Below are 144179 nucleotides of genomic sequence, written 5' to 3' on the forward strand. Positions count from 1 at the left end.
AATATACAATTGGGCTTCTTCAAAACCCATTTTATAGTAATAAATGAATTTTTAAATTGTAACATAGATGTTCAATTTTAACTAAATAATAACTTAATTTACTGTGCCTAAGATTGAATTTTATATTTTATTGTTACTATTATAATAATTTTTTTTTTCTTTTTTTTCTCTCTTTTTATATACAGGGTGATTCATGAAGTTCTCCCCCACTTCTTCCTACAGCACATTTTACTAGTAAAAATAATGAAAAAATGTTATATAAACATAGCTCCGAAAAACGCTTCGTTAGCGAGTTACAGCTAGCGAAAGATTTCGCCTGAATTCCTGGGTAAAGAGTAAAAATAAAGCCATACTGAACTTTTGGAAAAGGTTAATTAAGTAAGAAATATCGTGGATTCTTATGTATTTTTACCTGATAAAGCTAATAAAATAGGTTTTCAGAACTGTACCTGTAGTAGTTTTGAGGGATTCAGGGTTTAAATGCAAAAAAAAAATGGGGCACGAAACAATGTTTTTTTAAGTTTGATGTACAATAACTTTGCTAAATTGGTAATAAATACATAAAATCAACAAACATTAATTGTAGAGAATTTTAATTCTGAGAAAATTGATATAATCAAAGTCTAAAATAAAACAGAAAATAAGTACCAAAAAATCGATTTTATTCCAGTATAATACATTACTAGCTGTAAAGAAATACCGTTACGGTATTTAGTTGAAATAAAACAAAAACAAAATGTTTGTTCCTTAATGATGAAATAAATTGTGAAAACAAGATTAACTGTTAATTAAATTTGTTTGTAAATAAAAATATCATGTTTTATTACGTTGTATCTTTTTTTAATAAAAAATTTACATCAAATGTTCGAAAAATAAATGAAGCAAACATTTTCCCATTATTGTTTACTAATCATCGAAATGCAGTTTTTTGTTTTATTAATTTCTAAGTTGGTAACGCACGAATAACAGCTGATCAACAATGGTAATTCTGTACTGTTACGTTAGAACTGTGTATTAGTGGTGTTTTGCAAGCTTACAGCAGGAGATCGGGTTCTGTGAATCGTGTTATTAAATGCAATTTTTCTGTGAGTTATAATTCGATTGTTTATTCAGCGAAAAAATGCCTCACTTATTTACATCAGAGGAATACGCTGATATGGTTTTTATTTTGGGTTACTGTAATGGTAATGCTAGAGCTGCTGTAGAAGAATATGAACTACGTTACCCTAATAGGAGGATTCCAGATACCAAAACAATTTCAGGAACTTTTCGTACTCTTCGGGAAACAGGATCACTACCAAGTACTAGAACCAATTATGAACGAGCTGTCCAACTTGATGATGATATTGTTATTAATGCTGTTCATCGCAGTCCCAGGTGTAAGTACACGACGTATTTCTAGGCGGATAGGAGTTTCGCAGTCAACGGTGTGGAGGTCACTTAATCGAAAACAAATTTTATCCGTTTCATAACAAACAAAGGTTCAACATTTACAGCTAGGGGATGGTCCGCTTCGCTTGGAGTTTTGCAACTTTTTGAATATTAATAATCAACTCTACAAGCGTATTTTGTTTACGGATGAGGCACAATTCACTCGGGATGGTGTCAATAACTTGCACAATGAACACTCATGGGCAGAAGAAAATCCACATGAGGTAGTGGAACAGAACTTTCAACACCGATTTAGCGTCAATGTCTGGTGTGGCCTTTTGCACAATCGGCTGATTGGACCTTTCATATTACCTGGACGCCTAAATGCTGAGTTCTATTTTGCATTTCCTTCAAGAAGAGTTGCCGCAGCTGTTAGAGAATGTTCCTTTACATCTCAGACAAAATTTGTACTTCCAGCATTACGGAGCACCTCCCCACTTTTTCACGTGCCGTTTCTGCTTACTTAAATCATCAATTTCCTGGACACTGGATTGGTCGTGGAGGACCTCACCCTTGGCCACCAAGATCACCAGATCTATCTCCATTGGATTATTGCATCTGGGGATGGATGAAAGACATTGTATACAAGACAAAAGTGAATTCTCGTGATGAATTAATTGCCCGTATTATGGATTCGGCTGTGCAGATACAGAAGTCCTGAAAATTAAGAAGGAAACGCAACAAAAGCAATACACAAACGTGCTGCAAAATGTATTGATAAATGATGGCCTCATTTTCGAAACATCTATTACAAAAAGGTGCGTACGGTTGGCCCAACCTGATTAATTTTGCTTAAAACTAGTAATGTATTATACTGAATAATAATCGATTTTTTGGTACTTATTTCTGTTTTATTTTAGACTTTGATTATATCAATTTTCTCAGAATTAAATTTCTTACAATTAATGTTTGTTGGATTTTATGTATTTATTACCAATTTAACAAAGTTATTGTACACTTCAAAAAAAAAAACATTGTTTCATGCCCCAATTTTTTGCATTTAACCCTGAATCCCTCAAAACTACTACAGGTACAGTTCTGAAACCTATTTTATTAGCTTTATCAGGTAAAAAATACATAAGAATCCACGATATTTTTACTTAATTAACCTTTCCAAAAGTTCAGTATGGCTTTATTTTACTCTTTTACCCAGGAATTCAGGCGAAATCTTTCGCTAGCTGTAACTCGCTAACGAAGCGTTTTCGGACCTACGTTTATATAACATTTTTTCATTATTTTTTCTAGTACAATGTGCTGTAGAAGTGGGGGGGAGAACTTCATGAATCACCCTGTATATCTATAAACTATCAAAGGGATGTCTAGGTTAACTGTTTCGTAATAGTTATATTTATAATGATTCTCATTCTGTACTTTCTCGTTATTATTCTTGCAATATTTATTTATATAACTACAAACTAGGTTGACTTGGCCTATTCAATGTAAAATTGTCAATGGCAATAAAAATTCTTGATTCTTGATTCTTGATTATGTATGTTTATTGTATTCAATTTTGTCATGAAAGTCATCAACATACTTGAGTCCATTTGAATGTACTGACTGTTGTTGGTCAGTAGGGCAATCTGGGCATGCCTCTTGAACAACAATACTCTCTTGTCAACTTAGGAGAGGTCTCAGCTGTAAATCTCTCCCAACCACTACTCAGTTTGTGGTTCAAAACTGAATAGGCTCACTGCAGAATTACTTACTCTTTACTCCCAGGGCCATTTATATCGGAGGTGATGTTTAGCCGCACCAACAAAGCTCCTCCATCTTGAACGGTCCTCAGCATCTTCCTCTGAAGCGCCCATCTTCTCCATATCAGCCTTCACCTGGTTCCACCATCTCACTTTTGGTCTCCCACGGGGCCGTCTTCCTTCTGGGTTACCATACATTACCCTCTTCAGTTTGCATTCCTCTTCCCTTCTCAAAACATGGCCTGCCCAACGGAGTCTTCTGCACTTTATTTCTCCTATTACATCCGTACCATTGTAGAGCTCCCTGATTTCTCTGTTATGTTTTCTTCTCCATACCCCTTGTTCAGTTTGTGGTTCATAAATTCACTGCAGAATAAGCTCAGAAAATATCAGCAAGTAAACCCCAGAATCAACACTGTTTGTTCGGGAACTGTAAGAGATGTGATATCACACTCCTACCATAGAAATGTGATAATTCAACTATATCAGTCACATGTCTGTAATTGTACATTCCAGAGGATTCAGATAATAAAACTTATCCTGGCATCTATTAGCCACCCTCACTCTAATATTGAAAGAGACATTGTAGACTTTCACAGATTTTGGGGTTGATCCCATTACACCAGGTATCAAAAAAGGTCGGCACCTGATATAATGGTGCTAATATGGCACAGGGCAATGTTGGTATAGATTCACCTGTGAATTTTTGTTTTTTGCCAACACTCTGCATAAAGACTGGAAATTCAAAATCTTTTGTTATAGAAGGACTGATTGTTTTGGTGGACATTTGTTTCAAATCGCCAGCTTTAAAGACATCTGCCAGAGCGTTTTTATACATCTCCTTACGCTCTAAAGCCACTGCTTCTACTTTTGATTTTAATCTGTTTTCATAGTAATAACACAGATCACTCTTGTTGAGTTTGGAAGTGTCATTTTTAGTGAAAAACTCAATTTCATATTTTATAGTATTTTTATACGATTCAATGTCTATGTCTATTATTTTTCCAGACCAATAAGGCTAGCCTTTGAGCTTGCCAAAAACCAAGTCTTTCAGTACATGAAAATCAGCTTTGCCAATGGATTTATTTTGTAGGAAATCCTTTTTTCTAAATTATTATTGCCTTCTATGTCAAACATTTTATTTATTTATTATAAGCTTCACATAGGTTTATAATTTTCAGCATGGCTAAAGATAAACATATGAATTGTCAATGTTTAAAAATAAACTAATAAACTAAACTAAAACTAATCAAGAAATAGTTACATATTTGCAAAGCTTAGTAAGCTTAGTCTAAAAATTCAATAATAAGAACTAGTAAACAACTGTTATTCATTTAAGTATTCAACTGAATAGTATGCCCAGTTAATGAGGTAGCATTTTAGGGAAGTTTTAAATGCATTTATGGAATTCTCCCTCTTTAGATTTGGATGTAATTTATTATAGATTTTGAGAGCAGAATAATAAGGACCCTGCTCGAATAGTTTTTAATCAATGTATGGGGTTGATTTCTGATGTTATAATGGTACAATACTTGATTTTTGGTGAAAAGAGTTGTTATTAGTTTTAAATAACAAAGGGAGAGCCGATGGTCGAGCGGTTCTGTCGTTGGACTTTGGGTCTGAGTTAGAGATAGCGCAGGTTCAAATCCTGTCTGTGACCGTTGCACTTTTTATCAGTACCATCAACCTCGTACTGTATCGACTCTCCCCCTTATTCTGTTTGATAAGATCCTCGCACAGGCCAGTGGCCCATGAGGACGGACAGAATAAGGCTTAAAAGGGGGTCGGTCTCTCCTTAAAAAAAAAAAAATTGTAATAGTGTTTCTAGAATATATAGAGACTTTAAAGTGAGAATGTTATGGTTTTTAAAAAGTGGTTTGAAGGATTGTCTCTTTTTAAGTTCGAACATGATTCTAATGATAGGCCTACCTATATTTGAGTTTTGAACATTTATTTTGATAACACCAATTTTCCACAAAATACCACCTCATACCTCAGATGCGAGTAAACATAACCATAGTAAACTGCTTTCACAGTATCTAAACTAGCCACATGAGAGATAGTTCTCAATGTGAAACAGGCTGAATGTAACTTCTTTTCTATAAAGACTGTATGTTCTTTCCATGATATTGAATTATCCACAACTAAACCCAGAAATTTACATGACGATGTTACTTTAATATTAGTTAGGTTAAAGTTAATATACATGCTTTCCGATTGGAGTGTTAAGAATATTAATATAATAATTGGCTTTTATTTTCATTGAGCAGTAGCCCATTTGCTGAGAACCACTGTCCTGCTTCGTCAGTTGCTTGATTAATTTTATTCTCTAAATCATCAAGAGATTTTGTTTTTATAGTAAGAGTGGTGATGTCAGCAAACAGAACTACAGATGATGTAGTTAGGTTATGTGGAATATCGTTCACGTAAATGAGAAATAGTAGTGGACCCAGCACTGAGCCCTGGGGAATACAACGGTCATTGAGTTGCCAGTGGGAAGAAAACTGGACAGAAGAGCTATTTTTAATTGTAATCTTTTGTTTCCTATTTAATAAATATGAAAATAATAAACTGTGAGCTGAGCCTCTTAAGCCATAAAATTCTAATTCCTTCAACAATATACTGTGTTCAACACAGTCAAAAGCCTTTAAAAGGTCGCAGAAAAGAGATGCAGTATGATGTTTTTTTGTCAATTGAACATAAAATTGTGTCAATTAGTTCAAAAATGCCGAGGTTGTTGATGAGTTTGGTTTAAAAACCAAATTGATTTTTACACAAAATGTTATATTTAGTAAAATGTTTAGGAAGCTCTGACTGCGATTACTTTTTCAAAAATTTTGGAAATTACTGGAAGAAGGGCTATAGGACGGTAGTTTGACATGTCAGTTTTGTCATTTTTCTTATGGATAGGTTTAATTAGTGAGTATTTTAGTTTTTCAGGAAAAATACCATTTGAAAAACAATTATTAATGAAAAGAGCTAAAGGCTTTGATATAAGTGAGGCTGAACTTTTAATATGTAAGTTAGAACTTCAGCCCATCTACATGATTTGGAATTTTTCAAATTTTGAATGATGTGAAACACTTCTTCAGGGTTAATAGGGTACAAAAACAAAGTTGGATAAATTCTGTTATCTTTCTTCAGAAAATTAATCGATAATTTTTTGTTTTTTATAATTAATTTACTTATGTTAATAAAAAAGTCATTAAATGAATTGGCTATTTATTAACTATTAGTTCAAGATCCTCGTGTGCTTTAAATTTTAACTTGCCAGTTTTCTCTATTAACCACCTCCCCACATCGCTTGTGGCCTGTTCCTCACATCCAATATGAATCTGTCATTTGTCATTTTTTTTACATTGGTGGTCAGACAAAGAAGGCTTCATCAATTTGCATACATCGGGGCTAAAACTTTGTGAGAATATTATCCTATACATTTTGATGACACCTTTGTTATTCTCGTTGCAGGTACGAAATTTATTTTCAGACCAAAAAGAGGTGATAACGTTTTTAGAGATTTCACATTGTTTTTGATTGTAACAAAATGTCTATATTAAAATCTGCAGCTATAACTATGTGTTTATGTTTTTTTAGAGATTAGAGTGAGCGCTTCCTTGAGACTAGATAAGGAATCTAGAGCTTTGCTCTCAGGATTTCTGTACAATGACAATTACTAGAAACGAATTACAACTTTTAAGAACTTCAGCAACGCTGTACTCAAATGTGCCTTCGATACATTTAATTCGATTCATATTCTTCACCAAGTTAGTTTTTAGATTTGATTTGGCTAGTATCACGGTCCCCTCCTGCCTTTTGTTCTGAGCGTGGAATAGCAAGAGACAAGTCTGTAGCCAGGCACGGTATGCAGCAGAGCCTCCGTGTCAGCATCAGTCCAAGTCTCCTGTAGACACAGCACATCTGGAGATCGAGGAAGAGAATTGAGATATATGACAAGTTCAGGAATTTTATTTTTAACACTTCTAATGTTTTAGCTAACTATGATTAGTTTCTTTCTCAATATGTTGCTCAGATCGTCGCCATCCAGAGCTACACAAACTTCCATCTCCTCCATTAGTGACAGGTTGTTTCTGGTCTGTCCTAAAAAAGTGTTGTCAGTGTAATGTGTTGCGTTTATGAAGTGTTTTTGTCATTAATTGAAGTGGTCGTGGGTGAAAGAGGTGTAGATGATGATGTTAAATGTGCGTGAATTGTATGTCTAAGGGTGGTTGTCTGAATATCATTTTAGAGACTGGTGTAAAAGTGGTTCTGCAAACAACTTGTCTGACACTGCATTCGGAGAACATGGATTAGTAACATTAGCTACACTACCATAACACTGCTCAATACATTTGGCAACAATTCTTGACATAACTTTCTTCCCAGTCTTATTCATATGTAAACCATACCGGGTGTAATGTTTTTTTAACGAGACCACTGTTAATATTATGAATAACAAGATTTGGTATATCTAAATTGTTTTTAAATTCTTGGTTTGTATCTGGTATCTGAGTATTGAGTTTTGCTTTATCGTACCGGTAGGGTATAGTACATTAGTATAACAGTTGTTTTGACAGCACTAGAGACAGCTCAACGCACTGTATCACAAAGGGAAAGGTCAGACTCTTTTCATAAGACCTACACTAATTATAATTCTTATGATTTATTATTTATACTGCATAGACTTATTAATTCAATGTTATTATATGACAGTGTACAATAAAAGTCAAGTATAAACAAGGTTGCCAGCTCTATTCATAACAGAGGAAAATGCCAGCAATTGTTACTTTTTTGTCCTCTACTAGCTATGCATCAATAATTGACAGGTGGCAGATAAGGCAACAGTTGTAGGTTCAAGGCCAAGCAGCAGCTGCAGGTCTCTTCAACTGGTGGACAAGGGGGAGGAGTGTGAGGAGAGACTCCAACAAGAAACTACTTTTCTCAGTCAAGGTAATGCATATGCTGTTACAGATTTTATCTATATATCAACTATATATTTACTCATGGGAAAGAGATTGATGTTTCCTTTTTGAATTGAAATAGTTGTTATATCCCACCATTTTGTTATCCATACACGTGACAGAAGATGTCAAAAAAAGAGACTAAACGTTATTTATATAAGAAGAGCCAGTACTTATCCAGAATCACTGACAGTAGTATAATTTAAGATTTTCTATTATTTCCTATTAATTTTACACTTAAACTGGGGACTACTCATATCACACTCCACATAACATACACAAAACTTCCCACAGGATAGTTTCCTGTGAAACACCATTCAGCAAAGTCTGTATCCGAGAACTACAATCTTTCAATCGATCTACTGGACATAGGAAATTGTTATGTTCTACGATATTTAGTTACTTGAATAAAATCTACTCGCCCTCAACAATTTTTGAAAAGTAGTAGGTACTAGTGACTCTGGTCTATAGCTTGTAAGGTTTTGCAATACCACACCCTTTTTAAAAAGAGGAATTACTTTTGCTACCTTTAACTTATCTGGGAAATTACTGGAAATTAAAGATGAAGTTATCAGACAATAGACAAGTTCTTTATTTACAAATTCTTTCGGTATTGTAACTCCGTCAATTGAAAAGAACTACAAGAATTACAATACATTTTCAGAAGAAACAACAGCGTTATAATTGTAATTCACAAAAGGTCAGAGTCCAGTTAATTTTGTAAGTTTCACCTCTTCCAAAGTACTCTGTCAATAGTAATAAAAAGCGTTCTGCAGCAGCCAGAGCTTCACTTTAGACTTGAATGTCCTCACATTGAGTTCTTCAAAGTCTTCAGGCAGGTAGTTCCACAGTTTCAAGTTCATGTATGAGGGCTTCTTCTTAAACAGAGAAAGGCGAAGTGCAAGAAGATGGAAATCTGTTGCTTATTTTAGTGTTGCATTGGTGTGTGTTATAACCTCTGGGAAAGTCACTCTCAAGAGTAAAGACTACTGCTTCCAGCACGTACTGGAATACGTAAGGGCAAGTGTTCTTACTGCTTTTTTCCGGACCACCAATATGCACTGAAGATTTCTTGTGGTAGAACCACCCCAGACAAGAAGACTAGAAACGGAGGTTAGATTCAAATAAAGCATAGTAAGCTGTTTTTGACTGATGCTATGTCACTGAACTACTTTTTTTCTTTTAATCGTATACAAACTAGTACTTAATTTCCTACACAAGATGTCTATGTGAGATGTCCATTTCAGGTCTTCATCTATTGTCAGTTCGAAGTACTTTACCTCTGCTGCTGTTTGGACATTAGGCAAGTGCACAGAATTTTCCTTCCTTGTCCTGAATACAAGTTGAGTTGTAGCTTCATTAACCACCAGGTAGTTTGAGTGGCAATATTGTACTGTTATATTTCATTACTGTAAATGAAACCTATCTCCAGGTTTTCGGAGGTTTTATCAGAAAGGAGCAAGACCGTGTCATCAGCTTACATCAGAGTTGTGGCAAATTCGTTCAGGTACTTGAGTAGATTGTTAGTAAATAACGTAAAGCGAAAACAGACCGGGACTGATCCTTGTGGTACACCCCTCAGAACAGGGAATGGATTATATGTAACATGTACAATCTTGTTATTTTTGGGTTTGCCAGATTTTCAACTACCTGTTCTCTGTTGGTCAGGTAATTTCTGAACCATTCAGCCTCTGTGCCATGTACTCCCATGGCATTAAATTTTGTTAACAGTTAGTTCACGGTCAAGGGTGTCTAACGCTTTAATAAAATCCCAAAATATGGCTGAAGTCTTATTCTACTTGATCGGTGATGTGTTCAATAAAAAATAATGAGGGTTGTAACATGTTGATTCCGATTTTTTGTGAAACCGCACTGTTGTTCAGTGAGCAGGTTATGATCTGTCAATAATCAGATAAATTAGAGTACTTTTATATTGTAAGGTAAAGAATGCTAATTAATTGAAATTAAAAAAAACCTGACAATTATTTGTATTCAAATTGTGTAACATTATATTTAGATTCTTTTGAGTTGTCATATCACGACTAGACTATTCTAAAATCTAAATTTAAAACAACAAAGAGGAGAGTAAGTTACAATGGTGGGGGAATATTAGGAAGTTCAAGCTTATTTGCAGCTACTAATATGATCAGGGTTAGTAATACCCTAAATGAGGTGACCTTTTTTTTTTGTAACAGATGTAAAACAATTTACTCTAATTTGATTCCTTGTTAATTTCTGATTTAATTATATTCCAAGTTGTTGTTCTAAGTTTTTATTAGATGTATAGAAGCTACACTTTGCTATAAACAGTACTTTATTTAACTCTAATTTCTTGTATTTAAGCCTCTCTTTTACATTAATATTTTTTGTTTTGTAATATAATTTTGTTTTGTTTGTACTATTTTTGTTTTTTTGTAATATAATTGTCTACTTCTTTTTCCACTTTGTAAACAGTTTATAACTTATTCTACTTTTCATCTATAAACCAACAATCAATATTACAAATTTTTTGAACAACTAATTTTTTAGAAGATTAGTTTTGAATATGTGGTAAAAGTAGAAAAGAGTACCTCATATTTCACATCAACTGGTGCTAAAAAATATCTATCACATTTCCTTTACGTAAATAATTAGAAAGGAAAATGTTAGGATAATGCTATCTGTAAACTTTCTTGATAATTTCTTTGTAACATATTCTTTTTTTTATGTTCATGAAGTTGTCCATGATGATCAGAAATATCGGTCACTAACCTCAGTACATTATTTTGTATATTTGTAACAAAACTATTTATTGTTGAACTTGAATAAAAAGTTGTTCTAGTACGGGACATTTATCTTATAAGCACGTTATATATTTTTAAAATACTGACAAATCCATAGCACATTGCACCTTGTTTCAAAACAATTAAAATCATCTGCTAAAATATGTTCTTATATAATTTTTTTACACTAAGCAAAGCTTCAAGTTTAGAGGAAATGGGTTTACAAATTGTTATTGGGGAGTTCTGTATGAACAATCTAATACAAATGAATAACACATTGTCCATGATCAATCTTTTTTGAAATTTTGCAGGTGTATTCTTCTGCCCATAGTAAATATATAATGTACATTTTACCCCCAACTACCCTACCCTAGGGGGTTACAATGAACAATGTTGTTCTAAAACATGTGATTCAGTGTTTATTTTTTGGAAAATCTATCGAAAATCTTTTAATTCCCCAACATACTTACCATGCTTATTTGTTTGTACATTTTGATTTAAATGGAACTAGTACAAGACATGTACTTCACTCGTCTTGTCACTTTGTTTAATGGAATTTTCTAATCCCCCAATGTAAATGTTTTTAACAAAAAATTTGTTGTGGGTTTTTTAGAAACTAAACATTGAAATACATGTTTAAGCATGATGTAAGGAGACAAGGGTGTGCTCATACGGTGAACGAAAACTGTGTCGGAGGCGCGCATGACGTCACTCAGTCCGCAACGACGCGCTGGCTTCCTGCTCTATACCGTGCTCCGCAGTGTTTCTCACAGCTGTCAGTTAATACAAGATTGTATTCTTTTGTTATAATATTGAAATTTGTTTTTAATATTAAAGTTTTGTTGAAGTTAGTCTTACATAGAAAAGTTAAGACATTTATTAATTCAACATTAATGCTACAATATAATGTTTAAACAATCCGATTCATTAAAGGCCCCAAATAGTTTTTTATTTTGAATGTTTTGGTACTGTTCACTTAATTATATAATAATTATATTCTCAAATTATCGTTTATTTTTATTATTTCATAGTACAAATATTCGTATTATTACTAAAAACAGTTTGCTACGCAAGTGAAACGTTAAGATACAGCTATGACAAAAAATTTGTAAATAATTTGTGTATAAAATTATTTAACATACTTAAGATTCTTAACATGTTAAGCTTTATTTTCATTATTCCTAATAAAATGTTCACAATATCCGTGGTCAAAAGCTGTTACACTTACGCCTATTTTCTATGAACTCAGATATCAAATCTTAGTTTCAAATCAATGATGATAATTTCGCTTTATATTGTTCTGATAGCTGACAGGTCTTTGGATGAACAATCCTTTTTAAGATATATAAATGTAATTCTTTTTTTTTATTTTTATAAATTACATACTGCATATCAAAATACTTATGAAAAATAAGTGTTTATTGCAATTGAAAAACATATGATACAATACAGAAATATAACTGTAAATAGTAAATAACCTTCATGTCAATAAGGGATAAGAACACTATGATAACACAAATGAAACATAAATTAGTCACACATAGTAAAAAATTAAGTTTTTAAACTTTTTTTGAAAATTTCTTCTCGACCTCTTCTAGGTGACTTTTTACCGTTTTCGCATGGAGACTGAGCATTTACATTAGAAACATTTTCCAAAACTTCTTTGAATATTTGTTTTTCTCTCTTTAACCTTGTATCGCTGCTGCCGAGCGAAGGTATCCTGGATTGTGTCAGTACTCGGCAGATGTAGTGTTGGTATTGCATCATTTCTCAAATTTCTAAAGTTTTTTGAAGAATATTGCAACAACTTGTGTTGCAATGGTTGAAAAAACAGTCACCTTTAATATGAACTGAAAAAATTCTGGCTCTTTCTATATTTACCTTGTCTTTCCTCCGACAAGCCTGGATCCACTGCCTTGCCAAATCTTAATCTTTGGGGAACGTGTAATACTTGAAATCAGTTTCTTTTGTAGAGCGGTAGTAGTTATTGCAACCAAACACTGCACACCCAGGCATTAAAAAGTTAATGTTTTAAATTTAAAGTAACATAAACATAGAAGAACGAACCACTAAAACAACAAAGACCGTACAAACAGCAGTAAACAACAACCACGTGGAACGGAGTAGGCCGGCGCGTGGCGGCTAGTGAGATCTGCGGACTGGCTGACGTCACCACGCCGCCCGTGACTCCGCCCACATGCGCATGAGCACACCCTTGTCTCTTTACACCATGATGTTTAAGAAAAATATTGATCAAAACAGACAACTTCCAAAAAAGGGGTCATGGTAGCCCCTACTTGGAGATAGTGGGGGGGAGGTGAAATTTACATCATATGCAAAATAAAAAAAGAAAGTGTAATGGACTAACCCCCAGAGCCTGGGGGTCACCAAACTTTCTTATCAATTTTAATTACTCTTAAGGTATCAGCACAGTTAACTGTTGATATAATCTGAGGAGCATTACGAGTTGACAAACATTATCTGTACATCGCCGGTATCACTTGGTAGGAGATACTCAATGATACTCATTTATTACTGGTAAAGATTACATACATTGTCACATTGAAAAACACAATATTGTACATTTCAATTTTAAAAGCAATGCAATCCTCCAGTTCGTCCAGATCATTAAAAGAAGTGATATATTAAATAAATAAATCAATTAAAACAAATCAATTAATTAATTAAACACTAATTACAACACAGATAAAAGAATTTCCCAAGATCAACAATAATATTATTTAATTTATGACTAATCCCAAAAAACTCATCCACTTCATAAAATGGGTGTTTCCAAAGGAAAAATCCAATTTGTCTTTTGAAAATACCAAATGGCAGTGATCTTAATCCATTTGGCAGTGTGTTCCATAATTTTGGTCCAAGAGATAATGTTGCTAATGAATATTGTTTGGAAATCAGTTTTTTTGGTTACAATATTGTTTGCGCCCCTTGTGTTATATTGGTGGATGTTTTTATATGTTAGGTTGTTTGACGTAGCCATATAAAGCAACAGTTTATAAAGAAGGCACTGTCATAATATGAAGTTCTTGAAATTTTTGTTTACATGAATCCTTATAGCCAATACCAGAAATATAACGTACTGCTTTTTTTTTGTATTAATAAAATTTTATTAATGTTCTTCTTAAATGTATTTCCCCATATTTCAATACCATAAACCAACTGAGAATAAAAAAAATGCACATTATACCATTTTAAGAGCTTTTTCGTTGCAAAATTCAGACAGTTTTCTCATCATAAATATTGCTTTAGATAACTTTAAACAGAGAGTAGTTATATGGTCATTCCAATTTATTAAATTACTAAACTTATAAAAATAAGAAATAAACTGTAATCTGCCATAACATTGAATTGTATTTTCAGAACCACATTTTTAAAACATAAACAAAAAAAACATCTGATGGATTAATTATAAAAGGCAAAATTAAATTAATCATATGTATTAATTCTCCCCCCCTAAACTTCACATTTCAATAGCTGGTCAACATGCCTCCTCCAAACACTTCCATCGTCCATTTTAACTTTGTACAGTAGCGAACTTTCTTTTTCCATAATTGTTCCAAAACTCCACTTGTATCTTGAGTTGGTGTAATCTCGAGCCTGTACTCTGTCTCCCACCTGAAATTGTCTGCGTACGATTCGTGTAACTTCTTGTGCATTTTTGCTATCTGGTAGTAATAGTGGTAGTAATAGGCTCAAGTGAGTTCGAACACTTCTTCCAAACATTAAGTTGTATGAGTTTGAGCCAGTTGTGTTTGGAGATTGTCGAAGTTGCATCAAAAGCCTATATAATTTTAGCTCAATCTTTCCCCCCTCATCTTCCATTGCCCTCAGTGATTTTTTTACTGTTTGGACATAACGCTCAGCTTGTCCATTAGACGAAGGATGGTAGGGAGCTGTAGTTTTGTGTACAACACCATTAGCAGATAAGAACTGGCGAAATATTGTAGATGTAAATTGGCTTCCATTGTCTGAAACTAAGACCAAAGGAAGGCCGAATGTAGAAAACATTTTTCTTAGCTCCTTCATACACCATTCTGCTGACGTGTTTTTAGTAGGGATTACTTCAACCCACTTGGTAAAGGCGTCCACAACAATGAAATACCACTGACCTTGTATCGGGCCAGCAAAATCTATGTGTAATCTCTCCCATGGTCCTTGAGGGGTCAGCCATGGATGATTCGGTCCTTTTGCAGGTTGATTTTGTTTTTAGTCGACATTGTTTACATGTACGTACCATTTGCTCAATATCTCTGTCAATACTTTTCCACTTGCAAAAACTTCTAGCAAGGATTTTCATCTTCTCCATGCCTAGATGTCCAACATGTAGTTCATTTAACACTGAGTGTTGTAAAGCTTCTGGAATCATTATCCTGTAGCCCTTGAATATGCAACCATTTTGTAGTGTTAGTTCGTTGTCGTGGAAACCAAAAGGTTCGACCGTCTCTCCTGTTTCAAGGGCATGTAGTACTGGTTGTAAATATTTATCTTGAGCAGTTGTTCTGGATATAAGCATACTGTCAATCTGCAATGAATCAAGTTGATTATGTTGAAAAAGGCTGCAATCGTCCACAAAGTTTGTAGTGCTATGTTCAGTAGGAAAACGAGACAAAAAGTCAACGTTGGCATGGTCAGAGGTTCTTCTATATTCAATTGAGTAGTCAAAACCTGATAAAAAGTGTGCATAATTGAACAGTCTTGTAGCAGATATTGTTGGAAGGGTTTTGGTGGGACTGAATATTGACACTAACGGTTTATGGTCAGTCACTAAAATGAACTTTCGCCCGTAGCAGTAAGGGAAAAATTTCTTGAGTCCCCAGTAAATACCTGTTGCTTCCTTATCAATTTGACTGTATTTTTGTTCACATTTGGTCAAAGTGCGTGAGGCAAAACTAATTGGCCTCTCACTTCCATCGCTGTATCGATGTGAAAGACAGGCTCCAAGGCCCACTGGAGACGCATCGGTTGCAAGCACTAATGGGAGTTCTGGATTGTAGTGGACAAGTACATTGTTACTGGTTATTTCCGACTTAACCTTCTGAAAGCCTTCTTCACATTTTGAAGTCCACATATAACGGTTGCCTTTCTTCAGTAAATTATTGAGTGGGTGGAGGATTGTTGCTAAATCTTTGATGAACTTGTTGTAATAGTTTGCCAGACCGAGAAATGTTCTAAGTTCACTTATGTTTTCCGATCTTTTGCTGTTCATGATAGACAAGACTTTGTCTTTGGTTTTGTGAAGTCCTTGAGCATCAATGACATACCCAAGATATTGGATACTCGTTTGAAAAAACTTGCATTTATCTCGGTTCATCTTTAAGTTATTGTTTCTTAATCGTTCTAGAACTTTACGTAATCTAGCCAATAATTCTTCAGCTGTTTTAACCCTGAACGATAATATCGTCAAAGAAACATTGTACACCAGAAAGTCCCTGCAAGGTTTTGTCCATGAATTGTTGCCAGAGAGATGGTGCTACCTTCACCCCAAACATCAAACGATTTACTTTGTACATACCTTTATGGGTGCTGAGTGTCTGCATGTGTGCACTTTCTTCGTCCATTTTCATGTGGAGGTAAGCATTAGAAATATCCAAGGTACAAAATAATTTTCCTCCGTTCATTTGAGAGAAGATTTCTTCAATCCTGGGTAATGGATGGTTTTCGTCTTTGATCACTTTGTTTAAAGTCACTTTATAGTCAGCACAAATCCGTGTTTGACCGTTCGGCTTGACAACAGGTACGATGGGTGTTCCCCAGTCTGAATGATCTACTTTTGTTATGATTCCACATTCTTCTAGTCTCGTAAGTTCATTTTCTACTTTACTTCTTAGGGAAAACGGTACTTGTCTTGGTTTTACAAATATTGGCGTCGCGCCATCAGTAAGTCTAAAATGTCCCAGATATTCAGGTATAACACCAATTTTTCCATCAAATAAGTCACTAAATTCACTTAACAAGCTTCCTAGATTTGAAGTCTGACTCGTTGTAAGACTTTTAATCTCACCCCAATCTAATTTAACTTCTCTCAACCAGTCCCTTCCGAATATGGCGTCAACGTTTTGATCAATTAGGTAAAGTTTTCCAACAAACTTCTGAGTCTTGTACGTGCATTTAACAAATGTTACTCCTTTCGGTTTTATGGTTTCTCCTGTATAAGTTCGAAGTTCAATGTTAGTAGAAAATATTTTCTGTGGGATGGCAAGCTTTTTTAAACTCGTAAGACATTGTACTAAGAGCTGCACCAGTGTCTAATTCCATGGGTAATGTCCTGCCTTCGATGTTGATGTTAACCATAAATTTGTCATTATTTCTGTCACTAATTACATTAATCTCATATTCATTCTCACTATTCAAGTCACTTTTGTTTTCAGTTTGATGTTGTCCAGGTTTCATTTGTAATTGAGATTTACTTTGCAAACAAACACTAGCTATGTGTCCAACTTTTCAAACATTTTCGACAAGTTGCATCTATGAATCTGCAGCTATTAGCATGATGGGAGGGTGAACCACAACGATAGCATTTTCCTTTGAGCTTTTTCAATGGCTGAATTTGTTGAACGTGGACTAAGTAGAGGTTTTGGCCGAGGTGAGACTCTCTTAGATGTGTTTTCTTCATTTGAATGTCTTTGCTGAACCTGATTTAATTCAATGTGTTCAGTACGTGTTCGGCTAACAGTCATACTTTCTGCTTTGGCAAGCTCTATAGCCGAAGCTATGTTCACAATGTCCTGATAGGTGTGTTTCTCGCGGTCTTGGAGTATTTTAGTCCGAATATCTATGTCTTTCAATCCACGAATAAACTGTAACTTGAGAAATAAGTCTGCAACTGATTTACCGCAACCACAATTGAAGTTACAGTTAATTGTCATCTTCTTGAGAGCCACCGAGAACTCACTAACTGATTCATGTTCTTGTTGAGTCCGTGAAATAAATTTATGCTGCAAGGCCCACTGGCTTGGTTGCGGGTCGATAAAATCCTTGAGAAGCTGTACTAACTCGTCGTAATCTTTATCTAACGGGTCGTTGGGAGCACAAATATCGTACAGTTGTTGGTGCAGTTGGGGAGTGAGAGCATGTAGCAATGTGTAAACTTTAGTTTTATCATCAGCTCTTTGATTCTTTAGTTGTAAAAACACTTCTAATCTTCTCACAAAATTTGAAATGGTTTCATCAGGGTGGTAGGGATTGAAATTTATATTCCCTGAAGTGTAGTTTGAAACCGTACAAACAGCTTCACTTGGAGATGAAGTAGATGTAATGTTTGTGTCTTTGAGATTGTGTACCATTTCTTGTAATTTTGTTGTAAGGTTTAAATACTCATCCTCCACATTACATCTGTATTCTATTTCATGTTCTAAATAGTTTTCATCTGTCAAACAATCAATGCCATTCTGAACCTGCTTGTAACGTTCCCAGTATTCAGTCACAGCCTTGATTTTTATATTTAGTTCGGTTAATGTAGGGTTACCTTCAGCAAGTCTTTTGCCCTTTGAAAATTGACCCTTAATAATAGATCGAGCTTTTTTTAGTTTTTGTAACTCTTCTTCTTCTTTAGTCATTTCTCCTTCTTTTTACCTCGTCGCCACTGTTAAATTACTAAACTTATAAAAATAAGAAATAAACTGTAATCTGCCATAACATTGAATTGTATTTTCAGAACCACATTTTTAAAACATAAACGAAAAAAACATCTGATGGATTAATTATAAAAGGCAAAATTAAATCAATCATATGTATCACAATTCAAATTTTTGTCGATAATCAATCCGAGAAATTTTGTAGAATCATACATTGGTATTACTAAATTGTCAACTGCTATTTGAATTTCAAAGGAAGATTTTTTATTTGAAGTAAAATTGACAGCTATTGATTTATTTGCATTTACTATTAAAAAGTTTTCATTAAAGTATTGCACTATATAATTAATTTGTATATTTGCTATGATTTCTAAATCCTCCAAATGTTTGTGTTTATATAGTATAGATGTGTCATCTGCATATAAAATTGTCTGGTTAGGATATCTTACATTTCCAATGTTATTAATATATATTGAAAATAGCAATGGACCAAGAGCGGAACCCTGAGGCACACCCCACTTAATGTCTGATCTTTTAGATGTGACTTCAGCCTGATCATTTTTTATGGTGACAAACTGTTTCCGACAGACCAAGTAAGATTTCAGTAAATCATGAGGTGTTCCTCTTATTCCATAGTTTTCTAATTTATCAAGCAAAATATTTATATTTACACAGTCAAAAGCTTTTTGCAAATCCAGAAAACACCACAAATAAAATCACCATTTATCATTCCTGTCATTAAGAAATTTGATTATGGCTGACAAAGTGGATTTTCCCCTAATGAATCCATGCTGATTTACAAAAAGAATGCTCTTAGCTTCTAAAAAATCAATTAACCTATTACAAATAACTTTCTCAACAACTTTAGAAATAACAGGCAGAAGTGCAACTGGTCTATAGTTAATAATTTCTGAGCAGTTTCCCTTGTTTTAAAAAATAGGCACAATTTTAGAAATTTTTAGACTCTGGGAAAATTCCTGATTCAAAACTTGTATTAATTATAGATGATAAAGGTCCTGCTATAGCATCTTAAATATTCTTTCATAAATTAATAGATTATTGAAGACTGTAAGGATTTGTCCGCAAATATGACGACATGAATGGTTACAGTTGACTTATTTCATGAGAAAACTTATCTAAACGTTCCTACTTCAAGGGAATTAAATTATTGTTAAGTAAAGTACATTAAGTTAAAGGGTTTTTTTATTGAAGCACTTACTATAAAGTTCGTAGGCTGCCCGAAGAAAGTACATTTTCACTTTTGTGACAAGGAACACAAACTTGAATAAAACATTTATAATATACACATATACCTTTAACATTAGACAAAAATACTGTTAGAGTTAACAGTGGCGTAACTAGAACTTTGTAGGCTTTGGGATGGGAAATGAGTGTATTTAAAGAGCACAAAACTCCAGGGAGGATTGAATAAATCTAAATTTGAAAACATTTGATAGGCTTGATTTGAAATTGGGGTGTACTTACCCTTCTCATCCCCTCTTAGTTATGCCACTGTGATGTGAAATAGTTTCATTTCTAAATAAATAATACAATGTGTGAGAAATACTAATGGGTTTTAATAATGGAATTACAATTTATCTACTAACTGCATTTGAAATTTGCTTACTTTGAATTCAATTAAGAACTTAAGTACCACCATCACTAACACGGTTACCAATCTCTCTAACATCTCAGTCTCTACTCACCAAAATGCGAAAAGCATTCCTTAGTAGTAAAACAGACACAAACTCAACGTCTGAAAATTTTAAATATAGTAAAAATCTCCACGAGTACTGAAGCTTTTTGGATAGTTTCAACTATCCGGACATTGTTTGTCCAACTCATTTTGTCCATTTATACAAATGAAATCAATACAGAATTATAATGAAAATAACATGAAAAAGAAACATGTAAAAGCTTTTAACCCTAGAAGTGTGGAACCAGCATATTTTATGTCGGTTGTAATTTATGTGTGTTGTGCGGAACCTCATATTGTATGTCGGTTCAGTTTTTTCATTAAAAATAATTATTTATCTTCAAACAATCACCATGTTTTTGGTATCATTGAAATTTTGAGATTCCACTCTACAATTTTCATATAAACTTTTATTTTCTAACTTCAATATTACGGCCGTGGTGAAATGTTGTCTGAAGAAGTCATCATTTGAGTTGAATTTCGCGGGTGGCCGGGTCTAGGAAATACGTCATTTTAAACCAATCACAGCAAGTTACGTATTGCCTGTAAACAGTGCTGCCATATGTCAATAGACGCGGAATGAAATATTCTTTCTTCCAGTGCAAACAGAAAGTCATTAGAACGAATAGTTGATTTACTATGAATATTCTAAAAAGGGACAATTCTAAAGTTGTAAACCAGCATATTAGTATAATTTATGCTGATTAGTATAATAACATTCACACAGTTATTTATTGTCAATAAAGAAAATAAAAAAAAAACAGTGTAAAGTGAAAGAAACGATCTACCGGTACAATCTTTCAACGGTAAATTTAGTTCAGTAGGTTACCAGCGAAACGAAAGAGATGAATCACGGCGTCGCATCAAGACCAACCCAACCCATCCCTGTCGGCCATTGTTGACCATTTTATTTCACCACGAGCTTATTTTTTTTAACCGATTTTCATAATTTAGGTCTCTATTTTTTTCAGGTTGAAATACTCAACTGCATAAATGCATATGAAATGACAAAAATATTATAAAACAATGTTATTTTGAACTATAATATCTATTGTTTATATATTGTCAAAAATTTTACAATGCAAGGTTTTTACAATATTTGACGCACAACAATTATTTTTTACTCAATTTCAAAAATTATTGAGTGTATTTCTTTCAAACATTATGTGCTAACATAATATAACAAGTAAAAAAATTAAAAAATGTTTTCATAATTGTTTTACATTGCAAACCAGATTATTTTTTATGAGTAAATTCTTCAACGTGGGACTGTTAACAAAAAATGTCATAACTCAGTTCCTTCTCAAAGTATTTGAACATATCTTATATTTTATTTTAGCTAAACAAACATACATACTAAGGGTATATTCAAAAATTACATAAACATAAAGTATAAGTGAACATTTTTAGCTTGTTTCTGAATTTTGTTACAAAATATTTTCATTTTTCAAAAGATATTTTTTTGTAAGCTTATAATAAAATAATAGTTTATTTTGTTGTTGTTTACTTTTAGTGTTTTCAAATAGCATGTATAATTTACAATAGAAAACTGTTTTTCATATAAATATATAGTCACATTTGGAGGTAAAAAAATGAAAAGCCCAAACCCTTGTACATTTTTGTAAATTTTCGCTTTTGTAAAAAAACAAATGGCATAATTACAACTTTTGTTTAATAGAAATTTTTAATATAATTATTTTCTAATTTTGCATAGAATTCTCTACATTTTATACATTTAACATTTTGACCTTACTGTAATATTTCAATACCTTACAGAGGTCCAAACTTGAAATTTTCATATAAAACTTTTTGCAATTTCTCATTATTTTCATGAAAATATATACTAAACCAAAGAATATCAAAAGATTTATTCCTATTTCAAATAGTACAACTTCTGAGAAGAAAAACGATATATAACAATATATGTTTTCTTGATATTAAGTATCTTTTACGAATTTAAAAAAAAAACCCTTGCAACACATCAAAAATGGACTGACGTTTTATCTTTGGTAACATGGACACACTTCTAGGGTTAATTATCTTGACAAATTACACCAATTATTCCATCTTAAACAGTTTCCAGACTCATCCTTTGAGTCTATTTCCGGCTAGGCAGATATATTATATGTTTCCGGTAGAGTCGAAGATTTCTGGTTAAATGGAGGAATTGGCTACAGAATCCAATAGAGCATATTGTATTTCCGATTATTATATTTCACTGATACAATTTGTAATTACAACACCTATTTGTCGACAGTTCAGAGATAGTTGTGAAACGAAGGGTATAAAAACAAATGCTGTAGGGTTTGTTCTTATTTTTTTAGCACAGTCATGGCGTGGATAGTGATCAAGAAATCTAAACCTATAAAAAACAAACCTCTGTACAAATCACCTAGGCCGAATCTAAACTATGCCATCGATTAGCCACCATGTGGGGGTGGAGAGAGAAGAAAAATTAGGTCAAGCTCGATGAGGGTTGATCTAAGGCAAACATGTAGGTCAAAATTAATCTTCTATCAGACAACGTAGTTATTAAATTGTATATAGCAATACTACCATCAAAATTACCTAGTTGCCATTATATAAAAAAACAAACCTACTGGGTTTTGTAAGAAGGAAAAAATAAAGTTCCTGGTCTGTCTGATGTGGAAATGACACATAAGCGAAATTTCTAGGAATATTAGTTTATGATGACTTATCGTGGTCTGGACATATGGACTTGCTATGGAAAAAAGACTAAACAAATTTTTATACTAAAATGCATAATGCATATTTCTCACATTACTACAAAAATACTGACGTATAACTCACGCTTTGAGTCCCATTTGAGGTGCGGATTGCTATGTGGGAAAGAACCTCAGCATGTCACCTTCAAAGAATCTTGTTTATACAAAAAACTCACAAAAACGCTTAGAAACTTTTTCTCTAGAGAGAGCTGTAGGGAACCCTTCAAATAATTGGGATTACTGACAGTGACAACATTATCACTATACTCGTACATCCGAGAAGCGGTACTGTATGCTGACAGTAAAGAATTGCCCCGCCACTATGATCTGAACCTTTCAAATAATTGGGATTACTGACAGTGACAACATTATCACTATAATACTCATACATCCGAGAAGCGGTACTGTATGCTGACAGTAAAGAATTGCCCCGCCACTATGATCTGAACCCTTCAAATAATTGGGATTACTGACAGTGACAACATTATCACTATAATACTCGTACATCCGAGAAGCGGTACTGTATGCTGACAGTAAAGAATTGCCCCGCCACTATGATCTGAACCCTTCAAATAATTGGGATTACTGACAGTGACAACATTATCACTATAATACTCGTACATCCGAGAAGCGGTACTGTATGCTGACAGTAAAGAATTGCCCCGCCACTATGATCTGAACCCTTCAAATAATTGGGATTACTGACAGTGACAACATTATCACTATAATACTCGTACATCCGAGAAGCGGTACTGTATGCTGACAGTAAAGAATTGCCCCGCCACTATGATCTGAACCCTTCAAATAATTGGGATTACTGACAGTGACAACATTATCACTATAATACTCGTACATCCGAGAAGCGGTACTGTATGCTGACAGTAAAGAATTGCCCCGCCACTATGATCTGAACCCTTCAAATAATTGGGATTACTGACAGTGACAACATTATCACTATAATACTCGTACATCCGAGAAGCGGTACTGTATGCTGACAGTAAAGAATTGCCCCGCCACTATGATCTGAACCCTTCAAATAATTGGGATTACTGACAGTGACAACATTATCACTATACTCGTACATCCTCCGAGAAGCGGTACTGTATGCTGACAGTAAAGAATTGCCCCGCCACTATGATCTGCACAGCTATGTCACCAAAGATAGATCCCGGCACAGCATTCCTGCTCACCACCTATCGTTATACGAAAAGAAACCATCCTATGTCGGCCCAAATTTGTCAAACCATTTACCAGGTAAAATAAGAAACCTCACAGAGAAGATGCTCAAGAGAAAGCTCGACTACTCACTGCAAGAATATCTACATCATGAATACAATTAAAACGATTATATATCTAACTAGCTGTTACCCGCGGCTTCGCACGCAATCTTTAGAACCGAAGTCCTTATATTACTTAGTAAAAGCACTATGTTAAGAGTTCTATGACAATTTTAAAACGTAAGTATCAGAGTTTAATTTAATTAATATATCATGTTTTGCACGTGGAAGAGCATTTCTGGTTAAAATTAATTATATTTCCAACGTCGCATTGTTAGCCTGATCAAGAAAATACAATACACAGGTCTCGAAAACTTACTTCGGTCAAAAAGCGTCTATTTCTAGCCTTGTATCACATATTTCAGGTCTAAGATATTTCCAGTACCATATTAGAGTTTGCCTTGTCCTGTCGAAGGAAAAAGTATACTTACGTATAGGGCCAAGAACCCTTCTTCGATTAAAAAGTACCTACTGCAGACTGTTTAAATTCACTTACTATGTCACAATTTAGCTTGCCGTATTGCCTCTATCAAAATACTATATAGTTCGATTATGCAGTTCCTGGAAATCTACTTTGGTCAAAATCGTCTACTATGGGCTTCTGTAATATACTTTCCGTCTCAAATATTCCCAGGGACATAGTTGGCTTTTTGTCCTGTTGAAGAAAATATACGCATAAGTAGGACTGAGAAGCCTATTACGTCCTAGGGAGAAGTCATACCCATTCCCTATGTACTTTCGGTATAAGGGAGAAATCAATATTAAGGTTATGCAACATTCCAAAATAAAAGTTTTTTGTTACGTTGAGGCATGTGAGTATTAATTTCTCTGTTTTCCCGTAAGCCACTGTTAAAATGCCCACAATGTCAAGGAAGCCCACCAGTTTAAAGTAACTTATGTGAAAACATTCATAACTTTGTTCATTAAGGTTGGTTACATACCAGTGTTTAAATAATATTTAAAATGCATTAGATTATTTAAATTCGTCACTGACGCGAACTGGAGTAAAATTTTGATACTAACATTTTATGGTACTTTGGGATTATACCGACCACACTAGTATGAAGAACACAAAAATAGAAATTTATAGAAACAAACATGATAGAACGAAAACACAACTCTTCAATTACAAAATTACAAACTTACAAGCATTTCCAGGTATTGTGATCGGTATTGTTGTCGTTGTTATCTTATCTTTCTCGAGAATCCTGATTACGGCAGGCCGCGCGGCATCACGTGATTTGCACGGTACATAATTGCCTTTCCATTACAATTCAATTTATATTTCTGATTAGCCCCTCTAGAATTTGATATTTTACTGATAGGTACTATCTCGAGGGATGTTTTTCTTTCGTCGACATCAGCGCGGGGCAGCACCGAAGGTGCTGCCAAAGCCCGCGCTGATGGCCGGAGGCACTCGCATTTTGGGTGGCGGAATGTGATCAAGAATAAAAACAAGTTTTTAGTGTTTTTTTAATAAAGAGTTTAGTTTGGTAAATGTTTGTTTTTGTTGAATTTTTGTGTTTGGAGAAATGTAGAGGTAAAACACGGAAGTACAACAAAGCGATGCACCAGCTGAACGGGCGGCGAAACTCTGCAATCACGTTATCTACTAGACGCTCGACTTTGACCTCTGTCTGAGGATGGGGAGGGGTTTGCGATAAGACAATTCCTGTTTTATATTGACGAAATATTGTTCTACGCTAATCTAGTAATCAGTAGAAACGAAATGTGAAATAACGATTCATGTCTGGGTGTGGTCGGTATAATCCCAAAGTACCCATTTTATTTACTATCTGCATTGCACTACTGATCAAGCACTATTTACTTAATATTTGATCAAATTTAAATTTAAACAGATGTTTTAGCCAATTTCTCGACATAAAACTGAAGCTGTGAACAGCTGTTTAGTGCCAGTTTAATTTGGATTATTGGTTTAACTACATTTTTTCTGAATTTCAAAATATTCCAGGTAACTTTTCTTATAGTTTGCTTCATAAAAACCTTCCTTGGATTTCAATGGACGTTTTACAAAAAGAATTAACCGAATAGGTCCAGCCGTTCTTGAGTTTAGCGCTTACCAACACATTTAACGATTCATTTTTATTTATAAGATATAAATATTTTTATGTGTTATGTTCCATCAAAACTCTTGATGTTCTGTGAATAAAGAATAAAGAAAGAACATTTTTTTAGAAAACCTTCGAATTTTGGACTTTGTCAGTTAATTTACCGTGATTACTACGGGTAATTGAGTTGCGGTGTCGAATTTTGTAGGACTACGTACGGATGTGTACATTGTGTTATATTGATACTAGCTTTGATTATGTGTTAGTCTATGAGCAGATTTTGCATCAAATGCTAAAATCTGTTCTAACTGAAACGTTATGGTTTTGCGATTTCTAGCGGAAAACGAAGAAAAAAAGCGGTTATAAATATATTACAGAAAACTATTAAATACTTATGTTATACTGAGTAAACTCTAACACAAGATGTGAACATACTCAACATATTAAATTTAATTTGTAAAAAGTGCCTAATTACTATAAGATTAAAATGGATTAAAACTCAAGAACAAAAGGTTTAGTATAGTAGCGCTATCTAAGCTTTCAAGTACAAAACTAGTTTTGTCCAAAAAATTTTCTGCCACACAGTTTTTGGATGCTATATGGATGCAAGGTTTATTTTCTAGAAATTCAAAGACGTTATCTTCTAAAAAAAGGAAAACAGGAGTTTTATTATATGATAGTCTACTTCACATAACGTAGCCATGATAGGAAGGGATGATTCAATTGAATAGGCAGTTCACATTCCTTTTATTGCAGCGTTTGGTATCTGACACTGTCTCAGACTTGACTCCTGGAATCATTTTCGTCTGAAGAGATCCAAAGAGAGTCGACGATGAAGAAGCTCAAAACTGAACATTTACATCGTTTCGACATCAGAGACAACTAGAAATAAGTGAAGTGGTAGTCTCATCGTCTCATCAGGTACACAATTGAGTGCACTACGATGGTAGTAGACGTCCAATGGGGAATGGTCTACAAGGAGTTTTTACCGTAAGCTTAGCTCAAGATGTACATATTTATAAAGGGTTCTTTAACAGTGATGAATGCTAAAGGGAAAAACCTGTATCAGTTATTATAATAGAAAATTCTTATTTGTAAGTTGGACTTTGGACATCACTTGATGTACATCTTACATTACACTTTAAAGAAATGTGCATCTTGAGCTATGATTACGTTAAATCTTTTTGACGAACTCCTTGTAGAACATCTTCCATATTCTATTATAATCTGAGAAATAATTAACGTTGCATAATTTTAACACCATCTACTTTTGACCTCCGCCAAAATAAGCGTGGTTGACGATCGATTACTTTTGTCAAATTCCTCTGTCGATATCAAGAAAAATCAGGTCTCTCGACTTCTCATGCGCCTGCAGATCATCACCCTTAACCTTGCTTTCGTCCTCCTCCGTAGACTAATGGTATTCTCTCTAACTGAGAGATCACGGGTTCAAATCCCGGGGAGACCCAATCTGGCATAGACACGAAAAATAGAGTACTTCGCGATTAAATAGGCTACCTGTGTAATAAAAACTAATATATCAGTGTACATCGAAGCCCCAGCACAGCTTAAGGTGAGGCTTAAAAGAGAAGAAAAACCTTGCTTACGTTATTGAAACAACCCTGAGTATAAAATGATTCATGTCAACATTAAATACTCGCACAAAGCGTATTGGACGTGTATCAAACAGACGGTCACTGTTTTGTCTATTGGTACACACAGGAACTAGCCGCGTCATGACATATAAACCAATTAAGACCGAGATAAGAGATTTTATCAATTTTTATTCCTCAGTATTGAGAAGATGAACCAGCATCCAACATGCGATCTACAATCTGCAGGTTTGCCACTAGGTTTTGGTTGGTCAACATTAAAAAATGTTAATTAACTCTTTTTTATTTTCGAACGCAGTGTAATTGCTTCATAATTGACCCACTGATAACCCTGCTTGAAAAATCAATAATACTCGAGCTTGGCTATTTAAAACTATAAGTTACACAAGCAAACGTAGCTATCGTGTTTTGGCATGGAAATTAATTTAATTACAGTAATACAGTATTGAAATTATATTTTAATGTTTTAAGCTGAGAGCTTCGGTTGACTGAGAGATTACAGTACTTAGTCAAGAAAATCTAGTTAACAAAGTACTTCATTTAAAAACAAACACTCAATTAATGATTGAATTTTATTTCGGTAAGGCCTTTCCTTTTTTTGAGAAAAAGCCGTCAGACCTACAATTTTTCAGTTATGTAGGTCTGATTATGTTTTCTTTGAAAACAAAAGGCCTCACAGAGATACGATTAAATTATTAATGAAGTGTTTGTTTTGAAATTAAGTAATCTATTCCAATAAAGCTGGTACAATGTATGATATTATGTTTGCGTAATTTAAAAATAACTGTAATATAAATTATTTGAAGATAGATTTATAATTTTCATAACGTAATTCATAATTAACAAATAACCTTAAATAAAAAAAAACTAATCAAGTCATTCAAAAATGGAAATATTGCAAATTAAAACAGTTCTATTTATAAGGTAGCGATGTTAACGTAACGTTTACTTCCAATGTCCGATATATTTGACATCAACATTCTTCTCAGAATAGCCTACCAACGTGCGATATAGGCTATCTGACGGCTAATTTTACCATATACGGCTAATTTTTACGGCTATAGTTACCGTCTATTGGTACCATTTCACGTAATTGTTAATTATATTTTGGTAGTTTTAAATTACTCTAGTTTATAATGCTATCTTTATAATTTTAATATAAGATATTTTTATTATCATTGTGATTTTTATGCACGTTATTTTTAAGATTAAAATAATGAATAATTTATTTGTTACAAAGAGTTATATAATATAACAGGTATATTACGTATAAATAATATTCTTATATCTCTAGTCTTATAAATAAAAATTAATCGCTAAATGTGTTGGTAATCGCTAATCTCGAGAACGGCTGAATGGATTTGGCTAATTCTTTTTTTTTTCATGTTCATTGAAATCCATGGAAGGTTTTTATGAAGCAAAACATAAGAAAAGTTACCTTAAATATTTTTAAATTCAGAAAAAAATGTAGTTTTTAAGTTTCATAATCCAAATTAAACTGGCACTAAACAGCTGTTCAAACCTTCAGTTTTATGTCGACAAATTGGCTGAAAAATCTGTTTACATTTAAATTTGATGAAATATTAAGTAAGCAGTGATTGATCAGTAGTGTAATGCAGATATTAAGATGGACTTTAAACTGGTGGGCTTCCTTGACATTGTGATATTGCATTTTAACAGTGGTTTATGGAAAACAGAGAAATAAACACTAACATGCCTCAACGATTTATTGTTTCCCTGGCTGCAATCCAAAGCGCAAGACTGTTATAACGCAAAACTTTAATAACGATTATTTTGGAATGTTGCCCTTAATAAGGATTTTCCTCTTTATACCGAAAGTACATAAGAAGTAGGTAGGACTTCCCCCTAGGTCGTAATAGGCTTTTCAGTCCTACTTGTGTGTATTTTCTTCATCAGGACAAGGCAAACTCAAGTATGTCAACACGATTTTGACAAAAATAGATTTCCGAGAACTAGATAATTGAACGTATATAGTATTTTGATCGAGGCAAAATGGCAAGCTAAACTGTGACATAGTAGGTAAGTGAATTTAAAGGGTCTTAAGTAGGCACTTTTTAACCGAAGTAGGCATTTCGGTCCTACGTAAGTATATATATATTATATATATATATATATATATATATATATATATATATATATATATAAGTAGATATGAATGTAAGGGTTCTAGCTCACTTTTGGGACAGACAGAAAATCAACGTAAAATACTGTTTAAAAGGACAATAAACTAATCTGTAACTCACGAATGAAAAATTAACCGAATCTTTAGCTGTTTTACTGTTCATTGTAGGCTTCTAATTTCTAAGCTGTTTTAATGAAAAAATCCAGAAATCTTAATAAAAAATCTATAAACGGAAATAATGAAATTTGCTAACAATCACTCGAGAAGTCGGGGAGAATGTGAGTAAAACCGCATTCTTTTCACGAGGTTCTTCATTTACTTTCTCCAAATGTACTATAAAATCATCAAAGATTTCAGGTTTAAAATCGTAGTCAAATTCAATGTCCAAATAGTGAAAGATTATAGGTAAAATCTTCTCATAATAAACGTGTGTATTTAAACCTACAAACCTAATGTATTCTTTGAAAAGGAAAATAATTTTGTCAACGGTTCCAAGAGATAAGTAAAAATTTTTATTCTGTTTTCTAAATTCTGTAACAAAATGTGTTTGCTTCTTGTCTCCATATTGTAATTTCATAAGCAGGTTATTCAAATATGTTAATTTATTTCGAAATTTCCTAGGCTTAGGTCTTTCGTACAAAATTAAATTACAATCTCTACAAACTAATCTTTTATCAATAATTTCTCCTCTATTATAACACTTGTAACAGTTGGCATTATACTCTTCCATTTACAAAAAGAATAAATGGAAGCTATGGAACTAAGTCTGCCGAGATATAAATTTTTTCAGCGCAAATGTTTATGTTTATATTTCAACTACCGAGATAAAAAGAAATAATTTCATTCTATTGTACAACTATTTAGGATATTTTGTTTATGATTACAAAGATTATTCCGGAAGAAATCGAGATTTTTCATCAGCGAAAGAGTATATTTTTGAAGTTTTAGAAGGAATGAAAGAGAACAATATGAACATCATTAACTACTGAATTTCTCTAATATCGTTCTTAATCACGTCATAGGCTAAAAATTTCTCAGAAACCACAACCACATAACAAATCGCGTTTGTAACAGCATTTTGAAAATCCATATTGATAATTATATCGTTCTTTGAACTAGAAATATTTGTCAAACTCTTTGTTGTATCAATGACATAAATAGGTCTATTTGCTATAAATTCTTTGGGGTTGTAATACATTTCCATATTTTTGTAGTAAACTTTCTTAAAATCTTGATACATCTGATACATGATTCTGAAAAGACCACCGGAAATGTTTAAATTTTGTAATTCATCTGGATAATAAGAACCATTCAATTTTACTCTGATATTTTTTACATCCAAACTATCGAACTTTGAAGGATTTTTTTCTTGATTATTCTGTCTATCTGTTTGAAAACCGATGATAACGAACTTGGGATTGAAGATATTTCTATAAATATTTGTGATATCGAACGAATAAGTTGTTCCGGAAATACCTTTTTGTTCAATACATTGCCAATCTAGAAAATTAAACGTGATGTTTTGAGATTTTATAATTTCATCAATCAACCTAATTTTACTCGTGGTTTTGTAATCAATCATCGGAACTCTAATGAAAAACTCGTTAATTGTAATTTTGCCATCAACAGGCATAACATTTCCAGTTGCAGTCTTCAGAATCACATCATCGTCTTCTGCTCTTATAAAACTTAGATAAAATCCTCCTTTATAGATCGGAATAGTAACATTTTCAAAAAAATCCTAAGCCGAAATGTGCTAAATCACCGACCGCTTCAAATTGTCCAAATTTAAAAGTTGATTCAAAACTGTTTGAAAATACATCACTTTTGGAATAACAAAATGGTTCCTTTAATAGTGCTTAATTGACCACAGTTTTCGACTTCTTCTATCAATTTATTGTGTTTTCTTACTTCAATCTTAGAAAATAAAAACGATATAAAATTATCGATTAATCTAACATTATCAGTTCCAAGATATGCTTGACCATCTTGTTTTGTTAAAGTTCCAGAAATATAAAACTGGAAGTTAGACGAGCAAAAGTTATCTCCAAAATCAATATTAAACTCAGTTCTTTTATTCGGTTCATTCAAATGTTGTTTACTAATTGGATAGAAAATTTTTAAACTCCGCCCTTTCAATATCACTAGCATACTTTCTGTAGTCCACCATTTAATAAGAGAAAATTTAAACATCATGTATAAGAAAGATATCATTTTTTCATCGATCTAATGTACGTTTTTTTATAAGAAAAGATATAAAATTAGAGTCATTTTTTAATGATCTACTTCGTCATATTCAGGATTCTCTTCCTTAAATTTTGCAATTTCGGCCACATATTTCAATAAAATCTGCACAGGATAGTAACCGCTATCTATAATATTGTTCCAATCAACTGTATCTTTATTTTCATCCAAAAACTTTAGACTCAAGTGTTGATAGAGACAAAGAACAGACATATGATCTTTTAATTGATAATGTATATTTTCTTGAATGAACTCTGGGGACAGAGTTTTGATATTTAGCAATGTTATACCAATTCAATTTGTTTACGTATAATCTCATCATATCTTCGGATAATTCATATTTTTGAGAAATGTCATCCCAATGTTCTTTTTTCAAATCTCTTTCGTGTTGCATGATAAAAAGATCGAAAGCACTGTAATGTCCCGCCATCTCTATTTATTAAGAAAAAATTTCAAGTTTTTATAAATTGACTCTTTTTTGAGTTACATTCAGCACATTTTCCCGAAATTCTTTTAACTCCATTGATGTTTGCATAGTATTTTTATATCATTTGTTGCAGTTTTTTTCTTTACATCTCACACAATATATGAGCGCCATTTATATAAGGAAATTTTATCATGCATAAAACCCTACGCGAATACCTATTTCAGTAAGATCTTCCTCCATATTATTAAGTTTTTTTTTCTAATTTTTGAAATTTGACAGCATAAGAATCATTGTATTCAACAAATTTATGACCAATATTCTCAAAAGTTTTCGTAGCATCTAAACTAAACTTATCAAAAGACTCTTTAAATTTAGTAAGTTTTTCATTTAATTTCACCAACATCGTCTACTGATCTTCTATTTCTGGCTTCTAACTTATCATAGACTTCTGTCGTAAAATCTTTAACATGCTGTTTATGATTCTCATAATTTTGTTTTAGTTCATTAAACATTTTAATAGGATCTTCTAATTGAATCATTACAACAACATCAAATGGATTAATTCCTTTACTAACACCGCTAATTCTTTTTCCTTTAAAATCTAAGGCATTTTTAACATTCGGATCATGTTAAATCAACAATATCGATGTTTTTCTGATAATTTTAGAGGTTTTAAAATTTGTTCTTTAACAACAACATCATGTTTGTCAATACCAGGTCGAACACCGACAATTCTTTTTTTTATTAGCCAAACTAACATAATTCTTTTCAACTTTGATCGCTTCAGTAATTTTATCAGCTTTTTCGATATGAGACATTAAATTGGTAAATAATTTTTTACACCATCATCAACTTCTTTTTCCAATGTTTTTATTTTATCAGCAACTTCATTTGAACTCATGAAATTTGCAAGTTTGTTATCATATTCTGCTTTAAAATCTTCAATCTCGACAGCAAACATATCTGAATCTGGAAGGTTTTGTAATAAATTTTCTAACTTGTTATCAAACTCATTTCTCAAACTATCAAAATTCAAACTATTATCTACATTTTGAATAATTTGTGTACCAAATACGTCAAAAATATTTTGTGAATCCATATTTATTAAGCAATAATTTGTTAACAACTTCTTTAAAATCTTTACCATTACTCAGTTCATTCAAAACAAAAACACACAAATGTCCACAAATTGGGGGATCTTTATAGTCTTGAATCTGAGAGTCATTGTAGTAGACGCTTGATTTTTTCAAATATTTGATCAATTCTATAGGTGGTTTGTCCTCAATTCTTCCATACGAATCAAAATAACATGCATTCTTATCATTTTTATAATAACAAACCCAATGCGTTCCACTTCCAAATTTTTTTTTTTCAATGTTTGATTTCACGTAATTCAAAGTTTTTTCATCTAATCCAGATCCTGTAACATCTTCCAACTCTTTATCTAACCAATTTAAAATGTTTCGAACAATAGGAATCACATCTTTTTTAACGATTGGAGCAGCTTTACGAACATAAGGAACAACATTTTTAACAACTGGAATATTTTCTCCAAAATCTAATAAATCTTTCAAAAGTCCACCATTTTTGAGTTCTTTCAACTGATTATAAGAAAATTCTATTCTGGTTCCTTTATTGTTTTTCTTATGTTTTTCGAGTTTATTGTATTGTCTATTTGTTAAAAATATCTTATCTTCGCCATTTTTTAGTTGATCTATTTTAAATTGAATACTAACGGGTATTTTCTTCTTTAAAAGCGGATTTTATTTTTTCTTTCTGATTTTTGCTGAAGTTTACGTTCACCTCCATTTATATAGTTAAAATTTCAAGTTCTCTTCGATTCCCATTCCTAGTTTTCTCTTCAAAAACATTGCTCCAGCTGTTGGAAGCGCAACAAATCTTTCACCTAAACTAGCATCTTTTGATAAAAAATCTATCCATTGCTTTATCTTGCAAAACTTTATCTGCTATATGTCTGGAATTTGTGTCTCTATGTTTTGCATAAAAAATATCGTGTTCCATAGCAGCTTGATCTAATTTATTTATAACAGGATCTCCTCTTTTTAGTCTTTTTTTCGAGTTTTGTGCCAGGCCCCAGATACTGATAAGTTGGTACGTGTAATTCAAAAGGTAAATTGTTGATAAAATCATTCAAAAGTCCGCTACCTTCAATCATAGATGAACTTATTGCTGGCAAAAACTCGCTTTAAATATTTAATTCCATCAGGTTTTTCAATCAATTCATCAAGTTTGTTCGAAATAAAATCTTTAATCGCTTTCTTTTCGTTCAAAAAATTGTTGTTTCCAGCCTTCTCTTGAGCATAAATATAATTTATAATTCCATCGAGTTTTGTCAAATCGTCGATATATCTGTACTCCAATCTTATTATCATTGTATTTTCTTACACCTGATCCTTCGATTCGTTTTTCCCAAATTGGTTTAATCAAATTGATATATTTTTTACCTCTACTTGACTTAGGCTTCTTAGTAGATGGATCATTATTTTTGTAAATTGAGTCAGATTCCCATAAAATTTCTGTATACTTTTTCAAATCTTCTTCAGAATATAAATTATCTTTTGGAACGTCATTGTCTGTTAATAATCTCCATAAACCTTGAGTACCTTCGTACATTTTTTCATTAATAATTATATCATTTTGTTCAAAATTAACGGGTAAATTTCCAATCATAAAACTTTTCTTTTTTCTATCCCAATACAAACCAAATTTATCATCCTTCGCTCTAGGAAGAAATTTTTTACCAATTTCACCAATTATTATATCCGTTGTTCCAGGACTTATTGGTTCAACTATGGTAGAGTCTTCAATGATTCGAGGTCTAAATGGTGTTGAAGATGGTAATTTTGGCAATTCAAACTCAGATTCTGGAATCGAAATATCGGCAAATTGTCGTACAACTGGAAACCAAATTCATTAAATTTTGATTATCGCTTAAAACATTTTCAATTTTGCCCTCAACATTTTTTATTGCAGAAGTTACAGGTTGATTAATTTTTTGAATAAGTTCTTGTTCTTCTTCATCAATTCGAATCTGTTCTTTAAATTCTTTGATTAATTTCTTTTCGATTTGATCAAGTTTTTTCGCTTCTTCAGAAGTTACGTTCACCATTTATTTAGGAAAATTTTGAAACGTGGAACACGAAACGTGGAACGTAAAACGTGAACGTGGAACGTAAAAACGTGAACGTGGAACGTAAAAACGTGAACGTGGAACGTAAAAACGTGAACAGATTTACCGTTTTTCAGTTGTTTTCATAATGTAAATAAAAAGTAAAGATAATGTAAAAATAATTGTAACAAATATTTTATCAAGTAGATTTGCCAGACCACTGAGCAGCATTTATATTAGAAAATTTATTCAAATATTTACCATTTTTAGGCTTCAAAGTTAGATTAATAGTTAAAAATCCGTAGTCTTCCTTCCAAATTTTATCACACAGCTCATTAAATTGGTTAAAACTCATATCAGATCCCACATAATTGTTATAAATCTTTCTCGAATAGTGATCATCTTGCTTAAAAATACACAACATATTCAGATTATTTCTTATAACTTGTTTATCAACCTTTGAAAAGCATTGGGAAAGATAGATACAAGATATGTTTTTGTGACGAGACATTACGAAATATTCCTTAATAACGTCCTGATTTTCCAAAATACAATCATCAAAAACGATTAACGAATTGGGTTTACACTCGCTTAATGGAACTATGTCCTCAGAGGCATTATAAAAATGTGATACCTTTTTGCTTAAGTTTTTCTCAATATTTTCAAATCTCTCTTGCAATTTTTTATAAGCGTCTTGTTCTAAAGATTTACTAAAAACATACAAATTGGAATAAGGAATCAACCTATTGTAGATAAAATTCAATAATAAAGTTGTTTTTCCACATCCACTTGAACCAACAATTAACAATCTGATTGGTTGATCTTTCTTATTTTTCTTCAAACGTTTGAAGTTTTATCTGATCTTTTTGCTTTAAAAATTTCTCCATTTAAATAGCTAAAATGAAGCTGTTCAAGTTGACTTCAGAAAGCTCTAAATTAGTTTTAAAACTTGGAACATCCTATACACTTAGAGGAAGAATCAAATTATTTTATCGGTTTAAGCGGTTTTTATTCTGACAATTTTGTAATAAATATTAGTGAAAGTTCTCCTTATTGTATAGGATTTAGTGAGAAGAACATAACAAAATATTATGGTTTAAACAAAGGATATTATACTTTCGATCAAATAAAAAATTCCCTTAAAAATTATCTGAAAACATTCAAACAATCAGATAAATCTTTAAACTTTGACGAAAACAAGTTTGAAATGCAAAAAAATTATCTCTCTAATAAAATTCAAATAAAATCACCAGTAAGAATAATGTTTTCAGCAATTATTGTAGATTTGTTAGGGTTTGTTCAAGAAACTATTGAGCCAAATCAGGTATATTTAGGAAATAAAACGCCAAAATTTAGACCTTTCGATGTAATTGAAGTGCACTGCAATCTCGTTGAACCTAGTTTTGAAAATCATACCGAACATTTACACAAAGAATCTGAAATTTTGTACACTTTTTTCCCAAATGTTGCTTATGGATCAAAAATCAGTGAAAAACCGATTGAAATCGATTATATTCCAATTAGAAAAAATATTAAAAGAATTCAAAAAATCGTTCTAACTATACAAGACTCTGAGGGAAATTTAATAAATAATGAGAGTAAAACAACAATATATTTAAGATTGTCGAAAGAATGATGAATCAAGGGGGGAACGAATCGTTCTTACCTTCAAACTTTCAAAACGAGTTGATAATGATGATAAATACCAATACTTTTATCTAAAAGATAAGGTAGCCCTCGAGGGCCACCTCACAAATATTCACAAAAATACGAATAAAGACAATGTTAAAGAAAAATACAAAAAGCTTTGAAAACATAGATTCTGACAAGGGCGTCGATTCGACGCTCTTACAAAAATTTTAGAATATGAAAACACGAGACAAGCAATAATATTAAACGTTGATGATGATAAATCAATGTTTAAAGACATAAATCAAGGGGGTCTATTGAATAGACTACCTTTAAACTCAAAATAAAAAATTGCTTGTTAAATTTTTTCTATCTAAATGGAGTCAGTTGTAGACCTACTCAATAATCAACTTATATTCAATAACAAACATATCTTTACGATTGTTGACGAAAACAATGTGATCTGGTTTAAGACTAAAGACGTAGCAAAAATTCTAGAATATGAAAATACTATGCAAACGATCAGAATAAACGTTGACGAAGATGATAAAAACTTCTATTTTAATCTAAATATAAGGGGGGCTATAAATAGCTTACCTTCAAACTTCCAAAATAACACTGTTTTCGTTAATGAATCTGGACTTTATTCTTTAATTTTGAGATCGCATAAACCAGAAGCGAAATTGTTTAAAAATTGGGTTACGAAAGAAGTATTACCTTCCATTAGAAAATATGGTGAGTACAAACTCAAAAACGAAAATAAGCAGTTAAAAGATGAAATAAAAACAGTTACAAATTAAAGATGAAATGAAATCATTGAAAATAGAGAATCAAGAATTGCGAATGGAGTTAATGAAACCAGATCTTGTTTGTAAAGATTTTGATAAGAAAAAACACCATGTTTTTTGTGTTAATTAAGAAGAATCACATGTGGGAATGGCCTTATTACGTTATCAGAGCTCAGAAACGAGAAATACCAAACCGATTAAAACATCTAAAAATAAATTATCCTGAATTAGAGATTTTGTTCATTGATGACGAACCAAATTCTATCAATCTGTATAACCAAATGAAAGAATCTTTGAATATTTTATACAACGGAAATCATTTACTACAAATATGGCAGAATCTCGACTGATTTATAGAATATCTAAATTACACGATGAAAATGTTAAACTCTCGAATTATGATATTTTGTTTGTAAATGTCTTTTAAGACTATAGAATTGTTGAATTTCCCTTCCGCATACGCAATGAACTGGTCCAGCAAAGATTTCTCTAATACATTCTTTACAATATGCTTGTTTTTTATCTTTACTATAATGCCAATTGTTAAATTCAGAAATATTCTTAACTATTTTACAGCGTGTGCATTCTTTCTCTTCTAAAGTTAATTTTTCCATTTTATCATATAATTCTTTTCTATATATTTTTTCACAAGCCTTACAATAAGCTTTCTTTCTATCTTTACTATAATGTCGATTGTAAAATTCAGAAATATTCTTAATTTCTTTACAAATGTGACACTCTTTCTCTTCCAAAGTTAATTTTTCCATTTTATCGTATAATTCTCTTGCATATTTTTTACGACAATCCTTACAATAATAGTATAATCCATCTTTTCTAAGCTTATCTTTATGAAATTCTTCAAAATCTTTAAATTCCTGACACTTTATACATTTCTTTTGAGACTCCATTTATATAGAAAAAATCTTTGACTTTCTCAATTCATATTCATAAAACTGTCCGGTTATTTCTTCATTATTTAAATCTTTTATACTATAAGTTACAGGATCTGTGTTATTAATTTGATAAATCACAAAGATTTCTCTTGACCAATTGTTCTTATATTTGTTCGAAAATGTTTGTTTTTTACTAACAATTCTTACATGATCATTGACTTTAAATTTAGTTTTCGTGTGAATTTCTGGTGGAACATACTTGAAAACGGTCTCTAATAACTCCTTTTCTGCATCCTTATCTACGTCTTTGGGCTTCATTTTGATTGTGCTGTGAACTGTATCGTTATAATTGTTTACGATTTTTTGAAGAATATCGATCCATTTAAAGTTTTTATTAATCTCAAAAATTACTTTCATTCTCTCATTTTGAGTTCTGTTATATCTCTCTACAATACTTGATTTCTCTTCGTTTTCAGTATGATAAATCTTAATGTTGTATTTTCTCAAAACTTCGTTAAATTCTTTATTTTTAAACTCTAAACCCTTATCTGTATGAAGTAGGTTTGGAGGTTTGTGATTGATCCTTATGGCATCTTTTACTATATCTTCGAAAGCTTTTGAAATATCCTTGCCGTTTTTTCTTTTGATAGCTCTTGACCAAGCATATTTTGAGAAAGTATCAATAACATTTAACATATACTTAAATCCATCATTTTGATCTGAATAGTTAGACATTATAACTAAATCTGCTGCCCATAAATCGTCAATTCCTAATGTTATAATTTTTCTCTTTTTAAACTTCTTTCGTACTGGTGCATGAATTTCTCTAGCTTCAATCTCGATTTCTTCCTTATTCTTAGATTCTTTCTTTACTTGTTTTTCATTTGGATTCTTTATAAATTTACTCTTATTTGTCTTACATTTTGAACATTTTGCTGCAATTCTATACAACCCGTTTTGAGTTTGAACGATTTTAGAATCTATATTTTTCGTTTTTTTCTTGCATTTGTGGCAGTGAATCAAATCATCTTCCATTTACATGTCAAAGTTTCCAAGTTTATTTAACTCATCTAATATATCAGATTTTGCTTCATTTTTATAGCCATAAGGTACTGTATCGATCTTATTTTCTAGAACGATTCTCTTATCATCTTTAGCGTTCAGTGCCAGCTTGTTTATGGTAACTGTGTACAATTCATGTTTATAGCTTTTTATTACAGTCATCTCCCTAAATTCTTCTTTATCTTCGAACAAACATCTCTTCAAGTTTTCGATATTTATTGTTTTATTTACAACGCTTCTCTTAATTCCTTTACACCTAACTGGATTTTTGTCTAGATATTTGTACGAGTACATCTTTGATCTTAAACCACAAAATTCTTCTAATATCTCGCTATTTAGTTCGTCTTTGAATTTCCCTATTACCTTCTTATTTTTAGTAGTGAAACATTCATGATCTTTTGGATAATCGCTCGTATCAAAGTCCTCTATATTTTCTTTAATAATTTTAAAAGGATCTCGTTTCAATTCTAGGAAATAACTGTCTGTATCCATGTAACACAGATTCAAATCTGGATCAAACTTCTTTAATTTGTTGTAATAAAACTCGTACATTAGCAATTTTGAGAGGTCGAGAACTGAAAATCCTATGTAGATTGGCTTGTTAAATTTAACTTTCTGCTTGTACATGTGACTCGCTATACAGTTGTCGTCAAAGATGTTAAAGCATTTGAAATTTGTTTTCTTAGCTTGTTTCATTGAAAATTCTTCATTTCCTAGTCTAATATCACATCTGTTTCTCACATTTTCCATAGATTTTCCAAAAACAGAGTTGTTCATCAGCTTGTAAAAATCTTTCTCAAAGTCGCTTGTAGCTTTGGTTCTCATACTAGTATTAAAATCAATGTAATCTTTCATAAAAGGCTTCTGATCGAATGCAATAACTCTATTCACATGTTTTTAACACCATTCCTTGTTCCAGATAGAATTTCAAATTTCTCGAATGAACAACATATTCAGTTTTATCCAGTAGAGTTGTGCAAAGTTTGTTGTTATAATGTTCTGGAGCAAGAGGCAAATCTTTATGATTTTCATGTAAATTCTTCGGATATTCTAGATCGACTTCGAGAATATAGCCATAATCTTCGTCGCCAGTGAGTTCCAAAATTGTTTCTTTCCATTCTGCAGTTGTGTAAGTTTTTGGATCCATCCACTTGATTTCGTTATATGGTAAATTTTGCATTAGGCCATACCCATAAAGGTTATTAGCATCAACGTATAACAAATAGTTTTCGGGCTTTGTCTTATCAAAATCTTTTAAATATTTGTTATTTGCTTTCACATATCGTTTAATACACTGAGAAATGCCTCCACGAATACCTTTTTCAATCATTAAATACATATCGTAATCGTGTATCAGTTGAAGCTCAATTTTCGTTAATTTTAACATAGCATCCCATGCAAGACTGGGAGCTGTTAGATAGTGTGCTGGATCAAGTTTATAGCAATTCAAACAAATATTCCTAAAATTTTCAAAGATATCAGCGAGCAATAGAACATCTTGAATGTTATAGAGATCGGAGTAATTTCCTAGATTTTTTACTTTTAATTTGTTCCATACATTTAAGTAGTGTTGAAAATCTTTCTCAGATATGCTCTCATCTGTCAAAAGTGAATAGAAATCTTGAATTCTCAATTCTTCTGTGTAATCAAGTTTTTCAATACTGTCGATAAATTCATAGGGAAATATTCCTTTTCCAGATAGAATTTTAAAGATTTCTTCTTCGTCATTTGGTTGTCTATCTAGAATTGCGTTCAGACCATCTTGTATAAAATGATTTGTATGTTTGAAATCATCTTTTTTGAGGTTTTTAGCTAACTTTTCTATAGACGATGCCATAAATCTGAACGTATCTACGAAAGAAAACTTGATGAACTTTCTTGGTTTATCATCTTCAAACTCATATCCATATCCAGAATTTACAGAATAATTTATATATTTCTCATCTGTGTTTGCGATCAAATCAACATTACCATACTGTTTTGCCAACTCTTTTATGTACAAATGAGTATCGTAACATGACATATTGTGGCAGAAAACGGGAATATTTTGAGGAAATTTGAGATTCAAGTTACAAGATAAATGAGCTGAACCTCTAAATTTACCTGTTAAATGACAATGATCTCGTACTTTTTTTCTTGTTTGATTATCAAAACCCTCAAATTCACAAATATGACAAAGACTGGAATTTTGATACGAAATTTCTTCTTCTTCGGTCAATTTCATAGGTATTTTATTCTTAGAATTATACTTTTTAGCTATGTATTTCGATAATTTATTAAGTTCTTCAAACAATTTTGCAGGAACATTTGGCAAATCTTCTTCATTTTTTGCTCGATAACATATCGGCTTGTACATACGATTGGTCACATTAGACACTAAGTATAGAGTAAAACCATATGGAATGTGCTTCTGAATCTTGGTTGTGATCGATTTTTGCGGATTGTTTTTGCATGTGGGAATCTTCTCTAATATGCTTTCAAAATCCATATAAATAACGTACGGATGGCTAAACTTCTTTTGATAATTAGTAAATGTTGTTGTTTGACCTGGAAACGGCATAATTGGCTTACAAACTTCGTGATTTTTACAAATTTCTAAATGGTCTGTTAAATCTCCAGATTTGTAGAAATGGCTTAAACATCTTCTGCATAGAAATTTTTTATTTTTACACTTAGATAACTGAGAAAATACAAGTTTGTTTAAATCTGTTATCAAAACATAATGAGATTTTTCATCTTGTTTTACATACAATAAATTGATTTCTAATTTGGCGTCATAAACTTCTGAAATTTGCAACGGAACAATATTGAGTTTTTCATCAAAACTATAGACATTTACAGACATTTTCGGATAATTATACTTTGCTTTACTGCTTCGTTTTTCAAATAATTGTATATCTTTTAAAGACATTGGATACTCGAAACCTGAAAATATCTCGTCATTTACAAATTGTTCGTATTGTTTTGCTCTATCAGCATTCTTTTCAGGTTTTTCAATAGCACATCGGATAGAATGAATAAAGCAATAATCATCTTTATTTTTGATATTTATACAAGCTTTCTTATCTTTGATTTTCTTTGGTAAATCGATATATGATCCTGCGTTCATAAATTCGTGTTTATTAAGGCTCAAAATCAGTTGTTTACAGCGTTTTAATGTCCATCCAGAACCTCGATTTGGATGATTTGTCTGTTCTCGATGTGTTAATTTATTAAATTGCTTAGTAATAAAGTCGTTTATGTCAAAGATTTCGTCTGCTTTTATAGTAAAGTACATTGGACAAGTTTGTGTTTCACCGTTCACTAAAGTACGTTCGTATTCGCATTCTAAAGAGAGATAGCCCTTCATATTTTTAACGGTTTCTTGAAATTTTTCGATTAAACTTTTAATTTCTGGACGCAAAATAGAAAGATATTTGTAAATTGACATGAAATTTTCATTTAAATTCGTTAAAATGTATTGCTTGAAAAGACCATGGATAGAGGATAAAACTTCTACATCAATGATATTTTCGGGTTTCTCATTAAGAGTTTTGTCAATTTCTTCGATCATTTCAGACTTAGTTTTATCGTTTGTTTCAATGGACAATTTCTCAGCGATTGATTGAATTTTTTTCATCTTTAAATAGATTGAGATCTTTTTTAATTTCCTTAAAATTTTTCTTTAGTTCACGCAATTTTTCTATATTGTACATCTTTTCATGATCGACAATTTGATTTTCTTTAGCCCAATTCCTCAAATAATTTAGTTCTTTCTCATAAAGTTCTTTGTTTTTTAGATGATTTTTCGAATTGTAATGTCGAGTAAAGTGATGTTCGAAAATGTCTTTTTTGCAGTATGGGCACTCTATCTTTTTCCGCTCCATATTTAAAGAGCAAAAATTTTAACTAGCGATTTTTACTATATTGGTTTGCAGGAGGTAATTTAAATTCTATAATACTATTTTTTCAATATTTTTAGAATTTGAAAAAGTAATGATTTTTACTTGAATTTGACAGAAATCAGCACAATTTCTGGTGAAACAGTGATAGATTCTTCTATTTATTATAGAAAAATCTGTAAACTAAGACTTAAAATTATTGAAAAAATAGTATAGTTATAGTAATAAAAGTACTTTTATTACTATATTGGTTTGTAGGGGGTAATTTAAATTCTATAATACTATTTTTTCAATATTTTTTTCTTTAACTTTTCCAAGATTTTTCATTAAGATTTTAATATATTTACAACAGAATTTTCGAGAAATATCGTTCACATTATCAACTTTAAAGCTAAAAATTCGCAATAATTAGAGAAATTCAGTAGATTTTCAGGATTTTTCAAAAAAAACTCTAGTATATATGCACCTTAAGAGCTGTGGTTTTGACCCTAAAAACACGTTTTTAGGGTCAAAACCCCGGTTTTTTGTGTATTTTGGAAGTATAGTTTTGATTTTTCACCTTAAAAGTGTAGAAGTATTAATTTTTTTCTATGTAAATGGCGCTGTTACAAGAGTTGAATAAGGTTGGTGATTTAAAGTTCAAAGAATACAAGAGATTAATAGAATTAGAAGAAAATAAGAAATACAAAATTGTGAATCTGGAGAAAATAAAAGATAAATTCGGGTTTACAATAATTGCCGAGTTGGAAGATTGTAAAGTACACTTGCCAAACAGATTTTTGACTGTTTTGGATGAAAAAAAGATTAAAGAATTGAACAAAAATGAAAAATTACACTTGGTTGTTACTGGAAAGAAGACTATTAAAGATAAAGACTGTGTTACAATTAACTTCGTGGAATAAAGATTTCGAAGATTTCTGGATTTTTTCATTAAAACAGCTTAGAAATTAGAAGCCTACAATGAACAGTAAAACAGCTAAAGATTCGGTTAATTTTTCATTCGTGAGTTACAGATTAGTTTATTGTCCTTTAAACAGTATTTTACGTTGATTTTCTGTCTGTCCCAAAAGTGAGCTAGAACCCTTACATTCATATCTACTTATATATATATATATATATATATATTCTTCGTCAGAAGAACAAGGCAAACTCTACTATGGTACTGGAAATATCTTAGACCCGAAATATATGACAAGGACTGGAAATATACGCTTTTTGACCAAAGTAAGTTTCCGAGACCTGTGTGATCCGAGATTTGTGTTTTCTTAATCGGGATGACAAGGCAGATTCAGCTGTGACGTTATGTATATAATTAATTAGAGCCAGAAATGCTCCTACACATGCCAAACATGATATAATAATTAAGTTAAACTCTGATACTATTTACCACGAACTTAAATAATATCTACTGATGTATGCCTACGTACGTTTTAAAATTTTTATAGGACTCCTATCATATTACATCATAATTGCTTTTACTAAGTAATATAAGGATTTCGGCTCTAAAGATTGAGTGCAAGCCGCGGGTAACAGCTAGTAAAATATAAAACATAAACCAAATGTAGTATTTTTTGTAAATGTATTCACAACAATCACATTAATTATATTTTGCTGTTCTCCATAACTAAGACTGCCTTTGGTAATGTTAACTAGTACAATAAAAGAGTGGCAGTAAAAGGGCTAAGAAATTAACAAATTTATTTTGCAAACTGTACTGAAATTAAATAACACTTTTGTAAAAAGTTATTAATGAATTCATAGTTTATAGGATACCTATATAGTTTTGTGTCTTATATTTTAACTTAGAATATTAAAGACTTAAATTACACTGGCTCCTTGATAAATAATTTGAACAATGAGAAGTCTACAGTCTACAAACAAGGAGGAGAAATTATTAAGTGGAACATTACACAAATTGAAAGGAATATAATGTGTTTAATTTTATCATTAGATAAGAGATAAACATTTTAAAATTGGTCAACAATACTAAAACGTTTTGTAGGGATTAAAGTTCTTGTAGACAATTAAAACTGTTTGAAATTGATGGAGTTTATCAAAACTAGCAATACTTCTTTACGATTTAAATTTCAAAATGATATTGGCAAATGCAAAGTGTGTATCACCACCGGTGTATTCTGTACCGTAGGGGAGGCTTGAAATGATGACTGTGTGGTAGTGTAGATTAGGCTGAGGAAAGGTTTAAATATAGTTTTGTGCTTATAGAATAATTTACTGTGAATGGTACTAGAAATTAGTTAACACTGTCTGTCCATGCCCCATGGTGGTAGCTAGAAGGGGAGAGATGATTTAGGAAATGGTAACGCAATGAAGTACTATTTCAACAATGAGGACAGGAAATTGTACTGGTCAATCGCATTATTTTCTTATTTCTTGCTGATCACGTCACTGAACTATACTCGTTGAAGAAGGTAAATAAGTTTAGAATTCGTCAATACTGATTAAATTAAAATTTTACTTTATAATAGTGCATAAATAGTTTCCAGAATGGTGAAATGATATGTGGGGATTGACCTATGAAAAGAAGTTAGAAATTACAATAATTTGACAACTTTAACCGAGTTATTGATAAAATACTTTTTAAACAGTACACATAACATACAGAACATTGGAGGACTTGAATTGTTATGATAAAATTAATGAAACTTTCCAGTACCTAATACTAAATTAAACATGATCAAAGTCATAAATTGTAATGTTATTAGTTTCTAACAAAAGACGTACGTGGGCAGTGGTTGCTAAAATTCCAATAATATATGGAAACCAAAAGTAGTTTAGTGTTTTACATTTCGGATGAACCACATAATTATTTCAGTGTTGGCTCTACCGATAGGCTGTTGAAATGAAGTTTTCATTTTCGAATTTCATGCTTCGCCACTGCTTTGGTGATTTGGACATATTTACTGAATATAAATTCTATCTTGAAGAATGACATATTTTATAAAATAATTAAAAATAAGTACTTAAGTATTATTTTTATGATGTGGAGGAAAACATTAAACATATTTGTAATGCACCTCATTATTTTGCATTCCCTATAATTCCCAACTTATAGCATTTAAAACTGTAGCAGAAACTGGCTTACTCGTTTAATCGATTGAAACACTTTTTTGCTAATCAAAGTGAAATTAGGTTTTTTTTATTTCTTCACTATGTCATTTTCCATGAAGTCTCGTTTTGAAGTTATTCGCAATGAAGTATGTTAATTACTATATTTTATTAAAATGTTCATATTTAATAGATATTAGGGAAGAAAATCCCTGTGTCCCTTTCTCTGTTCCATTTTTTTTTAAACTTCAATTCACTGCACTCGTTTATTTAAACACCGTTGCGTCGCATCGGAATTTTGACATATTTTCTATAAAAAGACTCCTCCAATATTTGTTACGAAAATCAGAGGCAAGGAAATAACAGATTAATCTCTGATTCTACTAAAAATCCGGTAGTAGTTTGGCAGTGTCCTGTTTTGGAACAACTATCCTCCAGGAATTTCCGACATGTAATCTGAAGTCGGTGTTCTATTTCAGGCTTCTCCGTAACATATTGTCTATGCCCCCCTCCCACCATTAGAAGGTGAAAGTTATCAATCTGTGCCAGCATTGTTTTGAATATAGCTCAGCTGACAACGCATTGTCGGAAGTATAGTTGCACCAGCTTCACTTTGCAACTGATGTTACAAAACTTCTACTACATTCGAAGACTTAAACTCTATTTGAAGTATCAACTGAGCAAATTTTCGCTTTTTCAAACTTTTCGGTGGGGTTATTAGTTGGGTTTAGGAGGACTGCCGCAGCCATGATGATCATTCTAGACCGGGTGTTTATACTTCATAGAAACGGGCGAGATGTTGCTGGGTTGTCTAGTGGGCTGAGACGGAAAGAAGAGTGATAATTAATCATTGAATTTGCTTTTTTTAACTGCGGATATTATTTTGAGGGTCTGTTGATTGGTATTGAGAGCTAGCTGTTGTAAAATGACCTTGAATTTACATCATAGGAACTTGGTCAAAAACATATTTAAGTCATGGAATGTCTTGTTTTAAAGGTATTAACAATATTCATCTAAACGAAAACAATTATGATATTTTCTTGTTAAATGTGAACATTTAAATATACAAATGAAGGGAGCCTTAAAGTTTTATATTTTCCTGAAAAACAATCAACAGTATTTTAAAACTAAAAAGCTCTTGTACAAATCATATATTTAAAAAGAGGTATCTAACATAATTCTACGATTACAGTTACAGGCAATAGGTGGTAAGTAGAGTTCTTCTGTTTACTCAGTCCAGGCCAGTAAGCCTTAGACATTGAGAGCTTCTAGAGATGAGGAATCGGTATCTGTAAGAGGCTTTGAACTTACAAAGAATAGGTGCTGCTAGAAATCGGGTATCATAATAGGCCGCGATCTGCCGAAAAGAGGAGCCGCCAGGCCCCGGGGCATGCTAAATGCTGAAATCTGCTAGGGGATCCTGGACGTTAAGAATTACAGAGCCTGGAAGCTAACTACATGGTACTTGTAAGAGGCTGGGTTCTATCAGATCCTGGCAGGCTTGAACCAGCTAGAAGCTAGATTCTGAAGGAGACAAGGAGCTGTTAGATGCTGAGGCCTTCTGAAGGTTGATAGCTTTCCAAGAACTGCTAATTACTGTGGCTGCCGAAAGTCGGAATCTGCCATTGACTGGTAGTTACTAGAAACTGAGACCTTCCAGAGGCCTGGAGTTGTCAGAATCTGGAAGTTAGCAGAAGCTGGTATCTGCTAGAAGCTAGAAGCTGGGATCTTCTACGGCCAGAAGCAACCAGAGGCCTGCAGCTGTCAGAATCCAGGTACAAGTTTACAGCTATAAGGGACACGAAGTTTTCAAATCCTGAGAACTACCAAAGACCATAGTTTTAGTGCTCCTATGGTTAGAAAGCTTCCATAGTTCGATTATTCCCATAGCTTAATGAGTTGAAATGCTCTTAGAGGCCAATAGCTGACAGAGATCAGGAGTTAGAGTATCTGTAGACTAAAAGCTCCCTGAGTCTGGAATCTACTAAAGACGGAACTGACAGAAGCCGGGATCTAATACAGAAGCTGGTAGCTTAGAGTGTTTCAGAATTAGTTTAATTAAAATTCTCGTGGCTTTAAGGGACTAGGTGATTCAGTGCCATGAGTTTCAATATGCTAGTCTTGTGAACTGAAACGTGAATCTATATGAATCTTGTGGTCAGTGGGCTAAAAGGTCTCGTTTTTTATTACTTTAAATAAATCATATTGCAATGACAACTTTATCGGTCGGTTGTTCAATGAGGATTCTAAATCGTCTACGATAAAGGAAATCTATGCAGAGATATGAAACAATTAGTTTTCGCCGCAAAAACATCCAGTATGAATTTGAGAATTAGATTTATGGGTAAAATACAATTGTAATTAAAGACCTTCAAACAATAGTTTTAAACACAGACATAATGCCCAAGCACTGTCTCAGTAAACAATGATGTAGAAGGACTAGAAATATGATATTCTCTGTCAGTTAAGTTATTTGAATCATTGGAAAGAAATGATTCTGTCTGTAGTTTCAGGGTTAGTAGTGATATTTCTCTCTGTGGTGCTGTCCTACTGTGGTGGGTCAGCCTGTCTGTAGGGATCATAGCCATGACTGATACTAAGGGATCTGATCCAGACATCATGGTAAATGATTTTGTCTTTAGTTTCAGGGTTAGGAGTACGACACTACCAAGCAGTGATGACATTTCTCTCTATGGTGCTGTCCTACTCCATGCGGGTCAGCCTGTCTGTAGGGATTGTAGCCATGACCGATACTAAGGGATCTGATCCAGACATCATGGTAAATGATTGAGGTACCGTACTTTATGAAAAATTAACATGAAAATTATCGGTTGGAATCCAGGAAATGATTGAAAGACTATTTTGATTCTCGTGAATTGTACAGGTGTTGGATTGGGATTTCGCCCAAAAAGGTATCATTTTGAGCTCTTTCTACTGGGGGTACATGGTCACCCAGATTCCCGCTGGTCATCTGTCTCGCAAGTTCGGCCCTAAATATCTTCTCCTTAGCGCAATGCTGGTCTGCTCAGCTACCACTCTGCTGAGTCCTTCCATCGCCGTGAACTGCCATTGGGTCATCTTCTGTCTCAGCCGAGCCATTCAAGGCCTTTCACAGGTGATACTTGTTGATAATCACTTGCTGTGAGTATTATAAGAAGACAACTTTGTACCCTATTTCTAATTCTAACAATAACACTATTCTTTGTTTGAGGCTGGTTTTTGAAGAAGGAAGGATTGTAAAAGAAATAGGATATTTCCGGACATTTGCCATCGTTCAGTGATACAAAAATCAGTAACGCTGCGTTTCGAGATCTGAAATTTGATCTCTTCTTCAGGTAATAACTAACCTAACCTAACAAACTACGTTAAAAATAAACAAATCATACGAGAGTGTTGTGACACGCGTAAGTCATGAATCACAACCACCATGTGACAAACACAACACCATACTCAGTCGTAGGTGGTTGGTCGGCGAATGCAGACCTATTCTGTAGTTCAGATTTAATAAGTAGTGTTGTGTTTAGTTTTTTAATAAGTGCATGTTTTAGAGTTAATAAAGTTGACACACAACAAGGTGGTTGTGATTCCTGACACGCGTGGCGTGTCACAACGCTCTCGTTTGATTTGTTTATTTTTAACCTAGTTTGTAATTATATCTTAGGTTAGTTATTACACGAAGAAGAAATCAGATTTCAGCTCTCGAAACGCAGTGTTACTGATTCTTTGTATCACTGAACGATGGAAAATGGCCGGAAAAATCCTGTTTCCTTCACAATACCTAACACTATTTTATGTTTACTGCACAACGTAACAAATTATCCTCTAGATATTGTCGATTACGACCTAAAATAGATTTAACATATATTGATAAGAGTCTTTCGCTTATTATCTTTGATTTAAAAAGTAAATATTTTTACCGACGTACAAGTGTATTGTTTGTATTCTTACAAATTCAGACGAAAGAGTAACGTATTTTATACAGTATAGAGAGGACTCGAGGTAATGCTCTAATATATTTACAGCTTTTTCGCTAGTATACGGCCAACTATGAGTATTTGCATCAGCTCTTTCGCACACTGTAGTAAAACACGGCAACATTGCATCGCCTTGGCTAGTTTTGAGCTGTTACAAATCTCCCTATAGCGCCACTGTACCTCAAACCGTGCAGGTATAATAGTAGTTACTGTATGCTCAGACAGACCAATGACAAAAAAAACAATTCTACCACAGATCACTAAATGTTACTAAAAAAGTGTCTCAACAAACTGATACTGGGACTTCACCAACCTTTTGTAAATTTGTTTTTGAGGTATGAGTGACAATTTCAGTTTTGTGCATAAATGTCAGGATTTTAAAGGACTTTAAGACCTCTATACAGGACGATTTGTGGTTGGAGACCTGCCTTGACCCATACAGCTCGCTTTAACAGTACCAGGTCCCGTTGTAAATTTCCAGCGGATTTGTCTCCCCATACAAATGGTTTATATCCAACATGTGCCTTCAGTAATCCTGTTACGACGTATTCATCATTATTCAGAATTCAACAAAGTATTAAAATTAATTATGGAATAAATTTAATCCGGTTATTTATTTTCATACTCGTATTTGGTTCGCTTTACTTCTTCTTTTGTCTTTTAGATTATATCTCATACCTAGCTTGACGATGCTTACTTTAGTAAGATAATACGTTTTCATCTGTATTTAAATTTAATGAGTTTGTATTACAGCTTTAGTCTTTATTCCTGCTCATACCAAATTACGTTTTATATCCTCTAGTTTAAACTGACTCTTTAAAAAATTAAAGATTTTTTAAATCAACTCAAGATTTTACAGATCGTCTTCTAGCAGCGGTTAGTAGGCCTAGAGCTTTCAGTAACCGTCCGCAGTAGAAACAATGAGCTTAGGATGATTTTCTTTTACAGAGCTCAGTTTATGTGTTGAATCTCTACTTCTCCAAAATTCTTGATTTTGACATTGTTTTAGGGGTTCTTTTTCCCTTCTGTCAACACACACATAGCCAAGTGGGCTCCGCCTGGTGAGAAGACCAGGATATTCTCATTTGTGTTTGGAGGTAAGTAAAAAAATTAGTTACCATATACGTAGAAGTTATACTGGTAGTATTCTCATTTTTAAAATTTCTTGTTGATTAATATTGGAAAATTCTGTAAGTTAAAAACATCACTCTAACATTCCGGGACTCGAACCACGGTCTCTCACTCGCCGGGCGAGTATGCTACCATCACACGCTCTGTGGTGTGATGTAATGTAACATGTAATTTTTGTTCAATGTTCATATTAAATCAAACTATTGTATTTAATACACATTTAATATATCTAAAATAAAAGTTATAATTCATCACTCAGTATGGTCCGGGAAGAAATACGTTAGACTGGACACAATGTTATATATAACACTTTCTTTGCCGTTATATATTGAGTGATAAAGGATAACTATTCTCAAAAGATAGTAAGCGTGCAAAAGATATGTGGAGTAGCAAAATATGTATTTTTATAAATCTCGTATTGAGCACTATTTTTATTTTGATGTACTTACTAGTTGTTTCAGTAACGTAGATTGAATTTTATTGTTCGACAAAACAAACGTTAATGTCTCCTATTGAACCTACAATGCATGGCGAACGTAGAAAATTTCCTTATTAGTACACGTTATTGACTTTATAACAACTTAGCTGATATTTATTTGGGTTAGCAACTGCCTAAGCAATACGTGTGTTTTAGTAATCAGCTGTTTTAAACTAAACAATAGTTCTGTCATGAGATTAACATTGGAATTTTGGGAGCCCATAGAACAAAGCCCTATGATCTTTTCAAATCCACCAAAAATATATATAGAGAGTAAGACCTTTCGATTGATAGCAAATATGTGTATAAAATAAAATACACAAATTATTATCGTCTTTTGCCGTTGCTGAAGTGATAACCGACATCATTTTGTCGGTCAAACATTCCCTCACATAATCACTTCTTATGAAAAACTGCGGTAAAGTATCGATTTGATTCATGCAATATTATATCCGGGAAGAAAAAACGATAACGAAAACTAGAGTTTTATTACTCTTCGTTTTGTGGTTGTTTGATTCTAAACGTAAATTAAAACGTTAGCTGTTTGTTGTGAACGCCGTCTTGCCGGCGTTGCTTACTTTTATGTTAGTAGTTTTGTTCGTGTTTTAGTGTTAAATATGAAATGTGTTGGATGTTGTAATAGTTCAAATAAATATTTTTTAGAATAAAGAAATATATTTTTAATTAAATCTGATAAATTATCGGCCTTGAGTAGGGTATTGGAGTTCGTTTGGCTAAAATTCATTTCACGTAGCTTTTTTACTGTTTTTCACTTTTATATTATCCACGATTATATTATTCTATATGTTCATTATAATTCATCAATGTTCAGGCTGATGTAAATAAAGAATAGCTAATTTAATAACACAGTGTATGTCGTGAATTTGAGTTTTTTCTTAATGGTTCACATTATTGCATTTTTATTTTGTAAACTTGAAATGAAATGAAATGAAAATGAAATGAATTGAAAAATTCTTTATTTTTACAGGCAAAGTTAGGGCCGCATGGCCCTTTCTTACACTTAACCTGTTGCAATGTAAAATTTAAAACATTAAATAAGTATTATCTAAGAATAAAACAAAACATAATAAAGATAATAAAATAAAGAAATAATTATATTTACACAAAGTGGAGAAATTAATGTAATATTTTAACGTGTTATAATTAAAATTTAACACATTAATAAATTAACCATCTCTACTATTATTAAAACATATAATATAAATTTATATTTTTAATATACAAATAAATTAAAGTATTTATTGCTAAATGAACTTTTATCACACACAATCTCACATTCATCCCTCTGCCAGTGTCACGCCCACAGCATCTCAGACCGGAACTGCCCCGGCTAACCGCTCAAGATACATATCTTTCAGTTTCGCCACAAACCGGGAACTGCTATCGATGGAAGTAATTGTTTGGGGAAGGGCATTCCACAACCTACAAGCCATTACATGGAATGACTTATCAAACACTGCAGTCCTGTGCTGAGGCATTCTCAAAATGTATGAGCCAGAGCGAGTGCTTCTTACACCTACATGAGACAGATTTAAAATATTCAGAAAAATATCTTGCAAAACCAAATTTCAGTATTGAATGAACTAGTTTTAAAATTGTTATGGATCTTTGATCTTTTAATTTTAGAATATTTGACTGAATATAGTACGGCGTGATGTGCTGCTCCCGTCTCACATCGTAAAGGTAACGTATACAGTAGTTTTGAGTTCTTTGCAGCTTCTCACTAAGTACTATGGTCACATAATTGATCACGGAGTTACAGTAATTGAAATGTGGAAGTACGAGTGATTTAGTCAAGAGCAGCTTGATATGTTCTGGTAAAAATCGTTGTAAACGTTTGAGTGAATGAATAGATGCGAAACCCCGTTTACAAATCTCCGCAACAGCGTCAGTTCAAGTCAAAGTCGAGTTTATAGTCAAACCAAGATCCTTCACCTTGTCGTAGTATGGCAGGTTGTTACCATTTACAGTTAACGTTTCAATATTATTGAAGTTTATTGAGTTTTGTAAACGAGAGTGACAAATAATTATTGCTTTCGTTTTTGCGTGGTTTAGTCTCAGGCCACTAAGTATGTGGCCATTTTTGGACCACATAACGATATTTGTAATGTCACTATTGATTTTGGTGATACATTCATTAATGGAGTCAATTTTAAAGTGTGAATAGATTTGCAGGTCATCAGCATACATGTGATATGAGCTATGTTTAAGTACAGAATGAATGTCGTTCACGTACAGTACAAATAATAAAGGACCAAGAATCGATCCCTGTGGCACCCCACAAGTAACAATTTCCCAGTCCGAAGTCATGTCATCCACTTTTACACTCTGCCGTCTCCCTGACAGATTCATTTCACGTAGCTAAAACTTGGTATTATTTCATATATTTAGATATAGTTTATGGTTTTCTAAAACTAAAAAACATTAGTTATAAACCGTACATTTTGATATAGTTCAAACTCTTAAAAATATCTTATACTTTGCCGTATGAACATTTTTTGTACAATTTTATGAATACTGAAAACATGAGTTATGGTACTTATTTCATTGTTGATGTATAGGTAGTTCATTTTATGTTGAAGAATAAAATATGAATATAACACATATTCATGTAGAATGATACCTGTATTATATACTTGTATTAACAAAACAAGTGTATATATATATACTTGTATTAACAAACTTGTATAAACCAATTTTCATAATTTATGTGCTTAACCGCTTTTTGTTTTATAGCCTTATAATGGTTTCATATTTGTGTATAAAGTTTATGTTTTCTGAAACTAGATGAAATTTATATCACATTTAAATTTTTCTCACAAAACAGTAACTTGATTTGATAGCTATGTTATACCCCAAATTTGAGAAATCCTTTTTGAAAAATGTGCATTTAATTAAAAAATGTTCAAATAAAATATTTTTATTGCCTAATTTGAATGCAAATACTATTCTTTGTTTAACTTTGAACAAAGAACAGAGTTTGTATATATATATATATATATATTTCACACACACACACACACACACACACACACACACACACACACACACACACACACACACACACACACACACACACACACACACACACACACACACACACACACACACACACACACACACACACACACACACACACACACACACACACACGCACGCACGCGCGCGCGCGCGCACGCACGCACGCACGCACGCACGCACGCACGCACACACACACACACACACACACACACACACACACACACATATATATATATATATATATACTTTTTGTGTGTATGTGTGTATATATATGCTCCTAATTTATATTTTTCATAAATAAAAAAAACCCTTGCATGAAGCTCTAAAATAGCCCCACACTACAGGATGAAGTGACCGCCAGTTACATGGTTAATAACATAGAAGATGCACGAGCCATTAAGGTTTGAAATCGTCACTGGCGACATCTGTTGTGTAAGTTACACAGTATTTCTGCCATTACTGTTTGAATTTAAATGCAGTTTCGGATTCTCATGTAAACAAGCTCAGCGCACGACAGTAATTTTATGGTTTGAGTTGAAATGTTATTACTGTTGTTATTTAAAGACCTCTAGTGCCATTTTCATCATCTCCATGCATTTAAATGGAACATTTTAAACTCTGCAATAATTTTGAAACGTAAATAGTCCTATGTGTTATTACAGTTTTTAAACTAAGTTAATTAAGGTATGTATACATTCAAATCTTTACATTTACAGGAATAGGAATGCGCTAATTTTCTCCGTGGCAAGCTTCAAACACTTAAGCATCTGTAATTTTGTATGTCAGTAAAGTACACTAAACCCGCTTGGTCGCAAGAACATTATCGTTTCCTGTTTTCTGCCGTGGCTGCAATAACTGCCGACTGCTGCTAGCCCATTCCCCTCCAGCTACGAGTACACCCTACAAGGGGAATGGCTATAATTAGTCTTTACCTGGCGCATATTTGTGATTATGTACGTATACGAGGACCTTTGTGTGTGTGTGTGTGTGTGTGTCCGAGAAGCCTACTTCGGTCAAAAAGTGTCTACATCCGGCGCTTTGATCTTCCCAGAAATAGATTCAAGAGACAAACTTCGATGCTAAATCTCTTTACTGTACGCCAAACTGTTCTTGAGATTACACGCGGAGAAACATACGCGGACATACAGACAGAGAAGAGATTTCCGGAACGATCCGATGTTCTAAGTAGTACCCTTTACAATATTAGTAGGATATGTTATGAGTGTTCACCAATATACTTTACACATAACGCGGCTATGGTGGGAAGGACCGATTCAAAGCGAATGTTGAGCATCTGAAATATAATACTGTTGCAATCTTGACTCCTGAAATCTGGAGAAATCCTGCACTTAAGAGGAAGGTGAAGTGGATCTGTATTCAACATTTTTATTATACTTTGCTGATAGTTTTTCACAATAGTTCAAAGGCAACTACTAACAGAAGGTGACGGAAATGGTTTTTTCTGTGTATTTCGTATTTTTTAAACCGTCACCAAAATCTCCACCATGAAACCCTCCTATAAATAAGTTGGTACCCTAAACACTTTTTAATAGACATGTCAACAACAAGAACTTTATGTATGTGTTATAGTATAATTTACTCCATGTAAACATGACTAGATCATCTGTTATTTTTAAAGAAGATATTAAGTAATTGTTTATACATTCTGATTGAATTTTTAAGGTTATCTAGTTGAATTTTGTTGATTAAAACCTTAGTTTGTAAAAAGGTTTTCTTAGTTTCATTACAATTTAATCAACATTTTGCTATACTAACTTCAATACTCTGTAATGGAAAAACTACTGAAACCTGAGAAATTTGCATGCAGCCCTGAAACAACAAAATGCTTCTAAACAATGGAAACATTGGTTTCAAACGTTCAATACATTCATAGAAAATGCTGAAGTTAAAGAAGATAAGAAACTTGGAGTACTAGTGAACTTTCTAACCTATGAAAACTATGAATTTATCAGTGAGTGTAAAGATTACAACAATGCTATACAAACTTTAGAAACATTATTCATACCTAAGAAAAATGTACTTTTTGCTAGACACTTGCTTGCTAATCATAAACAACAAGAAGGAGAATCAATAAATCACTATTTGCAAACGCTTAAATCTCTTAGTAAGGAGTGTGATTTCGTAAATGTCGATGCTAAAACCTATAGTGATGAGTCTATCAGAGATGCCTTTATTAGTGGTTTAAATTCTTCTCGAATCAGACAACGTATTCTGGAACATAACGTTTTAACCTTGGAAAAAGTTGAAGAAATAGCTCGTTCCTTAGAGTCAGCTCAGAAAAATGCGGACCGCTTATTCCATGACTTCAGGTGTACCTCAATCATATTGTCACTACGTTGATACGAGTAGTAATTTAAAGATTCCTTCAGACAAACTAAAAACTCAGGAAGACAATTCTACTGCTGCTGCTGTATCAGCACACAGACTCCGACAGAAATGTTATTTTTGTGGAAGAGCAAGACATATTTCAAGAGATGACTGCCCTGCAAAAGATGCTATTTGTAAAGGTTGCTCGAAAACTGGTCATTTTCTCAGAGTTTGTTTATCTAAGAATCTTAAAAATGGTAAGATAAATTCAGCCTCTTTAACAACATGTCCCATAATAACTTCAGCAGTAACACCCAAAGTATTATCTAAAGCAATTGTATCCGGAAATGTAAACGGAATTTCTGCTAAGTTTTTAGTTGATACTGGAAGTTCTGATAGTTTTATTGATAGTAGTTTTGTAAAGGCTAACAACCTTAAAACATTTCCAGAAGTCAAACAGGTGTCGATGGCATCTACGTCACTCGTTTCACCAATTAAAGGGTATGTTAGGGTAGATCTGTATGTACAAGACAATGCTTACAAACAAATCAAAATGCTTGTAATTGAAAGGTTATGTACTGATGTACTGATAGGACATGATATCATGAAACTACATACAAATGTTACTGTAGACTTTGGGGGACCAAGATCATCTTTCTCTGTTTGTAACGTTGCCTGTGCTAATGTGGAACCACCATCATTATTTCAGCACATGACTAAAGATTGTCGACCTGTTGTGACTAAGACAAGGCTGTTTTTGGGGGAAGATGAAAAATTGATACAATGTGAAATACAGTCTCTTCTGAAAGATGGTGTTATCGGGGAAAGTGTTTCTCCATGGCGAGCTCAAGTGCTCATTACCAAAAATGAAAACCACAAGAAACAACTTGTAATAGACTATTCTCAGACAGTAAATAAATTTACATTATTGGATGCTTATCCTTTACCAGATATCGAATCACTTGTGTTAAAAATTGCTAAATTTGATACTTTCAGTTCATTAGATTTGTCTAGTGCTTATCATCAGATACCAATTCCAGAGCATGAAAAACAACTTACCGCTTTTGAAGCTAATGGGCAGTTGTATCAGTTCAAACGCATTCCAATCAGAGATTGGCAGACCTGGTCTGCGGAGGATTGACGGTCGTAATGTGGGTCTAATGTTTTTTTTATTCAAATTACCTTTTGTTCGATTGTGATATTACGGTTGTTATGTTAAAACGCTTATTTGTGATTCGGTGGGGCGTTTGCATGCGGTGCATACTGGACAATACTGTAAGTAGCTAAATGTGCACCGTCGTACCTAACCTAACCGGTACAGTGGCAATATCAGCCGACACAAGTACGAGCAGTTCCAGCCTGAGCGCAGCCACTGTGCGCAACTACCAACCGAGCAGCCGCTGCCTGCCGCCGCCGCCTAAATATCCCTGCTGCCACACGCTGCCTGTCTGTGTCACTAACCGCTGTCAAGAGTGTGCCGAGGCTTACCTGCCCGCTGCGAGTGTCGCCCGTTGCGCCTTCAATTTTCCGCTGCTACACTGCTGCTCGCCTGCCTTGCAGTTTGCCCTTTTACTAATGCAGGCTGCATATTGCTGTTCCTGCCTGAGTTCACTCTGTTATTAAATATTCACGGGAAATTTCACACCATTTGCAAATATACTACTGACTGATTTTATTTACTTCAAGAAATTGATTTTATTACCTAATTATATCATCTCAATAAATAAAATGACTCTTACAATTGAACAAACTAATAAAGGGAAACCCTGTGTGGTTATCGGCAAATATAAATACCGAGAAGCATATACAACAAAAAATGGTGATGTGACGTGGCGATGCCTTGCCCGTACTTGTAATGCTGCTGTGAAGACCAACGCCGGACGAGACGAAGTTCTGCACCACGACGACCGTCACAGTGGCCCGCACCCGGCCACCATCCGCACAGTCACTCTTACACCGTCTCCTTGTCGGACTTCGGTGAGAGATTCTGATTTGCCCCTCTCGCCTCTAATCTCCCAGCTGATCATTAAGAAAGACACCAGAAATGCGTTCACGGAGACAGATTCTTTGTTTTTGGAATCTAAGGACGACCTGGTACATAAACTGCAGGTCTTGAGGTCTGCACAGTCTTCCCTTGTAGACGAGATTCAGCGTCTGACTCTTGAGTTGGAGAGGGCTCAGGAGATGATCGCTGGTCTTACGGCATCACAATCCAGTGTGGGTCATGACGATGGTTGCCTGCATCCCCTGCCAGTAACTCTGAATTCTATTGCGACGCAGACCGAGTTACCTTTCCATCCGCAATCCAGCGTGGTTCATGATGATGGTTGCCAGCATCAGCATCCCCTGCCAGTGACTCTGAATTCTACTGCGACGCAGACTGAGTTACCTTTCCATCCGCAGTCCAGCGTGGTTCATGATGATGGTTGCCAGCATCAGCATCCCCTGCCAGTGACTCTGAGTTCTACAGCGACGCAGACTGATTTACCTTTCCACCCACCGTCTGTGGCGCCTGTTGGGCTGCGGTGTCCTGTCCCGCCGCCTTCCTCCGGCTCAACCTTGAACGGTGCCCAAAGCATGAGTTCGAGGAATAAAAACTTGCCAAAGACTGGGAACTCTAGAGTTAAACGAACCACTTGGCTGAGTGATGAGGAGGTTTGGGATGGTATCAGGGACCTGAATTCTGACGAGGTACTAGTGTTGTCACCGGCTGAGTGCCTTGATATTAGGTTTCTTTACTCTCAGTCTCAGCCCTCCTTTATTACAGGTTCTAATTTTAAACTCTTGCTAGCCCCCATAAGTAACTCTACTTTGCCTCCTAAGCATGGTTCCACGCAAAATTTACAATCACACTGTAACAGTGAGGGCACTCACTGGAGCCTGATTATTTTGAACAGGGTTGAGAGCAAGTATGTTCACTTAGATTCCCTGCGAGGAGTCAACAGTACTTGTGCTCTTGATTTTTGTAACAGCCTTGACAAAGTCCTCAGTAACCAAAACATTTCGTTTGAAGAAAAAAATTGTAAGCAACAAAAAGACAGTTTTAGTTGTGGTTTTGAGTTGATAAAAAATGCCAAATCATATGTCTCTAAATACAATAAAACAATAGCTCTTAATGGAAACTCTAGTAAAGTAATACTAAACAAAGCATCACCAACCAGTAATACCCCATGGGACAAAGCTGTTTTGTCTAATGAGCCCGGACTGACACCAAAGTGTAAAATTCATATTTATGGCGATAGTCACTCCAGGGATCTTAAGGAAACATTACAGCCCCTTTTAAAAAATGCAGAGGTTTTCGAACATTGCTACCCAGGCGCCCCTATGGCATTTGTTCTTTCGAAGCTAAGCAGTTGTAGGAAAGCTTTTAATGAAAATGACATTGTTATAATTGTTGGAGGCACTAACAATACAAGCCTTGGTCACTGTTTAAAGGTTAAGGGAATGTTGTTACATATAATTAATACTTTTTCATGTAAAATAGTTCTTACCGAAGTACCTCAACTGCTGAAACAGCATCCTGCAAAAGCCTTTGAGATAGAGTGTGTCAACAATATGTACATTTCTCTATCAGTAACAACTAAAACCCCTCTGGTTCTTTTAAATCACTTCCTGGCCAAGAGGCTCTTTGCAAAGAGTGGCAAGCATCTAAGTAAAGCAGGCAAGAGTCTTTTTGGTGTTAAACTATCTAAGTGGCTGAATGCATTGTTTCCTGAGCAGCAGTTGAGGGGCCACCCCGGATCAAATTTTATACCATACCAAAACAATTGTCAAACTGCCTCCAGTCCCAGTACCTTTACCAGCTCTTCACCTGACACATCATATCCTCTGTCTGACCTGTCTTCTTCTGCATCAACTCCCTATAATACCACAATCACAACCATCTCTTGTTCTGACAAGGAGCAAATTGACCCCATGGCTCTTCCGTCGGCCTCGCCAATGTTCTCGGATACTAGCAACTCTTTTTTATAGAGTCAGTCCAACAGACTCCGCCTATCAAGATTCTGCACCAAAACATTCAATCAATTTCCAACAAAACTGGTCCTTTAGAAGCTCTGCTACACAGTAGGAATGTCGACATTGCTTGTGTAACCGAGCACTGGCTATCTAAAAACAACTTTGCTGCGCTGATTGTTCAGGGCTATTGGGTGGCAGGTGGCTTCTGCAGGTCTGATAGGATCAGGGGCGGAGTATGTGCTCTGGTCAGTGATTCTTTTTCGTATACCGTTGTGGAAAAGCAGGTTACCTCTCACCTGAACTCAGAACTTAATTTTGAATCCATCACCATTCACATAGTTGAATTAAACACCACTATCATCACTATTTACAGATCCCCCCAGGGCGATTTTTCATTGTTTTTGAAATGTTTTGAGGAATCGCTTAGAATCCTACATAAACCTGATCTGAGGATATTTGTCTGTGGGGATTTCAATGTTCATTTTGATAGGCAATATGACAGGCAGTTTTTACTATTTTCCGACATTTTTCAAAGTTTTTCAATTAGAGCTCATATTTCATCAGTGACCCGCCCATCACCAACAGGAGGTTCATGCATCGATAATATTTTAACTAATATCGAGCCTGACCATGTGACAGCTGAGGTGGTCCCTTCCTGTTTGTCCGATCATGAAGCACAGCTTGTTACAGCCGTAATTCAGTCAATTACATCTAAGGGGTGTAACTCTGCCCCTTACCGAGTTTTCTCAGACAGAAATATTAATGTTCTTTATGAACTTTTAGATTCAGTTGATTGGGATAATATTTTCTTATACGAGGACATAAATGACCAATACTCGTTATTCCTCAGTCAACTATCATCCTGCTTTAACCAGGCCTTTCCTTTAGTCACATCGAAGCGTAAAAAACGTCAAAGGCCTGGTTGGTTGACAGGAGAAGTTCTCTTGGCCAGAGAACATCTCAAGGACCTGTATATTTTGCAGCGTGACTATCCTTCTGAACAGCATAGGATATTGTATAAGGTCAATAAGAGAAACTACAAGTTACTAATTTCATCTCTGAAAACATCTCAGATCGAAAGCCGTCTGAATAAGAGTAAGAATGTTGCCAAAACTGTATGGAACATAGTGTCTGAAAACTCTGGAAAGCAAACAGATAGGAAAAGACATATTCAGGAGCTACAAGATAATGGAGCTGCAGTCTCTGACCCACGTCATATCGCTGAAATGTTTAACAATTTTTTTATGAGTGCCCCACTGGCTAGAACCATAAACGGAACAAATAGTTGCACTAACAGCTCTTCTAAAATACACCACTGTCCATCAAGTTTCTTCATAGCCCCAACAACGCTCCATGAAATGTTCAATACTATTTCATCTTTGAAAACCAGTTCAACACCTGACGTTTTTGGAATGAGTCCTTCAGTAATTAGACGGGTTGCTTCACCCTTGAGCCCTCCTTTAACTCAATTGTTCAACAACTCAGTTCTTCAGGGGAAGTTTCCATCGGATATGAAGCTCTCTAAGGTCATTCCGGTTTTCAAGAAAGGCAGTAGGTCTTCGCCTCAACAGTATCGTCCCATATCAATTTTACCAACCATCAGCAAAGTCTTCGAACGTCTCATTCATGTTAGACTAACAGACTTTCTAATCAGAAATTCCATTCTGAGTGACACCCAATTTGGATTTGTTCCTTCTAAATCCACCACCGATGCTATTGCCCAATTTTCCAAATATGTATTTACTCATCTTAACAATCAGAATCACGTAGCTGGTGTTTTTTGCGACCTCACGAGAGCGTTTGATACAGTTAACCACCTGAAACTCCTTAATAAGCTTGAACTCTACGGCATCAGAGGTTGTCCCCTGCTGTGGTTCAGGTCCTACCTTTCAAATCGTTACCAGAGTGTCCAGGTTACCAACTCCTTTGGTACGGCACAGTCAGATTTCGTTGAGGTCTCCATGGGTGTTCCTCAAGGTTCTATCTTGGGACCTCTTCTCTTTGCCTTATATGTAAACGACTTAAGCTCTTGTGTCCCTGAGGCTCGCGTCACTCAATATGCTGATGACACCACGGTCATTGTTCGGGCAGACTCTTCAATAGCGTTAAATCTTCAATTAAACACTACAATCGAAAAAATGAACTCTTGGTTCATTCGCAACAATTTATTCCTCAATGTTGACAAAACATCCATTCTTCACTTTCGATCTCAGACAGTTTCTAAGGGTTTTATTGCTTTAGACGAGGTTGACATCATTGAGGTTGATTCAGTATGTTTCTTGGGCGTTCATCTGGATGCTGGTTTTTCTTGGCGTCAGCATGTGGAGGCCCTTTGCTCTAAGCTCAACTCGATATTGTTTTCCTTAAGATGTCTTTCAAATTTTCTGAAAAGTAGTGCACTGAAAATGGTATATGATGGTTACTTTTCCTCTGTGATGTCATATGGCATAATGTCATGGGGAACTGCTTCATCTTCTCTGTTACAAAGAGTATTCAAATTGCAAAAGAGGGCTATTCGTTTAGTGTTTGGGTTGAGGGGCCTGGAGAGCTGTAGGCAAGTGTTTCACCAAGAACGTATACTAACCCTCCCCTCCATTTTTATCTATTCCGTATCAATTTACACTTTTAAAAACATTACCGATTTTCCTACCCACAATCATATATATCCCACCAGAAATAAAAATAGTTTAACAGTACCCCACCATAGTAACAATATGTTCCGCAAATCAATAGAATATTTAGGACCTACAATTTATAACAGATTGCCAGATTATTTAAAAGCCAGCACTTCACTTGCATCTTTTAAAAACAAACTAAAAGACTTTCTTGTGAAAAACTGTTTTTACTCACTCTCTGAATTTTTGTGCCCCACCCAACCTTACAAGTAAAACTATCATTAGTACTGTTTTTCAATATATTTTTAATTTGTAGTTTTACCAGATATAGCAATATTTTTAGTATTTAGTTATTTTATACATATTGACAATTCTCGATACATGTTAATGTTAATGAGAAATAAATGATTTTGATTTGATTTGATTTGATTTGATTCCTTTTGGAGTAACCAACGGCGTGTCCGCTTTCCAAAGGGCTATAAATAAGATTATTTCAGAAGAAGGACTCGAAGGTACTTTCGCATATATTGGTGATGTTACAATAGGAGGAATGGGTAAACAAGATCATGATAAAAATTTAGAAAAGTTTATGGCTGTGGCTAAGAAATACAATCTAACATTGAACCTGAAGAAATGTAAATTTGCTCAAGATACTATATCTAACCTTGGTTATCAAATCAGAAATAGAACTATACGTCCCGACCCAGAGAGGTTACAGCCACTTTTGGACATGCCTCTGCCTCATGATGCCGCTTCTCTTAAACGAACACTTGGATTGTTATCATACTACTCCAAATGGATACCAAGGTTTTCTGACAAGATTAGAAGTTTAATAAGCTGTAAGAATTTTCCTATTGAACCAACCTCCATTGCCGCTAGTGATTTTCAAAACATTAAGAAGGATATAGAAAGATCATTTCTTGTGACTGTTGAACCGGAAAATCAATTAATAGTCGAAACTGATGCTTCAGGAGTTGCAATAGCTGCTACACTGAGCCAAAATGGACGTCCTGTTGCCTTCTTTTCTAGGACTTTGTCTGGAAGTGAAAAACAACACTCAACAGTAGAAAGAGAAGCACAGGCCATCGTAGAATCTATTAAGAAATGGAGACATTTTTTTGTTAGGGAGACAATTTATTCTCTTAACTGATCAAAAAGCTTTGTCATTTATTTTTGACCAAAAACATTCTAGCAGAATTAAAAACGACAAAATCATGCGCTGGCGACTAGAGCTTTCTCCTTTTTCGTACGACATTCAATATCGACCTGGTAAAGAAAACGTTTCTGCAGACGCACTCTCTCGGATCTGTAATGCCTCTACGACTGACAACAAACTTTTTGAAATGCACCAGGCTCTTTGTCATCCAGGAATAACGCGTTTCTATCACTGGGTACGCAGCAAGAATTTGCCATATTCTTTGAATGAGATCAAATCAATGACTTTATCTTGTCCTATTTGTTCAGAGGTCAAACCTAGATTCCACAAACAAACCAACACATTGATAAAGGCCACTTCACCTTTTGAAAGACTCAATATTGATTTTAAAGGACCACTACCATCGTCAAGTAGAAATCGTTATATGTTAAAAATTGTTGACGAGTACTCTCGCTTCCCATTCTCTTACCCCTGCAAAGAGATGACTTCGAGTACTGTGATAGAATGTTTGGAAAAACTTGTTCTATGTTTATGGGATACCAAATTACATCCATTCTGATAGAGGCAAATCATTTTTGTCTGATGAAATAAGGACATATCTTCATAAAAAGGGGATTGCTACAAGTTTAACCAGTCCATACAATCCTGCAGGAAATGGACAAATTGAGAGGTATAATGGAATTATATGGAAGACCGTTACACTGTCACTAAAATCCAAAGGACTGGACCAACGATACTGGGAGTCTGTACTTCCAGAGTCTCTACATTCGATACGCTCTTTACTACGCACAGCAACAAACTGTACTCCACACGAGAGAATGTTCATACATCCACGCCGATCAAAGGTACTTCACTACCAGCATGGTTACTGCAAACCTGGTCCAGTACTAACTAGGCGAAATGTAAGAAGCAGCAAATACGAACCACTAGTTGATGAAGTTGAATTAGTAGAAGCAAATCCACAATACGCACTAATCCGTTACCCCAATGGAAGAGAATCTACTGTTTCACTAAAACACTTAGCTCCCCGAGGTGATAAAAGTCTAATGGTGACAGACTTATCCAATTGGTCAGAAGAACAGGAGGTGGAGGATGAACATGAAGATGCATCACAAGGAAATAAGGAAGATTCTTCAAAAGACACTGAAGTTGAATCTGTACAGTTCAATCAAGGAAATAAAATAGTTTCTCCTCGAAGAGGATCAAGAATAAGAAGGATCCCTGAACGTTTCAATGACTGTTATACATTGTAATGAATTGTAATTAAACTAAGAAAACCTTTTTACAAACTAAGGCTTTAATCAACAAAATTCAAGTAGATAACCTTAAATATTCAATGTATAAATTCAATCAGAATGTATAACAATTACTTAATATCTTCTTTAAATTAACATATGATCTAGTTATGTTTACATGGAGTAAATTATATAACATTCTCCCCCACTGAATTTAAGAGGTAGTCATTGAAACGTTCAGGGATCCTTCTTATTCTTGATCCTCTTCGAGGAGAAACTATTTTATTTTCTTGATTGAACTGTTCAGATTCAACTTCAGTGTCTTTTGAAAAATCTTCCTTATTTCCTTGTGATGCATCTTCATGTTCATCCTCCACCTCCTGTACTTCCGACCAATTGGATAAGTCTGTCACCATTAGACTTTTATCACCTCGGGGAGCTAAGTGTTTTAGTGAAACAGTAGATTCTCTTCCATTGGGGTAACGGATTAGTGCGTATTGTGGATTTGCTTCTACTAATTCAACTTCATCAACTAGTGGTTCGTATTTGCTGCTTCTTACATTTCGCCTAGTTAGTACTGGACCAGGTTGCAGTAACCATGCTGGTAGTGAAGTACCTTTAGTTGATCGGCGTGGATGTATGAACATTCTCTCGTGTGGAGTGCAGTTTGTTGCTGTGCATAGTAAAGAGCGTATCGAATGTAGAGACTCTGGAAGTACAGACTCCCAGTATCGTTGGTCCAGTCCTTTGGATTTTAGTGACAGTGTAACGGTCTTCCATATAATTCCATTATACCTCTCAATTTGTCCATTTCCTGCAGGATTGTATGGACTGGTTAAACTTGTAGCAATCCCCTTTTGATGAAGATATGCCCTTATTTCATCAGACAAAAATGATTTGCCTCTATCAGAATGGATGTAATTTGGTATCCCATAAACAGAGAACAAGTTTTCCAAACATTCTATCACAGTACTCGAAGTCATCTCTTTGCAGGGGTAAGAGAAGGGGAAGCGAGAGTACTCGTCAATAATATTTAACATATATCGATTTCTACTTGACGATGGTAGTGGTCCTTTAAAATCAATATTGAGTCTTTCAAAAGGTGAAGTGGCCTTTATCAATGTGTTGGTTTGTTTGTGGAATCTAGGTTTGACCTCTGAACAAATAGGACAAGATAAAGTCATTGATTTGATCTCATTCAAAGAATATGGCAAATTCTTGCTGCGTACCCAGTGATAGAAACGCGTTATTCCTGGATGACAAAGAGCCTGGTGCATTTCAAAAAGTTTGTTATCAGTCGTAGATGCAATTACAGATCCGAGAGAGTGCGTCTGCAGAAACGTTTTCTTTACCAGGTCGATATTGAATGTCGTACGAGAAAGGAGAAAGCTCTAGTCGCCAGCGCATGATTTTGTCGTTTTTAATTCTGCTAGAATGTTTTTGGTCAAAAATAAATGACAAAGCTTTTTGATCAGTTAAGAGAATAAATTGTCTCCCTAACAAAAAATGTCTCCATTTCTTAATAGATTCTACGATGGCCTGTGCTTCTCTTTCTACTGTTGAGTGTTGTTTTTTCACTTCCAGACAAAGTCCTAGAAAAGAAGGCAACAGGACGTCCATTTTGGCTTAGTGTAGCAGCTATTGCAACTCCTGAAAGCATCAGTTTCGACTATCAATTGATTTTCCGGTTCAACAGTCACAAGAAATGATCTTTCTATAACCTTCTTAATGTTTTGAAAATCACTAGCGGCAATGGAGGTTGGTTCAATAGGAAAATTCTTACAGCTTACCAAACTTCTAATTTTGTCAGAAAACCTTGGTATCCATTTTGGAGTAGTATGATAACAATCCAAGTGTTCGTTTAAGAGAAGCAGCATGCATCATGAGGCAGAGGCATGTCCAAAAGTGGTTGTAATCTCTCTGGGTCGGGACGTATAGTTCTATTTTTGATTTGATAACCAAGGATAATATAGTATCTTGAACAAATTTACATTTCTTCAGGTTCAATGTTAGATTGTATTTCTTAGCCACAGCCATAAACTTTTCTAAATTTTTTATCATGATCTTGTCTTACCCATTCCTCCTATTGTAACATCATCAATATATGCGAAAGTACCTTCGAGTCCTTCTTCTGAAATAATCTTATTTATAGTCCTTTGGAAAGCGGACACGCCGTTGGTTACTCCAAAAGGAATGCGTTTGAACTGATACAATTACCCATTAGCTTCAAAAAGCGGTAAGTTGTTTTTCATGCTCTGGAATTGGTATCTGATGATAAGCACTAGACAAATCCAATGAACTGAAAGTATCAAAATTTAGCAATTTTTTAACACAAGTGATTCGATATCGGGCAAAGGATAAGCATCCAATAATGTAAATTTATTTACTGTCTGAGAATAATCTATTACAAGTCGTTTCTTGTGGTTTTTCATTTTTGGTAATGAGCACTTGAGCTCGCCATAGAGAAACACTTTCCTCGATAACACCATCTTTCAGAAGAGACTGTATTTCACATATAAATTTTTCATCTTCCCCAAAAAAACCGCCTTGTCTTAGTCACAACAGGTCGACAATCTTTAGTCATGTGCTGAAATAATGATGGTGGTTCCACATTAGCACAGGCAAACGTTACAAACAGAGAAAGATGATCTTGGTCCCCCAAAGTCTACAGTAACATTTGTATGTAGTTTCATGATATCATGTCCTATCAGTACATCATACATAACCTTTCAATTACAAGCATTTTGATTTGTTTTGTAAGCATTGTCTTGTACATACAGATCTACCCTAACATACCCTTTAATTGGTGAAACGAGTGACGTAGATGCCATCGACACCTGTTTGACTTCTGGAAATGTTTTTAAGGTTGTTAGCCTTTACAAAACTACTATCAATAAAACTATCAGAACTTCCAGTATCAACTAAAAACTTAGCAGAAATTCCGTTTACATTTCCGGATACAATTGCTTTAGATAATACTTTGGGTGTTACTGCTGAAGTTATTATGGGACATGTTGTTAAAGAGGCTGAATTTATCTTACCATTTTTAAGATTCTTAGATAAAACAAACTCTGAGAAAATGACCAGTTTTTCGAGCAAACCTTTACAAATAGCATCTTTTGCAGGGCAGTCATCTCTTGAAAATATGTCTTGCTCTTCCACAAAAATAACATTTCTGTCGGAGTCTGTGTGCTGATACAGCAGCAGCAGTAGAATTGTCTTCCTGAGTTTTTAGTTTGTCTGAAGGAATCTTTAAATTACTACTCGTATCAACGTAGTGACAATATGATTGAGGTACACCTTGAAGTCATGGAATAAGCGGTCCGCATTTTTCTGAGCTGACTCTAAGGAACGAGCTTATTTCTTTTCAACTTTTTCCAAGGTTAAAACGTTATGTTTCCATAATACGTTGTCTGATTCGAGAAGAATTTAAACCACTAATAAAGGCATCTCTGATAGACTCATCACTATAGGTTTTAGCATCGACATTTACGAAATCACAACTCCTTACTAAGAGATTTAAGCGTTTGCAAATAGTGATTTATTGATTCTCCTTCTTGTTGTTTATGATTAGCAAAGCAAGTGTCTAGCAAAAAGTACATTTTTCTTAGGTATGAATAATGTTTCTAAAGTTTTGTATAGCATTGTTGTAATCTTTACACTCACTGATAAATTCATAGTTTTCATAGGTTAGAAAGTTCACTAGTACTCCAAGTTTCTTATCTTCTTTAACTTCAGCATTTTCTATGAATGTATTGAACGTTTGAAACCAATGTTTCCATTGTTTAGAAGCATTTGTTGTTTCAGGGCTGCATGCAAATTTCTCAGGTTTCAGTAGTTTTTCCATTACAGAGTATTGAAGTTAGTATAGCAAAAATTTTGATTAAATTGTAATGAAACTAAGAAAACCTTTTTACAAACTAAGGCTTTAATCAACAAAATTCAACTAGATAACCTTAAATATTCAATGTATAAATTCAATCAGAATGTATAACAATTACTTAATATCTTCTTTAAATTAACATATGATCTAGTTATGTTTATATGGAGTAAATTATATAACAACCTAGTAAATTCAGTGGGGGAGAATGTTATATAATTTACTCCATGTAAACATGACTAGATCATCTGTTATTTTTAAAGAAGATATTAAGTAATTGTTTATACATTCTGATTGAATTTTTAAGGTTATCTAGTTGAATTTCGTTGATTAAAGCCTTAGTTTGTAAAAAGGTTTTCTTAGTTTCATTACAGTATGTATTACGCTGCCAAATACGAACAGCCAAATTTAACACATCAGTCATTTTACCCAGGGCAGTAGCCATAAAACATTTGTTGGAGGGGGGGGTAGGTTTGTTAGCACTGATACCTTTGCATTATAAAACCCCATTTTAACATCAAAATTATTATCCGTGGTTGTTTTGAACATCTAAACCCCACTCCACCCCGCTGTCTACGGCCTTGCGTTTTACCCTGACTAAAGTAATCCAAAAAGGGTTTTAAAGAAAAATGAGCAAAGAAGTAAACATTTTGGTAACGGCTATGTTTATGTAATGTTTTAAACTGAAAATGGACAATACAGCGTTTAAGAGTTTTTATAAATGGTAAACTATGTGAAATGACGATTTAAAAATTCGTGACAAACTAATTGTAGATAAAAACAATTGGAGACTTGGGTTAAATACTGACTTAAATGTAACAATGCCAAACAATACTTATGCATATATTGCAATACACTTTAAACTCGAATTGCAATAATTTTTCAATGGCGTTAATTTTATTTAGGTAAAAACAAATCGAGACTATATGGCCAATGTCAGATAACCATTATGCTATTCGTACAAGAGATTTTTATAGATGTCGTTAAAATACTATTAAACGAACGTTCGTTGCAACAGTTTTTAATTCTTAAGAAGGGGACTCCTTATCATTATCCACTAACATTTAATCGTTTAACATAGTCTATTACTTCATTTAATTAGGTAATTATTTGGAAAGATTATTTTTCAGCAAATTAAAACTGGTGTAGTGGCTTTATTTCGTGACATGAGAACCAGAGGGTTCTATCTGGGTTTTTTTGAATTTTTTATTTTATCAGCACATTGCATGTTATTGCACATTATCTAACAGTTAGCAGTGCATTTTATTACAAATCATGTATATCTTGGAAATTATCAGTAGGGCAATTTAGTTCTATGTGGAAAAAAAGCTGGCAGCACTGAGAACCATATGGTTCTATCTGATGCTTACTTAGTTGGACAGCAGCTGGATAGCAACAAACTTTAGCAACATAGCAACAAATATAGCAACAAAACATAGCAACAAACATAGCAACATAGCAACTAAATATAGCAACAAACATGTTGTGGTTACTGTTGCTATATTCACACAGCAAGGTATTTTGAGGTTGTTTCATATTATTTGACTCATAAGTGATCTATTACAGTTATTTAGTGCACTATAAAGTGAAATGGAGTATTCAGAAACTGAATATGATTCAGAAGACAGTAGTGGGTCTGAATATTTGCTTGGGTCATAATCAGAAAATGAGTTCCGAAGAGCTAACCCCCATGAAAAGAAGAAAGTTGACCAGAAAAAGGAAGAGGAATCCTGAAAATTGGAAGAAGAATATTCGTAAAATCAAACGCCAACGTGGAGAGGAATACATAAGCACTACGGATAAAACAATTCCAAGTAAAAACAATTGAGCATAAGGACTGCAGATGCAAATACAAATGTTTTTCTAAAATATCAAAGGATGATAGGGATTTTATAATGATAAGTTACTACACCCTTGATGAGAATGAGAGAAAAAACACTTTCTTAACACAAAACTCCCAATGTAGTTCCACTCAAAACATAGCTACAAATTCAACAAGGAAAAAGAATGCATTTAGTTTTTTTTTGTAAATAATGAAAAGACAAGAGTGTGCAAAAGTTTTTTTTTTACTTTGGGTATAAGCCAAAAGACAGTCTGCAATGTGTATTTCAAGAAAGACAAAATGTTAAACACACCATAACATGATGAAAGAGGTAAAAAAAACTAAGGACAGAATCAAAACAGTCTGACAAAGATGTGATTAGAAAACATATTTAGAATCTTTTCCCCTCGTGTTGAGTCACACTACTGCAGGGCATCAACTAAAAAGGAATATTTATGTGGTTACTCTTAATTTATCTAAATTGTTCCAACTCTATGTGCAAAATTGCGAAGAGAACAGCTTGGTGTTAAAGGAATCTATGTATAGAATGAATTTTAATTACGAGTACAAAAATAGACTTTCTCGCTCCAAAATCTGACAGGTGTGATCTGTGCAAAGAATTTTCAATGGCGAAAAAAGAAAAACAGATTGACGACAGAGCTTAACAAAATGTATGAAACGCACATTGTTGAAAAAAAGACATCATGGGAAAAGTTAGACAAAGAGAGAAAAACCTTAGCAATTTGATTTGACCTTCAAAACGTCATCTCTTTGCCTCGAGCCAATGATAGCTGTTTTTTCTATAAACGTAAGCTTAATACTTACAATCTAACAGGCCACCATGCGTCAGATGGTACTAATAAGCATGGGTTTTGTGCAATATGGCATGAGGGTTTGTGTGGTCGTGTGGGAAATGATATCGCTAGCGCAGTGGTTAAACTTTTGCAGAAAATAAGTCCTCTTTATCCAGGAGCAAAAGACATTATCTGTTGGAGTGATAGTTGTGTGCCACAAAACCGAAAACTCATTAATTCCTTCTGCTGTAGCATTTTTCCTTCAAGATAACAACAGAATTCAGTCCATAATTTTGAAATATTCTACACCTGGCTACTGCATTCAGGAGGTAGACAATATACACTCAAATATAGAAAAGGTTTTGGCTTTATCCGAGGTTTGGTCACCCCTATCTCTACTGAGAGTTTTTCTGTCAGCAAACAAAAGAAATCCATATCATGTCGTACAGACGATGAAAAACGACTTATTTTCAAACAGTGGCCAAAAGCATGGATTACAAAAACTGTTTCCATACACTAAAGTAACTCAGCTAAAATTTTATAAAAATAACTTATTTCATGTCTTTTCTAAGTTGAGGCCATGGTGAAAATGAATGGAATCACGCCGCAATCCTCAAAAAGAAACCAACAGGAAAATGTGTCATCCCACGGGTTTCCGCACCCAATGGTAACAAAACCCAGGCCTTCTGTGTCAACTGATAAGGTTATTGACTTAAAAAGCATGTACAAGTGGATGCCTTCTGTCGATGTTGAAATACTACAATGCGTTTTTTAAATAGAACTATAGAGAACTCAAAAGAAAAATATTATACAAAGCCATAAGGTTCTATCTAAGTGTAAACATTTTTAAGAACACAAATATATACAAACTGTTTTGTAATTTTTGTATAAATAAATTATATTTGTGCTAAGTATGAGTTCATATTCCTATTCCATCCAGTTATATAACTAGATATATTTTAATTTGTATGGGGGTAGAAAGAGGATGCAACATTAAAAATAGTCTCCTGAACATTTTTCAAATACTCAGATAGAACCCTCTGGTTCTCTACGTCACGATTTTGTTTTTGAAACTTGAATTACGTCTGTGTCAGCACAACAAAGTCACACTGCCTCAGGGAAAGAAAAAACACGTCAGGTTTATAGAAGGAACCTTTTTTTGTTCTTCTTAGGACAAGAAGCTTATAAATTGCACTTAGTCCTGTAAGAACCTTTGCGCTGCTTCCGGAGAGTGACAGGATATTCAGGATGGGGTAAGGTTAGGGAGTAGGGGCCACCTCCTATCGAGATCCAAGAGGAAGACTTAGGGCACTACATCTCAGTCATGTCTCCCCGGAAGAATTGGAGGCCAGCTCTGAACCAGCCTCTCCAGTCAAAGCAGGCAGGGGGTGTGACATACCTTGTTGAGGCTAGCAAGAACCTCTGAGGTTAAGGAACAAACACCACCAACTCCAACAGTCATCTCTCACAGTAGACTAGACCTATCGAATTGCCCATGAACCCCAGAATCTGGACATTTGCGGTTAGTGATGTGCCGCTCCTGCACATCCATAAGGTTGCCCAGATTTAAGTGACACATCGGTGTTTGCTGTGCCCAGTGGTGGGTTTAACGGAAAGGTATAAACCAGCCAGAAGTGATCCCTGCTGGGTTAGAAGGACCCTCGATAAACATATCATTTTAGATTAACATTTAAATATTTGTCATTAAGCTGTTATAAATTATTATTCAGTACATATTAGTAACCAGTTGGGTAAAATAACAGGAAATACCTGGAACACATGTTATAAAATGTTATATTACAGTTAAACGATTAATCGGTTGAGCGCTAGTGAAGTTATCACTCGAAAGACTAGTCAAAATTTGTCTGTCTGTCTAATCCCACGATATCTCGAAAACGAAATTATCTATAGACTGTGAAATGTTGTATGAAGCTTCATTTCTATACACGCAACACTGAGTTTAGTACTGATAAGTAACAGTTCATGGGATCTGGCTAAGCGTTAACTAATATTTTTACATAGTCTCATGAGTAACCATGGTGGCAACGAGAAAATAGCTGAATAAATAAATTTGTAAACAAGTTGAGTTCAATCACATGGGATTTTAGCATGTAATATGTTAACACATGCAACTTATGTATACAGTAAAAATATAATGCATTGGAAAGTTAATTTCAAAATTTGGTAACAATATTGTATTTCAGCGCACTCTTGCATTGTAGTACCCCCCCCTTGTCCCCCCCCTACGTCCCTGGAACTTTTATTATAAAACTGCTATAAACTGCTTTGGAACTGCTATAAAACCTAACCCAGTGAACAAAAATGAATATATCATGTGTGATGATATCGAGGAAGATCATATATGTAGACTTTAAATTTTGCATGAAACTTCATTTCTACATAGACAAGGAGATCTATGGTGGTGCATATCCAACAATGGAACACGGCTGAGCAACATTAAAGTCTATCAGTTGGCTGTCTTTTTGACCGAAGTATGTTGTTTTTCGATCGGGGCAATAAGGCAAACTCAACTGTGCCACCGTAAGTGATATTATACGGTTGGAAGTAGTTACCTTTTAACCGACGTAAGGCTTTTCAGAGCTACGTATATTTTTTTTTCGTCGGGACAAAAGGGTAAACTTTACTATGGCACTGGAAATACCCTAGACCGGTATTTGACGTGGATATAAGTAAACGCTTTTTGACCGAAGTAGGTTTCCGAGACCTATGTATTTGTGATTTTTTTTGGGGAAACAAAGCAGAATCAGCTGTGGCGTTGGAAATACTCGTGTAATTAAATTGGACGTGCAAAAAATGATATGAGAGTCGGGTTAAACTCTGTACTTTTAAGTATGTACCTGATGTATGTGTAGGCTACTCACGTTTGAAAATTTTCATATGGCTCCATCATATTACATCATAGTGCATTTGCTAAGTGGTGTAGGGATTTCGATTTTGAAAATTGCGTGTGAAGCCGTGGATGACAGCTAGTAGAAACATATGAGATACTTAATTAAGTACACAGTACAGTACAATGTTGAATTAAAATTATGATTGTCTATTTACTTTAGTATGTTTTTCAAGGTACCCAGTTCGGGACAGTACTCATCCTTCCCATAGCCGGGTATCTAGCCGCCAGTCCGTGGGGCTGGCCCAGTATCTTCTACTGTACCGGACTGTGCGGTGTATTGTGGTCTGTGGTCTGGCTGTTTGTAGGCGCCGACTCTCCGGACTCCCACCCTTCCATCAGCGACAGAGAGCGGGAGTATATCAACTCTTCCCTGGTAGAAACCTCTTCGGAGAGCAATGTATGTATATGAGTATCTACGGGGTGAGGTTCAGTGTTCCTTGTGAGGGTTTAACGCAAACATTTGTGGGATTGATAGTGAATGTATTGTTTAATGAAAGAAGCAAAACAACAAAAACATCACTCTCGTACAAAAAACCTTTGGATGTGGATTGTTCTCCCAATCACCGTTATTTCAAAGTGTGTGTGTGTGTGTGTGTGTGTGTGTGTGTGTGTGTGTGTGTGTGTGTGTGTGTGTGTGTGTGTGTGTGTGTGTGTGTGTGTGTGTGTGTGTGTGTGTGTGTGTGTGTGTGTGTGTGTGTGTGTGTGATTTTTCAATAAACATTGAATCACTAAAAGTAATTGCTCCGCCGGTACTCGAACCCGGATCTCTCACTTCCCGGCGGAGCAATTACTTTCTGTGATTCAATGTTTATGGAAAAATTAAATTAAGCTATTAATTGCCATTTATACAAATCAGATTAACGTAAATACAAGTCGTTTGACAGGTATTTGGATTTCGATCATATATTAAGTTCAAGTTCTGGTTCAAAAACTCTTTATTCAGAAAACACAATACAATCATTTTACAGGTATAATCCTCCCAATGCACCTAACAAAGCGTGCGGGAGGGCAGTTGGTAATGTACACAATTGATGTTAATTATACTTTTCTTTACAGACTGCTCACTTTAAAAAAATGTAAAATTCAGGTCCACAACAAATGTTGTTATACGGATAATCGATTGCTAACTACAAAATATATTAAAACTAAATAATCTATAACAGGGTATCAGGCAGTTATATAACGAATTCAATCCTAGCAGTCGTTTTTATAGGATTTCTAAGTTATCTACATTTAAAGAGTACAAAATGATTTAACAAAATTCAACAAAAATATATAAAAATTATGCAGTCAGTAAACTTTCTAAATAAGACAACAGATAATTCAACACAACTATATAACACAATTTTTAACACACAAAACTAAAGTTTAAGTAACAACAGTTATTATATGGTACGACGTTTATGTAGCAGGCAATGAACTTTTTTAACTTAACTTTTTATGTTAGTTTGGTTATTTAAACGCATATGTAACAGGTACGGCCAAATACAAAATAATTGAATCGTAAAAAGTAAGGGCTCTGTGGTGTAATGGTAGCACATTCACCCGGCAAGTGAGAGATCCGGGTTCGAGTCCCGGCGGTGATTCAATGTTTATTGAAAAATTAAATTAGGCTATTGGTATTTATACAAATTTGATTAATGTAAATATATATATCCAAAGTCCAGTACCATGGTCACCCGGTTTTCTCAGATACTTTTGCCGGGGCCCGGCACTATGGGGGGCCCATACAGGGCCCTATCCCACCACCAACGCTGTAACCCAATTCGAAGACACCACTTCCACGTTAAATTTTAAGAATTATCGGGATCATTCAATACAGCAACGCTACATTTGTAACATATAAAATTTATGAGAACTTTTGATTATTTTATTGTAACATTTATTTACTTGAAATGGTACTTCGGTATTATACGGACGTCTATCTGTCCCTATGTATACTACTTGTTATTACACGATATAAGAAGGTTTAGATTAGGTTATCATTAATATGTCTCTAGTAGTACCAAGGTTAAATATATCCATTACGAACGCTCACGTGATCTGCACTTGAATTTGGGCACTATTTTGAGAGATGATTTTCTTTTTTCACCAGAAGTTTTGGGTGGAGGTCACCCTCGAAGTCTGCACTTATGGCCAGGGGCATTTCCGATCGGAACTTTGCGGATCTCAGATCACGTGCCAGATCGTCTAATGTGATCTGACATCAGAAAAGTATATAGTAAGCAAGATTGCATATATAGTAAGCAAGAACAATATGGACTGCTGCAAGCTACATTTAACAGTTTAATAAATCTAAGCCTGGGTATATTAGAGTTTTGTTTTTTTGAGGTAACGTAGTGTAAATGTAAGTACATTTTATAAGCTCAATTTATATCTCTCTAATTAGGATTACGTTACACAATAAGTTTGAGTGGTGATTTTTGTGGTTTTACACAATAAATAAGTATGCAGTATGAATATTTTAAAATTCATGTCAGTTTTTCAGTATTCTCATTTTAATAAGTTACAACTGTCTACATAAACATGATGCCCATAAATGTGAAAAAGATTAACTGTCTGTGTATACAAATTTGGGAATTTCCCTAATAGATTACAAATCATAATTGGGGTTATTTTTAATTAGATTATTTTAATTTTGTTGTTATTATGTTATCAAATTTATTTTTTAGAATACCGGTGTGATTTTTTTCATTCATTAACTACACGATACTTTTTCAGATCTGTTTAGTTTTGGCTTTAATGTGTTTTATCTTCTGATTATTTACATTACAGTGTGTTATATAGGGGGTTCCTGAACGAACAACAAAAACTTTTTCAGATGATTTAGTAGGCTAGTACAATACTTTTAATAACGCCACGACGCGACAGTTTACAGGAGCAAGTTGAAATCGTGAAAACCCCTTACATTTACACACTATTATACTCGTATTAACAAAGAAACCTTTTGAAATACAGCAGTTCCGAAGGTAATGTAGTTATAATAAGTAAATAAAGCTCACAAGAACATTTATGGGGTCATTAATTGTATTATAAAAAAAATAATAATAAAACAGCCAGCTGTGACTATAACATACAGTAAATGAGGTGTATCCAAAATATGAAGATTTGTTTGTTTATATTGATCTGAAAAAATAATGTTATAATTAGTTATGGAAGCCCGTGCGAACATTTTGTCCGAGGGCCCAGCCACAGCTGTGTACGTCTCTGCTCCAATCATCTGGAATGTACATAATTTGCGTTGTGTAGTAGGCTACGTAAGGATATTACGAGGTAAGAAAAACGTATGCTTGCATCAGAATATAAGTATACGAAGATTTCCTAGAATGATATTACCTGGACGAGTTCTGACTATCAACTAAGTTTTTGGTTCCGAGCGTGTCGAGACGCTACTTTGTTTTTGAAGGAGAGAACTATCTGTTAAACTAAAACTATCAATAAAACTCCTGCGTACAGGATGTGTGCATGAGACATTGCAGAAGGATGGTTAAACTGAAATGACAATTTGGTTACAGACAATGCCAACTCCTTGGAGGCAGATCTTGACTTCCGGTCCTATGTGGGCCTTGCTCATAGCGTCCTTGTGTCATGAATGGGGATATTCAATGCTGCTCATAGAGGTGCCGAGCTATCTCAGCCATGTTTTCGGATTTGACATCAAACAAGTTAGTTCCAAGCTCACGATGCAATTGTAATTCCTTCGGCAAAGTTTAAATGGTACTTTGGCATTATGCGGAGGCCACTCTGTTCCTATCTACTATTTTTTATTAGGCTATATGAGTAGGTTTAGATTAGATTCTTTGTTTAAAGTTTGTTATTGGCGATGGAAGGTTTGAAAGGATAACAGGATTTAGGAAATTTGCCATCGTCATAGGTTATAAAAGGATAACACAACGTTTCGAGGATTGGAATCTATCCTCTTCGTCAGGTGAGGGAGGTTTTAATACATACAAAAATAACGAAAAGAAAGAAGTAAAGGAGCTGCTTGGAGTCTAGTCCAGGCGTTGTCACTACACAGGATGCTAGTCCCGTGCACAAATCACAAGTACGATGATGACAATCGCACATCACATTACCACCGGCTACAGGGATATTAACCTGACGAAGATGATAGATTCCAATCCTCGAAACGTTGTGTTCTATCTTTTACAATCCATAACGATGGCAGATGTCTGAAATCCTGTTAGATTAGGTTATCGTAAATATGTTAATAGTAGTACCAAAGTTAACGTAAACCTTTACGAGCGGTCACGTGACCTCAGCTTGAATTTATGTAGTATTAAGAGGGCTGTTTTTTTTTCTTTTTATCCAGCAGAAGTTGCCGAAGGTGCCATCGAAGCTCGCACTCGCACTGATGGCCTGGGACGTTTCCGATCGGCGTTTTCCCGTTCTCATATCACGTGCCAGATCGTTCAACTTCCGACTTCAAATTACGTTCGACGATCTGGCACGTGATCTGAGGTCGTCAAAGTACCGCTCGGAAATGTCCCTGGCCATCAGTGCGAGCTTCGGTGCCGCCTCATGATGAAAAAAGAAAAACTTCCCTCAAAATAATAAGTAACTAAATTCAAGCTCAGATCACGTGAGTGCCTGTAAATGTTAACTTTACTATTTATAATCCGTACGTATGTGTTTATCTACTTATATATCCTAATAAAAATAGTAGATAGTGACGTATTTGACTGCGTTTGATACCAAATTACCGTTTTAAATTAATTAATTTCGGTAACCGAAATGTAATTTGTTACCATCGCCAATTGACAACACCGATTTTTGTTTTGTTTTCAAGTGAACATACTGATTTGATACTCAATAAAGGCTTTGCACTCTTGTCTATAATTTAGTTAAATCTGTTGCAGTTACTTTAAAAATATTGTTTTCCTACTGTAACACCATGTACGCTGTTAAAGATAAAACGTCTTTTTGGTTATTAACATTATTACAAACCCCATTGGTGTTAGTTTTATGAGCGCTAGATGTCTATGTGTAGCCTATGTAGACAAATTATGTTTTTAATATATCCTCATTTTACGCTCACATAGGGTAACTCAAAGAGCTGCTGCACTGGCTATACGTTTTTAGATTTCAGATCAAATTTGGAGATGAGAAGTGCCTGTAAATAGTAGTTTAAACTTTCTTGGTTAACACCTGTATTTTGTTAATAAAACGCGAAAGGCATGCGTGCTAATACATTTACAGGACTAAAATGTTGCATTTTTATACATAAATTAGAATATAAGGTTAACATGACACGTATTGTACTCTGGTTTTCTAATGGAGATCATTTTAAAACTTTTACACAATAACTGACCTGAGAATCTAATAATGTGTATATTGCATCTTGTAAATAAAATTGATTGTAAGTATTCAATAAAAATATTTTGAGCTGACACATTTTACCGACTTTTACATGTCATTGAATTTAATCAAGCATTTAACTGAATATTGTTGTATTGTATTTCTGGGACATAGTTTTATATAATATATTCTTTATTGAACAAATTACTAAATATGCTTCCGAAAATGTTGGTTTTAAAAATTGTTACCCTACTATATTAAAATATGGATTATTTTAATAAATTTTTATCCCAGAAAGAAGTTGTAATAATTGCATCACTAGAAATACGAAGTTTTGCAGTCAGGGCTTCTAAAAACAGGGATTTTTCTCTATATTATATTACACTGACATTGCCTATGGTAAAATTACAATTAAAAAAGCTTAACTGTTATATCTTTCACACTTTGATATTCTTATTCGGTGTAGGCTTTTCTACTAAAGCATGCCATGTACTTTGATGCCTCTAATATTTACTATGTATTTAGAATCCCAATTATATTCTTCTTCGACTTCTCATTTTAAGTGTTTGATCATAGCTAATTTTTCAGAATGGACTAATATCGTCTCTTCCCTACATAATGAAGTTCTTATTAATGATCGTGTTCTCTTGGATCGCAGACTACGTCATCAAGAGACGGCTTCTTTCTCTCAGTGTCTCCAGGAAGATGTGGAGCGTTATCGGTACGTTGGTTTTAATACTTAAACAGTTAGTTTAATAATTGTAATCTAAAAATTAATGGCATTAATAAAGCAATAGAGAGATATTTTAAGCATGATCCTTTGAAATTTGATTGTGATCCCACAGTAAATTTGTTTGTTCTTTTAAGAAAAGAACCTTAAATTGTATATAGTCCTTTGCGCTGCTTTCGGAGTGATAGGATATTCTAGATGGTTAAGGTTGGGGTAGAGGCCATATCTTGTCAAAATCCATGAGGAAAGATTTTGGATATTAATCTCAGTCATGTTCTTCTTGAAAAAAAAAATAGGAAGCCAGCTCTGAACCAGCATCTCAAGTCAAAGCATGTTGGGAGTGGCACGCCCTTATATCTAGGCTAGCAGCAGCCCTTAACACTTAGGGACCCCCAACAATCATCTCTCGCAATTGGCTAGGCCTATCGATCTACCCTTGCACCCCAATATCTTGACATTTACGGTTAGTACTATGCCGTTTCTGGTCATCCACTTGGTTGCCCAGATTTGAATGACTCGTCTTTGCTGTACCCAGTGTAGGTGTAGTTCAGGTAGTGTAACCAGCCAGAGGACCTCCCTGGGGATAAGTAAAATGGTTCATCCCTACCGGTAGTTTCACGTTAAAATCATCCCTCCTAACATAAAATCATACATAGTTTTAACCTTAGTTCGTAGACTTTTGTGGACGAGTCATCAAGGTTTAGAAATAGTTGGACAGTGAAATTCTTGAAATATCTCTGCCCCATTGTTAAAATTAAGTTTTTATTAAAAACAGATGTTAAACCGAAACTGACAGTAAAACACATATGCTTATACATATGACTGAAAGGGCGAGCTGTGACGTGCTTGGTTATATAAACAACATAAAAAACAGTGATCAATATGGCTTCTTTATTACGGACTACCAACTTTTTGAAAATTCAAAACGGTCCAATAGCGATCCAGACATACTTTCAGTTATCTGTGAAATATTTGAGTAAATGCTCAACAAATGGTGAATAAATATTTGTTGGCTTTCCGTAGCAATGTCAAAACATTTTTGGTTTGAATTGTGTTAACATTTCGACGTAGTGTGAACGTGCCGTGTGAACTATCTTTCCTCACAATGTTACGATTTATTTAAGTCCTGACGCAAATGTACTTTTTAATAACCGATATAACGAAGTTTCGAAGGACTGGACAAAACGTATGGATAGAACAACTTACGCATAGGCAGACAAATGGATTTCTAGTTGACTTCTTGATCATTAAATCAAGAGAGGTCCTTGAACCAAGAGGAAACTATATACCCATTTTAAAAGCTCTAACACTTAATCACAAAGCCGTACAGACAGACGTGCGGACTATATTTTGACCTTTTGAATTTAAAATCAGTATGGTTATTCCTTGGATTAGTAGGAAGATATGCCAAGATTTAAATCTCTATCGAGTGTTATTGCACAAACGAGACGAGCAGAAAGAAGGCTGCTTTGACCTATTGACCTAAAAATTAATAAAGATCTTCCTTGAATCAAGAGGAATGCATGTTAAAAGTTTCTGACCTTTAAGACCTTTGCATCAAGAGTCATCGCACATACAAGAGTACGGATAGACAGACAGAACAAAGATCTCCGTTGGACCCTTTGGCTCTACAATCAATAGGGTTTTCCTTGAGCTGAGAGATGTATACTAAGTGTTAAGTCTCTAGGATCTTTTATCGCGATATCGAACAGCCAGATGGACGAATAGAGGACACGATTTCGAGAAGGTCCTGTTAGGGCTAACTCTTCCCGCCATTGGATTTTTCCTTCACAATCCTTCCATCGCCAACCAAACATTTCAAACAAAGAACTAATGATATAACTTCCAGGTGACTGGGGAGAGGCGGCTGCTCTGTGGGGACTCGCTTGCGTTTCCACCAATGTGCTCGCAGCTGTGATATTGATCACGATCACCGGAGCGCTCAACGCTGGTGTGTATCCTGGGTTCTTCGCCAACTCACTGGACCTGGCTCCCAACTTTGCAGGGTTGCTGATGGGGATCGTCAATGGCCTGTCCACTCTGTCTCCCATCCTTGCTCCCATTGTAACCGGGTACATCGTGACGGACGAGGTCAGAATATTGATATAATAACTGTCTCAGTGTTGTGCATAGTCAGTTAAGGACGTATACGTCTGTTCTGTCGGTGACTATCAGATCGATAAATTGCAATGTGGGTGGAGCCAATCTCTTCATTTATTAGTTTACTGCTAAAATAAGAGATTTTATCGATCCGGTACCATTGCAACCAGTTGTATCAAACTGCAAATGTATTGATCAACTGGGTGAGGGTTTCAATCACCCAACCTAGGGCCTGCAATCTAGGGCTGCATTGCTAACCAACTGTATTACAGTCCATACGCAGACCACCCGTACGCGATGTATAGCAGCTGAAACGAGAAAGCTATATTCTTGATTTTAACAAAAACCCCCATATTTTAACCCCAAAGAATTCGGAAAAATAACGAAAATTTAACGTTGAAGCTAAAACTAGCGTGAAATTAGTATTTTTGGCGTTATTACTCAATCATCCGAGAGAAAGACCTTTAAATTAAAAAGAAAAAAAACAATAACTTCTAAGAGAGCTGTACCTAACGAAAGTCATACCTTACTATTTGAATCTTTTAGGTTTTACGAGTTTGAAATATCCTAAATTTGAACGATTAAAAACTGGAAATGTGCTAAAAAGTGACAACTGTAACATATTTTTAGAAAGAGCATTTCTTTGGCAACTTTGGATAAAAATTTGGATTTTTACCGAGGTAACAGTAAAACAACTGTGAAACCATATAACTTAGACATTTCAGACCAGCCTGTATACAACAAGCGCAATTAATTTAAAGCTTTTTTCTAAAATAATCAGTGAAAAATAATAATCAGTTTTAAAATGAAGTTCGACTCTTGAACGGGTGGTCTGCCTCAACCTGTATAAATATTTTTGCAGATCCTCAATTGTTCTTTTTCTATTTAATTGCTTTGACCGTGCTCAATTTGCATACCAGTTACAATCAGTATTCAAGGTTCTAGTATTAGAATTAATATTCTAACAAGGAACGAGTATTTGAACGTGCCATGCTATTTCATATTAGATCGGATATTGAAATGTATGTTTTGCTTCAATAACGTGATTTTCGTTAAAATTACGTAGTAGTACATCAGTTTATTATTTTAATCAAGATTCATGTTTTAGCCCCTGGGTTACAATAATTAGTATAATTAGTATTTAAATAGGTTTTACACACATTTAGTCAAGAACCCAAAAATATTGTGCTTAGTATTTTGAGGTTAAAACGCCATTGTCAAAGCCGTACAAAATTGTTTTAAATATATCAGCACTAGGCGTCTTGTATGACACTCTCCAGGTATGAATCGTACCTAACCATAGCCGAGATATACCGGTAATCCTGCCAAACGAGTTTGAGATGTTTTTAAAAATATTGTAATTCTGTGTTCGTGTTTGTGGTTTTAACTTTTGACGACGCCCAGTGCTGAAACATTTAAAACATTTTGTACGGTTTTAACAACGATTTAACACTGAAACACGTAAGCGCAATATTGTTTTTGAGTTTATTTATTATTATACAATTACTTTTATCATACTTTTCCTGATGTAAGTCTTTTATATTTATCGCTATTTTTCAAGTTTACTGCAGATACCTATGCTGTTAAAATAAAATATAAACTATTTTTAATTGTATCCACAGACTGATAGAGAGCAATGGATTATTGTTTTCCACATATCTGCGGCGTTATTTTTCACCGGAAGTTTGATCTTCGTGGTGTTCGGCTCCACAGACACACAACCTTGGAACAATCCAACAACAGATGTAGTAGAAATTAAGAACCTAAGTATTACTGACACGAATGTCAAAGACGCCAAAGTTAACGTTATCCGGTCGTAATCGTTGCATTTAATGTAATAAACGCATTTTTACTTTGAAAAAGTGTTACTTATTTCAATTATCCCCGCTTTATAAACATATCAGAAATAGGGCTAGTTAGGCAAATCATTACTCATTCATCAAATGAAAATTATTTAATAATTAATATTTAATTTAATTTTTTTTTATTAATTTACTGTTGTTTATCTATTCAATGTTGTTCATTGTCAGCAATATAAACGGAAAAAGTTGAAATATAATAGAAATACAATAGAAATATTGAAAAACGACAAAAAAAAGAAAAATAGTACCTATAAAGGGAAAATAATTATAGGGCGCTGCCCTGAAGACTACAATGCTGACATACCTAGGTTCAGCCAACTCCTCACTTCGGGATGTGCTCCTAAAGACCCACAAATCTGGTGATCATCTTTTTCCAACAAGAAAAATCCGAAAATCTCTCGGATCCTTTTTGTGATAGCCGAGGCGTGACATAACTTAGTGCCTTATCGCTCTGAGATGACCAAGTAAAAGATGATAGAACGTTGTGGAACTCCTCAAAATGATCAATCTCATAACTGAAATTCAGCACGACTTTGGAGAAGAGAAGTCTACTCCTACACCTTTCACCAATCTCATTAAATTCCAAAAGAACAATCAGTTCTGTCTTCTATAAATATCCAGTGTTTTTCATTATGAAATGTTAGATAGATAATAAGAACAATCATAATGTGAGTAGTTTTAAAACTATTAAAGGTTTATAAAAAAAATTATTTCATTCATGTCAAGTAATTAATAATATAAATAATATAAAATACATTCATATTTTTTATTTTGTGATTGAACTTTAATTATTTGTAAATAAAATAAATAAAAGAGAGTCCATATGTAACCTTAAGAGTTTCAAGCAGTTTTCTTTTGGGTCAAATTAATTTACTTTACCATTTTTATTTTTAGTAATGTATTGTTTTATTATTTCTTATGCTTTGCTGAGCATTGATTTTGTAATATTGTTTGTTGCACTGTCTCTTTTTATTAGTTAAATACACATACTTTTAATAATGTTAAGATTTAATACTCGAAAGACGTGAAATAATTTCTGCATGCACGGGTTTTATATTATTAATGAATTAATCAGTTCTTTATTTTATTATATACAATTCTTAAAATTAACTGTGTTAGTTTAAATACACAACTATTTGTAATTATCAAACCAATTCCTCCCAAAAAGCATATACGTAAATAAAGGTTTACGTAAGAAAATTAAAAATAATGAAAAAAATTGAATTGTTGTATAAAATGTATCTGATGCATGAATATTTAGAAATAATACAAAACTGATTACCAAAACTAAAACTAAGAATCATAAATATAAATTATAATATAATACTATACTTAATTACTTGATTAAAATACCAATAACTATAGTTGAATTAAAGACAGAAGGGTATTGGGACCCGGCAGCGATGGCCGAGGTTCGGGGCTCTTCGGGACCGGTCGGCTACAGTGTTGCCAAGTTGTTCTATCTGACTCGATCATCCACAGCGTTCACATCAACCGCTTCTAGGTAGGGGTGGTTCGCAGCGGAAACATGTGGACACATTTATCGAAGCGATAAATTAATAGCGTTCGTTGTTTTGAGAATTGTTATTTTATAAGTAATTGAATCAGAATCAAAACCTTGTAAAGGATTTTTACTGAAACCACGAGTGTATTATTGAAAATATATACATAGGCCTAATAATAATAATTTGAATGTGGTACATTTAACTGTTATTAATAGTTACCTTCAAAACACAAAGGAGTATATTGAAAAGAACTAAAATTATATACGTTAAGTAAATGCAAGTCTGCTAAGTTATAATTATATACTCAGTCTTAGCAAATCCATTGAAATGACCACTGTGCCGCGGTCAAAAATCAACTTAAAACAAATAAAGATACTGTAGTTTGAACCTGATAAAGCTCGTTTAGGATAGTATTTTTAACCAATAAAAGGTATCCTGTTAAAACCGTTATAGTATAATAATTGTTAATTGTTGAGTCTAAACTTAAATTGCTAGAGTGACCAAAATGCAAAATTTGCGACTAGGGCGTCAATCCGACTATGATATGAAATTTCCTTCAGTGTGACTTTTATCGATCAACTTAATGTAATCTAATTACTTGACAAAAAATCTGTGAAGATATTTAGAAACTTGTTATATTTTTAATTTATTACTAAATGTTACTAACTTTAACCACAGATTTGTGATGAAGGATGTTTTTTTAATTTTCTTATCATTCAATTTAGGAAATCAATTTGATATATAGAAAACGTGGATTTATTTACAAAAGGTAAGATTTAGTGAGTCGATTATTTTTATTTGTCTTATAATTTTTTCATTTATTTTTCAATAGCGCCCATTTTATAATCGGCTAAAACCTCTTTGGAAATTACTTTTATTTCTGAGTAAATTAAATACTAAACAGTACATATACAAAAAGCCAACTGACTTTGCTGCACAGTTTAACCGGGAAATAAGTAGTGCCATTAAAATGCATTTAACAAATTTTATTAGTAACATGTAAGGTGTAATATTTACCAATCATTACAAACTATCAATCAATACGGCTTTTTACAGTTCATCGAAGTCCAACACTCTTTCTGCCACCGGAGAGAGAGGGAAAATACCACTCACGTTACTACCGCGTTCTTCCTCTTCATTGTCGCTGCTGTCACTGTCCGAATCCTCTTCACTGGAGCTGTCATTGCCGATGTTTATTACCACCTGCTCAACGGAGTCTTCCATCAACCCTTCATTTTTCCAAGCATCTAGGATTATATTCTTCGTGTGGTCTACTACCTTCTTCCAATCAGACTCTGTTACACGTTCCAACCCCTCTTTCGTCAACTGTAATATTTCAGATATATTAAATTTCCTTTTGCTTCTTGCAACATATTCCTTTACTTGAGCCCAGATTAATTCTATAGGATTGAAGTGACAGTGGTATGGTGGCAGACGAAGTACTCGGTGACCATGTTTCTTCGCAATTTCGTCGACTTCATATTTTGTCTGAGGTTTGTTTCTTTGAATAAGTTCTAACAATTCAGCTTTTAACATCGCCTTTTCATACTGTATGTCATGATTATTTAACCACTCTATTATTTCATCCTTTCTCGAACTGCTGTTAGGTGGTTTGTCAACTACTTTTGAGTGGTACTTTGCATTGTCCATTACAATGAGCGAGGGCCTCGTTAGGTTTGGAAGTAAAGCATCTTGAAACCATTTTGAAAATACTTTGTGGTTCATCTCTTCATGATACTCGTTGGTTTTCTTTGATGTAAAAAGTAATGCACAGTTAGGAATAAATCCAGCAGAGCTGCCAGCATGCAACACAATTATCCTCCCCCCTTTTCCAACGGGAACAGGAAACGTACCTTCAACAGAATCATCAGTCCATCCAATTTTTTTACAGTGCCCAGAATTTACCCAAGTTTCATCAAGCCAAACTATTTCCTCAAAATTTAAATCTTTTATTTCTCTAAGAAATCTGCACCTCCAAGCAATGATGTCTCCTCTTTCCATTAATATTTTACGGCTACCAAATTTCTTGTGTTTGAAACCCAATCTCTTCAATATAATGGCAACAGATGATTTGCTTCCACGAAAAAGATCTGCTTCTGCAAGACTTACTTGTAGCTTCCTTACTGTAGGATACTCTCTTCTTACGAAGAATCCGTAGACATGGCGGCGGATGGCATCTTTTTGAAAGGCGTCCAGCTCCGTAACAGGCTTAAACCTCGAATATTTCTTATCGGGAGTGTTCAGTTTCAAGCCACTCTGTTCACTTTGTATTTTCTCCTTTCCAATTCTCACATCTGTATTTTTTCCTATCTCCAAAGCCGCAGCAGTTCTTTCGATAACTTTTTCTACTGGAAGTATCGGTCCTTTGTTAATTTTCTCTCGCTGGAAGTAGTCTCTCACTCGACAAACCAACTCACGGGATTGGCTTCGCAATGGAACGCCTTTTTCTCCAACCTTGGTGTAAGGCACACTTATCACGCGAGTACGGGGCCTACCGCGTTTTTTTATCACTGTTTCAGTGCACTGAGACATGGTACGGAATTGACAGTAATTAAATAATGTCTGTCACAAAAGTGTAAAACTAGAAAGTACGTGCGTACACTTGTCTTTCAAATAAGGTTTAGTCTTGAAAAAGACTGTTTAAACACTTGGCCACGAACAAACAGAAGCGCAATAACACCACACGAAACAACATACATAACCAACAACCAATAATGTAATGAAGCACGGTTTGCTACTGCGCATCACCCAGCTGATACCTACCGGATGACAGCTACAACAGAGGAGACGTGACAACGCTGCCTCCGTCGAAAAGGAAAGTGCTCGGCTGTGATTGGTGGAGCGGTAGGGCGAGCCTTCGTGAGGCAGTTCGGCTGTCTTCAGTCGAGCTCGTCCCAATACCCTTCTGTCTTTAATTCAACTATAGGTACTTCAAATGCTCATAAAAAATAACATAATGTAAATCCTAATCCTAATAATATTATAAATGTGAGAGTGCAATTTTACATGGACATTCATGCGGTTCCTGGGATGAATAAAGGCCTATTCTTTTTCGAAAATTTTTCTGGGCTGCGCCCCACTGGTCTTTACAGTAGCGAAAAATCTCATCTTGGTCTATAAAGTTGTGAAATATTAATTAAATGAGCATGTCTAATACAATCAACTGTTCTGTGTAAACATTGTTTATTTTAAAATTTATTTACATATTTTATAGCGAGTGCAAATGACCGTAAATGTTTCCGCTATTGTAGATTTCAGCGAGTAGGTAAGTACTCATCTAACTTACAAAATGTTCTAAAATATAAGACGGTTAGAATTTGATTCCGAAGACTCCCTCTGAAGCAGTCAGAAAGAATTATGGTAGATGAAAGTTGGCTGGACTGTGCTTTTAAAACTAATGTACCAATTCCAGCTCTAAATGTTCTAAAATATTAACAATATTTTTCAGTTTATTAAGAAACAAAAACGTACTGTCGTTGTTAATGTACTTTTAACTGTACACTTTTATTGAATATTAAGTATTAGGTCTATGTAAAAACCGATCCAATTTTTTAATATGAATTAAATTTAGTTAGCCCATTTAATTAACTTTTGACAAAAGTAGGCTTCACTGATCTGTGATATGTATTTTCGTGATCGGGGAACAAGGCAAAATCATGTATGGAACAAAACATACTAAGAACAAAGTAAATTATAATGGCTACTTTTTGACGTATTTTCATGATCATGGCCACAAGGCAAACTCAACACAGGAAATATAATTTACTCAAACCAAAATTACTCATACAGGTGCAAAACGTACGAAATTGCGTGCGAAGCCCCGGGTAACTGCTAGTAAGAGTTATATAAACAAAGGTGAAAAAATAATAAAAGAAACAGAGAAGAAGAGAAGAATAGCCATATTCATAATAGACTCACGCATTCATACTGTATACCTGTCACTAACCAAGGCTACTTATTTATTTATTTAACTTCCAACGGTCAAAAGACCAATTTACAACGTGTTACAGTTTTACATAGTTTCTCAAGATGACTAATACTTATAAACACAAAGGGCCAAACCAAACATGCAACGGAATTTAAAACTTAAAAAAAAAAAAACTTAAGGTATGAGAAGGGACAAGCCAAACATGCAATTGGACTTTAAACTAATTGGTGCTTAAGCCCTAGCTCAAGCACCAAGCCAAACATGCAGGGAACAATACAGCCAACACTATGCAACAATAACAATAAATAAAGCTATATGATTTACAATAAATATAACTATACTAGTAAAGGTAAATAAAATCTACATAATTGTAATAAATATTAACAGTATTAGAGTAACAAAATAGAATCTATAGAATTCGTAACAAATTTTAACAACGATAACAAATAAATAACAATAATTTATAATAAATATTGAGGATCATGATAAGTAAATAGAATTAGGAAAAAGACCTGGAGAAAGATATCATAGAGCATTTGGAAATATTTAATGACATGTCATTATCATAACACCACTTCATCAACAGATCAATACTGTTCTGTAAAGCCTGGCAATCGTTGAGGGTTTTTATTGTTCTGAAGAATTTAGCATCATCGGCGAAGAGTAAAACTTTTGATCCTTGGGTGTACTGGACTAAGTCATTGATAAATATTGAGAAGAGAACAGGGCCCAACAGCGATCCCTGAGGCACACCTGATATAGCAGAGAAAGGCTTCGACAAACAGCCAGCAACCCGAACCCGAAGATAACAATCCCGAAGATAGCTCTTCAACCACATCAAGAGGCTTCCACTGAGTCCAATAGCTTCAAGCTTGGCCACCAGGTGTTCATGGCTTACACGATCGAAAGCTTTAGAGAAGTCTGTGTATATGGAGTCCACCTGATGAGATTCTGAGAAGTAGTAGTAGTCGAGCGTCCTTTCATAAAGCCATGTTGTTCAGCACAGATAACACCCTTCAGATGGAATGACAACCTCTTCAGAACCAGGGATTCAAAGATCTTGGCAATTGATGACTGAACAACTACCGGGCGATAATTCTTGACGTCAGCGGGAGAACCAGACTTGAAGATAGGTGCTATATAACCCAATTTGAGATTAGAGGGAAAGATTCCGGCAGCCATGAGCATGTTGAAGTATATGGTAAGGTGAGGAGATAAGACGCTACTGCAGAATTTCATAATCAATGGAGAGATGTCGTCAGGGCCAGCTCCCTTGTTCACATCAAGCGAATTCAGTACACCCTCCACCTCAGCACAGGTTACACAGCAGGAAGAGAGAGTGGTACATGCCTTGAGGTCATATATAGGTGGAGATGAAGATGGAGCCTTGTACACAGAGGAAAAAAACTTGGCGAACATGTTAGAGATGTCTTGAGGATTTTCAGCAAATTCATGATCGAGCTGCAATCGAGAAGGAAGTGATGGAGTCCTCTTGGAAGAATTGACAAAACTCCAGAAGACTCGAACGTTACTTTTCAGAGATGAGTCAATGGACTGAATATATGTTGAGTAGAATTCCCTCGTTAGTCTACTACATGTTGCACGAACACCACAAAATTGATAATAAAGACGGTTATCAAGAGTTTGTTTGTAGCGCCTATGAAGTATCTTCTTCCTGATGATCACAGCTTTTAGTTCAGGGGAGAACCAAACAAGAAAGGCTCGTTTACCAACGTATTTAGATGGACATGCGCTCCTAATATTGCAGCTAAGTTGGAAACAAAATTCTGAAAATAAGTCTTCGACAGGAACACTGTTATCGAACACAGGATAGTTCAGACGCTGAACCCAGTCAAACACATGGGCTAGATCACATTTCCTTAGATTGGGAACAAATGCACTATAGTAGAGGTTTTCTGAAGTATTAATATCCAGGTCCATTTCCAGCGCAGGATGGTGACATTCCACAGGAAGAAGAGGGTCTGAGGCATTCAGGACTTGCAAGTTCACAGAAGAAAAGACCAAATCCAGAAGGACACCTCGATCATTGTAGATATTATTGTACTGCTTAAGATCAAGGAAATTTATAACATCATAAATATGTTGGGCTGATGTGTTGAGGTGGGTAAAGAGACTGGACCAGTCCACGTTCGGCAAGTTAAAATCTCCAATAATCAATAATGGGTGTATGTCTTGAACGGTAATTGACAGTTCCTCCAGAATAGATGCAAATTCCATGTATTGGGTAGAGTTCTGATTAGGAGGCAGATATACACCACCAAGGACAAGAATAGAATTCTTTAGCTTCATGGCTGCAAAGACACATTCAATGTAAAGAGAAGACTGAGAGAGTTCCCAGGAATCAAACCGGTCCCGTATTGCCACAATCACCCCACCACCACTGGTTTTCTGGCTCGATAGAGAGGTCCTATGACATCTATACACCCTGTAATTGAAGAAACCAAGTTCAACATTACTTATATCCCCTGTAAGGTTGGTCTCCACCAATACAATCACATCATATACGGAATGGCTAAGAGATTGGCGCAGGGTTACAAGTTTAGATCTCAGTCCATTGACGTTTTGAAAAAACACACTGATTTTCTTTTGACCGTTGGAGTCTAAGCGTTTTTTTGATTTCAACTTGGAAATAGAGGGAACTCCATTAACCCTGGATCTGGCAGTTCAAATTCCTATAATGGCAGGCACTATTTTGCTAGTTGTGCACACCTTCATTCAAACCTATGTAGAATGTTTATTTTTGAAGTAAAGTATACACTATTATATATTTTCTTTTTCAGTATGAAACCAGAAACATGTATATGCAGTTGGAGTAATTTTTTAATTTCTATTTAGTACTTTTTTTTTCATTATAAGTAAAAAAAAAAAAAAATAAAAAAAAAATCCAAAAGTAAAGCCTCATAAAAAATATTAATAATTTTTTATCACTTTTCAAGATATACAAAATCTTCTAAGAAAGGTTCTTTATGCAAAACATTAAAAAAATTACACTTTCCCAAAAGTGTTTACATTATTTTTGGTAAATTGTGAATCGTTGTATTTTTACAAAAAATTACATAATCACATTCCAACATTTTTAGATATTTTCTGTATGCTTACTATATTTTTAGACATTCTCTATGTTGTAGAGCATAAAATTTTAGAACAGAAAAATATATTATTTAGCTTATTTTCTATGTTTATTATGTAAAAAATTTTGTTGTAAATTCTGAGAATTGTTTTTTTCCAGGAAATAAAAGTTGATAAAAACACACAATATACTGACAGAAAATGCTTCAAATGAAGTAAAATTTATTGTAATAATAAAAAATATATACTATATACTATATAATACTAGGTCACTCATATTGTTCGATAAATAAAAATAAATAAATAAAAATAAATAAAATAAACACTATATGTAAACTAGGCCTAGTCCTGTGTATAAAAGTTTATAATTAAAAATTTAGCCTACAGGCTCACCTGTGTATGTCAATAAATTATTATGCAATATATAAAACAAAAACAAAAACCATTCTTCACCTTACTGTGTATAAATAAAATCCTAGAACGTAAAACACAAGTTCAAATGCACAGTCAGTGATGCCGGTGAATCAATATGGCGGTCACAGTCCCCTCGAAATTTATAAAGTTTGTTCATCAAATACACGCACACACTTGATTAATTCCATGAAGATGTTCATATCACTAGGTGGCAAATTTCACAACGAAAAATTTGATGTACTTTGATATAAACACATCACTAATAATAGTATTATATACACCAAAATACTAGCGACTAGTCAAACTAGTCGTCTAACATTACAGAAATGTCACAAACAATGGTCGCTTCGAAGGTCTTTCTTCACAATGTGGAGCTAAAAATAGATGTTTGAAGCAGATGTTCTTGTAAAGAAAGGAATTCCGAACGCAGTGATGTAGCCAAGCTCATTCCCACACAACATTTCCCTCGTCAAGAGTATAGGGAAAAATCCCGTTTTTTTCCGTTCTCTCGATGGGCGCGAGCAGACACGGCAAACGAACATTTGGTATTGCAACTTTATAATTTCAGTGCACACACTTATTAGGCATTATTATTCAATAAACTATACATCAAATTATTCTGTGAAACCTCCCAATTAATGTGATATAATATTTGTCTTACGAAAATCTTATTTTCGAAAGGAAAAGTTTGATTAAAAAGATGACTGCATGAACGACTAGTGACTAGTCGTTCAACATTGGAGAAACATTTTTTGGCGACTAGTGACTAGTCGTCTAACAGATGGAGGGTTAATGTACCTTATAGTCAGGTCATTCTCGCCAGCATTCCTCCTCGCTTCAAGGTCTGCTCTGAGTTTCTGAAGATGATTTCGCTCTTTAACTGTGCGATCTCTAGACATCTGATGCTGATTCCACCATCACCATTTGCATATTTGTCCGAGAAACGTTTGGCGAAAATTCGAGCTTGGTCAGCATCAGGGAAAATGACTTTTATCGGCCTGGAATTATTTTTCTTATTTACTCCAATTCTAAAGAATTTAATAGATTCGAGGTTAGCTTCCTGGTAAACTTCAGACAAAAGCTGTTTAATTTGCTGTTTGTCGTGTTTTCTTTTAGATTCAGTGTTTGATTGGGAGCTTTCAGCAATACCGTAAAGAATTACATTACACAGACGTTTATTACGATCATTGATCTCCATCAGGGTTTCCTCAAAACCACTACCGTCAGCCAGTCTTGCATCGACTCTACTCTCAATATCGGAGACTGTGTGTTCAAGACGCTCAATACGAGGCTCAAGTTGTTCAAATTTGTCATGGATAGCCTTGACATCATCCTGGATAAGTTTAACATTTTCCGGTAAATCGTTGAGGCAGTCAACTTTGGCTGAAAGGTCGTCGATCTTTTGAGCAAGTGCTGAAAGAATTGTATTCAAACTAGACACAGACGGAGCGGTAACACAATCCACGCGTGTACAAAACCATTTAACTGAATTATCGCTTGCAATTTTCAGATACTCAGTCTTAGAAATCCCAACGCAAGTACGATGAAACCACCGATCACAGGGGCCATCACATTGGAGTCCCTTCATCGGTATTTATAACTTTTTTACAACAAGGAAACGCATGTTGACTTCGATTCCGAATCCATATTTGTAGATATTGTTTAAATCAGGGCTACTCAGTTCACCCCGAGTAAACAATCAACTCGAATTAACAGCCAGATGAATTGATCGGAGTAGAAGAGTTTCTTATGGTACAGCTTGTAGAAACAGAGTGGATGGTAGATGATCCAAAAGGCTGTGGCAAAAAAAAAGTTTCGCAGATTACTCTATGTATGACGTATAGCAATGATCAAAGACAGGTGTTATTGACAGATGACAACAGTAATGAGGTTTTGTAAATATGCTGCATCACGTTAGTTGGTTTGTGGGGGTTGAAGAAGTTAACGGCTCGTCAGGAAGAATTTCGGGTTGGCGTGATTAAAACAAATATCCACACTGAACTTACGAAAAGTGATGATCACAAAAACCACCGGCAAAGATTAGTAAACCACAGAATGACAGTAAACACGGAGCATAAATATCAACAAGCTTTTAAATCAGCCATCTTGATTTTTTTTCTTGTCAATCGAGCCCTACGACCTCGGGCCATTTGCCGCAAGAAGTAAATGTTAACAGCCGAAGTAACCCGAGTCCGGTTCTCTGTACATAGCCTAGGTTTTATGGAAGCAGGGTTGGAACTCCACATTTAGTATGCAATTATGACGATTGAACGATTTGTTGAATACAGTTGTTCTATGGTGACGAATTCTCAAAGTAGACGAGTGTCCCTTGCCCTTCTTCAGTAGCAATAAATTCAAAATCGTCCAGAGAATATATTGGTGATTAGTTTTTCACAATGAAAAATATTTTAAAAGTTCGGAATACTGATTTTTCCACATTTTCCAACGTTGTATAGGTAATAAATTGTCCATCTAGTGTCAAAATTTAACGAACATTTGACAGAATTTTGAACCTTCCAGATTATATTTCTCAATGAGACAATAATGACACGTTAGAGCAGTACAATAGTGTGGAAAAATGAGTCACTCCAAAAAGAAAGAGTTTTATATGATGGAGTAAAAAGGTTTGCAATTTTTAAATTTTATGGGACTGATGTTGAAGCCATCTCTGTATAAAAAGTGGTTATTTGATTTAACAATATTATTAAAGTTTATTTTTAAGTAATTACAACTTTTAAACTGAAGCAATTGGACAGATAGAGAATTTCAAACATATATAATAGGTTTATTTCATTTGTGTATAATATGTGAATTAAATGTTCGTTATGGCTTTCTTTCCCCAATTAAATGTACTATTTTCAGAAATTTTCCGTAATATAGCTCGGATAAACCTGTTCTACATATTATTATTATTATTATTTTATATGTTTGGACATGACGGCCGACATTTTCACTGAACATTATTAATTCAGAGCATGGATATTTTAAAATTTATCAGATATACCATTACGGGCACCTATAATTGAGATCAAATTGCAAAGCTGAGAATATAAATGTATTGAATCAGTTTGCATTTTGTTCGTTCTCTCACCAAATTTTGGTTCCTTATGTTTCGCTTTTCACCCGATGTGTTTATGTTCACATTTGGAACTTAACTGATAGTGACTACCATATATTTGTAAAAACAACATGAAACTAAGATTTTTAATTAGATGCTTTTGTGAATTTACAATATAAATATTTTTGTATATGGCGTTTGGATTTAGGGTTTGATTTCTCCAAAATAGGACATGGCCGACAGAATGAGGGGTGTCATTGTAAATTTAAATATTTTGTTATCTATCTCAATTCTGAGACTTGGCAAAATAGGAAATACTACAAAAAGTGTATGGTCTTATGGTCGTATACTAATTTTAATTGTGTTTCTCTTACTAAAACATTAAGAGATTTCCCTACTCATGTATGTTTAGTGAAATCATCTCGTCAAAGTCTGCCCATTCGTTTAGCCGTTGGCTATTTTCATTTGCATTAGCTTTGTTTTGTAGCATTTCGAAAAGGCTAAAGCCTAGTCTAAATCATCCAATACTAAATCTAGCTGCCGCCTGAACATTCTGTACACGATATTTAGCGAATGACTGGACTTTGAACATAAATATAGCATAAAACTGCAAAGTATTAACATGTTGATAAAAATCGGACAATAACAAATAATAACCAGCATTTAAATTTAATTGATCACAAATGAGGTCAATGCTAGAAGATTCAAATCGATTACAACACTATTCAAAATATTTAATGTGATAGCGCTATCTACAAATCTCCGCACTGAACTGCTATTATCGCACTCAATATCTGCCACACAACTCTCATATATACATGAACAAGGACGTAGCCAGCGATTGCGGTCCAAGGGGTCCGGGCCCCCCGAATTTTCAATTTTTTCAATTACTTTTTTACTAAACGATTATTATTCTTGAAATAATTCAGCATTACCGACGTGTACTGCTGAAAGATCGTTCTCAACAAGGAAGGGTCAAGAACCTTTTAAGGAACAAAATGGGGCCTTACTCTCTGTCCACTACGGAAAAATATCAGTTGTCTGGACCCACCCCAGCAGTTTTTCCTGGCTACGTTCTTGTACACGAGGTCTATTCTCTCATAAAGTCAAGAGCATTAATTTGCAGTATTAGCTCTAGATTTGAAATGGTTTACACCACTGTAAAGTTGGATTGGGGAAAATCCATACAGGCTCTTGTTGTGGATAAGAAACATAAATAACGTAGTTATCTTGGACGTAAACTGTGGTAAATCTTAGCAATTACGTTCCATTGTTGGCACATGTGCTTTTCAAACGTCAAAGAATCGTAACGTAAACCAGTAAACACGGATAGCGGCTGTAGCCCCCTCCCCCTTCCAGACAATCCCCTCCAGCAATGTAGCGATCAGCTGATCCGGTGACTGACCACAGTGCTACGTCGCTGTTGTAGCTGTCAGTAGTCAGTGGTGTAATGGACAACTCACAGGCGACGTCTACGACTGTCCTGAAGCAACGGGACAATGAGAAACCTCCAGGTATTTTAACGTTATTGTAATAAACATATCTGTAGATTTGTAAACAATAGCCAGTAGGCTTTCATGAAATCATCGTTCAATAATTCACACTCATACCATACAAGGACGATTTAATAATGTTTAATTTTGTCCCCGTAGAAAGCAAAAATATAAATAATTTTTGACATGTTTATGAACTGAGAAACCAATGTTGACGGTTTATTCTTCTATGGTTACGGTTAACCTCACAACAAAACTGTATCAGCAAAAATATAATTCATGCTTTAACAATCTTTGAGCATATTAAATAAGTAAGCTGTTAGCAATATTAATAGTTGTGTGATTATATTTTTGGATTGGAATTTTGATTATGTATTAACGTGATAGGTGTTTGACCTGCATTAAGGATTCCCACATAATTTTAACTGATATGTTGTTTCTTTGAAGTGTAATTATGACATTTTACATTTTTTTCAAAACTAATAGTTTTTTTTCTTTTTCATTCATAGTAATTGTGATTAGTTTGTAACAAATGTTCAAAAAATTTAATGTAATGAGAGTTTGGTTGTTAAAATTAAGAGATTGTTTGTATTCTTTGCCCCCCCCCCCCCCCACCCCCCCCCCCCCCCACCCCCCCCCCCCCCCACCCCCCCCCCCCCCCACCCCCCCCCCCCCCCACCCCCCCCCCCCCCCACCCAATATCACGGAGAGATTTCTTAAATTAAAATAGACGTATATGTAAACCAGGAACCTTAAGTTTCAGAAAAGCCTTTCTCAGGTGGTTGAGGAACACGCACACAGATATATACTATTAAAATTTTACACAATAATATAGATAACTGTTGTTTTAATTGAGATTCAGCTAAGTCGTATTACAATTTTAATTACAAAATATCAATAAAACTCATTTTATTATAACCACAATTGTTAAATAATAAACTTATGCTTCAAAATTAATAGAGAGATCGACGGTTAGCAGAACCCACAATTTAAGGGTCAGTTATACGGCATTCCGGAATGTGACAGGCAATTTGCCATTTGATCTGTTTTATGGATCGATAGAGATATTTCTCATATCACAGCATTGGATCGCTTGGCTAGTTAACTTTAGTGAAATAAAAAAACAATTCTTATAAAGTTAAGTATCTTTAGCGTATCACACTTAGAATATTAGCCAGGCTTATAAATAGTGTTTACATTAGCGTCATCCAACAAAATAATGTTTTTGGCCACATTCATTTTATCTCGTTGGCTAACTATTGGAAATAATTTTATACATTTTTATCACGTTTATAAGTAGAATTGTGGAGATTTATTTATTAAAATTATATTGTTTATACATATCATGTGTTTATGAGTTTTTATATTTAATATTTTAAAAACATTTTGTCGTTTGATTTTTTTAAAATCTGCAATAAAGAACTTTGATAAATCGTCAGAATTCAATCTTTCATCTCGGACCTTCCCCAAGGTATACGTAAAAACTAAGTGTGCATAACCATTAAAGGTTTAGCATTTGTTCTTGTGGTGATAAAATAAAGATGGCCTGGTACTATAACAGGTACTTAGTCTTAACTGTAGATTATTTAAACCTAGATTCTGTCCAAATTGATTTCTTTAAAATACCCTTTACAAGTTAATCTCATAGTATAACTAAATAGTGAGTCATCCGTTCAAAATATAATTTAAATTTAAGGAACTTATTTCACATTGCTTTTGCAAAATATCAGTAATAGAATGAAAATTTAATTCGGAGCTTGGATTATAATAAGCATTATCAGAAACATAATGAAGTTATGTGATCTAGTACTTATTAACACCAACGAAGGCATTTTTACTTGGGATTGTAGGGAATTGAGAGGTCTTTTTGGCCAGAGAGACAATAACTTATATTCCATTTTTCACATTCTGTTAAAGTGCTCAACAATTATAATCGTGATCTCTCGGAAATCATATACAGGAGGGCGTTGGTTGTAATTATATTTCCTCACCCTACGTCCTTTCGGACCCGTCATAATTAGATAATAATTAATTATGAAATAGATAAGTGTTAATCAAACAATGAGTTACTTTAATACAAAATTGCAAAAAAATGTTTGTTATATGGCAAACATAGCACGTTATGAAGTTCAGCACTCAGTAATGATTATCGGCTCAGTTTATCACGTACTTGGAACGAATTGACGGCACTGGTAAATTGAGTTTGCCTCTATGTAACACAACCAATATTCTAGTTTCTCCGTTAGCAATCTTGAGTTCTCATACATATGTAATATATTCCACTTCTGGCACATGTGGCACTTCAAGAGGGTTGTCTTTGGTGTACTGCATCAGGGAAAGTCTAGAATATAATAAATTTTATTTACAGTATAAAAGTATTACAACTAAAAAATCTGACAAAATGTTCTTTTAAAACCTATTTCAATAAACAGCCTCTTTCAAGTCCGAACTCTATGTCAAATATTTATTACTTCCAGTATAACAATGACAAACATTTCCTCCAATCTTTTCACTACAGTATAGGACTTTACGTCACAAAGTTTCCAAAATTATTGAACTAAAATCCTCAGGATACTTAAAAGTCATAGAACAATAACATACGGGAAATTAAAAATATCTTAGTTAAAGGGATCTACATTTAAATGAATGCAGATTTTAAAGATATAATTCAGGAAATTATGTATGTTCAGCTCAAAATTCGATCTTAACTTTCCTATTCATTTCCGTTTCCCCTTCCCCCCGCCGTTTATGTGTCTGAAGAGGGATGAAAAAGGTTTGAATTACAGACATGTAAAATGCAAAAACAAATAATATCCTTTTAAAAAGGTTATATCGGTACTTGGGAAAGACGACACGTTAAAACTTTTGCCAGCTGACAAAGGCAACGCTACCGTTTTACGTCGCTTAGTAGCATATAAATAAATAAGTTTAGACTCTTATATTGGAAAATATATAGTTTAAAATAAACATCCAACTAATTTCTTTGAAAATAAAGTAGCAAACATCTTAAGAAAATACAAAGCACATTTCTCAGGTAAATGAAGATCCAAATTAACTCCTCGCAAGTCCGAAATTTTCCATATGTATGGCGTATCCAAAAATCCACCATCCCTTTCTGACCAGATGATATTTAATAAATCCTCCTTCACCTTGTAAGGTAGAAAGTACTGCGCTGTTTCTAAATCCAAATTGCTTGTTAAGTAATACATTATTTAAAAAAAAATACTTATTCAGGATATCCAATATATATATATTATATATATATATAAAACTTTTCTATTACCCTCTCTAGAGCTGGTGTTATAGCAATAGGGCGGTAATTACTGTAATCATTTTGTATTTACTCTTATAAATTGTAGACGGTATGTAATTTTTCAGACAGCTTGAAAAGTTCCCTCGAGATTTCAAAAGAAAAAATACATGCGTGACTATCTAAACAAATATGATTTTGAATAAAACTCGTCTGAAAGCCGATCTGACACTGGCAAATACGTTCATTACTAGAGGCTCACGAATACCAATACTATTAGGCCTATCAGATTTTACTCCATATTTATAATATAATCGTAACATTTCAAAATACTGAGAGAATCAATAATATTGAAACCCTACAATAAAATAATTGCTATAAGCATATACATTTCTTTCTGAAAACATGAGCTGGATTTAATTACCATAAACCCAAAATTATTTGTGTACATTAAGTATAAACACTTATGATCATTACATTTTAATGAATATAGTTCCACTATATACATTACATAGTTTTATATTACCAAATTAATATTTGAACCATGCTTCCCCGACAAACAAAACCTGTTCAAAATAAATCACATCCAAAGTGGTAAAGATCTAATAAATTCTTGCAATCTTGCAAAAGTAAAATGTTTTATGGTAAATCATGATTTTGAATAATTACAATTGGCGTAAGCAATGAAGAGTCGAATAATATCAGTTATTTCGTTTTTATAGTGGAAGCGTTTCAACGCCAGTGGAAGATTGTTTAACAATTCGTCCATTGGTGGGCAGTGTTAAATCCCATTAGTCTAGTAAAGCAACATCGGCATTGTTAGAACTTTAGATTGGAACTCGGCGAATTACCTCATCAATACTCTAAGGCAGGTGCACACAAGCAGTAATGTAGTTAACATTATTACTGCTCTGTCCTGTCTCTCCTTATAGTCGGTTGCCTTATATACCTTCACCAAAACTATTCTGTAGACCTTAAGGCTACCCAGTTCACCACACATAAAGTTCAAGACTTTTATCACCTATTTCTCACTAAATTCAGTGCTTTTATATATATATATATATATATATATATATATATATATATATAGTTTTATCGCCTTAACTCATATATATATTCCTGGTATATAAATATATACCTGGAGAATAATACTGCAAACATTATTGCAGATTTCAAATATTAATTAGAGTATAAATTTCCTTGAACATTGCCTAGAGTACGATAACCTACCATATTGTATTGAGTATCTTTAAAAAAGAAGAAGCCTTTTTAATTCTAACTGCAAACTTGTATGTGACATAACGGGTATCATATAAGATAAAGGGTATAGAATGATAAAATGCTTGTATTTGAATATTTTTTAATTTTTTTACGGTAAAGAGTCACATACTATATCCTTTGTAAGAAAAAAGTTGACAACCACTTATGGATATCGAAAGATTCTTAAGAGCCTCCATCTTACTTTTATGGATCTTACCTTTCCATAACTAGATATATAAATAGTTACGCAACCTGTATTTGTACTTGTAGAGTGACAGCAGTTTACAGATTATAGTAAGTATTACAAATTCCTTGTTGAATGTACCTTAATTTGTTTGAAACCAGTGAATATTATTAATTGCCCACACTTCAAAAATAATATAACGGCCACCAACTCATCCAACTACAAAATCCACACCTTTGCTTCATTTTTGAACGTTATAAACTATTCTTTTTATCCAATGTTGAACGATGGCATATTTCGGGTCAGTATGTGGAGCTTCGCGTTCCTGTCAGCAGACAACATCCAGATTAAGGGAACAACTCCTAGTAGACGAGTACTTTCTATATTGAATTTCAATATAGAGGTATTAAATGTTTAGTTTAACACTTAATTTCAAAACTCTGTGAGTTAAATCTTACATTTTGTGTATACATATAAACACATACCATGACAAAAGTTTGTTTTTTTTTCATGAACTGGAGGGGATATTCCGTTTAAACGCTCAACCAATGTAAAGAAGAAGGAACACAGTTTACCAATTCAATAGCATAACTAAAATAAATAACTTGAGAATAGTCGTCAACGAACAACACAATCACTATCTTTAGCATCATAACTATAATTTTATTGTCTATGCACGGAATTGCTTCTTAAATTGAAGTAACAACTTGTTTGTGAATGAAACTTTGCAAGGATGAAACGAAAAATTAGCTTTTTTGAAAACATAGTTTATTCTATTAATTACTACCCAATATAGCCTCTATTTAATGATAAAGTTTCCTGGTATAAACTATAGTACATTTTCAAATACTGCATAGGCCTCAGCTATCACATTATTCTTGCAGAAACTCGGCCTACGCTACCATTGGAATGTAACTATCTCAAGGATTTAGTCAGGAGGTTAAGTTCGTCAGGAAGTTAGTTTTACCAGGAAGTATAACTACCATAGTCATTAAGTTTCCCAGTCATCAAGCGAGATATTAAGTATGCCAGGAAACTATGTTAAGCAGGGGCAAGTAGAGCATTAAGTTTTGTTGAAAAGGATGAGATTGAAAATTACAATCCTACTAGACCTGATATACAATATTTCAAAATTAGCGTGGAGTATGAAAAATAAGTATATTAACTGAACTTGAGCAATTCAATAATATAATGATTTACAGTTAAAAACAAATAAATAATTTATTTACGGATAGTACAATTACTTGTAATTCCTGATTTCAAGGATATTATGGTGTAATGGTTATTTTAATTGTATATAAGGAAAAAATCTATTTAACAGTCCATCAACTGTTGAAACGTTTTATAACACTTAAATATCTACAGCCTCACAATGAGTTGTGCTACAATCTGATAAGCAAATCCCAGCCAATAGAATAACGAGATGAAAAAGTCAGTTAATGTTATATGAGCACTTTGAACAAAATATGTATGGATGACCTTCATAAGCTTTTTTAAACAAGAATTTCGAGCGCATCATTATTTTAAAGAATTTATTAAACTTAAGGAAAAACGAAAATGTAAATAAAGGATTTTATGGGGGAGGCGCAGCGATAAATGTTCAGTATTGTTTGATTTCAGCCGAAAAGCACTGGTCACTGTGATACTACTACTGTGATAGGATAGTTTTATCCTTGATTACATAACGATGTTCAAGAAACCATTGAATGGCACATTTAAAGATTTAAAAAATATCATATATCATATACTAGACAAGATGACGTGACCGTTATGTTTGAAACTATTACACAATCTCACTGAACTTCATCAATAGGGTGTTATACTTTTGGTGAAAACTTCCTAAAAAATTCAATCCAATGCAACATAATGATTATTATAAACATTATTATAAAATGATTACAGTAAGATAAACAAGAGAGGTAAGATTACTATATGGCGCAATTTAATTATAATTTTACTACGTATTTAAAACTTACTAAAGGTAGAGCCACAGTCTGTACAGCAAAAGATATTGCTACTTTGAAACCTATTTTAAAACAAAGAATGTTTAACTCATTATTAATAATTTCAAAAGTATCAGTAATTAACTGAATGTGGACTGATCTGTTTCGATTCTCGCGTACAGGTTACGTACAACCCATGCGAGGATCTTTTTCTATACGTAAATATTATTGATGGTCATATATTTTTATGGTTGGAAATAAATGTATTTTTTCTCTCTTATATAACTTTAATGCTTACGACACGACTTAAAGTTTACACGCTACTACTCGATGTCACTAAGTATCGATACAATATATTTATTTATGTACAGCTATAAATTTGTAATGTATATCAATATTATTAATGAGCTTGACAATACGACTGAATACAAACGAAAATGCTAAATTATTCCACTGAATGTCACAAAATGGGTATACCAATAATCTTGAATTTCCACAAAAACCTGCAAGTAACAACTGATTGAATTCCATTCCCGACTTCACTTTCCGTACTACAACTGACGAAGCAATAGAGCTCTCAAAGAATCATAATAGGCACATGTCATAACAGTCCTCTCGTCTGAGGGACAGCAATTTATTTCTAAAACAATATGAACTTTGTGTTTTAATGATTAATTTATTGATTATTTCTTATCCTATTTCTGTAAAGATAATATTTTCAGTTAAAAATGAATCACGGATTTTCATTTCTTTTTCCCGTTTAGGTCCGTCCACACTATCTGAGATTATAAAATTATTTAATATTTCATCAATATTCTAGTCATTATTTTCTGAGTAAAAGAAACAAAAGCTGAAAACATGAATCAATGCAGAGAGGTATAGGACCGGCCCATCGTAATTATAAATACATAGACGATACGCCATCCCATAGAATCCTTTCTAAGCTTTTATTGGAAAAACTCAACAAACACATTTTCTGTTGTTCAGTACGTCTAGTTCGTGGCCTAGATAATGAAGTAAGGAGAACGAACGTGTATCTCATGTTTAAAGTTAAACCAGATAAATAACGAAATATTTTATTTTCCCCACTGGTTTAACAAACATTTTATTCCTTAGTGCGGGATGGTGCAAAGTGCTTACGTATTTTAAGACCAATGCACATTTTTTAATTTACTTATTCAAATATACTTATCAATTTAAAGTTGCCAAAGTCGATTTTCAGAGTTAAATGAGTGCTAATTTAGTTTATCACAAAAGTTAAGGTATTGTTAAAATAAATTGTTTTTGTAAAAACACAAAACTTTTATATGCAGAACAAAATTTATGTTCATTACGATAGATATTGCAAAAAGATCCCAGTGATATTACTGTAGTAAATTTAGCAACACTGAATCAAGACAGAAGTTCATGAATTCTAATTAAAGGAATGCAAATGACCCAACTCCACCTAATAGAAAGTACGATGGGAATGCTAATCAGTGAATTAACTGCGGGAAATATTCACTTTTTGTTGTAAAAGTTGGAAGTTGTAATTTCACCAATTTAGAACCAGACTACTTTCTTGGATTCATTTAAAAACAATCTAAATAAAATTCTTATTTCTTTCCTACATTGTATTAAATAATTAACTTATGTATCTTATTGTAAATAAAAATTATTTTTGTATTTATTGAAGGCTTTTTTCTTGAATTTATAAAAACTCAAACGATTGATTGAATGAGCGTATGAATTATTTTTTCATATATACAATAAAATACGTACGTATATCCACAATACGTATATACATATTAGATAATATTGAAAAAAATAACTGAAATTAATCCCGATGATTTGTGAAAGGTATAACTTTTCGGTCTTTATAATCCAAAGATTAATAATGTACATAAAACAAATTTCCATTACTCTTAGTTAATATATAAATTAGATTTTTTCTTTGATTTTGAGTTAATAACTCTACCTAAAGGATTATCTACCTCTAAGTAAGAGATTTTACATTTTTTTCTGTGTTAGCCTTACACCAAACAAGGATAGAAATCATACTTATTTAAATAATGTAACACTGATAAGTCAAAAACATCTATTAGGAATTAGACGAGGTTACAATGATGAATAAAATAACATTAACACAAACACCAGGGTATATAGGAATTTTATTTAATCTTACATATTGTTTCAACTTCAATGACCTCTAGATACCAAATCATCAGAAAACTCTATCACTTTGTTGTTGTAAATTTATATCAACTGAAGATTAGCTAGAGAGCTAGCTATATAGAGACATTTAAAATAGTTACTATCAGTATTTTTACCTATATATCAGACAGTAATATAACTGTTGCTTCTGTGTGTGACAGTCAATTTTAAGTTTTTCAAGCTACAGAAGATATCACTTGAGAAACATATAAAGCATCGTATTATTTTACTCTTTCGATATCTTCCCCACTTCAATCGAAAATTGGTTCTCGGCCCCTGGATTGTAAATAATATGTATTTTATTTCAACACTTGAATACCACATGTTTGGTTAAATATAAATATTCAACAATATTCTGTGTTCAGTAGTATTCACTTAACATTAAAAGAGAATGTATCATGTGAGAGGGAAACGACCCATGAGAAGTGAGAGTTGTACAAGTTCTTCAAGTCGGTACTAACTGTAATGAGGTGTATCCTGTAATGAGCACAGCATTGTACCGCTCCCGGCTATGTTCCTGTTTCAACTGCAGAAATATTACCAACAAAAGTGAAGGAGAAATTAAATTACCTTCATCTACATAACATAATGTGTGCAGTTGGAAATTGTCAATACGTTGGTAGGTGTTCAACACGAAATATAATTGGAAAATATGGTTAAAAGTGGTAGCACAATTTTAAATTATCTGCGCCAAACATTTTGTCTATAATAGAATCAAGCATTGTATTTTTATAGGGAAAATAAAAATAATACTTAAATTTTGATTATTAAGAAAAGTATAACTTAAAGTTAATCAGTACAGGCGAGAACCGAAAGGAAGGAACGAAATCTATACCTCCGGATAGTAACTACCACTTAAAAGATCAAATCTCAAGAGAATTTATACACTAATAATAAACTCATCTATGCATAAGATTTAAGTTTTTTGCTACTAAAAAATTTAAATTTTGGATAAAACATAAGAAAATTAACCAAACTTTACCTGAACCTGTTTTCGCGGCGGAGGAATATGTTGCACCGTAATAAAAAAATAAATAGTCCTTAATAACTGCATATTGTAAATTCTTTAACCATAAAATAATGTTAAGTTTATTGTTTTAGGCACGTCAACCATTGTAAAGAACTTCTTTGGTAAAGCAAGCTGGAAACTTATAAAAGGTTAACCAAAAGGACATAAGGCATTGCCTGTTTAGATTGAAATTTAATTAAATTGACTGTAAGCTTGTTATTTACAACCAATTTAAATTTAAAAAAAGTATTTCTAGTATTTAATTACAAATTGCTAAATGTTTTAGATCTCATAGCAAGTTAATAATGTATTTTTATTTGCAGTGATTTCATCTCGTGTCAAGCTTTATATCACACTTTTAAATTGTGATATTAACAATATAAGTAGAATCAGCAGTTTATAACTATATTACCATCTTAATTTCTGAAAACGCAGAAAAATTCCTTTTTAATCGCCCGTCTGCTTTTGTCAGACAGTGTTAATAAACTTGGAAGAATCTAATCATAGGTTAAGTTTCCCGACACGGCATATGTGAAAATATTTTAATTAATTTCGACCTTAAAAGTTCATATCGGTAATAGTACGATAACAAACAATATATATATAAATATATATATATAAATATATATATATAAATATATATATATATATATATATATTATTTCACTTATTTAAATGAAAAACAAAGATATAAAGCTTCTATATATTTCGTGGGATCTTCAGGAAGCAAAATATAAATTTTAAGAGAACAAGAAACACAGCAAATAAAAAGAAAATAACCAAAAATGTAAATACGCAACTAAAACATTCAAAGACCCAGCAGTTATATCACTAATGGTACAGAAGGAAATTTGGAAAAGTTAATTTTATCTTGAATTTAAACCATTTGGGTATTTCGATTTTAAAAGTAACTGATGGGCTTGTTTGATATTTTTTAATAGTAATCTATTTAAATTTTCTTTAGGAAAAATGAAGACCTTATTAATTCCTTTAAGGCCATAACACTCTTCAATGTTGCCTTTTTCGTGCTCAGCAGCATGTTCGGCCCATGGCTTCTCCTAGTCTTAATGGAAAATATCAAATCTGTGCCCTGTTATTCTGACTCTAAGGTGGTTAGATGTTTATCCAATGTACTATTTATTTGTTACTAAATTTACAATTAATTTGGTAAATTACATTCTTAGAGTCACAGTTTACGTTGCCAATATGGGATATGTTAAACCAGTTACGCTACTTTTGAATTCCCTAGAATTTTTCATAATTTTGAAAGAACCGCAATGTGGTTTGTTGCACGGTTCACAATCATTAGTAACGGTTTGGTGTAATTTAGGTAGTTTAGATTGGACAAGTTTGTTCTTGAAATTTGGAGGTTTTAGAAATATTACACTAGGTGCTTTAGCCATAAAAATTTGGGTATCTAGAGAGGAAAGTAGGACGTTGTGGGCAATTTTCATAATACTGTTAATTTTGTGTAGTCCAGGAAAAACTGTGTAATAAACTTTGGTTTTGTTTTATAATTGAAGATTGGTGGATGTTTAGGTTTGTTTATTTTATTTTAAAAAAATGCTATCTGGGTAATTTAAATGTTTAAAAGTGTTGCTTAATTTTTCAATGTGATTTAAGAAGTCTATATCATTGCTGCATAGCTTCTTGGCTCGTATAGATAAACTTTTTGGAATAGACTTTTTTATATATATTGGATGGCAACTTTAAAAATTTAGATTTAGATATATATATATATATATATATATATATATAAATTCATATATAAATTAAATATATATATATTTATATATTCCTGATCAGAAAGAGGCAAAATCAGCAATGGAAAAATACTAACATCGAAGTAAATTAAAAAAATATTTTCGTGATCGTGGCAAGAAGGCAAACTGAACATTAACTTCGGAAATATAATTCACCCGAACAGAAGTGCTCATAAAGGACAAATCTTACGAAATTGCGTGGGAAACTGCGGTAACTGCATGTTTATTAATATATTTATTTCACTATGCCACTTAAAAATACATGTGTGATAGCTAGTGGGCTTATATAAATCCGCTGCATGCAAAGAATCTACTTTTCCGGGCACACACACACACACACACACACACACACACACACACACACTCACTCACATCCCAGACTGTTTTATAACATCACGATTATACGTGACACTGCATTAATTTAAAACTGAAGAGTCTATATCTATATGTGGACGTCGAATCTTCCTACGCGCTATATGTTGATTTCTTACAAAATTTACTTGCACAGAATCGAAACGGTCACTTTATTAAAATATTGTAGTAAAAACACAATTCTATGATATATTACCATCAAAAAATGGAATGAACTTAAACCAATATTGAATGCACAGTATCTATTGCAGATCATACGATTAACGATTAAAAATACTCTTAAATTGGGGTCTCCTTTATTATCGTATTTTTCGCAGTAATGATGAGTTCAATAACAGTAAGGTAAAATAATTAAGGTCACGGTAAATTCCGAACGTTTGTTTACACTAAGTGGTTTTTGCAAAAGTTCACAATAATCATAGGAATTTGTGACCTACATAAGTTAAATGAAAGTTGCATTTCCTTATAATTACCCAAAAAAGGATTACGTAATTGTTGGTTTCTTTAACTTTAACCTTCAGGTATTATTCACCTCTCTTCCCGTGTATTTGTAATAAACTCTTCTGTTTATATACTGTATTTACTAAAAGGAATATTTCAAAATATCATATATTTTAAATAATAAGTATTAAAAAAATAATAAGTAGTATTAATATTAATTCATCTAATAAATGATTGGACAAATGCGATACTTAAAGAACTAAAACAACTACGCTGGTTATATTGACTCGTAAGTTTCTATTTTTAATGCAACGCTTATTGATCATATGAAGTACTTAAATGTTTTAAGAGTACTTAAATACATAAAACATTAATTGGTATTTCGTTAATGCATAATGCACCTGGAATGACGCATCTTTATCCGAAATATACACAGAGAGAAATCATCAGTTATTAAAGTAATAAAATGACTGCTGATAAATGTTGCTACTCTAATTAACTACAACAAAGTTTTAAATGGGTTCCTCTGAATGAATCACATTGATTGCGCGTTACAATTGGAGTAATGGTTGAAATTTACGTTTGATTAAACCCTAAATAGTTAGTTTGCGCTGAGATTCGTTAAAATTAACATGGCTATAGAGTTATGTTTTTCTAAACGTACGGCTCTTCACGACTTTTCCCATCACATAATAAGGCCGTCATATTATTCAATGGGGAAGTAATGAGGAAACCAAAACTATGACGTGTTTTATTTTAATTGAGCATAATACGTTAACAAAGATAAATCAGTTTATAGAAATTTAATTATCTTGAAATAGTTCTTGAAAAATTTAAAAAAAAAATTTGCAGCATTAAACTTTAGGCAGAATAGACTTAATTTTAATACTAATAATACAAATTTTCTCAATTTATTACCTATAATAAAATATAAGTACGAAATAATAAAATTATTCAATATACATCCAAAAGTATCTCTGACAGAAACTACCCATACATTTTATATTTATCATAGCAGATATTGGCCCAGGAAAAAGGTTAACTTTAAAGTTGGGGGTTGGCATATGTATGTAACGAGGGGCACCCCGTACAATATAAGAGGAAAGTTTCAAATGGAAGAGTTTTCAAGTATGTACATCCTTAATATATAGTAATGAGTTAGATTAACGGAGCAAAACATCCATATCCCTTTAAAAATATGATTTTGACATTACAAACATGATAGTTTAATATGTTGTTTAAAGGAATCACAATGCAGTAGTTAAAAATATGTATTAAATATTTGAATACGTTTTAAAGGACAAACTGACATTAAACCTTTATAAGTTGATATTCCAAACTTCAAATTTACTATAACATTAATATTTAAGGTTTTTATCATAAGTAAATATTACACAGATGACTAAAATATAAAGTTTAAATAAATTAAATAACTATGCTACAGCTGTTCCATAAAAACTACAATGCTACGAAACCCCTACGGTAAAGATCGTTTGCAAAAAATATTCAGATAATTTTAAAGATATGATTGAAGAACCAGAAAGGTAAAGGACCTTTTAAAACGCGTCAAACTTGCGAAGACTTTAAACAGGTCCCGAAAAAAGCGGGGGACGGAGGGAGGCGCAACCTTATAATCACTATGATTCACGTACTGATGATATGAAGCTATTTAAAAAAGGTGGGCTCAACTTTACCTTAACTATTTTGGAGAGGTAAATGATTTTATCACTCTTCTTCATATCCTGTAATTATGTAAAATAGTGTGGACTGGACCTTAATGTGTGTGTTTCCAAATAATTGATGTGGAAATTAGATTGGACTTTTGTCGTAATTAATTACACTAACATATATTTTAATCGATAGTATCAATTCTATATAATTTTGCAATCCTTATAAAGAGGAGTCTTATGAATAGTGGTAATTGTGATAATTAATAACAAAGATTCATATCTAAAAGAAAAGAACACCATTTCTTAAATGTAACAGATCATTTATTTATTACTCGTGAAATTACTCAGGACTATAACTAATTGACTATTTCCTTAAATTTATTTTTACTCAGAAATAACTCAAAAATTGAATTTCAGTACCATCACAGCAGTAAATCATACAATGAGTTTTGTACTGTCTCTAATTATTTATAAAGCAACGGAAACTAGAAAGTACAAAAACATTATTTAATAAAACTGTATAGTTTTATTTTTTCCATAGTACTTTTTTTGTTATACAATTATATTTTTTTTACATTTTAATTTTATTTCACGGCTTAATTTTTTAGTACAATTTATCTGTTGTTCGGGCCAGTAGCATTTTTAAAGGAACCATACGTAACTTTTTATAACCGTTTAAACAGTTGCTTAGTTTTGAAAATATGATAAACATTTGAACGGAGTGACTCATTTGTAGTATTATTCAGCGTAGATCCTGTAGCGTCAGACTTCTTTCGTCGCTTTATGATAATGACCTACATAGGACAAAGGCTAACTTCTTGTACACAAATCTGCCCTACATAACGAGTGGTATAAGATGCTTAGCTTCTATTAATGTAGATTTTTTCTTTCTTTATGTCGAAATTGTATTTGTTATGTATTTAGATGTTGAAGGTTAACAGAAACCGTTGAAAACGGATAAGGTTATCTTATATTAACTTCAAAAGCCAACATAGTAAAATATGTTAAAAAAGTCAGATTATCATGGGTAATATTTGAGAGTCAATAGTTATAAAAAGATACATGTAAACATGTTTGCATTACATATATATTATAGACGCTAGGATGCCCACAATAATATTTACTTTTATTGAATCTACAAATTAATAACAAGTATTTCTTCAAATCTGATTTTTTAGGTATTGTGTTTAATGTGCTCATAATATTTGAAAATTAAGATAAAATCTGTCTGCCGATTTGAGATATTGGATTATTCTTTAATTTATGTTTTAATACAATTGTTTAAACATTTTAGAGGGTTATAATTGAAATGGCGTCATAGTAAACACACATAAATCTTTTATTTTCTGAGGCAGATAAACGTAGAAAGTCAGTTGGCATAGTATTATGAACACTAATAATAGCTAATTGACTGTGTGTTAAGGAAAGTTTACTTACTGTATGTCTATCTCAGAAACCTATGGGCTTCAAATTTAGCATGAAACTCCATGTATACATATATGAGAAATAATGATTTCGATGATGATGCCTTACTCAACTAGATTTAGCTGGTTATTAGTAAATCTAGAAGACTATTAGTAGATTATTAGCTCTGCTGCTCAAGTTTACGTTAAAACAACAACACAAAAATGTGCTCATGTGTATGTTATGTATGTTTCCAGCATTCATTTTTCTCCATGTCTTTTTTATTTTTAAGTGCTCAATTTTTTGTGAACTAAAACCAAAGTTAAAGTGCGTATTGATTACTTCTCGAAAATGAGATTCTTTTACTTTTAATTCCAGGTCAACAGAATTGTTGTGCATTTGAGACTTCTTAATTTTGTTTACCCTTCAGATGAAAGGTATTATAATATGTAAGTCGTTATATGTCTATTGTAATGTGATTCAACTACCTTCATTTCTTGAACAAAAGCCTTAACTTTTTTCTCAGAATACTTTCAAATTTTCTCCTGCTCTAGTTTCGTTGGCAATTTTCCCGCCACTTGTATGATGACTTTTATTACTCCAAAAACTCTGTCATAATTCAAACCCAGGAGTTAGATAAAGCGTCATAACAAATTCGGATTTGAGATTTTTGTCGTTTTTAAAAAGTGTGTGTGTGTGTGTGTGTGTGTGTGTGTGTGTGTGTGAGAGAGAGAGTGTGTGAGAGAGAGAGAGAGAGATTCGTTACCGATCTACTGTTATCAGTAGGCCTATGACTTTTATTTCACTTTAATTGAGTATGCTTGAGAATAAAGTTATATTGTTGCAATTTATTCTTAGACAATTAAAATACATAATGAAACTTCGACATTTCGATCAGAGAGAGACTGTAACACTAATATGCATCTTTTCTTTATGGTTGCAACTTGGCACCACAGGAGGCGGGGTTAAGGAATTAAACCACATTTTCAACGACTTTTTATACAGTGAGATTGAATGACATAAGCTACGAAATAATGGTTTATATGAATTCGAGATTCGCTACAAAATAATGGTTTATTTGAATTCGAGATTCGCTACGAAATAATGATTTATTTGATTTCGAGTTTATTTACGAAATAATGGTTTAGTTTTAATTCGGTGTCTTGAAACTGTGGGATAAATTTATAATTCAATTTTTACAAACAATGGGTGTGGCGGGGTTTTATTGTAGGTGCTTCAAATTAAAAAGTCGTATAAGCTCTTAATGTATCCGTTTAATCATTAATTTCAAGGTGGTGGTATTTTATGTTTTAGCAACATCCTGTGTTGCATTTTAAAATATCTCTGCTATTACAAAAACTAACATACTGTGAACTTTAATCAATTTAAAACAAATTATTACTGTTAAATGTTATTCCTCTTACAGTTTCAAGATAGTGATCACCAAACCTTAGAAATGTTAAAAATAAAGTAGCAACAACATGGCTGAACCTGATAACTTCAATAATGTTTCTACCATATTTTCAAAATAATTTGTCTAAACGTTCAATATATTAGTTGTTTAATAATTTTTCAAGGATTTTTATTTCAAAATGACAGACTGTTCAATGAAAATTTTTCTTCAAAATTGTGTTTAAATATACTGTTAAAATCAAGTAGTATGTGCATACCTCTTGTATACTTCATAAGACTGACAATAGTTTATAATAATCTTCCATATTTAAAATACTCTAGTACATATTATTCCTTGTCTCCTTACTTTCAATAAAGTAACAATCATATTTATACAGTCCTAAGTGCTAACCCTCATAAACTATCCACAGCATAGTTTTAACTCCACTTTTTTATTGTGTATTTATAAATGAAGTCTTTCGTCATTTAATCAATTATCATCATAATATAATTGTAAAACGTATTTAAACCCATGTAAAGTTTTTTTTTATTTTACAAAGGAATTTAAATTATTTTTAAGAAAGTTAAAGTGGGATTTGAACTGCAACAATGAAAACACTGAATGAATAATAGAGAAGCAAGACGAGTTCTGAATCTTCCAAGAGATTCTTCTGTTTAATTACTTTGTGCCAGGTGCCACGTGCAGTTTCCTTGAGTTTATACTATGCTGTATAAACTGTAAAATAAACTAATACTTCCTGTAAATAATGAACAGATAAAACGTTAGGCTTAAGTGAATCTTCATTGGTTTCATAATATAAACATATTTATTGACAGAAAACTTTGTTTCTTGCAATTAGGAATTTCACCAAGTCATACAACATAGTTTCAGCACTAAGTATGTCATTATTATTAAAGTAAAGTTCCGTCAATTCGGCAGCTACACGTCTCGATACTCTGACATACTTTAAACAAATATTATTTAATAAAATGATGTGTTATTATCAAATTAACTACAGAATAAGTTCTGCACGAAGCCAGAATAAAACAAAATATACCGTGAACACCAAAAATCATATATTATCTAATCTTTAAGTACTTTTCTTGGAAAAATGCCTTAATGATACAAAGAAGATGGCTAGCCGCAAAACTGTTAATGAAAGAATGAAGGTAAACCTCTAAGATGATAATCTGTGTATCGAGGGCTTATCTGTTATCACTTTTAGGCGATCTAAAACCAAAAACGTGTTTCACGAGCTTTTCATTAGTTTATATCTTTATTCTTTTGATTTCTCATTTGTCAAACACACAATGGACATGTAAAGATTCATTTCCCTTTATGAATACCTGTGATTTAAAATAAACAAGGTGACACGCAAGTCAGACTTGGCTCAATGTAGAAGGCTTAGCATTCATTAACACCTGACAACACCATGACTCTGATACCCTGATAGTTACTCTCAAGTTGAACGGTATTTAAAATGATCAAATTTTAGATATAAAAAAGTAGCAATTATTTTTAAAATTTATTTTGATCTTATGAAGTAAAAAGGGAATTTTTAACATGCAGGCTATACAGTATATGTTAAATGTCCCAGTACTAATTTTCGTATATTAAAGTAAAGACAGTTTGCTGTATACAAACATATCAAATCCTAAACTTTATATTTTTTATTCCGCAGTTATAAATTTGATCAATTCACAAATAAAGGTGTGATATTTCTCAAACCCCTATATGAGCACTATACATGGTACAATATCCAGTCTACCCATTCCCAAACGCAGTTAGCTTTTAAATCATATCCTAATGTATAGACATGGTGAATATTTTAACGTAATGAATGCGTTCATGTATAGAAGAATGTCATGTTTGTATATATTTAAACCTTAGTGTCCGTGCAAAGATGAAGGGATCGAATCCTTCAAGACTGGAATGAAATAATGTTTCTTTTACGCTTATTCATTTGATGATATATACATAACACTGAGATGATAAGTTACAGTTCAACTTAAAAAATTGTAAAACTACCTTCTTTTGTATTTTGAATTTTTCAAACAAATACAAAAGTCGATTCAAACAAATCGAAGGGTTTATGAAGTGCTGAAATATTTATCTACCACTAATTTATGAATAATCGGTAATTCCATCTTTTCTCTTCAAGGGAATGGCTGAAACAGTGGAATTTGGGTTAAATTACGAAATTAAATCCCAGACAGCTTTAATATTGTCAGCTTGCAAGCAATTCCGTTGTCACATTACTAGAGTGTCCTACAGTGTTGATTATGACATTGTTCGGTTATTAATGGTTTCAGCTAAATTTATATTGATTGTTTGAATGTGTTTGTAAGAGTTATTTTTCATTGAAAGGAAATTAGCTAATTATTTTATAATATATACATTCTTGCAGATAGCGTTTTGTAAATTTTAATATTGGCTGTTCTTATACATTTTTGAAATCCTCTGTTTTTACAAATAAATTCAGTCAAAATTTCACAAACACACAATTTGAAAATAAAATTAAATACCTAGGTAGAAATTGCTGTAAAACCTACTCCACCGATTAGCTTTGTATGAAGCCCAAACTTTAAAACTGTGTGCCTCAATATCTCCAAATTGAAAATAGACGTCATGTCCTTTGTTCAAAGGCCATCATTATGCGTTTAAAAATCCCAACCTAACAAAATGTAGTATTTAGTAAAGAGGCTCTAACACCCACATTTTAAACAGGGTTGATATTGCTTTTACATAAATATCCAATTTATTTTATGTGCATATACATTAGAGCCCTTTTTTAACTTCTCATAATAGCATGGATTACTTATGAAACGAATACAATGTAGCTATTCAATGAAGTTGACACTAAATCTCTGATGAAGTCATGAAAGCCAGAGGGGGAGCAAATTGTGTAGATAGACCACATAAACTTCACAACATGAGTTATATTATAATCCAACTGTATGTAAGAAATGGAAGATTGATATACTGATTTTCATAGCGATTTAATTACAGATGCTACCACTCGTAGTAAAGTCTTTTTATGATTCAACTGATTATGTAAGGTAGGCAAAGATGTTATATATTTATTTTGATAGCAATTAAATCGTTAATACTTGCACACATTGTAAACTGCTAGCTGCTATATTTCTTTAAAACTCTTTCATGCCAAAAAAAAGATTGTGACATAAAATAAAACAAAGTTTTTCCTTTTTATTATGTTCTTTAAAATTATTAATGACTGATTCTCAAACTTACTTGCTAAGGATAATGCCCTTTAACGTACCTTACTTTAATAATTTAAATTTGAATTGCCTGATTACCTCAGAAAATTTTAAAATAGAATATTTACAATATACTTCTGACGATTCTTAATTCAATCATATGTCTTTCAATACGGCCTTATTTGCATACACATAAGTTCAATAGTCTAATTGTTGTCATCGAATACACAAGATATCGACAAGACTGCGATCATTCTTCATCTTGATGATAATGTTTATGTAAAAAACAATGAATTTTAAGGGTTTTAGGGAAAATAATGCAAAATTGTCTGAAGATCATGCCATACGTTGCCATTTGTATAATCATTCATAATAATAATCTTGAGATTTTCCCAAGTAATAATTAAGCATCAAAACCTCAATCTGAACAGCTCAAAAAACTAATAGTTTCTGACAATTAATCTAATGAAAGAGTAGATGGCGTACAAGTCCAGCACATCCAAGCACCAGTTAACATCATCACACTTTCACTATACATTGATATCAATACGAAGGATATGCTTACAACTACTTGAAAAGGAATCCGGGCAGAAACTATGTTTTCTAAAACCTACTCACGTAGGTAAAACCTGGTGCAACACTTCAGGATGTTGTAAGAGGCGTGAAGGCGGAGTCGTTTGGTTCTAAAAGCAGTGGTTTTATCATAGTCATTGTTGATGTAAATTATATTAATAGTACTTGTGAGAGTGGAATAGTATATGTGTGCGCGGACTTCCTTGCATCATTACCAAACACTAAATGCTTGATCTTGACTGCACCGCCTAAATAAGATCTCAGTCAACTTTCTGAAGAGAACCAATGAACAAGAAACCAAATAGTAACATTAAGGAGCTAACACAACTGTTTAGAAACACATGAGTTTTATATTTGCTCTCTAAACATTTCATATGATATATAAAAGGGTAGTAAACTTTCATAAAAGGGGAAAGATTATTATTTGTCGAGAGTTTAAGCATGTAATCTAGCTGTGGTTGACTGAAGGTCCTTTCGTGTTCTCGGACCATGATCGCTGTTGCTGACAATACCATTAACTCCTCCTTTGAAGCAAGCAATCTTGGCCTAATTCGAGATCACAGGTCTCCCTCTCAATCAATTCAAAACGCTGATTCTGACACCCTATCTAATTATCTAAATCTCAAAATTCACTACTGTCGAATCCTATTTCTTCAATAATTATTGGGATAACTACGACAATAGTTTTTTTTAGTCCAACTGTCGACGGTTTAGGTGTACGAAGAGTCATCAACAACCAATTGGTTGTTGTACCTTTGTCTAATAAAAATAATATTTCTGAATTAACCTACCGTATTGAAATAAATATAAATATTCAACGATTTTTAATTGAAAATATTCGCTGAATTAATAATCAAATTGGTCAGCTTGTGTCCGTGCTGTATGAAGTGAACCTTAAAAACCACCTCCTTTTTATGCTTTTTTAAATTCCTCAAATGTTTGAGATGGTTCTGATATTCATGATTGATAAAAGTAAATGGATTATTAAACTCGCTATAATGTCATCATGTAACGTGGTTTTGAGCTCGACTTTGAAGTGACAGAGACCTTGATTATAAGTTGAAAAGCACTGCATGATTGTTTATATCGGTCCTCGAATGGATTCATGGCTTTTTATGGAAAAAACTCAAAGCTGTGCTTTTCATTATAAACAAAGAGCATTATTTCATTTCCGGGGAATTAAATATCTTCATTCCGAAATCCACGAACGAGTCTGATCAGTTCCTTAATCTCATAAATAATTTTAATTGTATCCCCAATATTCATGGAATTATACAAGACAGATTGATAATGGTCGCTCATCTCTGGAAAATATAATACCAAACTTGCCTGCATATTATATAACTCTAGTATCATATTTTGTGCTTTTCTCACTATGAAGCAACGAAAAAAAAGGTAGTGCACACTGTTATAACACAATAGTTCCTCATAGAATAAAAAGAAAACTCCGAACAATTCCTAACTCTGGATCATGGTAATTAGTTCTTAAAAATCTCTCAATTGACACACTGTTTTCATCATTCTATGAAATTCTCATAAAATATCTAAGAACTTCGTTTCCATGGAAAGTTAAGAATCATACAGATTAGGACCAGGAAACTTTCCGGATGTTTTTGTAAGAATTTGGATTTATTTACTCGGAATTTGTCAATGTTGTAGTTTTTAGAGGGAACGTTTTTTACAGAAAATTTGTAAGATTGGGAATTTATTGTTAGGAATTTTTTTGTGTTGCACATTTTTTCAGAATGTTTTTTTTTTATTTAATGGTTTCTAATTCAAAATATTTGTACCAACAAATTTTGGAGTTGGAATTTTTTCTAAGTCAAACAATTTTGAATTAAAAATTTACAACCAAACAAATCAAGCAGTCAATTCTAACATAGAAAGTTTTCCAGATCAAATAATTTTTAACTACGACATTTCAAACGCGAAACATTCTAAAACAAAAATTCCAACGATGAAACTTTTACAAGTTAAAATCTTTGAATTCAAAATTTTAAATTCGAAAACATCTGAACTAAATATTTCAACCCCAATATATTTCCAAACACAAAAGATTGTTACTTAAAAATTATCGTTGAATCTATGTTACCCAAAATGTTACTAACAAATATTCCTAACAAATTATTCCCTAAGTCTACATATTTTTAACTTAAAACTCGAAACATTTTGAACAAACAATTCTAACTCCAAAAATGTTCTAGGACAAAATATTTGAAATTAAAAAATTGTTACTTAAAACATTATGAAAAATCCAACTCCCACAAATTTTCCAATTTAAAATATTTTGAGTTACTAAATTTCAACACTTAACACCATGTTTCCAAACACAAAATATTAAATATAAAATATTTTATGTCAACATATTTTTCCCTTAAAACATTTCAAACATTATCAATACTGATAAATTAAAACTAAAAAAACGTTTTTCATTTCAAAATCCTTTGAATTCTTATATTTTCAAGGAAGAAAATAATTAAGTTATTTGATTGTGATATCAGAGAAAGTTGAAAACAACGTGTTTGTAGATTAATTTGTAAGAGCGAAATGCCATGATTTAGATTGAAAGAGACTTTGGAATTTTTTTATGCTTCTACCATGAAATGTTCTGATATATACCTGTATATTAACTATTTTATATGTTTGTAAATTTTAAAAAATTCATAATTATTTTTCCAAACCTTATCCAAAAATTTTGAAATTTTGCTAGTAGATATATTTTGAACTACAAAGCTTTAATTTCGAAAAATTCTGATTATTTAAAAATATGTTGGCCTGACAAATTTGCGGAGTTGTAATATGCAACTTTGCACCTACTTTACACTTGGTACTTTTGTATGTACTTTTGTTCTGAAATATTATTAAGTATTGTTTTGGGAAACAATTTTGATTAAAAAATCTTGAACATAGAAATTATTCATCCACGTGGTATGTCAAATTCCTTCCTTCTACAATGAAAGAGGATACTCATGGATCTTTGATGCGATCAAGTAAATGTTAAACAAGAGTTATAGGTAAACAAATGTTCAAGTTTGTTTAGTCAACTGTGTTGGAAATCCTTATTTTCCTACCTAGCCCGAGGACGTTTAAAGACATAGATCTGGCATCTGGCACGCAAATGCTGTCCGTACATGCCATTTTACTAAACAAGTGACTTAATTCTCAAAACGAAGTATCATGACTGTGTGGCATTATGTACGTAGTTGCAACACGTGACGTGACCTGTGCTTATTTAAACAAACACGAGTAGAATTATAAACGACTATTTAAAGATAACATGTTTTGGGGTAAATATTTTCAACATTTATACGCTAATAATATGACACGTGGTTTAAAACACACGCACTGAAAGTTTCGTGACTATTTCATTTTGGATTCCTAATACAAAATAAATTTAAATAGGAATACCTAACTAAAATTCAATGGAAAATCATAGTGCAGTATTTTTTCAACTGTACCTAGTTAGTCAGGAGTTAGCGAGGGTACTGGTCAAATTTAAATGTTGTGTTTTCAATCTAGGACGTATGTTTTTTATAAAGAAGAAAAATATTTGAATATTTAATATTGCATATCATGTATTAATCGTGTTCCCTAATATTAAAATTATAACCGTGGCTTACGTTGATTTATTTCTTTATTTATATTGCCAGACGTCAAGTCGTGGACAAATATAAGACGGACTAATGCGTAGAATGGGAGAGGACACACTGAGTAGTCATATCAATATTAATGCTCAAAATATCTTATGAACCTGCAAATTCAAACAGGGTTCCAAACCACTTCAGTTTACATGGCTAAGCTAAGTGCTGACTGGTTGACATAATATTTTGGATGATGAATATAAAAATATTGGTAACAATGTTGAATTCTATAATTTCATGAAAGCCCAACATCAACAAGGCAATAATAATACCCTTGAAAGACGTGTTATATATATATAAACTAACTGGTCATTACGAATTCCAAAGTTTAAAATTTTTTAAATACAACAGAAAATGTTATGAACTATTAACAGTGAGCCATTTACTTAATGATGTGCTAAAGTTAGTCCAATTTTTTAGTGAATATATTCATGTTGGACCAAAATATTTTCTCAAAACTGCACTTATACATTTACCTAAATCCACTAAAACAAATAAAAGAACGCGAGGACGGACAAAATATTACAGTAAGTGGTGAAATAGTTTTTTTTCTCTAACATAAAGTTACAAACAAGTATAGAAGACAATTATTCTTGTTTCCATTACTCTCCTTTGCATTATATACTTCTGTTGATTGTCCAGCTGATTGCACAGTCTGCCTTACAAGATAAAGTTTATACGCAACTTAGCAATGCAGTGAGCATACACAGACTTTCCATCCCTTCCAAGTTTCCCTTACTGTGCAACACTAAAACGTCCTACATCAGTAATACAGTACACTAATTGTTCATCCCTAGTCTGCATATTCTTAAGTGAGAATAAATACGCTAATAATTGGCCCAATGAAATAACTCGGTAGAATGAGACATTTTCTGTTGTCTACTCTTTGAGACCACAACCAGAAGTGATTCATACCACTTTTTGCAGTGATTAATCCGCAAGAACCATTACAATGCATTTTGATCAACTTTTTGAAAGTGTTAAACCTTTTTTAAAACCATTAAGAAATTAAGAACAAATATTCTACGGATACTAAAACACTTGATGGTTAGTTGGAACGCTACAAACTGCAAGTATCACAATAAAAGAAACTTTTGTTCCCCGTGCATTTATATTTAACAAACAATTTTTATGTTTTTGAATTATTTTATGTAAGAGCTGTTCCGTGCCTGAATGATATCGGCATTGACACTCGGTAAGTGATTTATAGTAAATGTGAAAGATTGACGTGGGGCAGTTCTACCGTCTGACAGACATGCGATGTCATGTTTCTCCTGTCACTTGCTCACTTATTTATATCGAACTCAAGGTGATTTAACAACCTGATACGGATACTATAACCATATATGATTGTAACTTAACCTATATAACCACCTGTTTTAGAACTTGTTTATATGAAAATAAATATGTGACATGAGATACCGTAACACATGAGGCATACTTGTACATCCATTACCAACTGAAATTACAAATTTTAATTCTAGTTTCAAATAATCGAATACAAATTTTGAGATCATATAACTAGTTAATAAGGAGGTGTTCATTCACTTATTCGGTGGTGATCAGTTTTTTATCCATGTTAATGCATTAGAACTTACAAAAGTATATTTGAGGTAGTAAATGAAACTAATTTCAGTCAACTAATTAATTAATTAAATAAAATTTATTCATGCAAATACTTACAATGCAGATATTTATATATTTTATATTTTATGTATTTTGTATTGCATTCTAAACCAAACTACAAAAATTATCCTAACAATGGCAATTTTTTCCTACCTATATGATAATGGTTTCCAATCAAGCCAATCTTTCATAGATTCTTTACAAATACCATAATGTAAAGGACATATAAATTTTTTATTTTTTGTGCACTTTTGTTTTAATTACGAAATGAATTTGTCTTTTTCAAAGCAATAATTTTACAATTTGATTCAGAGTCTTTAAAATATTTTAGGGATAGAACTTGATTTAGAACATTTTTACAATTTCAAGATTGTTATTGAAATTAAAAATATTTGATTTATTAACATCAAAACAATGATGTTTTAATAATAATTTTGGTTTGTGATTTTGAGTTTGCAATAGACCATGATGTATGATAATTTTTAATCAAATATTCCAATTAATTTTGGAAAGAAAAACACTTCTAATATATCATAACCTAACAAATCTAGTTGACGAAACTTTTTGACTATCCATGTCGAATTTTGTCTCGTACGATTAAATATTACCCAACGAGGCTATACTGGACGAAAATATAAATTTCAGTTTACCGCGGATAATTATTGTTTTTATAATTGCCTCCCTAATAAAATACACCTGAGAGAACTTTTAAAAAGCTTTATTTTAAAAGTTTTTTATATTAAAAGTTATAACTTTTATATATTTAGTATACAAAACAATGTAATTACACGTATGTAAAACAATAGTATACAATATCAAATTATTTATATAACAATTAGCATTTCCAATAGCAGGGTATATGTTAAGTAGGCATTAAATAAATTAATGATAAAAAAACCTGTATGAACATACGACAATTATTGATAGTAAAATTGTAATTGTAACTAAAATAAATTATAGTATATGCGGTAATACATACACGAAACAAGCATTACATTATTGCGCCGTTCAACACGATTTGATAAATTCAAATATTACACATGTGTTTTACTCAACAGTTCAATAGTACTAACTCTGGACTTCCTATGTACTGTGATGGCATTAAAATGATATGTAACTGACGCGCAATATTGGATTAAATAAATTTATAGAACACACAAAATCCAATATTACGCTAGTGTGTTAATTTTATTTCTGAATGTAAAGTAAGTATAACACGATTATTTCAAACATTTATGTTGGTCTGAATATGGCTTGTTAACGCTTTTTTAACGTATATTTATATTGTGGCTGTTGGTTCTTTATGTTTTCCAAGGGAAGGAAAATATGACACGGGAAAATATATTAAACTGTATATTTTCAACTCTGTAGATATACTCCAATTTGGCAAAGAACAACAAAGCACCAGGTCAGTACAGGATATATTACGGATTTTACAAGAACGCACCATAGTTGATTTTAATGAATTTGCTTAGTATATATGATAAAATCTATAAGGAAGGAAAGGTAGATGACAGTTTTAAAAAAATCAATTGTTTTCAATTGCATAAAAAAGAGACACAAATTATGTAGCAAATTATAGGGGTTTATCATGTATTGACTGTATCGCTAAACTGTTTACAAGTTTAATAAATAATCGCCAAATAAATTTGTTAAACGAGCGCAAAATTATAACTGAATTTCAAGCATAGTTTCGAAAAGGTTATTCAACTATGCATAACATATTTAATTTAGGTTTGTATAGCTAATTATAGGTTGGAAGGTAAAAGAGGTAAGTTGTATTGTTTCCTTATTGACTTTCCTTCTGCCTTCGACTATATTACGAGGACTAGGACTATTAATATAGGAGCGTTACTATATAAGCTGTCATGTTTAGGTGTTTCCATCCGTGTTCTTACGACAACAAAGGATTTATAGAGTAACACTCGCGTTTCAGTCTGGTCAAAGATTGACTTTCCAATAGTTTTAGTACTAATATGGGCCTTAAGCAAGGATGTATACTTAGCCCTGTATTATTTAGTCTATTTGTAAATGTCAATCCGGAGATACTAGAGGGTGGTTGCCACTATAATGATTAAAAGGTGAATAACAAGGCTATTTGGTTATTCTTGGTTCTTTGTTATTCATCCTTGGTTGTTTAAAAGAGAACAGATAGAATTGGTAAATAGTTAGAAATATTTGGAGGTTAACTTGTCGTCAACTTGACGTTGTCGTTGTCGCGTTGGTCATTAGCAATAATGATGTGCAGATAAGTTTAATGTACTCGCGCTTTGCTGTAGTTAAAAGATCTATTATATGCTATGATGCCAAGATGTGGGGTTACATTAACACTCCTCATTACGTAATTTACCTAGAGAGGCAGGATTTGAAAAACTACACTTGTTTACTTTTAAAATGAATTTAAATTATTTAGTTAAACTGTCGAATTTAGAAAAAAGTAACCTGCCTAAAACTCTTGCAAAGCCTAACGTAGACAAAACTCTTGCATAGAATGGAAAGTTTTGGGATAGACGGTGGGTATTGATGTGAGTTTTAATCCTGAAAATGCAGACGGACTGAATGTCCAGTTGACTGGTGTAGTAAAGGTGGTGGCGCTGGCTGAGGGTCAGAAAGTGGAAACACTGTGCCATAAATTCGACTATGACAGAAGTCTTCTGCAAATAAAAGATAGTTCAGAACACATCAAGGCTTAAACGTAATGAAAAGAACAAAGAAAACCTGTTTCTCAAAAGTAAAAGAAATTTCCGTGCATAGGAACAGAAACAAATCTGAAAAAGGCGGGAATATATGGACAAATCAGGGTTTTTTTTTGATCCAATGAAGGCAACTTTCGTTTATTCAATTTTTATACGTTTATATTTTTAGTTTGCTACTTAGCAACGGATAGATAGTAAATTTCAAATAACCACTATCCTTTTGTTTTTTTAAGCATTCCATTATAATAAAACACCTATTTTTCTCTCGGAAATATAGTTCATAATGTTGTATTGGTCATAATTAAGTTTTCTTTTAATAAGTATCACATAGATATATTCTTTAATAGAAATATATCCACTCAAAAGAATTTTTGTGTAAATCCATCACTTATCTATTTTGCAATAGCAGTGATTGCATCTCATGTAGTGGCCCGCGGCCACTTCTTATAAATCTGTCTCTTCAGATAAAAAAATATATATAATCATGAGAACGTACAAGCATTAAATTTTACCATTCAGGGACACAAGATATACCATATGAGAACTAACGACATAGATTGTAAATAGTGTATGATAGTAAGTAAGTGTCTGTTAATCGATTCAATATTATTGTTATACAAATTGTATGACAATCGAGATATTTTGAGTTAATTTAATGAACATGTAAATGCACTATTATGCTGCTCTACTGTTTGTCAGATGGAAGAGTTGGAACTGTTGAAATAATCAGCTGTGCAGTGACGTCAGAGCCATCCATTACGTGATCAATCAGGCTCTGAGGTCCTCAGATTAGACAACACAACACTTGATATGGACCGATGTGCTATAACCTGATCATTGGGTTAGATTTATTCATACTAACACATAATATTACGTTTTTTAACTTTATAGGAATAGATTTAGTGTTTTAAATAAGATATATGTTTGTATAAAGTGAAATATACGCAAAGTCAGCCCTCATACCTTTGATCTGCAAATAACAATTCATTGGTAACAATGTATTTTTTTTTCATTGTTGGTTTTAATAGCTTTATCCTCTGTGTATTTCCGACTAATAATTTGTTACTAATATTATTGGCTGAGTGTTAGCAAAGTCTATCACTCAGGGGGTGACAAAATTTCTTGTATCTGTTTGTCCGTACGATATCTTGTGAACGAACTGATTTATAAACTTGGCTGAGTATTACAGAACAAATTATCATTAGTATCGTGGTTAATTATGATAGGAACAAAAAACTGTTGTATAGACGAATTTTGTCTGAGCCAAAGCATACCTGCTTGTCACAAGTAAATAAATTGTACGTTGTAGACTCACAGCATATAATTTGTTCATATAGCCGACTTATTCTGCAGATAATGAATAAAGATTTTCATTCCATTTTAAATGCTTTTAAAATATTTTACTATAACTAGACTAATAATTGGATAGTAGACTTATGTAGCGAGACATCATGTAGTGTGAGATAGTATTTTTACTCAGCTAAAACGCAGTCAGCATTAATTGTTTGTCTACCGAAGGCTGTTCCCTGTGGATAACCACAACCACCCGCCTCTCGTCGGACCACCCTCTTGTTACCCCACTCTCATCAGATTCCCTCCGGTTGGCCCAATATACTAACTACAGAGGACACAAGCGTCCAGTTGTAAATTGCTTGTCTGTTAAAGAAAATCGTTAAAAATACATTAAAATCGTTATTTACTTCTAGGCTTCACAACGATAAGACGTTTTCTGACTTCCTGCAACATTCTTTTTTATCCCCAAATTACTTACGCAGTTCACGTTTGGACTGGAGAGATCTGGTACACACGCTTTTTCTGGTTAATGATGAAAAAAGACGATTCGGGAGTTTTTCTGTATAAGAAAACATGAATTATGCGTAACAAATTCTGTTCTTCATACAATTAATTCTTACATTTTCTTCCACCTAGATTTTAAAAACTATCATCTTTATGAAACAACATTGAAGTACATTCTCGATCCCATTAACCCAACCTTATAGTTCACACACATAAACAATAGAAATACTGATATCCATTCTACAATCTTGTTCAAAATCATCTGTTTTACAATTTTAACGGCTTTTTGACAGCCTTAAATTAAATTCAAACTACTAAATCCTTAAAAGGTCTTAAAATGAGAAATTTGTAATTTGTTCATGATTTTCTGGCTGGTGTTCATAGACTTGGTGGTTGGTGTATATTTAATGCCTATTATTTGTATTTATAAGTTACTCTGATAATTATTATTATTATCGAGTGCAATAATGTCTTAATTTGGCTGAATAAATAATTTATGACTTATTATTATTAATTATAATAATACTATGGTTTTACCTTATAAAAAGTAAGACAATATACCATAAAATCATACACCCTGATTGAATTATTTTTATAAATAGTTTGTACTCTGCCTTTTATAAATGTGGTCATACATAAAACCTACTTCAAAACAATGCTACTGTTAACGCTTATGTTAAATATGTTTCACCATCCTTATAAGATTAAACTATATTTGCATATAAATACTGTCCAACAATCAGGTTTTCTAAGAATCTAAATCTTGGTACCTATCAATACTGTGTATAAGGTCTTTGTGTCTAAAAACGTCGTTTTTTTCCCAAAATTATGAAATAAATCTATTGTAACGTCATGAAATATCTCACAGTGCTATATTATATATCAATGCTATAGTAATATATCACAAAGTAAACGTTTTGTGAATAACCAGGTTCTCAGGATGTGCAGAGTGAAAGGCTTATTCCATTACGTACAACTGGATGTATTTGTTATGCTGATTTAGCAGATACACTGGTACATTTCACAGAATATTGCTTATCTTATAAAGATTTGTACACAACATGTACGTCTTTGCTATTCAAATAAAATATTTGAAATAAAATTACCTGTATTCCCTGTCTGGTTGAGAGGCGTTATAAAAAACTATTTGTTGAACTTGAAGGTAGTGAATATGTAGTGAATTAAAGTTTAGAATAGTTGTCCTTTAGTAGTACTTTTAATTATTTAACTCAGTTCATGTCAAAAAAATAAACGTAATGCATTTTATATGAGTATTGTATCTTAGTTTATGAAATTAATTTTATATCCATTATTTCTCTAATTGAATTCAGAAAGAATTTAGTATCTGTATGGCATAAATATTTACCTTAAACGAACCATATACGTAATCATTTAATATATTATGGAATTTCTTCATTCATATGATTTAAAAGATAAAAATATAATAAAGTTATTAGTGAAATTATTTTGATTACATCGTGTAAAGATATACTCCCTGAGCGGTACTGTTAGTAAAGTTGACAAAACGTTGGCTTATGTGCCATATTGTAATGGAAAGTTAACTCATTTGGCGCAGATTTGCTTATTAGTTAATACTGTATGTTTCCAAGAGTTGCCAAGGATAATCTTCGTAATTTTAAATTTTGAAGATTAGTATTTTAAATGGGATATTGATGAATGGAACTGTTGTTATTAGCATTTAATGCAATTCTTTGGATTTAATAGCAGCTATTTTATTTTTAATAAGAAATAATAACTTAATTACTAAATGTAAACCGTATTCGGTCTCGGTTTTAAACTTAAGGCGTAAAATTTAAAACATACTTAAAGCTATTAACATAATTATTCAACCAAGCATTACATTTAACATGAGACAATTAGCACAAGACTTTATGACTGTAATGTCTCAGTACTGCAAGGATTTTGCTAAATAAAAATTAAATGACAAAGAATTCCAGCTTTAAATCCAATGAAACTCAAGTATCAAACTACAATTTTCAAAATTCACCGTTACTTTATTTGATTTAACTAAATATAAATTTATATATATATATATATATATATATATATATATATATATATATATATATAAAACATACTGTGCTGTTATAGAATATTACCTCTTTGTATTTTTAATGACATATGTTTTTATTTAGTACAAAATTGTTTATGTTACTATTGTTATTATTACTTTCATTCAGTTATGTGAGTCCGAAGATGTGCTCATTGAGTACGAAAGGCCTCACAAAAATAAAAAACTTTATGTTATTGGAGAGTTTGTTTGAATTAATATATCATTTCCAATAAGACAAGAGCTTCAAGAATGTATCAAACTACAATCAAGGTTCCAGGTATGAACGTTTTTATACTATTACGAGTGCTCTACCTCTAAAGCTCTCTTTTCATCATGGAATACTTTCATCAAAAGGTATTCCTTTGAGTTTACAATGTCACTTATTTCGAATGAAAAGATATAGTGGTGGTAGTTATTCGCTTCTAGCTTTATTTTAAATGTGATCACGAAAATTAGGACATATTCTATTCAGCATGCCAAAGCCTAATAATACTTAGCCACATTTGGTCTTGCAGAAGGGCATTAAGGAGCCTTCTGTAAAATCATCGTCTGAAAACAAAACTACTTTCATCAAATATACGGCCGTAATAAAAACTCTCTCACTACCAGCTAAAAAATGCAATCAAATGTCATTCAACCAAACACAGATGCGATGTATTGTTATTTTATCCTTCAAGGTAGTAAAGTGATGCTTCAGAGTAGCTTAGCGTGATAAGACAAATTTCCTCAGGTTTCTTGGAGAGCTGATGGAACTAAAAAAAAAATTAATTCTCAAAATTACTTTACTGATCTTCACCAGATCACAAAATGCGACTGATGGGCAAACATCCTGTTACGAAAAATCCCTGTTTTTTAAAATCATTTTCCTTGGAATCTTCGTACTGCAGTGCTATGCTGTTAGTAGCGGATGCATTTTACTAGAGTCTCTCAAATTAGTCATATTATAATCAATCAAATAAGTCAGATTTAATAATTAGGTATTAATTTATTTCATAGCTTTCAATACAAGCACTCTGTAGAAGAAGAAGAAAAAGGGTTTTATTTAAAACAAAAAAATTATACCATACATTTTCATAAACATAAGGAAGTTGTGTGATCTTATAAAGTACATAATAACACCAACTAAGGCATTGTCACTTTGGTTTGTGCGCAATTGAGAGATAATTGTAACAATAACTCACATTCCATCTCTTACGTTCTGTTAAAGTTCTCAAAAATTATAATTGAGATCTCTCGTAAACATATCCAGCAAGGTGTTGGACTGCAGTTATATTCCCTCACTCTACGACACTTCAGTATCTACATCATTCGAAAATAAATAACTATGAAGTATATAAAAATGTGTTACTATAGTACAAAGTTGCAAACCGTGCTTGTATTTATAGCACATTACGATACCCAGCACTCAGTGACATCCATCGGCTCAGTTATTACGTAGCAAGTTGGCAGCACTGCAATGTCCCTTGAGTCTGCCAATCTGTAACACAACCAATATTCCAGCTTCTCGGTTAACTATGTTGAGTTCTCATACATATGTAATATATTCCACATTTGGCAAATGTGGAACTTTAAGAGGGCTAGCTTTGCTGTAGTAGATCATGGAAAGTTTATAATATATAAAAAAAACAGTTTTAAAAGCAATTTTAATAAACCGTATACTTAAAAATCCGACCTTCTTATCAAAAATGTATTATTTCCAGTATAACTATGACAAATATGACTACCATTATTTTTACTTTCGTATACAACTTTACATGACAAATTTTACAAAATTTATTACACAAAAAAGTTTAAATTGTAGTCAAAATATCTAAAACAATAAAATATAAGAAATTAAATGTATTGGTTGATGGGATATACCTTTATATGGATACAGATTGTTCAGATATGCTTGAAATTTTGGATGTTTGCTAGCTCAAAATTTGAATTTAAATATTTATTTCCGTCTTCCTCTTTCGTTTGAGTATATAGCTCTAAAAAAAGTATAAAAATAAGGTTTAAACTGATGAAAGTTAAAATTTAAACAAAGAAATGCAATTTAAAAAGACTATGCAGATTCTTGGGAAAGATGACACGGTCGAAATCTTGGCAGTTGATTAGTAATCAATATTGTTGTTCTTGACTCAGTAGCGTATAAAGAACGTATATGGAAATTTATACTGATATATTATTTACAGTTTTAAGCAAAGACTCAATTGATTCCTTTGGAAAAAACCAGCAAACTCTTTTGAAGATATACGGAACATTTCTTAGACAAATTAAGATCCAAACAATAAAATATAAGAAATTAAATGTATTGGTTGATGCGATATACCTTTATATGGATACAGATTGTTCAGATATGCTTGAAATCTCCTTGCACTAATCCTTAATACTCCGTATGTATGGCCTTCAAAAGTCTCAAATTTACCATCACTTTTGGTCTTATTGCAATTTCTCGTGACTTACTCTGCAGGGTGTTATTTAAAGTTATTTTGAACATTTGAACGCCAATTTTAGGAAAAAACTGTTCTTTAAAGACAAATGTTACAAATTTTGCAGAGAAGTCAAAATCCCTGAAATTTACTGAAACTAACAAGCTAGTCCATGTTTCGACGTTGAAACCCTGTTCAAAACTTTACCGTTTCCAGAAACTCAGAACCATTGAGTCACGTCTCAAAGAATATTAAACACTAAATGGAAGAACTAATCTTGATGTACCATTAATATTATGAAACTGTTAGAAATATGCAATTAATGTAATTTTAAATTTACTCCCTGATGAGAGAATAGCAGTGCGTTCTCCATTGGCTCTTATTTTTCCAAAAGTATTTGAGCAAACAGCCTGCAGGAAACATCGTGTGCAATAGTTTTTGTTTATATTGTATTAGTGGTATTTATTTATATGTATACTGTGGTGTGTGTGCAATTTTAATTCTATGACAAGGTCATCCACCACCACGGCTACTAAAGTCTGACGATGAAGGTTAACCTTCAAAACATGTCAATTATTGTATTTTATCAAGTGCATTATTTAGAGATAGTGACATGGATTATAGACACACAATATGGTTGTTTTCATATTTAAAATATCCATAATAATCATGTTTGTTCGGAAACAAAGACTTTTATGTTGATGAATCAGTCACTACACTACTTTTAAAACACCAGCTGCTCACTGAGATTTCATTTCCTTTCCCATCCTATCATGATTATCTACTTTGTGTGTTATTGTACACTTCATATCACATAGTAACGTGATACGCTGTAATACGCTCTACGCTATGTGCCTACATGATTCTTTTATATATACGCTATCTTGCATGCGGTGGACTAGTTGACTCTGTTCTGTCGTTTACCACTCCTGATTTGATGGTAGACAGACTACAAAGCTTGTATACTGAAATTGGAATAAACCACACCTGTATTGATGGTAGACAGACTACAAAGCTTGAATACTGAAATTGGAATAACCACACCTGTATTGATGGTAGACAGACTACAAAGCTTGTATACTGAAATTGGAATAACCACACCTGTATTGATGGTAGACAGACTACAAAGCTTGTATACTGAAATTGGAATAACAACACCTGTATTGATGGTAGACAGACTACAAAGCTTGTATACTGAAATTGGAATAACCACACCTGTATTGATGGTAGACAGACTACAAAGCTTGTATACTGAAATTGGAATAACCACACCTGTATTGATGGTAGACAGACTACAAAGCTTGTATACTGAAATTGGAATAACCACACCTGTATTGATGGTAGACAGACTACAAAGCTTGTATACTGAAATTGGAATAACCACACCTGTATTGATGGTAGACAGACTACAAAGCTTGTATACTGAAATTGGAATAACCACACCTGTATTGATGGTAGACAGACTACAAAGCTTGTATACTGAAATTGGAATAACCACACCTGTATTGATGGTAGACAGACTACAAAGCTTGTATACTGAAATTGGAATAACCACACCTGTATTGATGGTAGACAGACTACAAAGCTTGTATACTGAAATTGGAATAACCACACCTGTATTGATGGTAGACAGACTACAAAGCTTGTATACTGAAATTGGAATAACCACACCTGTATTGATGGTAGACAGACTACAAAGCTTGTATACTGAAATTGGAATAACCACACCTGTATTGATGGTTGACTGACTACGAAACATATAAAGTAAAGTTGAAATGTACACCTCTGTATTGCTGGTTGACAATTTAACAAGCAGCTATTGTGCGGCTCTAATGACCACCTCAGTTTTTAAACGTTGAAGAACTACAAAACATGTACATTTAAATTAGAATGACCGCCTCAGCTTTAATGGTCAATGGATTACTCATACAAGGGCATGGGGAGTGAATTGTAATTATCTGCGTATTTTTATTGGTAGGCAGTTATTTGTTTAAATTTTTAATAAATGAAAACAACCAGGACGTGGGGTTATATGCAGGGTAAAATAAGTATACACATTTTTAACATCGGTTTTATCAATTATTCATTTACTTTAGCTGCAGTAAATCATGTACCCTTTCTCTGTTTAAGTTTTGTGCAGAGTAAATTAAACCTTCTGGCTCAGTCAGAAAAAAGGTGAATTCTACATATGGCCTCCTCTACAAAAAGATGCTTATTTGTTTAAACGTTTAATTTGCCCAAAACGAATGGGACATTAACTGTACGCATGTTAATACAATCGGAGCACTTATATATTGAGAGATTCAATAATATTGAAATATTACAAGACAAATATTGTAATAAGCAAGTACATGTCTTTTCAAAAATTAGGACTTGATTACATTACTATTGATCCAAAATTATGTGTATAAGCAGGTATACTTATAAATGTTACAATGTATATTCAAACTAAGGTCATAACTTCAAAACCTAAATAATAATAAAGAGTAAGAATAAGTAATGTTTTAAATCAATTGATTTTATTGAGAAAGTTAAAGTCTGTTTTTTTATTATTTATAATTTTTTTATAAGTTTTAAATTCTATAGTAATAGAGATTTTTTAACAAAGTAAAATTTTAAAATTTCCCAAAGCAATTTGTTGTAAATAAGGCACATCGGAAGTAGAAATTTCTTACAAAATCTAAATATTTCATGGTAAATCGTGTTTTTATAAAAAAAGTAAATTTGCCCTTGGCACTGAAGATTTTATAATTTCAGTTATTTTGATTTTAGTTTCGAAAATTTTCAGCGCCAGGCCGCACTCTTTAACAATTATTCGATTGATGAGCAGTAATAACATATATTAGTGTCAAATCTCATTAATACAGTAAGCCAGCATTGCCCTTTCCAGCAACTGTAGATTGGAGTACAGGGAATCATCTCATCAATACTGGAAGGCAGGTGTGCACAAACAGTAATGTAGCTAACATTATTACTGTGCTGCCCCGTCTCTCCTTGTAGTCCATTGCCTCTCATATCTTCACTAGTCCAATATTTCAGACCGCAAGGTTACTAATTATCTCTGCAATACTGCAAGGCAGGTGCACACAAACAGTAATGTAGCTAACATTTTTACTGTGCTGCCCCGTCTCTCCTTGTAGTCCATTGCCTCTCATATCTTCACTAGTCCAATATTTCAGACCGCAAGGTTACTAATTATCTCTGCAATACTGCAAGGCAGGTGCACACAAACAGTAATGTAGCTAACATTATTACTGTGCTGCCCTTCCTAGCTTTGTAGTTAACTGCTTCTTCAACAGCACCATTCTGCAGACCGCAGGGCTACCAATTCAACCACTCATAAACTTTACTGAAATTCACTGCGTATTCTTCACTAAGCTCATAATTTAATTGAATATTTATGTTATGTCCTATTTGCGTACACATATACTGTCTTGTCTAATTTACTCTTGTTCTTTAAATACATATCTAAAGAATAATACTCCCTACATTATTTTAAATTCTTATTTTAGTACAAAAACTCCTTGAACAGTGTCTTGAAGAAAGTGATCTACTATAATATAGTGAGTATCTTTCAAAAGAAAAAACCTTTTAAATTGTCTCCGTACACTTTTATTTAATTTAAGTAGTCTTATATACGATAAAGGCGATAGAATTATAATTTTAATATTTTGGATTTTATGCGGTGAAGAGTCATATACTATCTTATTTGTAAGAAAATCCAGACAACGATATCCACTTACGGATGTCAACAGAATCTTAAGAGCGTCCATTCAGTGTAACAGATCTTAATTTTCCAAAACTTATATACAGTATTAACAGTTACTCAATCTTGTTATGCTTATCAAACTAGATGTATTGTAACCCGTTCCAAAGTTCAAAAGTAGTGTGCATTCAGGCGAACACACAAAGTCAGATATGTTCGAAGAAGCAACACAGATTACTTATTAAGATGGCTTAGCTAACTTTAAAATAGGCACACTTCAACCAAAAACACAATCACTATCTCTAGCATTATTTATTGCATTGGATGTTTGTTACATTAGAGAAACAACATTTGCGTAAATAAAATGATGTCATAAAGGCACTAAAATGAGCTTATTCGAAAACATAGCTTATTCTAATATTAATTAATACCTATTGAAAACTCGGCTATCCTCTATTTACTGGTATAATAGTACCATTGTCAAATATTACATAGGCCTGAGCTATTCACTTTACTCCTCCACAAATTCGGCCTAGGCTACAAGTGGAATTTGATTATCTGAAGGATTTCGTTAGTCATTGGGTTAAATTATTGATGAGGATTACTAAAACAATTTAAGCATATGGAATGTAAAATGTAGAGTTATGTAGACCAGTAAGTTAGTTTTACAAGTAATTTCAACTGATCGATCATCAAGTTTCCAAAAACCCAAGTTAAGCAGGTTGTTATTGTATATATATATATATATATATATATATATATATATATATATATATATAATTTTAAATTAAAACATTTCCTTTTTAAAGAATAATTAATAATTTTAACCGCATCATTATTTCAAAGAATTGTTTAAGGAAAACCCAAAATGATATCTGGGAATGATATTGCTATCATAAAGGGATAGGTCAAGTAATAAAAGCTTAGCAATATTTGGTTTCAGCAGTAAAGCGTTGGTCAGCTGCTACTGTGATATCAGAGTATTATGCTTTTAGAGTATGGCGCTATTTTTTTACAATAAAGACATTGAGTGCCACATTTAAATGTAAATAAATACATCACATATAATATAAGACGATGTGACATTACGTTTAGAATAAACTACACTATTTTCTATCAAGCGTCATCAATAGGGTGTTCTTTTTTTGGTGAGAACTTCGTACAAAATTCTATCTAACTAACAGAAAAATAAACTACTATAAATTACTACAATAACATAAATAAGGCTGATAAGACTACGATATAGCGGAATGCAACTCTACAACATGACTTACGGTTTACTCGCTTCTACTTGATGTCACTAAAAATCGACAGTCTCGATATTATTTATATCGGAAAAACCTTGATTGAATAAAACTCAGAAATCTGTTCTAAACGACGGAAACCCATAAAAAGCTCAAGATATGACTGAAGCTAAAAATCTTATGGCCTAATTAATTAAAATACCACGAAAAAGGCTTTTAAAACTTCAAAAAGCTTATGATATGACTTTCTGTACCTATAAGCTAAAGATATTCGTAATGGCGGCCAAAGATTTTAAGGTCATATTTATTTATGATCAAAAGGTTACGATACCACTTAATTCGTCTTTAGAGATTACTATAACTTACTTACTGAAAGGCACCTCAACGGCTTTATGCTCTAAAAAGCTTACGGTAGGTCAGAATATGACAAAGACTTACGATAAGACTGAATTTGACTTTAAAGCTTACCTACCATAACTACTGAAATGTATATAGGGTTGTATGCTCTTAACAAATTATTATAGAAGTAAAATATGACTGAACGGTGTGTATGAATGCAATTTAAAAATTGTAATAAGAGATCAATAATTTTAAAAGCTTATAATATGACTGAATACAAAAGAAAATGCTACAGTATTCCACTGAATGTCACTAAATAGGTATATAAATTTTATATAGAATTTTCATAAGAACTGCAAGTTATAACTTGTGTTGTATGTACACATTCACCTATCACCATACTGCAGTGGGGAAGAGGCAGTAGTGCACTCTAAGAATCACTTTTCATACGACAAAAAGGTTATTTAAAAATTTTTAATTTTATATTTCTTACAAAGTATTTCCGTCTATACAATAAGTCTTTAATAAAAATTAATCACGTATTTGCATTTATGCCCCTGGTTCAGGTGTATCCACACAATCTAAGATTATGGAATTATTTAATATTTCATCACATAATCTAGTTAATATTTTCTGACTTAAAGAAACAAGAGCTGAAATCAGAAATTAAGAAAGGAAAGAGGACACGTAATTAAATTCATAGCTGACACGCTGTCACATAGAAACTTTTCTAAAATTATATTGGAAAAACTCAACCTTTTTAAAGCATTTTCTGTTGTTCAGTACATCTACTACGTGACTCAGATATGGAGGATGAATGTTTATATCATGTTAAAGTTCAAACAGATAAAAAATTAAAACATATTTTATTTTGCGCATTGTTTTAATAAACATGTATTCCTTACTGAGAGATGATACAAAGTGTATAAATATTTAAAAGGCACTGTTGATTTGTTACTATACGGATACAAATACACTTATCATTTTCATAAAGTTTTTCAAAAAATTGAAAATATTCTTTTAGTATTTAATCAGTGCTAATTTATTTCATTGCCAAAATAAAAGGTATTTTAAGATACATAATTTTTCCCAAAATACATAAATTTTGAATACAGGTCCAAATATATGTTTGTTAGGTCAAATATTATAAACAAATAATCTTGTTCACATTATTGCGTTAAATTTAGCAACACTGAATAAAGGAAGAAGTTCATGAATTCTAATTAAAGGAATGCAAATAACCCAACACCACCTAATAGAAAGTACAGTGGGAATGCTAATCAGTGAATTAACTACTGAAAACTTTCACTTTTTGTTGGAAAGTTTGGAAGTTGTAATCTTGCCAATACTTATTTCGAACCAGATTAATTTCTTGAATTTATTCCAAAAACACTCTGAATAAAATTCATATTTATTGTACGTATTGTATCAAATAATTAAACCATTTAAATTTGATACAAATAAGATATCTTTGTCTTATTTATTTTTGGCTATTTATTTTTTCAAATTCATCAAACGATAGATTGGATTCACTTATGGATTGAATTTTTATTTTTTTTTAAATTAAATACTTGCATAGACCCGTCATACATAAATGCATATTAAATAATGTGAAAAAGCATTATATAAATTGATTCCAGATTGATTTTTTAAAGCTAAAATTTTAAGATCTTCAGAATTCAAAAATTTATATTACACATAAATTAAATTCCGTAACTTTTAGTTCGTATATATTTTTTTCTTTATTTTGAATTACAAATCTACCAAAAGGTTTTATCCGCATCTAAGTAAAAAACTTTACATTTTCTCTCTGTATCAGCATTATACCAAACAAGAATAGAAAGAATAAGTATTGAAATAACATTTGATTAAATTAGACATGCTCTTTTATTTAATATTTCATAACTATAGAAACGAAGATGGGTTTTTTCGTTATTATAAAGACCAGTGAGGTGTAACCCGAAGAACTTTTAGAAATAAAAATATGTCTATATTCATTCCAGAGACCGTAAAAATGTCCATGTAAAATGTTAATACAATCGGTTGAATAGTTTATGACGTGAAAGCAAAACAAACAAAGACACTTTCGTATTTATAATATTTTTAGGATTATGCAGTTATTTGAACAGTTAAAACAAATATCAACTTGTGGATTGTGTAATATGAAAAAAATAATTAAACGCTGTATCCATTTATGAATGTAATTGAATTCGCCGAATTGCTTGATTAACCATTAAAAAAACTCGTCTGTTCTCTTCCTATCAAATACACTATTAAATTTACCAGAAGTACGTGCATTATTATTATTGATAATATGAGCAATCAGAGAATAATATTGGTATAAGTCTTAATTTGTCTGAGCATAATTGACGTTTTTCGTTCAGGAAAATCAGCACCAGATTACAGTTTTCGTATGATATCGCCTACACTATGGTTTAAGATTTGTCGTTTGCAGCGGTTCATATTTTTACACACGCAAAATACGCCGATTTTCCTTATGGAAATCAATACCTCTAAATATATGTACATATTAAAAATATTATTAAGATAAGTTTTATTAATTAACACGAGAGAAAACTGTTTTGTATTAGAAATTTGTAGATTCTAGATATGCCCACTTTATAAACTGTGTATAAAATTATACGTAGGCCTAACATTTAAGAGTTTTCATTTTTGAATAAAACATGTCGAGACAGAGTGGTTTGAAAATAAATTGGTGAAGTTTAAAAATATAATTTTTGTATGAATATGTATTATTGTACTATGTGTTATTGATGAGTTATAAGCCCTTTAGACTCACTATTGCTGTGTTATACCTAAAAAGTTTAGTTTTCATCGCAGTTCATTATACCAGCCGTGTTCAAACTATCTGAGTACACAGTGCACATGTGGCATATCCTAACTTCTTCCACCATACGGCCTGTATTAACCTTGACTATTACAAACAAACAAGTATAAAACTAGCTGAGGTTTATAATGAAACTATAAGGATTACGAAAATCAATCAATTAGGGTTTCCAGAATCTAGAGTTTATCCTCATCCCCTAAATGCTACTGTTCTTGTCCTCAGGAAAAACTTCGTATAAATGTATGTCAAACTTAACCGAACATCTTATGGCCTTCCCTCTCAGTCGTCAGTTTTTTTAAAGTTACGTCAACAATCGTTATCGATAAGCGCTCCCGAAGTTATGGCTACCCTACGTTATTCATCTAGTCTCCGGAAGCGACCACCTTCCAATCGTCATTGCACATACCATGTCCCAACTACGGAAAAATCAGCCCTTTTAAAACTTCCGCCTGTAGGTGTCTGACTACGGATCTCCCGTGTGGGGATCTATTCACTAGTTCCCAGCCTGTGAACATGTCTTATACTTAGAAGTGACCAAGATCTTGGATCTCTCGTCCCAGGGTATTCCCGATGTCCTGAGGTTCCTGGCTAATGAAATTTTCTATACTTGGTTTTTTCTGCCCTCTGCACTAATCCAGCTGGTACGAAGCCATTCATTCATTATAGCTTTTTCCAAATACTTAAAAATTAGCTAAAATAATAATTTTTAAAAAAATTGTAATCCTTCACACCCACTTTAGTAACTCTAAGTGAGACTTACTTAACAATCTTTAGTGATAAATTAACACTATATGTTTGAGAAAAAAATACATTATACAGTTAATACAGTTCTACTAAAAGGGAACCACAGATGGTAAAGTAGTTGATAGTTTTAGATTAAATAAGGACAATATTTTCAGGGTTTTACGTGTATCCAAGGTCTTCTATGGGTTATATAGCTAGAACATTATTATAACTGCGAAATTATAATACTTTTATAGGAAGTCTGCACAGAATAGTGATTTTGGCCAGAGATTTCAGGCTTCACGAAACTTATAACAATATAGAACTCCTCAGAGATCAATACTCAAAGCCAATTTTTGATTAATTACATGGATGATTAGCTTATATCATCTATTGATATAGATGGTTATATAACAATAATCAAGACCCCTAATATAAAACACATTACATTATATATAACTTACTAAAATAAATAATTTTATGCAAGATTTTGTAAGAATTCATTGAATAACA

General features: G+C 33.0%; 3 protein-coding genes across 4 annotated transcripts; 2 read left to right on the forward strand and 1 right to left on the reverse strand.

Annotated features, from left to right (window-relative positions):
• The first annotated feature begins 27978 nt into the window (after positions 1-27978).
• Positions 27979-59178, forward strand: LOC124368227 (putative inorganic phosphate cotransporter). Its single transcript, XM_046825503.1, has 6 exons — positions 27979-28049; positions 49727-49863; positions 49969-50199; positions 52068-52155; positions 52254-52344; positions 59034-59178. Exons 1-6 carry the CDS (start codon positions 28013-28015, stop codon positions 59176-59178), a joined length of 729 nt encoding a protein of 242 aa, XP_046681459.1. The 5' UTR covers positions 27979-28012.
• LOC124367699 (putative inorganic phosphate cotransporter) lies at positions 52042-86397 on the forward strand. 2 transcript variants are annotated; one of them, XM_046824757.1, is made up of 6 exons: positions 52042-52155; positions 76581-76804; positions 79923-80072; positions 82294-82426; positions 84285-84526; positions 86158-86397. In XM_046824757.1, the coding sequence occupies exons 3-6, from the start codon at positions 79926-79928 to the stop codon at positions 86353-86355; spliced, it is 720 nt and encodes a 239-aa protein (XP_046680713.1). In that variant the 5' UTR covers positions 52042-52155; positions 76581-76804; positions 79923-79925; the 3' UTR covers positions 86356-86397. The 2 variants fall into 2 exon arrangements, with proteins under 2 accessions (XP_046680713.1, XP_046680715.1); XM_046824759.1 differs by lacking the exons at positions 52042-52155; positions 76581-76804 and adding an exon at positions 78350-78628.
• A 6327-nt stretch (positions 86398-92724) lies between these two features.
• On the reverse strand, positions 92725-94140 carry LOC124368229. Its single transcript, XM_046825504.1, has one exon. It carries the CDS (start codon positions 94138-94140, stop codon positions 92725-92727), a length of 1416 nt encoding a protein of 471 aa, XP_046681460.1.
• Between the last annotated feature and the right edge of the window lie 50039 nt (positions 94141-144179).

The sequence above is a fragment of the Homalodisca vitripennis genome, chromosome 8, assembly GCF_021130785.1.
Source record: "Homalodisca vitripennis isolate AUS2020 chromosome 8, UT_GWSS_2.1, whole genome shotgun sequence".
Taxonomy (NCBI): Eukaryota; Metazoa; Arthropoda; class Insecta; order Hemiptera; family Cicadellidae; genus Homalodisca; species Homalodisca vitripennis.

What these genes read in the sequence shown, in the direction of transcription:
- LOC124368227 (XM_046825503.1), top strand. Translation starts at nt 28,013, where the DNA reads ATGAACCAGCATCCAACATGCGATCTACAATCTGCAG. An exon ending in ATGCGATCTACAATCTGCAG is followed by an intron (nt 28,050 to 49,726) that starts GTTTGCCACTAG and finishes TTTTGTCTTTAG; the next exon opens with TTTCAGGGTTAGGAGTACGA. An exon ending in CACACGCTCTGTGGTGTGAT is followed by an intron (nt 52,345 to 59,033) that starts GTAATGTAACAT and finishes TGATACTTTCAG; the next exon opens with TTCATTAGATTTGTCTAGTG.
- LOC124368229 (XM_046825504.1), bottom strand. Translation starts at nt 94,140, where the DNA reads ATGAAGCTAAAGAATTCTATTCTTGTCCTTGGTGGTGTATATCTGCCT.
- LOC124367699 (XM_046824757.1), top strand. Translation starts at nt 79,926, where the DNA reads ATGCCAACTCCTTGGAGGCAGATCTTGACTTCCGGTCCTATGTGGGCC. An exon ending in TCGGATTTGACATCAAACAA is followed by an intron (nt 80,073 to 82,293) that starts GTTAGTTCCAAG and finishes CTAATTTTTCAG; the next exon opens with AATGGACTAATATCGTCTCT. An exon ending in GAAGATGTGGAGCGTTATCG is followed by an intron (nt 82,427 to 84,284) that starts GTACGTTGGTTT and finishes TATAACTTCCAG; the next exon opens with GTGACTGGGGAGAGGCGGCT.